The sequence below is a fragment of the Lepus europaeus genome, chromosome 16 (assembly GCF_033115175.1).
Source record: "Lepus europaeus isolate LE1 chromosome 16, mLepTim1.pri, whole genome shotgun sequence".
NCBI classification, from domain to species: Eukaryota; Metazoa; Chordata; class Mammalia; order Lagomorpha; family Leporidae; genus Lepus; species Lepus europaeus.
Window position 1 is genome coordinate 1002194 of NC_084842.1, and position 140126 is coordinate 1142319.

Here is a 140126-nt window from a genome sequence, read left to right on the forward strand (position 1 = left end):
CGCAGAGAGAGCTCCAGGATTCACACTCTGGTGGAATCTGAGATGGCCTCCGTGCCTGATTCTGCTCTTTCAAACTCTGTCGGCAGGGAATATTCTGGGGTAAGCAGTCTTATTCCCCTTTAACAGATAAGCAAATGAGGCCCAATGAGGTTACTGATCTGCTGAAATTCAAACAGATCCAGCAAAGATTGAAATTCAGGTTTCTGGTTCCACATTCTGTGAGCTAAACACAGAGTTTCTTTCCCATCTCTATCAGTGCCTTCAGAACTGTCCTACCACATTCACGAACGCAGACTCCTTGTGACTTCCTGAAATGTTAATTTCCCAGGAGAAAAACGAGCTGGCTCCGCCGGCCAGCGATGACCAGTTACGCACAGTACAGAAGCAGGAAGAGTATTCAGACCTCAGGCTGATTTCCCTCTGCTCAGAGCTGCTTCAAGCTAAACGCACACCCAGCAGCTTGCGTTAAAGCTGTCAGCTGGTGCTACAGCGTCTGCAGTTGTCACATGTTGCTTAATAACCTCCATCTCAAATTTCTCCACAGCCATAACCAAGCACTAGTGCTCCCGAAAATTCATAATCTTTATGAAGCTTGTTCTATTTGCCAGGAAAAATTTTTTAGAAACAAAGAAAGAGTATATTTGACAAGCATTAAGGTAGAGAAGGTAGAATGGTTATTAATTCTGTTTTACCATGGCTACAGGACACAGGCCTTTAAGTAAGCCATCTGGGAAGGAGCCAGCAATGCTCAGAACCTTAAGTAAAGCTAGAATGCAACTGAATAAGCTCATTTTGAATAATTACGTTCCCAGCCACTTTTATGCAGTTATAATTTTTTTAAAAGATTTCTTTATTTCATTTGAAAGGCAGAGAGAGCAAAGAGAAAGAAATAGAGATCTTTCTTCTGCAGGTTCACTTCCCAAATGGCTGCAACAGGCTGGGCTGATCCAGGCTGAAGCCAGGAGCCAGGAACTCCATCTGTGTCTCCCACATGGGTGCAGGGCCCCAAGTAGTTGGGCCATCCTCTGCTGCCTCCCATGTGTGTTAGCAGGGAGCCGGATGGGAAATGGAGCAGATGGGACTCGAACCAGGACTCTGAAATGGGATGCCAGCGCTGCAGGTGGTGGCTTAATCCACTGTCCTACTACTCTCACCCCAATTCCTTTATAATTTGTAAAGAAATGAAAATCTGTCCTCAGAATAAAACCCACTCTGCAGTCGCCTGTGGAAAACGCCACAGGCGTGGGAGACAAAAAGAGGGGCTAAGTTTGATGACTAACTTTCAAGAAAGAGAAGGGGTGCTAACTGCAATAAATTATATGAACTGAGAAAAAAAAAAAAAAAGAAAGAAAGAAAGAAAGAGAAGGGGCGGCTCCTTCCAGCTCAAAAAAAAAGGGTGCCAGCAGCCAGGCCAGTGAGCCTGCTGTTGCCCTGGACTGTAGGCTTATGTCCTTGGGCTGTACCAAGTTTCCAGTCAACAACGGTGGGTTGGTTGATGTGCTCCTGATATCCAAAGCAGTAATGGCTTGTTAGACTGGGCTGAAGCACGGTCAATTGTGGAGAACAGTGACTGGACAAGCTTCAGAACGTGCTTTTCTGGGGCCAGTGCTGTGGTGCAGAGGGTTAACGCCCTGGCCTGCAGTGCTGGCATCCCACATGGGCACCTGTTTGAGACCTGGCTGCTCCACTTCCGATCCAGCTCCCTGCTGTGTCTGGAAAAGCAGTGGAAGATGGCCCAAGTCCTTGGGCCCCTGCACCTGCATGGGAGACCCGGAAGAAGCTCCTGGCTCCTGGCTCCTGGCTCCTGGCTTTGGATCAGCGCAGCTCCGGCCATTGCGGCCAATTGCGGAGTGAACCAGTGAATGGAAGACCTCTCTCTCTCTCTCTCTGCCTCTCCTCTCTCTGTGTAATTCTGACTTTCAAATAAATAAATAAATAAATCTTTAATAAAAAGAAAGAATGTGCTTTTCTATGGCTTGGCCTCTCGTGGTAGTTTGCTCAATCTGAATATGAACCTTGGAGAGATCGATTTGTAGAAAGAATCACCTGCACCACGATTATTCTTCAGATATAATTGGTCTGCTCGAGACTGCGCAGGCCCACGGGCAACTCCCTATGGCTCCATCCCCGTGGAAGTCTAGCAGCCTTGGGTTTGCCAGCTGATATCATTGGTGTAAGAGCGTGGAGACCGGAAACTAATTAAAATACGGATTGTAGCACACCTACTGGAAAGGCAAACATATCACCCGGATTGTTTGCTCTTCTGGATTTTCCACACAGCCATGCTTATTGGCATAAAACAAATCAAGAGTTAATTTCTGGAGCCAGTGCTGTGGCATAATGGGTAAAGCCACCACCTGCAGTGCCGGCATCCCACATGGGTGCCAGTTCGAGTCCTGGCTGCTTCCAATCCAGCTCTCTGCTGTGGCCCGGGAGGGCAGTGGAGGATGGCCCAAGTGCTTGGGCCCCTGCACCCACATGGGAGACCCCGAGGAACCTCCTGGCTCCTGGCTTCAAATCGGCGCAGCTCCAGCCGTTGTGGCCATCTCAGGAGTGAACCAGTGGATGGAAGACCTCTCTCTCTGCCTCTGCCTCTGCCTCTGCCTCTGCCTCTCTAACTCTGTCTTTCAAATAAAATAAATAAATCTTTAAAAAAGTTAATTGCTAGATGCTTTTGAAGAATAATACTATATCTTTTAAAAAAGTATACCTCCTTAAAAATTACAATTACTGTGCTCTGAAAATTTTTTTGGGGGAAAAATCTTCCCTCCCTTTTTTGTGTGTTCTGGAGGGTATCATGTATGTGGTTGGGACAGAACTACTTTTTTTTTTTTTTTGACAGGCAGAGTGGACAGTGAGAGAGACAGAAAGGTCTTCCTTTGCCGTTGGTTCACCCTCCAATGGCCGCCGCGGCTGGTGCACTGCTGGATGCTGCGGTGCTTCTCCTGGTCTCCCATGGGGTGCAGGGCCTAAGCACTTGGGCCATCCTCCACTGCCTTCCCGGGCCACAGCAGAGAGCTGGCCTGGAAGAGGAGCAACTGGGACAGAATCCGGCACCCTGACCGGGACTTGAACCCGGTGTGCCGGCACCAAAGGCAGAGGATTAGCCTACTGAGCCACGGCGCTGGCCGGGACAGAACTACTTTTACAAAGTGTACTGCTCTGCCAGCAAAAAGCAGAAAGAATGATAGAATGTTGTTTCTCTTTTTTGTGTTGGAAAAAAATTAAAAACTATTAGAATGTGGTTAATTCATAGGCTGTGTTTTGCTGGATAGCAATAACTCTGGATTCAAATCAATTAAATTAAGTAAATATTTGTTTAGCCTCCACTATATGCAAGATACTACAATGGGTCAAAAAAAAAGAACTTGACACCAGAGGAAAGGGAGTCAAGTTTTTAAATTACTATCTGTGTGAGGTTTTTATTTTTTATTTTATTTTTTAAAGCTTCATTTGTTTGAAAGACAGAGTAAGAGAGAGAGATGGAGAAAAAGAGAGACATCTTCCATCTGCTGATTCACTCCCCAAATGGCCACAACAGCTGGGGTTGGGCCAGACTGAAGCCAGGAGTGAGGAGCTCCACCAGGGTCTCTCAAGTAGGTGCAGGGGCCCCAGCACTTGGGCCATCCTGCACTGCTTTCCCAAGCTATCAGCAGGGAGCAGGACTGAAAGTGGAGCAGCCAGGACAGGAACTGGAGTCCGCATGGATCCCGGCAGCACAGCCGGCAGCTTCACCTGCTACACCACAGCACTGGCCCCAACTTCTGCTCTTTACCGTCTGAAAGCTTCACATGCATTGAAGGTGTTCTCAGTTGAAATGTACCAGACATCCATCATTCACAGCTTTGAGCTAGTGTGGTTCAGAGCCCCAGCTTTCTGCTAATGTGCCTGGGAAAGCAGTGGAGGATGGATGGCCTAGGTGTTTGGGTCCCTGCACCCACGTGGGAGACCCGGAAGAAGCTCCTGGCTTCAGCCTGCCCGGCCCCAGCCATTTCAACCATTTGGGCAGTGAAACCAGTGGATAGAAGATTCTCTCTCTCTCTCTCCCCCCCTTCAACTCTGTGTTTCAAATGAATAAATAAATCTTTAAAAAAAAAAAACAAAAGGTTGTCCAGACATCTTTTCAGTTTTGCTGAAGTATGACACAAAAATAAGATCTGGTTTATTAAAAAATTGATTTATCAACATGCTTTCTATGACTAAAAAACAAAAATGCTCAAGCTTATAGAAAAGTCACAATAATACAAAACAGTCCTGTATGCTTTTTATTCCCACTTGATAAAAGTGCCCGCTTGCTCTATCTGCCTCTCCCAACCTGTTCATTCATTAGGCCCACAGTTTGCTTAAATCTGAGTTCCTGGGGATTGGCATTGTGGTGCAACAGGTTAGGGCACTGCTTGTGACAGCAACATCACCAGCTGCTCTGCTTGTGATCCAGCTCCCTGCTGAGGTGCCTGGGAAGGCAGTGGAAGATGTGTTTGGGCCGCTGTACCCACATGGCAGACCTGGGAGTCCCTAGCTGTTGCAGCCATTCTGGGAGAGAACCAGCAGATGCAAGACAGGTGCTAAAGCTAGGGATTAACCGACGCACTCCCACTTGGGGTGCGAGTGTCTTAGCCGCTGAGCTGAACACCCACCTCCTACAAGCATTCTTAAAAAACAGGAAGAATAAGCCATTGATTCTATAAACGGTTACAAGTAAGTTACCAAGTATTTAATGAGCATTTACTTTGGGCTAGTTACTGTGCTGAAAGCAAGAGAATTCTATTAAATTGCAGTCAGCTCACACAGGCCTGGATTTTTAAACCTCGAAATAAAACTGTTGTTCAGAGACATTACCACCCTTTCTTTCTCTACCCTCACCCACAAAAGAATAAAGCATATACTTATTTGCTGTCTCGTAAATACCCAACATTTCTGTGGCACACTTTCTCAAGAATTTCGGATTTCTGCGGCCAGAACCGTTTGCACACGAGTGTAACCCCACCGAGCTGCTTGCAGTTCAAAATCCCCAACTTTCTTCAGCTAGTCTGCAGCCCGTCAAAACACATTTTTATAAAGATCCCAGCGATGAAACCACTCGTTCGTAACAATGAGACCTCTTCCATGTATGTGAAACTGGAGCTACAAACATCAGGGGACAAAGCAATGCCCCTTTGGCATCAAATCTGGGGCTGGACCCCCCCCCCCATCCCTGAATCTAGCCAGTCAATGGCCTCTCTTTGTCACATGGACACATTTAATTTCTCACTACAGCTAAGTTTAAAAAAAAAAAAAAAAGTAGGGACTACTTTAGCCTAGAATCCAACACCAAATACCACTCCTTTATTTGGGGTTAGAGGTTATGGAAACATCCATGTTGCAACAGAAGGGTGGGGTCTGTGGGTCTCACCGCCGTAGTGCTAAGCCCAAGACCCCAGCACTGCCCTTGGCTCCTCCTCCTGCACCTGTGCCTCCCATAGTCTTTAGAGGATGAATAGAACACGAAGGAGAGGGAGGACATCAGCTTTGCTTTATAGCAGAGCAGCTGGGACTAGACCCTGCACTCCTGCAGGATACCTGTGTCCAGCTGTCAGCTTCACCTGCTGCGCCACCACACAGGCCCCCACAACCTGTTTGTTGAATGAGTTACTCGGGTCCCTTCTCTCTTTACTTAGGTTTTCTAGGTTAAATCTATTCTTGTATCATTTTAATACCCGAAACTACTTCATATCACCACCACTACCTTCTCTCATCCCTACTTCACACCCAGGCAACTTCTGATGTGACAGCAATCTCACCACAGTACCTGCGTCTCATCTTCCAACGAATCACTCGGCCTGCCACAGCGTGTGGCCAAAAGCAAACACCTGGCTCCATGCAGCTGCGGCCGGCATCCGCAAAAGCAGCGCAGTACTCCACACGCTCAAGTCTCTTAGGCATAGGAAAGGAGCCCACGAGTGCCCACCACCAGCTCATCAGCCACTCCACGCTGACTCCCAAGGAAAACAGGGCTACTGACTCCACGGTGGCCAGCCTGCCTGTAGCAATTTGAGGGCTGGCTACAGGGCTCTCTCTTCCGGCTCGGCGGCCAAAGCCAGGGAGAAATGGGGGTCCCTGCCAGTGTAGGCGTGCTTGGTTCCCCTGGGTCAACTCTAGAGAAGAAGGCGTTGTGCCTCACTTGCTCACCAAATGCCTGCCAGCTTTTACTGAGGGCTGTCTCGTTCCAGTGGATGCAAATAAGACAATTAGTTTCACTGTGATTGGCGTTTATTGGCATGCACTGCTTTTAGAACCGGCCGTGTTTTCGCACCAGGTGCAGGGTGTGTGGCATGCCAGTGACAAGTGAACCACTCCGGCTCCTGATTCATTTCTCTGCCCACACAGTATGCAGTGCTCCTCCTCCTGAGCAGAGCTGGAGAGACTGCCCCCTTGCAGCCCTGCAGCCTCCAGCCCACGATTACAGCAGTTTACCTCCCTGCAGTCAGTGTTTAGCTCTAGGTGTAGGTGGTGCCTTCAAATTCATTTGTGTTAGCACACCTGGGCAGCAATTCACCTTGCACAGTTAAGAGGAGGCTTCAGAAAGTTGGTGGGGAATATGGAATTCAAAGCTAAGTTTTGGTGCCAGAAAATGTTGAAATGTACACATAGTTTTTTCCTAACGCACATTTCCATGAACTTCTGGAAGCACTCATATATATACTATACACATTTTTCAATTATATAAACTTTATTTTTTAAATATATCTGACTGAGTTAGGGAGAAACAGAGAGAGGGTTCACTACCAGATGACCATAATGACCAGGGCTAGGGCAAGCCAAAGCCAGGAGTCAGGAGCTTCATCTGGGTCTCCCCCATTTGGGTGGCAACGGCCCAAACACTTGGGCTATCTTAAGCTGCTTTCCTCCTGCCCTTAGCAGGGAGCTAGATCCGAAGAGGACCAGCTGAGATACAAACCAGCTCCCATCTGGCATGCTGGCATCACAAGCAGTGGCTTTATCACTACACCATAATGTCAGCCCCAAATTATATACATTTTAAAAGTAAATTCAAATTCCTTGAATAATTTTATTTGGCCTAAACCTTAATTTTCATTTAAAATTTATATTCTTCAATTTCACAGTAATAAAGAGAAAAGCAAATAATACTTGAAATGATTAACTTTTAGAATTAAGAATAGTTTTACTTGAAAAACTGATTGACCGTTGAACTTCCTACAAGTATCTCTAGTCACTTTTATTTAAATAAAAAAAAATCATTTTTTGTATAGCACAAAATGGGACAAGACCTGAGAGTCTTCAGAAAAGCTTATCATGTTAAAGGCGTAGAAGTAACCAGATAGTAACATTAAACAATGATGATAAATTGACCGAAAAGCAGGTTGCCAACACCAATACAGGAGTGTCCACTTCTGAAGAAGATCCATCTGGTAGAAATTAAACTAAGGGATTAAAAAACAAAACAGAAACTCCCAGGATCACATTTATGGAAGAAAAAAATCCAGTTACAGAGAGCTTCTGAAGTGAGCAGAAGGGGACGCTTCGCGATGTAGGAAGACAGTGTGCGTGCGAGCTCTGAGGATCTCGGATACAGTCATCACCAGCAGAGAACACAAATCAGTCTGCTACGGATACAATCATCACAGAACAGAATCTAAGAGGAAGTTATCCCGATGGCTGGACTTCCATTTTTTTTAATTTTGTAAAATATATTCTAATCTAAGTGGCAGAAGCTCCAGGATTCTTGCATCCAAAGATGCTTCTATTACGGATCGACTATGCTGTAGAGTCTGAGGGTGCTCCCGCCGCGGGCTCTGCATGTGGCTGCTGCGTCTTCCTGGCCATGTGCGGCTCCCGGTGTTCAGGCCCTCTGAGCCAGCTGTATTTGTCTAACAGATGGCTGGCAGATGCAAATCTGAAACAGTAAAACTTAGCACACACACATACACACCCCAAAAACATGTAAAGTCCCAAATGAAATTATTTTATGCAGGCAGATGGAAGTTCTTCTTAAAATGCTGTTCATGGCTTAGTAGAGAGAGTTGGAGCTCCCTACCGTGCTGTTTAACAACTCCCCGTTGCTGCTCCCAAGGCCTCACTCCAACACAAGCTGCACGCTGTCAGCCTGGCTCTGTGGCTGCTGATATTCATACTTCCTTGCTATCAAAAACACAACAACAACAGGGAACAGAAGAGAGCACGTCAGTAACAAGGCAAAAGCAATTACTAGCCAACATTACCGAAGCACCATCAGGCCATGAGTCTTAGGACGGAAGTGGTTTAGAATTAACTTATTTCTATAGAGGGAATTTATGGCACTTTCTGATCCTCTTATTTCTCCACACTGCTGATACCCATTTTCTATGTTTGCTTTATCATTATTATTTGCCTATCAGGATTATTCAGAGCTGTAAAATACAGGGTAAACATTAATCAAGCTTTTAAAACGAATGCTTTGTGATGTTCTTCTTTCTACTCCCTTTTCTTACCTTGAGTGAGGAACAATGTACTTCTTTTTGTACTTCTAAAAAATGTTTATTGACAAAAAAAATCTTAACCTGAAACTAAAAAAAATAAAAACACAACATGGGTCTAAAAATCCTTGTGAATGTTACTCGCTGCTTTGCTTGAAAACTTCAGTTTCAACTTGCACATTTTCACTTGCCAAGAAAGAGATACTATTGTGGCTGCTACTCAGGGTAGATCTGGGTCTTCGTGCCTTAAGCTTGGGAGTCCTCTTTAAGAAACAAGAATTTTGTTTGGAATTCTCTCTTCAATGGCCAGACTCTGCCAGACAGGACATGTCATGAGTACTAAGAAAGATCCACTTCGCTGGGATTCATTAAATGTGTGGATCCATCACATCTGTTCCTAAGGATAATGGGCCCCCTTGACGGCCACATGCCAATCCCCATAACCTGGGAACACCCTAGCTGACAGGGCGAAGGGACTGCAAAGATGTGATTAAGGTAAAGCCCTTGAGATGGGGCGATTACTCAGGATTACCTGGCTCAGCTGAATCACACGGGCCCTAACATCAGACAAGCTTTCCTCACTAGGTTCCCAGAGACAGAGAGACAGTCAGAAAAGCGCAGTGCAGCTGGCTCTGAAGACAGGGGAAGGGGACCAGGAACCGAGGAACACGGGGCCCTCTGGAAGCGGGAAGGGCAAAGCAACAGTTCCTCCCCAGAGGCTCCAGAGAAATGGAACCTCAGACACTGTGCTTGACCCCGGTGGCACTGCTCTGGGACATCCAACCCACACAATTGTAGGATGATACTTTTTTGTTACTTAACTTTTATTTATCAATTTTCATCTTATTTGAAAGGGAGAGAGGGAGAGAGAGAGAGAGACAGAGAGAGAAAGAATGAGAGAGAGAGAGGGAGAGAGATCTTCCATCTGCTGGTTCACTCTCCAAATACCTACAACAGGTGTGGCTAAGCCAGAATGAACCCAGAAGCCCAGAGTTCCACCCAGGTCTCCCAAGTACCTGAGTCATGCCTCTGAGAACGCACATTAGCAGGAAGCTGGATCAGAAGCACAGGGCCAGGCCTTGGACCAGGCACTCTGATATGGGATGGGGGAGTCCCAAGCAGAGTTTTAATCACTCAACCAAGTGCTGGCCCTATAACTATTTTTGGTGACCTTTTGCTAAATGGAGTCAGTATCAGAATATTAACTGTAAACATGCTTGTGTATACAATTCAGCACATAATACACTTACAAATGGAATACATCTCTAGTTGTTGTCTTAAACGGATTTTGCTGATTGTGTCATAAAAGTTGGGCTCTGATGAAGCTTCTTCTGAAGGAGGCACGCTGAATATCCTCATTATTTTTCTTTTATTCCTAAAACACAAAATCAGCGCAGGAGAGATTTGTATTGTTGTCTGTATGATTAGAATATTTCATGATCAATAATCAGGAGCTCCATGACAAGGCAAGGACTTTAATGACAATAAGACTGTTTTATTTTCTATTTTGTCTCTGTGAGATACTTCCTTGGCCCAAGTACTCCTTCTTCCGCTAAAATGTATGGGTTGGGGGATAGCACTGTGGCTTAGCGGCTTTGCTGCTTGCAGCGCTGGCATCCCATATGGGTTTGAGTCTCGGCTGCTCCACTTCTAATCCAGCTCTCTGCTTGGCCTGGGAAGGCAGTGGAAGACGACCCAAGTGCTTGGGTCCCTGTGCCCAGGTGGGAGACCTGGTCCTGCCTCCTGGCTTTGGATCGGCTCAGCTCCGGCCATTGCAGCCATCTGGGGAGTGAATCAGACCTCTCTCTCTTCCTCTGCCTCTCTCTAACACTGCCTTTCAAATAAATAAATAAATCTTTTAAAAAATAAAACATGAGGGGAACGTGCATTCAGTACAGCATTTAATTTGCCACTTGCGACCCCACATCCCAAACTGGAACGCCTGGGTTGGCGTTCAGGCTCCGGTAATTTAAGTTTCTTGCAGGTGGTGGCTCAAGTACTTAGGTCCTTGCCACTCACGTGGGAGACTCGGATTGAGTTCGGGACGACCGGCTTGGGCCTGGCCTGTCCCTGGCTGTTGTGGCCATTTGGAGGCGTGAACCAGCAGATGGGAGATCCCTTTCTGTATCTGTCTCTCTGTCTTTCAGATAAAGAGAAAAAAACTTTAAAAAAGAATGATGAGGCTCTATATATACAGCCAAAGAGCCATAAGTGGCTGAACATATCCATTTCACACAGCAAAAGGAAGCGTGTCCATCCTGGCTTTCCCAAACCTCCTCATAGGCTGCTACTGCGCAGAAAGATGTGCAACCGAGAAAACATCTCATGCCTCTTCCATCCCGTGTCATCTAAGGGAAGCTGAAGTACTAGGGTGCGAGAATAAACCGAGTGTGAGCAGCCCTTCGCTTTTGAAAATAATGAATAAAATATATCTTAACTACAGCAGACTGGCATTACAGGTGCATCCTGTTACGATTAAGGGAGCAGGTGTTTGCCCTGGTAGTTAGGATGTGAGTTAAGACACCAGCACTCACAATGAAGTGTCTGGATTTGACTCCCAGCTCTATGCCTAACTGCAGCTTCCTGTTAACACAGACCCTAGGAGGCAGTGGCGATAGCGTAAGTGGTTGGGTTCCTTGCCACCTTTATGGGAGATCTGGATTGAGTTCTCGGCCCTGGTCCCTTGCATGCATTTGGGGAATGAACGAACTAGTGGATGTGAGCACTCTGTCTCTCAAATAATAGATAAAAATTCAAAAGAACAGCGTGCCTCTGCTTATAACAGACAAGAGGGGAGGAGGCAGCAGCTATGCTGTGAAGAAAGCTGTTCTGTGCAGTGGCTCGGTGATGATGTTCAGGGTTTCTCTCACCATCACCTCCCGAGTCCCAGGGCCAAGGGCCAGGAAAGACACCACCCCCAGGCCAAATCTAAATTCGGTCTGGATTACTCATTGTTTTGAACTACAGTGGACATCATAAAGTACACAGTTGTAAGCAGAAACAAGTCAGCCCAACTAATACTGCTTTTCTCTATAAAACACACTCTCTATTAAAAAAACAATTATATTTATGAGAAGGGAGCCAGGGAGCATGGAAGAGAAAGTTGGGGTGAATTATGCTACAATGTCTGGAAGGGCACAATTATGAGGATTTATGCACATGGCACACCCAGGGCACAAAGGTGAAAGTCAAGGTCCTTATTCTGAAGTGCCAAGAGTTTCCGTGAGACAGACAGACAAGTGATCAGATAAGACTAATACTGTTTAATAAGCGCTGTGGTATCGTCATGCGCGTGAAACAGGAAGAGCTTAAGCTGGGCAAAGAGATATGCTGGATACATACGTTAGTGTTTCTGCATCTCAGGGACTTGGGCAAAAAAAAAAAAAAACAAAATTGTGCTCATCACAGGGTGACAGTGAGAATGGGCTGGATGACAAAACTGGGCTACAGTAGAAATGAGACTCAGGAGTTTGGAGTAGCTGGCCCAGGTGCCAAGAGCTGTACTCACATCCTCCTCTCCTAATGCAATGGGGTTTTTCTTTCTTCTTCTTCTTCTTCTTTTTTTTTTTTTTTCCAAAGGTTGACTTACTTATTGGAAAGGCAGAGTTACAGAGGGAAACCTTCCATTTGCCAGTTCACCCTCCAAATGGCCACAATGGTCTGGACTGGACCAAGCTGACACGGGGAGCCTAGAACTCCATCTGGTCTCCCACATGGGTGTAGGGGTTTAAGCACTTGGGTCATCTTCCACTGCCTTCCCAGGTGCATCAGTAGGGAGCTGGATTGCAAGTGGAGCAGCTGGGACTTGAACTGGCACTCACAGGTGATGCCAGCATCACAGGTGGTGGCTTAACCTGCTGGGTTGCAACGCCAACAACGGGGTTTTCAAAGGCCTACCTCAGCCACCAGGGCTTGAAGAGAGACTAGTGGAGACACCGCAGACAGAGCGCAACAAAAATTCTGATAAAGGAATTTTATGCATTCTGTTCAGATTCCAAAAAGTTTCCTACTGAATTTTTCAGGACTGAAAAACCTACCTCTTGGCATACATGAAGAGACCAAAGCTGACCAGGATCACTATCAAGTAGACGTTGGTGGCTTCGTTCCAGGCCTCATGTACCGTGTAATCAATAGAGCCGTCATCACCCATCACTCCGAAACTGGCAGCCATGGGCTAAGAGAGAGACAAGGAGTCAGGACGACAGTGTGACCATCTGAAGAGGCTGGCAATTAGAGGACCTGCTGGCCAGATCCAGACACCACAGCTCGTCTCCAGTAAGCCAGAGACGGTTTTACATTGGTCCACCTTCAATGGTTGTTAAGTAACTACCTAATATAGCCCCAAAGCATCAAACTGCTTTCAGTCTGGCCCATAAAGATGCACATAACACATTCCCCCTCATTCTTCCCTGTGAAATGTCACAGGTCCTACATGAAGGTAGGAGAAGAAGCCAGTCTACCTAAGGGGCACAGGTCGAAATGTCATCGCTGTCTCCACGTTAGAACTGTCACCCGGATAAAAGCCACAGAATACTTTACAACATGAACTGGGACAACTGGCTGTGATGCTGGGAGAGCAAGGTTGGCCGGGAGTGGCCCAGAGGAGCGAGGATGGGGCCACAGTCCTCTTCCCCAGACCCCTCCACTGGCTGCTCTGAGGGCCTTATCTAGTGCAGTCTGCTCCAAGGAGGCCATGGGATAAAAAGTTACTTTTTGCTATTTACACAGCTGCGCTCTTTCTTAAAGGAAATGCATTCTTGGGACATTCCCACAGACAGCTAAGAGTGGTAACAGCAAATGCTGTCAAATAACAGATAGGAGAGTAAGGATGTCCTATTTACGTTTCAGAAGTGAATGGAATTTTCCTTCATGAGAAAGTACAGGATATAGCAGATAAGTTAGACCTTAAAGGTAAATCGAGGTAAAAAGACCTAAGAGGCAAAAGAAATGCGTGAAGTGTGGCTTTCATTCTATAAAAAGAAAAAAATCTGAACAAATGATAGGTGATGACTGTACTGTGTTATCTAAGAATGAGATAGTCATTTCCTAATACCGAGGGAAACAAGAGTCTCTGCAAAGTCCAAGAGGTTATTCTGCAAGCTTCTGGCCGTTCACAACAGTGAAGGCCCTGCAGAAATTCTCTAAGATCAAGCGGTGCATCCAGTGAGACCCCAGGACTCCTGTTCACATAGTTTCGGCTGTGAGCCCAACAGGGCGGTCGTGGTACTTGCTTTCTTCTGGCCTCTCTCAGTATGAGAAGAGCAACACTCAGGAAAGGCCGGGGGCTAAGCCACGTGGTGCGTTCTCTCTGTACTGGCAGCTGAGGTCCCACAGGTGCCCTGTGTTCATTTACAGTGAGTGCTGGCAAAAATGTTTAACTTAAACCCCTGACACGAAGAGCAGGAGCGTTCTCTCTAAAACACCTGCTGGTGTCTGATAGGAATACAAAGACAGGTCTCACGAAATTAGCAAGGGAACATAAACTTTTACAAGTTACAGATCCAAGATCTACATATTTAAACACCACTCAAGTCCTAGAGTTTTGGACAAGCTATGGGTTTCTTAGTTTTTTTCAGAGCAGGAGGCACGAGGTTAGACATGAGGTCTAACCACAGTTTCAGTTCTTACTCCTTCTAACCTCACTCCAGAGCTTCTCTGAACAGAACATCATGATTCACAGCACATCATCAGCCTACTTTAGAAGACGGCTACTTGTGGAAGGGCAGACCGTACATCCGGCTGCAAGTTACAGGATCTCAAACTCGGCAGGTGTCAAATGTGCGTGCAGTAACAATGGCTAAATTTGGCTTTAAAAAAAAAAAATTGGCCTTCCAGTATCTGCTTTGAGATGCTTCCGAAGGTTCAGGATCATTATGGGGCAGGGATGAGACTTCCAGCACAGCACTTGGGTGTAACAGTGGACAAGACAGCTCTGGTTGCAAAGACACTTTGCAGGTGCCACTCACCTGACAAATCACAGAAGTCTTTCCTATTTTCTAATGTCTGAATGGATAGGAACCGGGCTGCTTTCTTGCTCGTGCGCCACTCAGTGAGTGGTATATGCTCAACCCCCGAGCTCCACTTCCTCCTGCCGCAAACACGCCAGTCTTTGATTCTGTTTGGAAAAGGATGTCTAATTCCTGCTGATCCAGAACCGTGATGTTTTCACTTGAACCATACAACGCACTATTATACAACGTGACTGGTATGCGATGACACTACTTTTATTCCAGGGACATGCGCTAGAGTTATTTTTAGCAGGGTGGTTGTGAAAGATTTGCACCCAGGATAGGCCTCTCCTGCGCAGTCCACAACCATGCACGACTCTGGGGCATGACTGTTCCAAGGCTGCCAAGAATGAGGACCGGTTTGGTCCGGAGCCCTAGCCCAGACCTGTGGCCCACTTGTGGCCTGAACTTTGGTCCAGCATGTGGGCACACACACCTGTGCACGGTGACCACACCGCATACCACCAAGGCCCTCCTGTGGCGTCCAGGCTAAAACGCCCACGGGTGTCACCACGGTCACTCCTGTCAGGTTAATGTTTCAGCAGGATCGCCAGCACAGCCGGTCACGCGCTGGGGAGTGTCACTTGGGGCTCTTTCGAGAAAATTGACCTTTTCCCACTTTTTAATTTTTTTTTTTGGTTTCCTGTCAAGCCAGGAGATGCCAGGATGACCTGTGTTACGCCCCCGAGTAAACTTGACGCTCTGAGGAGAAAACGTCAAAATGCTGGCAAACGGGGCTGGGTTGAGAGACGCCGCTTTTCGGGGGTGGGGGACCCCGGGGTCCCAGCCTCAGCAGTTCGGGGCTCCTGGCCTCGATGTGGTCTCTCTTCGAGAACCTTCTTTTCTGACAGAAACTCGGGCTGGCAGCACCCGGGCCGTCTTTATATACAACCCGCAGCCCGGGCCTCCCCACCCCGCCCTGAGGAGAACGCGGCCCTCCCGCCCGGGCGCCCCGCACGGCGGCCGGGGCTCGGCGGCGCGGACGTCACCGGCGCGGGCACCAGCGGGCGCGCGCACCTGCCGCGCACACCTGCGCGGCCCCGGGCCCCGCGCCTGCCGGCCGGGCGGGCACAAAGCGCGGCCTCGCTCCCGCCGCGGCCCAGCCCGGTGCCGGCGCCGGGGCCCGGCCCCTCCCCGCGGGCGCGGGCGGGCCGGGGCGGGGCCGCGCTGACGCGGCCGCCGGCACCGGGCAGCGCGGGGGCCGCGGCCACTCACGCTGCTCGCTCCGGACGCGGCCCGCGGCCCGCGCTGCTCCGCTCGGGGCGCGCTTCTCCCCGCAGTCGCGGCCGAGCGCGCGGGCACCGGCTGCCGAGCGGACCCGGACGACCTCCGCCTTCGTCATTTCCTGCCGGCCCGTCGGTTTCCGGATGAAACGAGGAGCCAGGTCTTTTTTTTTTTTTTTTTTTTTTCCTCTCCCTTTTCTTCTCCCCTCCCCTGCCGCTTCCCCACCCTTTTCAGTTTTTAAACGCGAGCGACGCAGCGACGGCCCCGGTGCCGCCCCCGGGCGCGTGAGTGGAGCCGGGCTCCTTCCCCTCCCCCGCGGCGCCGCCCCGGCCCCGACCCCGCGTCCCGGGCGCCGGGTGTGCACGTGCGCGCGCGGGGCCGGGCGGGAAGCGGCGCGGCCTGGCGGTCCCCGGTGTGCGGGTTGCCCCGCGCTCGCGGCCCCCGGAGTGGCTAGCTGTCGTCCCGCGGGCGCACGGTACTGGGGTGTTCGCGCGGTCGCTGCAGAAGGCCGTGCTGTGCACGCACGCTCGCCGTGTTTCCTCGGGAACGGTGCGTGGCCGAGGCCGTGGAGGCGTTGTAGAGACCGGAGCTTGTGAGGGTGCTGTTGCGTTGTCAGTTTAAGTGACCTTGGGTCTTTTTTTTTTTTTTTTTTAAGAGTTTGGTGTAGTATCTTAGGGACAGAACAAAAATTGTGCACCCCAGCGTCAGGCTGGTGTGGGGTTTCAGCGTCAGTGCAGGCCAGAGGTCCACTCGCTCCGGGTCGGTTCTGTTCTGCAGGACCCGCTGACCATGTCTAGCTCGCCTTCTGGCTTGCTAGGCGATGAGAGTGCACCCCTTGGCAGGTTCTGCCATGTACCGCTTACGCCTCAGCGACGCCTTGCTTGGTGCGCACTGGTGTGCATGTATAGCCCGTAATCACCTACAGAATCTTAATGCCAGGGATTTGGACGCTGCAGTTGGAAAATTAGGAACAGTGCCAGGACCTGTGCCACGTGGTCGCTACTCCATATCTCATGTAACCTTCGGGATAACTTTCCCTTAAAGCCCAGTTGCTCAAAAACTGTTTAAAATGCAGGAATTTGATTTGAAGGCATCCACGTGTGGGATCTGTCTGTGCAGTACCGGATTCCACTTTGGTAAAATCGGGTGTTGGCAGTACAAAATGACTCATAGGGAAAATCAGTGTGTTTTTCAAGTTGAGAGGACGGCTTCGAAAATCCATAGAACTGCAATTAGTCCCTTGATTGAGGTATTCAGTAGTTTCCCAAATGCCCAGAGAACAAGTTGTGCCAGGACATTGGAAAAAACGGTAAATGCTGGCAGAGCCTTCATGGATGTTTTTTTAAAAACAGGCCCCCCTTTGCATATTTCATTTCTAAGAGCCGTTCCTGACTAAAGGTAAACAGATGACATGATGGGATACAAAGACCAGTTTTTCAGTGTTGATGAGTCCTGCCTGGTATTATTGGGCATGAATGTGAATGTCAGTGCCACATTATCTCCATGGTAGGCAGTTGTGAGAGATTTGTGGGCCTAGTTTGTTTCAGTTTGCCTTTAAATATCTTAAACACACGTTCACTGTGGAGTCTAGTGCTTTGAACATTAAGAAATTAAGTTCTGATCCGACTTAATTATGTAGTTTTGGCTTTCTTAATCGATTAAGGATTTGCAGTTAACATTGCTTCTGAGAATGATGGTGGCATCAGCCAGTTCGCATCTTGAGAGACCAGAAGCCGTGGAAAGGACTGGGGAGAATGAGGAAGGTGCCTGGAGCTGTGTCTGAGTGCCTGGAGCTGTGTCTGATTGTGGTTCAAGCATGTTGGAGTTTAACCTGTCAGCTTGTACGGGTGGCCCATCTTGGAAAGAGGAAAAGACTGAGAATTCTGCCTTGGTTCCTCTGGCTAAAGGCGGGCTCTTTGGGGGAGGGGATGGGTTGAGTTGTCATCGGAGAAAGGAATCAAAGAGGAGGAATGTGCGCACCTTCCCTTGGAGTTCGTTCTTCCTTCCCCTCGCTGCCGCCTGACCCCAGTCACCATGTGCATCCTCGGGCTCTTGTGCAGCTCTGGTGCCTGTGGGCAGTCACAGGTGGAGAGAGGGGAGGGGAGGGCAGAGCAGAGGGTGTTCAGACAGGGCATTGGTAGACTTCCACTTAGGAAGTATTGACTGTGTTTAAAAATCTCTTACATGTTATTTGTATCAAAAAATGGGGAGAATATCCCCTTATTGTGCTTTATAAACAGGGAAACCAATTTAGAATGTAGCATATTACAGGACATGAAAAATGACTGCCCGTTTCGTAGCATCTATTTCTTTGTGTTTGGAAAGCCATAGTGACAGCACTGGCTCCTGTCCCACCCCCATCCCCCAATTCCTCACTTCAAAACTTGGCCCCTGTGGAGCCCTTGGAGCTGCCAGAATGCAGAGACTTGTGTCTCTTTGCCCTTTCCCCAGGCCTGCCGTGGGGCCTGGCACACAGAAGTTTTTGTGGCGCTCCACAGATTGGACTCCTCTTGCCCCTCTGCTGTAGTGAAGAGCCCTGCAGAGCTGCAGCCCACAGTGAGCTCTCTGAATGCGAATGGTTTCTACCACACCCTTTGGCGTTTGCTTCATTTTTTAGAGTAGTTTTTTTTTTTAATTAATTCTTAAAAATCTATTTATTTATTTAGAAAGTAAGGAAATAGGCTGACAGAGCTACCTAAATTTCCAGAACAGCTGGGGCTGGGCCAGGCTGAATGAAGCTGGGAGCCAGAAGCTCACTCCAGGTCTCTCGCGTGGATGGCAGGAACCCAACGACTGTGACATCAGGGTGCGCGTCAGCAGGAAGCTAGAAACATAAGCAGAGCTGGACGTGAGACCCAGGAGTTCTGATGGGGGTGCGGGCATCCTAACCATGAGGCCAAACACCTGCCCCCTCTTTGGCACTTAACCTTTTTATAACCTTACAGTGTTTCACGGGTTGTTTCCCACCCAAGATCCCAGCTCCTCGGGGCCAGGGAGCATGCATTTCTCTTTTTGAGTGGATCTTGGTATCCAGGGTAATAATGCAGAGTAGGTTTGTTTGTACCTGTTGAGCAGACAAGAGGTCCATGAGGGAACATCAGACGCCATTGAGAGTGGTGGGAGATTTGTAGGACCAAGCTGTGGGACCCTTTTGAGAGTACAAGAATGTGGAGCTAAATAAAGTAATAATTGACGTTTGGACAGTTCTCGGATTGTGCCTGACACTGTAGCGTGTGGATTTATTTGAATCTCACAAGGATCCTTTGAAGTGGATGGAGTTATTAACCACTTTTCAAATGGACGCACAGCAGATTAAGTTTCTTGCCCAAGGTTCATGATGCAGTAATAGGCAGTCTGGCTCCAGAGTCAGGAAGGTCTCCGTGGGGGATTTTTACCTGTCCTTTGAAGGGAGACCCAAGAGTTGACACTTATTTTTGCAGCTATAAAAGATGCTCTTTTTTAAAAAAAGGTCAAAGGCGTGTGAAAGATTGCAGCGACTCCAGGCTACAGGAGCAATGCTGACTTTTCAAGATAGAAGAAGCCTGATAATGAAATGGTCCAGAGGACTCTATTGAAATGACCTGACCGAAGCAAGAAGAGAGAGACTGGATTTTGAATCTCAACGCTGAGTGTGAGGATTCTGATTCTTTGTACCTGTTGAATTCCAGGCCAGTGATTCACCAGGACACAGGGCACTGAAAGTTACGAATTTAGTGGCAGAAACCTAGTGACAAATAAAGTGACACTGAGCCCTGCTCTGTAGCATGCTGCCTTTCTTTTCTGCACACTTCCTAGAAGTAAAACCCTCATGATAACTTGCCACGGCCCGGGCATCACAGGTGTCCTGCGCACTTTTGTTTGCTTGCCCTCCTGTGGAATCTTGATCCACTTTTTCAGCTTGTATTGAGCAATAGAGCATACTGTCGCAGTCAGGAAGCCTCAGCAAACCAAATAATTTTTTTTTTTTGGTGGAAAAGAAAAATGTAAAGCTGTGTTACGGATTTTGATGAGCGATCTGGAATAAAGTCCGTTTGAAGCCATCTGGACTTAGACAAGGGCCTGCAAAGCAAATCCAGCAAGACGAAGAAAGCCGTGATCCCCTGAGAACCCGGTTATGTGTCCCTCTTGTCAGGAGCTGACCTTAGTGTTGTGGGGGCATCGGGCGTCCACAGTCACTGAATCTGAACGATGCCGCAGACAGGGGACTGTGTACCTCGCCACTCGGCTGCTGTGTGCAGGAAGTCAGAGGAGGAAGTGCCCCTGAGTGAAGCCTGGTCAGCAGCCAGGGAGGACACGCACGTGCAGGTATGGCATTCTGTGTCACAGACCCGTTCCCCCGGGAAGGACGGCCTGCCTTTTTTGTCTTGGGGGTGAGGGTAGCAGCTTCACGTAGTCTGGGCTGGCCTGCATAGAGGCAACTTACAAAGTGTGAATGTTGCCCTGTCACTTGTGATCCACTCAGCTATCTGGGAAGTGACTTGCAGAATTTGAATTGACATAATCTGTATTGCAGTGTGTATCCAGTTGTCTTTGTTAGCCTTCATCTTAGTTTCAAGCTCCTCCCCAAACAGGGAGCTTTTAGAGGCAAGAGAAAAAAAAAGATGTGCTGATTGGTTTAGTTTAAGCCTGTCAAGCTGAGATCTCTGCCACCCCATGTAGGTATTGTGTGGCTGCAGAGCCGGATCCCGACAGGAGACAGTTCTTCAGCCAGGAGCCGACGGCAGAACGACTCAGGGTTTTGTTAGAATAAAAGTGCCACACCTTCACCTAACCTCAGAGGGGTGGGTTGAGTAGCCCTGGAGCAGGGCCCAGGCATCTGTATTTTATTTTTATTTTTTATTTTATTTATTTATTTATTTTTGACAGGCAGAGTGGATAGTGAGAGACAGAGAGAAAGGTCTTCCTCTTTGCCATTGGTTCACCTTCCAATGGCTGCTGCGGCCAGCACATCTCACTGATCCGAAGCCAGGAGCCAGGTGCTTCTCCTGGTCTCCCATGCGGGTGCAGGGCCCAAGGACTTGAGCCATCCTCCACTGACTTCCCGGGCCATAGCAGAGAGCTGGCCTGGAAGAGGGGCAACTGGGACAGAATCCGGCGCCCCAACCGGGACTAGAACCCGATGTGCCAGCACCGCAAGGCGGAGGATTAGCCTGTTAAGCCACGGCGCCGGCCAGCATCTGTATTTTAAACCATGCTCAAGCCATTGTGCTGCCCCTTTGCCTCGTTAAGAATTCTGTAGATAAGAAAATCGGGCAGAGCGAACTGGCGCCCAGAACTGGTTCGGTGGCACCAAGTTTTTTATCACCAGGTGAAACACAGTTTCAGAATTCTGTGGCTGGGAGTTTTCCAACTGACCGAGCCAGTCACTGATTTTACAGCCACGCGGCTTCGTACTGTTCCCAGGCAGGATACGAATGCCAGTCTGTATGCTGTTCTGGCCATGGTAGAACATTGAAAAGCCAGGCGCCAGGTTCTCTGGATAATTTTAACAGGTGCTGTTTCTGAATTTCAGAAACTATTGATGATTTGCCATATTTTGATGTATAGTCTGTGAGGGCTTTCTTTGTAGTTTTGGAAAGCATATATTTAAAGCTAAAATGAAACATTAAAATTTCTCATTGAATTACTTTTCAGTCTTAGCCAAAAGATTGTGTGAGAATTTGTACTGCATTGTTAGAGCTGTGTTTTGTTTTTTTTTTTAAATCTGGTTGATTTTTTACTTTTTTTGTTTTTTAAGGTGCCTTACCCGGCTGGCTTGCATCATTTGCCATCGAATGAGAGAGACGACCCCAGTGTCCGCCTGTGCTCGCCGGAGAGCAGCAGCCCAGGCTTACTCACTTGGGAAGTCTCGAGAGCCTGTGAGGGCAGCCATTGCAGATGTCCACAGGGCCGTCCGGGCCTGCCAGCGGACCGTGCGGCCAGATGACTCCGCAGGAAGTCCGTGGAGGGTGGTGGAGACCGAGGAAAAGGCCATCACAGGGAGGACCTGCGAGTGGATGAGACTGTAGCACCTTTCTTTACGCGCTCCCTACGTGACCCTTGGGAACTGGCCCGCTTCTGTCTGTGTGTGGTGTTATTTGCAGTACTGCCCTGGCTGCTGACCCGCTCTGTGGAGAGAGAGATGGTAGACAGAGGTGGAGGAGGTGCCGGGGCCCCAGACTTCGACTTCCGCTGAGTCCCTGCTTGGGGACGTGACGGCTGGGGACACGCTGGTGCCTGTTCACGTTCACTGCCTTGCTAGCACTTGTTCCCCTTGGCCGTTCCCAGCCTCCACATGGCTTTTGTCTTGAATGTTTGTTGGTTTTTTGTTTTTTGTGTTTTTTTTGGCACTGGAAACTAATTACCCTATTTTTTTCCGTTGAAAAATAGAATTATAGGCCGGCGCTGTGGCTCACTTGGCTAATCCTTCTCCTGTGGTGCCGGCACCCTGGGTTCTAGTCCTGGTTGGGGTGCCAGATTCTGTCCCGGTTGCTCCTCTTCCAGTCCAGCTCTCTGCTGTGGCCCAGGAAGGCAGTGGAGGATGGCCCAAGTGCTTGGGCCCTGCACCTGCATGGGAGACCAGGAAGAAGCATCTGGCTCCTGGCTTCCGATCGGCGCATCGCGCCGGCCGCAACGCACCAGCTGTAGTGGCCACTTGGGGGGTGAACCAACAGAAAAAGGAAGACCTTTCCCTGTCTCTCTCTCTCTCTCACTGTCTAACTCTGCCTGTCAAAAAAAAAAAGAAAGAAAGAAAAATAGAATTATGTCTTCACAAACAGACCTGTGGTACAGTTGCTGTTTGGTCCTGGGAATGGGACAGTTTCCATGCTTCTGGCCTTGCTCTTCTCTGCTGTTTCTATGTTCTTGTTCAGTACTCGTTGCTGCTGCGTTTTCCTTTTGTTGTTGCTCTCTTTTTGGGGCTTTTTTATTTTGTTGTCAGTTACCTGGGGTAGCATGGGCAGACGAAATGTATGGGAGACTCGCAGCATCTTTGAACTTCTGCGTTCGCAGTGTTGATGTGCACGCTGCCTTCTCCCCTTTCCCTTCTCGGGAGGCAGTGAGAAGCAGGATCGCCCACGTGCTGGGAAGCACAGATGTGGGTGAGGCTTAAAGTCGCCGAGGTCCTCCAGGTGTGCCTGCACATCTCCAACGCTTGTTGGTTAGCGTGAGGGAACGTGTGACGTAGGTAAATTCACCGTCCAACTAGTTTTTTGTCTTACGTGTTCCAAGTCCGCTGACCTCACTGGTGACTTTTCTTCGTAAATTGAGGCGTTTCCTCTTGTGAATCGAGTTTTACTCAACAAGGAGAAACAATAAGGAAAGGCACAGATTTCCGTAGGCCATTTGGATGCTTTTGTGCTTCCCTCCCCACCAGGCCTGTTTTCCTCCACTTCCTGCTCCCTCACCTTCTGCCCACCCCAGACGTCTCCCTGTGGCCTGGGCCCACGTTTACGTCTTTTTCTCACCTGCCCAGAAGTTCTTGTTTGCTGTCTTTGTACTTTGCCAACTCCTTACCTTTTCCGTGATTCACCCTCTTCTCTTTTTTAAGATTGATGTATTAGAAAGAGAGGGGGCTGGGGATTGACCTTCCATCCATTGGTTCACTTCCCATATGGCTGCAGCTGCCGCGGCTGGACCAGGAACCAGGTTTCCCACATGAGTAGCAGGGGCCCAGGCACTTGAGCCATCCTCTGCTGCTTTCCCAGGCGTATGAGCAGGGAGCTGGATTGGAAGCGGAGCAGCCGGGGCTTGAACGGGTGTTGAGAAGGGAGGGATGCCAGCAAGGCAACAGCTTGACCAGCTGTACCACAACACCACCCCCAGCCTCCTGTGTTAAGTTCCTTGGTCCCCACCTGCTGTGGGCTTGGGTGTGCCTCTGCCTGCTCAGTCCTTTGTTGTCCTTGTCGCTTCTGCTCAGCGCCTGGCCTCTCTGACCCGTCCTGTCCATCGTCATGGACAGCAGCAGCTGTCCACTGTCTTGCACCACCTGGCCTCCTCCTGTCTGTGTAGCTCTGACCTGTGGTTCCGTCCAGCCCCGTCCAGGTTCATGTTGGGTTCTTCCCACACTCTAGCCACTGTGCAGAGCTCCTTGAGCTCTGGCTGGTCTCCTTGTCCCCGGGTGATTAGGCGTTACCAGATGGATCTGCTGGAGAGCACAGAGCCTTGCAGTGTATTTCCTGGGTAGCCAGGATGAATCAGTTATTATTAGCTCTTCTTGGAACATTGAACTTCCTGTGTTTTCTGCTTCTAAGAATTAGACTGGTATTCTAGAAGGCCAGCATCACTTTACATAGAATCCAGAAAACCCCATGGTGCTGTCATTCTTTTTTTTATTTGAAAGGCAGAGGCAGAGAGAGAGGGAGAGAGAGAGAGGGAGAGAGAGAGAGAGGGAGAGAGAGAGAGGTCTTCCATGCACTGGCTCACTCCCCAAATGGCCACAATGGCTGGAGCTGCGCCAATCCGAAGCCAGGAGCCAGGAGATTCTTCCGGGTCTCCCACACAGGTGCAGGGACCCAAGGATTTGGACCATCTTCTGCTTTCCCAGACCACAACAGAGAGCTAGATTGAAGTAGAGCAGCTGGGACTTAAACCCGCGCCCATAAGGGATGCCGGCACCGCAGGCGGCGACTTTACCCGCTACACCACAGCGCTGCTCCCAGTGCTGTCATTCCGACTCTGCTCTGAAGAGCTGTGACGTTCACACTCCTGTGCCTTGGAAGATTAAGAAACATCCAAAGCAGGCTTGGGTGGAGGTGGGGGAAGGGCAGGAAGAAAAAGGTGAGACCAGGAAAGAACCGAAACCGTACACTTTACTATTCCTCAGATAAACAGCCTCCCTTAAAGAATAAAAAGTGTAAGTCGTTCTGTGAACCTAGCTCAACATTGCATCATTTGTGTTTTTACATTTCCCTCTAAGCTCAGAGACCTTTAATGTTGAACAAAGCAGAGACTGGATCTTGTAAATATTCATTTTTTTTGAGAGACTTGATGTCTCCTTAAATATTAACCTGTATCATTTTGTAATTATACTGCACCATTCTCAAAATTCTTGTGTGGGAAAGCACATCGGCTGTGTGGTCTCACCCTCTGGACTCTGTAATTGGAATGGAAAGGCGGCTTTTGGCAAGACTTTATCTTGTGCTGCTGGTTTACATTTTCTCTTATGTTTTTCTTTTATTCTTTTATGTGCGTAAAAGTGAAGCTATCCTGTAATTTAGTTTTATTAATGTTCCTAATGTGTATGAACTGCTGGAGGTAGGTAGACTGATGTGAGTGCAGTACTGAAACTTAAAAGAGAAAAACCCACACATCACATATTGTGGTATTAAGACAGTCAGAATAGAGACTGGCATTGTGTTGTAGCTGCTTAAGCCACAGCCTGCAACACTGGCTTCCCATGTGGTTGCTGATTTGTGTGCTCGCTGTGCCACTTCCAGTCCAGCTCCCTTCTGAGGGCCTGGGAAAAGCAGCAAAAGATGGCCCAGGTGCTTTTTGGGCCCCTGCCACCCATGTTGGAGACCTGGAAGAAGCTGCTGGCTTACGGTAGGCTTAGCCCTGGTCGTTGTGGCCATCTGGGGAGTAAACCAGTGGATGAAAGATCTCTGTATCTCCCTTTCTCTGTTACTCTTTTTTTTTTTTTTTCAAATAACCCTTCAAAACAAAACAAAAAAAGCTGTGTTCTTACAAACCATTACCATTTACAAAAAGAAAAGGGATAGTAAGAGTAGCCCTGCAAATGCGCTTCCTGTCTGATCTTCCCTTAGGTACAGTGCCACGTGGAAGCTGGGTATCTCGGAGCTGTAGGAACAGTGGTCCGGTCACGTTGCTGTGATATTCACCCACCAGTAGCTAGTGAAAAAAAAAAAAAATGGCCTCAAAGCCACAGCTTTATGGCTACTTACGGGAAATTTAGTAGATGTGCTGTGCAGGCCTGACTTCTGGAACTATTGAGATCAACAAGGTAAGGCCACCCTGGAAGCTCCTGACCGAGTAGCTAATGTTGATAAAGTGGTTGATTGCAGTGCATGGTGGCAAATGCTACAATAGACACATGTAGCAGCTGTTGTAGAAACAGACTAATAAGAAGAGCCAGCACAGTGAGAAACCTAAAAAGATCAGATATATAATAATATATAGATACACTAGGTGTGTGTGTGTAAATCCTAACTGACATAAACCTGTCTGTCCCGTGTTACTTGTGTGAGTTGAGCAAGTGACAGAGTATTCAGCCTCAGTTTGTCCATCTGTGAGCTGTCGACATTTAGTAGTGTTGATCTGTGGGTAAGTGAGATAGCCCATGTGAGATGCCAGTGTGATCTCTTACTCAAGTGTTTAGAATTTGGAGAGCAAAGCAGCCGGTAGAAAACACAGGAAAAAATGCCTTTTGGGAGCTGTATTCATTGCAGAGATGATATGGCTGCTCAGAATGTTTGGAATTCCCACATTAAATTTCCTTTTTATTTTATTTTTTTAAAAGATCTGCTTATTTGAAAGGCAGAGTTACAGAGAGAGAGAGGGAAGACAGAGACAGAGAGGGCGAGAGAGAAAGGTCTTTCATCCGCTGGTTCACTCCCCAAATGGCCGCAGCGGCCAGGGTTGGGCCAGGCCGAAGCCAGGAGCCAGGAGCTTCATCCAGGTCTCCCCATGGGTGGCAGACATCCAAGCACTTGGGCCACCCTCTGCTGCTTTTCCAGGCTCATTAGCAGGGAGCTGGATCAGAAGTGGAGCAGCCGGGACACAAACCAGTGCCCATAATGGATGCTGGTGTGGAAGGCAGCGGCTTTACCCCCCATGCCACAACAACAGTCCCATTTTTATGGTTTTTAAGAAAACCACCCATATTATGCGATAGTTTCTCTCTCTCTCTCTTTTCAGTCAAAAGTTTATTTAGCTGAATCTGCTTACCAGATGTCTTTCTCAGTGAGCCTGTGTCTTCCCGTAAATCAGATCCATTCTCAAAGAACTTAAATGTTTGAAACAATTAAGCACATTTGAGAAAAATGTACCACAGGCTGTCAGTCTTTTCAGTAAGAAGAATGTCATCTCTCCTGACCACTTTCAGGAGAGTTAGAGTAACTTTTGGATAATGTTAGAAAATCTGTCAGTCTGAATGGTTGTCATCGCAAACTGAGTTATATATACTGACCTGAGGATATCCTGTATTATATGTATGTGAGACTTGAGCAAAGTTCGCTTTTTTTGGTTGTTATTTTAAAAGATGCTGTTTAGATGAACCTCCCTTAACAGAATCAATCTGAATAATCTGCATTTTAAGAAATTTATTTGAGGGGGCCAGCACTATGGCGTAGTAGGCTAAGCCTCCTCCGGCAGTGCCATCATCCCATGTGGGTGCCGGTTCTAGTCCCCCTGCTCTTCCAATCCAGCTCTCTGCTATGGCCTGGGAAAGCAGTAGAAGATGGCCCAAGTGCTTGGGCCCCTGCACCCACGTGGGAGACCTGGAAGAAGCTTCTGGCTCCTGGCTTTGTGTCAGCACAACTCTGACCATTGTGGCCATCTGGGGAATGAATCAGTGGATGGAAGACCTTTCTCTCTGTCTCTCCCTCTCTGTCTATAACAGAGAAATAGAGTGTCCATCTTCTGATCTAGTCCTCAGATGTCCACAACAGGGACTGGACCGCGGCCAAAACCAGGACCCAAGAATTCAATCGTGTCTCCCATCACTGCCGCCTCTCAGAGTCCCCATTAGCAAAACGCTGGAATCCGGAGCTGCAGCCTGGTGTTGGGCCCAGGTACTCCAGCGTAGTGAGCGGTGTGCGTCCTAGCAGTCTGCCCTTCTGGGGTAGAAATGGGCACAGCGACCCACTGTGACTTTGCTTCTGGTCGATTGCCTTCCTCTGTTCTCACAGCTTTGAAATACGGGCCGTAAACCTAGTCAGTGGGATAAAATCAAGTGAGATGAATTTTTCACTTGGAACAAACTCCTTCTGACCTGCATTGTTCGGTTTTGTGAGAATTCACCAATTCCTCATGTGATCAGACTTGTCTGTTATATTGTGATTCTCTGTGGTAGAAGCATTGTAACTGGGTACTTCTAAAATCCTAGTATAATCGGCCCTCCATATCAACCAACCCCAATCAAAAGTACTGAAAAATAAAATTGGGTCTGTACTAAATATCTACAGACTGTTTTTTCTTGTCATTACCTCCTAGACAATACAGTGCACCAACGATTTACCTTGTACGAGTAGCCTAGAGATTATCCAAAGTGGAAAGAAGTGTGTGTGTGTGCACATGTGTGAGTGTGTGCTACACGAACCCTACATCATCTGCATCTGAGAACTGTGGTACCCTCGGGCATCCTGGAACCAATCTCCTGTGGGTACCAAGAGACGATTCTGTTGAGCCAGAGCTTCCGGCCCAAGAGTTTGATAAAGTTCGAAATCTGTGTCTTGTCTTTTTAAAAAGGCATTGGTTTTTTGTTTGTTTTTTTCTTTTCTTTTTCTTTCTTTTTTTTTTTTTTTTGTAATCAAGAGGTTTGAGTCAGTTAAGTGTGTTTTTTAGGGCCGGGATAATTTTGCACTGACATTCATGATAGGGAAACTGTATTCCCGTAGAAAGGAAGTGTGAGGCATTACTGTTCCGAGGCACAGTGCACGCTGGTCATGGCTGGGGAAGTGGCTTCCTTTGGTGCTCTCCGGGAGACTCTTGGTGTTCTGAGGCCTGTGAACAACAGTGTGTGTAATCGCCATGGTGAGCGTCCCGTTGACAGAAGTGTTCGGGAAACTGCCGTGTGTCGCCGAACGGGCTGAAGGGCAGGTCTTACGTCCTCCACTGCTCCACCGTGTTCCTTGAGAAGCTAAGGTTTTCCTGATTCCTTCTTTTCTGGGACTTCTATTGATATTGTTAACAACAGCAGTGATTGTGACAGAGTCTCAGTAGGGCCAAGTCTCGACATGACTAATTTTTTGTTAAGGCAAAGTACAAATTGTTTTATTTTAATATCATTCTTATTTATTTACTTAAAAGAGCAAGAGGGAGAGGGAGAGGGAGAGGTCCACTGATTCATTCCCTCAGTGGCTACACACAGCCAGGGATGGGCCATGTTGAAGTCAGAGGTCCGGAGCTCCATCCGGGTCTGGCGCACGATGGCGAAGGGCGGTCATCCGCCACCTTTCCAGGTGCCTTCCCGGGAAGCTGTAAAGGAAACAGAGCAGCTGGGACAGAACTGGAGGTCCACACAGGATGTTGGCATCGCAGGGGGCAGCTTCACCTGCCATGCCACAATGCGGGCCCCTAGTCGTCGTCTTAGTTCAGTGTGATGAAGCGTATCTTAGGTAATACGCGTTCATGCAATATGTGTTTTCACAGGTAAAAGTAGAATAGTTCTGCAGATTAATAGGTTTGTTGTATTACATTTTTAAATGAGATTGAGGGAAGTTAGGCAGCTGCTCAGAGCCATGCAGATAGTAAGCCGTGACACCAGGGTTTTAGTTCAAGGTGGATTCAGTCCCGTGCTTGCTGCAACTATTTTCAGTATTGCCTTTTAAAATATTTCCCACTAAAAAGGTAAAATTCTCCTGTTTTATAAATGCAGGGCATTTTCAACTAAGGAAAATATATCCATCCTATGCTGTACACTTATTTTCCCCCAAAATAAAATAACTTTGTTCCTGGTTATAGAATTAATGGGGCTCAGCGTCAACAGTAATTGATGCTTAGTGAGAAAAAAAGTCAGATGATTTATAAAAGTATAAAGAAGAGAGGTAAAAATCACAAGTAATTCTACAACCTGGAAGATAACATTTTGGAAACTGTGTTTTCCTGACTCTTTGGTTTATAAGTACATTTACATTTATTTTAATTTAAGCAGTTTCACTGTATTTGAAAGGCAGACAGAAAGAAATCTCTCCTTCCCTGGTTCCCTCCCAAATGCCTATCAAAGCTGGGTCTGGGCCAGGCGGAAGCCAGGAGCCCAGAACTCGGCCTAGGTCTTCCACGTTGGTGGCAGAGACCCACGAGCTGGCAGTCATCTAATGTACAAGATGGCGTGTACATCAGCAGGAAAGTGGAAACGCAGCTGGGACTCGAACCCAGGTACTCCGATGTGGGATACAGGTGTCCCAAGTAGTATGTTCACCATTGCAACCCAACACCCAGCCCACATTTAAAAAAAGAAAAATAAGCCTTTAGGTGAGTTTTGGATTTGCAGAAAAGTTGCAAAGACAGTATTGAGCTCCTGTATCTGTACATCCAGCACCCATTGTGAACATTCCCCTTCAGTGGCCCACATTTGTTCAGCTGAATGCGCCGGCACTGAGGTGTCAGTAGAACCTGGACTTTGCTCTGGTCTCCTGAGTCTTTACCCACGTCCTCCTCTGTGCCGGAATCCCATCCAGGACAGCACCCTGTGGTGAGCTGCCGGGTCTCCTTCAGCCCCTGTTGGCTGTAATGGCTTCTCTTTATTTTTTTTTTATTTTTGACAGGCAGAGTGGACAGTGAAAGAGAGAGTGAGACAGAGAGAAAGGTCTTCCTTTGCCGTTGGTTCAACCTCCAATGGCCACCACGGCTGGTGCGCTGCGGCCGGCGCACCGTGCTGATCCGATGGCAGGAGCCAGGTGCTTCTCCTGGTCTCCCATGGGGTGCAGGGCCCAAGGACTTGGGCCATCCTCCACTGCACTCCCAGACCACAGTAGAGAGCTGGCCTGGAAGAGGGGCAACCAGGACAGAATCTGGTGCCCCGACCGGGACTAGAACCCGGTGTGCCGGCGCCGCAAGGCGGAAGATTAGCCTGTTGAGCCACGGCGCCGGCCGTGATGGCTTCTTACACTTCCTTTCCTTTTCTGTGGCCTTGCAGTTTTGAGGTGTGCCAGTCAGGTCTTTTGTAGACTGTTCCTCAACTGAAACTTGCTGTGTTTTCTCACGGTCAGCCTGTGGGGTTAGGAGCGCGGGGCAGCAAGATGACAGCGGCGGCGCACCATCTCACCGTGTTGTTTCAAAGGCGTGCTGTCCCCATGATTTAGCACAGTTGACAGTGACCTTGGTCCCCTGGCTGGGGTGGTGTCTGTCAGGCTTCCCGTGGCTGAGCACTTGTAGGGAGAGGGGACTTGCACTCCACCTCCTGGAAGGCAGTGAGCGTCTTGTTCATTCCTGGGCATTCAACACAGGAGATTTGTCTATCTACCCCCGCTCATCGGGTCGTTTGTATCAGTGTGGACTAATGGGTAGCTGTATTTGAGTTACAGTCCACTGCTACTTTAATTAACGCTCAGTGTGCTCCAGCAATGGCCCTTGGGATTTCTCAGCTGCGGTGCTCCTATCCCTGTGGGTTTGCATCTCTGTTTTTTAAAATAGCTGCCTGGCGTTCCCCTGTAAAGGTGTGCCCTAATGGACTTAACCAAGCCCTCGCTGCTGGTAACTTTGGAACCAGATCTTTTGCTTGCTTGCTTGCTTGCTTGCTTTTCACTGCTGGAAACAGTGCTGTGATAATCCATCCTCAGAAGATGTGTTTACTAAAATCCAGGACAATTTTCTGCACAGAAAGTTCTGCTCGTGATCCCTTTTATGTGACTGGTGACTAAAAGATCCTTAGCAGGTGAGCGAGCAGTGAGTGCTGTCACCTTTCCCGTGGGACGTAAGGGTGTGTCTGTCCCCCCCCCCCCCCCAGGTGCTTCCCTTGCTGTTTCTCTACCCTGATCAGGGCTGGTGGTGGATGTGGTGGTCTCCCCGCGAGCTGCTGAGATCACGGCTCACTGAGACGCCCGTGCCAGCTCAACGTAGGACATGCACAAGAAGACGAATTTAAACTCGGTTCCACAAAGACAAGACAGTGGATTTGGAACACAAGCGTCAGACCCGGAAGTGACTTTAGAAAAGTCGGGATGCCGTTGAGAAGTAGGAAGTGGCTGCTGCAGCTGAGGTGACCTGCCTGGGCGTGACTCCTGCTCGAGTCCCGGGAGCCTGGTGCCATGGGTGTGTTTCAGAGCCTGCACACACAGCTTTTTATGTGGGGAAACTTCAAATATTGGACTACTTCAGAAGGTTTATTTGGGTGCAAGATGATTTTGAAATCCCTGTGTTTTCATAATACAGTTTTCATGAACTTGTTGAAGACTCCCCATATGCATGGATGTCAGAATTTTTCTGCACCAAAATAAAGTTATCTTTCAGTTCCATTTTCCCCAGACTTGCCGAAGTCCCCTCATTATATGGAATTAGAATGAACCCCTGTGTCCTCGTCACCCAGCTGTATCTCAGCTTGTGACCAGTCTTACCTAACACTCCCACACCCTCCCCACCACACTCCCCATACAGGATTGTGAAGCAAATCCCAGATGCTGTCTCTCCACCTGAAACCATGCCAGTGTATTCCAAAAGGAAAACGTTTTTCAAAGCTTGACCACGATGCCGTTAGCATACCTCAAAAACACTTCTCTTCAAAGGATATCTAGTTATGAAAACTTCCCAAACTTGTATTCACCGTGGTTAGAATCTGGTTTTACTGAAAATAACAGTTCCTTGGGCAGAATCCTCCCAGAGTTAAAGAGTCTTTCCACCAGACGGAATGGCCCGGCTCACAGCTTCCATCAAAATTTATTGTCTGAAGCTCTAAAATTATCCTTGTAAGCGAGCTCCTGAAAGGCAAGAGAGATTCACAAATAACGTAGGATGGATTTCTCCTAGCTACTTATTTGCCCCCCCCCCAACTCTTTATCAGATCAAGGAAGAAGTCCCATAAACATACAGAGGGGAATCCTTGAAGATTTTACTGTACCAGCCAAAGCCAGGCACACTGTGGCGTGCTCCCTGCACCCCACGTCTCGGGTGCTGTTTCCGGAGCTGGGACTTCCTGGAGCTCCCGAGAGAAGCAGCACTGAGTTTCCGTGCTATCGTGTCGTTCTTTGAAGGTTGGCTCTGGATGTTTTCCTAACATACTTCTATTCAGGGTACACCTTTTGAAGAAGAATCAGTGTTAATTTTTTATCTTGTTTCTGAGCAAAAGTTGAAAGATTAGCCATGGTTTCAACTGCGTCTCTGGTCGAGCATGTTCAGTCATCCTCGGCTGATGCCTATGAGGGGGTCTTCAGAAAGTTCTGGTAGAGTGCCTGTTATGAAGACTCTGTGTACGTGTGGATTCCAAAATTGTCTGCACCAAGATCAGCTTGACCTTTGCTCTCCATTTTCCCACCAGCTTCTGGACGTAGCCGTGTAGTACGGCTGTTAGATCTGTGAAGTGCTGTGAGTGTGGAATTGAGGTCTACCTACCCTGCCTCTCTTAAGATGCTTTGAAAACCCCTTCTTGACACAATATGACTTTTCTTAAAATCAAGATCTTTTCTGCTTTCAAGTCATCTTGCTTTTCTTTTTTTTTTTTTTTTTTTTAATTTTTGACAGGCAGAGTGGACAGTGAGAGAGAGAGAGATAGAGAGAAAGGTCTTCCTTTGCCGTTGGTTCACCCTCCAATGGCCGCCGCGGTAGGCGCGCTGCGGCCGGCGCACCACGCCGGTCCGAAGGCAGGAGCCAGGTGCTTCTCCTGGTCTCCCATGGGGTGCAGGGCCCAAGCACTTGGGCCATCCTCCACTGCACTCCCTGGCCACAGCAGAGAGCTGGCCTGGAAGAGGGGCAACCGGGATAGGATCGGTGCCCCAACCGGGACTAGAACCCGGTGTGCCGGCGCCGCAAGGCGGAGGATTAGCCTATTGAGCCGCGGCGCCGGCCCATCTTGCTTTTCTTAAATGAATCTGACCTTCAGTCAGATTGAGAACAGTGGTTACAGGTTCACAGGGAGCAGGACAGGGAGTTCAGAGCGCTCACGTCCCCTTCAGTGAGTCTCCCAGACGTGGCTGTAGTGGGAGATGGAAGCTAGAGGCCCTGAGTGTGTTTGGGTGTCCTGGGGTGACGTGCACTCCGTGGTGTAGCCTTGTGCACAGTTCTGTGCAGTTTGGTCATGGTGTAGACCTGTGTGTGTCTGCCGCCACCGTCCAGAGACGGGACTGGTCCTTGCAACCCCTTTCTCGCCGCTGCCGCCGCCCGCTGACTACCACCAGCGCGTGCTTCCTCTGTGACGTCATCTGCAGATGGAGTCGTGCCCGCCTGGCCTTTTGAGATGGGCGCTCTCAGCTCTGCGCAACGCCTTGTGGTCCGTTCAGGTCGTCAGGTGTCTTAGGAGTTTGTTCCCGCTGACTGCTGGGTAGTGTTCCTCGATGCTGGTGTCCCACAGGCTGGCCGTGTGTCCACTGAAGGACATCTGGCTTGGCTCCACTTTGGGGCTCTTACAAATGAAATCGCTGTAAACATTTGTGTTGCGGTTTCTGTGTCAGACCTAAGTTTTCATTTCTATGAGATAAACAAGAGCGTAATTCTAGATCAGAAATGAACCATTGTTAGGCCTCTTTGAAAAAATGTGCTTGTAATACAGCCAGTTAGCACTTGTGGATAAATAAAGGCAGTCATCTCTGAATGTCAACCATTATAAATAACAGACGGTGCCCTTGGTGTTGAAATATCTTACAGTACAATCTGCAGCGTGAATCCAAAGCATAGTCCTGGCTTTTGTGCACTGCACTGGCATATGCTAAATAAACATTATTTCATTTTATTAACCCCTTTTCACATTTTGTTCACCTTTTTCTCAAATACTGAATTTAAGTGGGGGAAATAGTAATGGCTTCCCTTTCATCAGATTCTTGAGCAACGTGGTAGATGTTGAATATTTTGAATACTTCTAAAGATTAGTCCAAAGGATCAACAAGTTGCTGAATTTACTTATGTTCAGCACCATTTCCCCTGATCGGAAGATCAGCGTTGGCACTCTTGTTTGCCTGTGTGATATTTGGAGTCCTGAGATGATTGATTTATTTGCAAGGCACAGTTACAGAGACGCAGAGGCAGAGAGAGAGAAAGGTCTTCCATCCACTGGTTCACTCCCCAAGTGGCAGCAACAGCTGGAGTTGGGTCAGTCTGAAGCCAGGAGATTCTTCCGGGTCTCCCACATGGGTGCAGGGGTCCAAGGACGTGGGCCATCTTCCACTGCTTTCCCAGGCCATAGCAGAGAGCTGGATCGGAAGTAGATCAGCAAGGATTCGAACCGGTGCCCACATGGGATTCCAGCACTGCGGGCGGCGGCTGTACCAACTACACTGTGGTGCCAGCCATATCTTATAAAATCACTGTCTCCTGGGCTAATAATAAATGATAGATCATTATTACAGTGAGGCTACAGATTATGGGGGTTTTTCAGAAAGTTTATGGGAGGGGCTGGCGCTGTGGCATGGCGGTTAAGCCTCTGCCCTCGGTGCCGGCATCCCACAGGGGCTCTGGTTTGAGTCTCAGCTGCTCCACTTCCAATCCAGCTCCCTGCTAATGCACCTGGAAAAGCAGTGGAAGATGGCCCAAGTGCCTGGGCCCCCACGCCCACATGGGAGACCCTGAGGGAACTCTGGGCTCCTGGCTTTGGATCAGCACAGCCCGGCCGTTGTTAGGGAGTGGAAGATCTCTCTTTGTCTCTCTTTCTCCCTCTCTCTCTGTATCTCTGCCTTTGCAGTAAATAAAAAATAAATCTTAAAAAAAATCTGTGGGAGAATGGACTTAAAAGAATTTTATTTTTGTGCAAGACCAATTTGAAATCTGTATTTATATCTCACAAACTTTTTAAAGGCCCCTCATGCTCTTTTTTTTTTTTTTTTTTTTTTTTGACAGGCAGAGTGGACAGTGAGAGAGAGAAAGGTCTTCCTTTTGCCGTTGGTTCACCCTCCAATGGCCCCTGCGGCCGGCGCTCTGCGGCCGGCGCACCACGCTGATCCGAAGGCAGGAGCCAGGTGCTTCTCCTGGTCTCCCATGGGGTGCAGGGCCCAGGGACTTGGGCCATCCTCCACTGCACTCCTGGGCCACAGCAGAGAGCTGGCCTGGAAGAGGGGCAACCGGGACAGAATCTGGCACCCCGACTGGGACTAGAACCTGGTGTGCCGGCGCCACAAGGCGGAGGATTAGCCTATTGAGCCATGGCACCAGTCCATGCTCTTTAAAAAAAATATATATATATATATTTATTTATTTGAGAGGCAGAGGCAGAGAGAGATCTTCTATCCGCTGGTTCACTCCCCAAATGGCTGCAGCAGACAGAGCTAGGCCGATCCGAAGCCAGGAGCCAGGAATGGGTGCAGGGCCCAAGGACTGGGACCATCCTCTGCTGCTTTCCCAGGCCACAGCAGAGAGCTGGATCAGAAGTGGAGCAGCTTGGACTCAAACCAGCGCCCAAATGGGATGCTGGCCCTGCAGGTGGCAGCTTTACCCGCTGTGCCGTAGCCTCAGCGCTCCCTCCTGCCCTTTTGACCTGTGAAGGAGTCCTAACCCTACGAGCCAGAATTTTAAATAATTTTCTTTGTTTTGTTAATGTGGGAGGCAGGTGTCTTCCATCACACCCCAAATGTCCACAGTGGGCAGGGCCGGGCCAGGGAACTGCATCCAGGTCTCCCCTGTGGGTGGCCGGCACCCAGGTACTTGAGCCATCTCAGCTGCTGCCCAGAGTCGGGTCTGCATTAGTCAGAAGCTGGGGTCAGGACCTGGAGCCGGGATTGGAACCCCTGGCACTCTGACGTAGGATACGGCAGTCTTAACCGCTTGGACTAATAAACACCTGCTCCCTTCTGGCCGTTTGGAGGCTTGCGTCCGTTCTGCCAGCAGTGCCTTATGGAGCAGCCTCTGTGCTCACATCCCTCGCCCTGGGATCTGTGCTGCATGCCCCTGTTCCCCGTGGATTGATTAGCCTGGGGTTCCACACAGCTTCTGTTTATGGCTCTGTGGAGACGAGGGCTTTCCAGAGGGAGAGGAATCACGCACATTTGAACTATGAAACCCTAGGCTGGGACATGTGACAGGAAGGGGCCCGCGATCATGGGTGCAGGCACCCACACAGAGTGAAACTCAAAGCTGCGGAAAAGCCGAAACAGGAATTGGGCTCCAGCTAGGACATTCCAGGGCCGGGGGGCTTTCTGGGAAGTGGAGCATTTAGAAAACCTACTTGGAATGTGGGAGTGAAAGACTGGGGTACTGACAGGTCCTGTTGTCAGCCTCATTGTGCTGTTTGTTTTTTAACTTTTTATTTTGCAAAGTGTCAATATTTACTCATAACAAGTAAAAGCACGCACGTCTGAATAAAAAAATAAGAACTACTCACCCAGGTTCGTGGCCTTTTCCTGTGCTTGTGAGTTTTTAAGTAGGATCATACTCTGCAAGTTACTGTGAGATCTGCTTTTCCTCCTTAATTGGCATCACCATCTCTCCAATTCAGCAGATGCAGATGTAGCTCTTGTTAGCCATTATGAGTGAATATTAGTTAGCTAGAACTCACTCATCTTTCTGTGAGTCCACATTCAGGATGCCATCTTTTTTTATTTTATTAGGCTTTTTGCTACTATAAAAAAATGGCGTGGCACATTTTTGTAAGGATAACCTTAGGTACTTATGCTTTTGTTTCTTTTTTTTTAAATTTTATTTAGTAAATATAAATTTCCAAATTACAGTTTATGGATTACAATGGCTTCCCCCCCCCCATAACTTCCCTTCCACTCACACCCCTCCCATCTCCTGCTCCCTCTCCCATTCCATTCACATCAAGATTCATTTTCAATTATCTTTATATACAGAAGATCGATTTAGTATATCTTAAGTAAAGATTTCAACAGTTTGCACCCACACAGAAACACAAAGTGTAAAATACTGTTTCAGTACTAGTTATAGCATTACTTCACATTGCACAACATATTAAGGACAGATCCCAAATGAGGAGTAAGTACACAGTGACTCCTGTTGTTGACTTAACAATTTGACACTCTTGTTTATGGCGTCAGTAATCTCCCTAGGCTCTAGTCATGAGTTGCCAAGACTATGGAAGCCTTCTGAGTTTGCTGACTTCGATCTTATTCCGACAGGGTCATAGTCAAAGTGGAAGTTCTCTCCTCTCTTCAGAGAAAGGTACCTCCTTCTTTGATGGCCCCGTTCTTTCCACTGGGATCTCACTTGCAGAGATCTTTGATTTAGGTCTTCTTTTTTTTTTTCCCCAGAGTGTCTTGGCTTTCCATGCCTACAATACTCTTATGGGCTCTTCAGCCAGATCCGAATGCCTTAAGGGCTGATTCTGAGGCCAGAGTGCTATTTAGGACAACTGCCATTCTATGAGTCTGCTGTGTATCCCGCTTCCCATGTTGGATGGTTGTCTCCCTTTTTGATTCTATCAGTTAGTATTAGCAGACACTAGTCTTGTTTGTATGATCCCTTTGACTCTTAGACCTATCAGTGTGATCAATTGTGAACTGAAATTGATCACTTGGACTAGTGAGATGGCATTGGTACATGCCACCTTGATGGGATTGTATTGGAATCCCCTGGCACATTTCTAACTCCACCATTTGGGGCAAGTCCAATTGAGCATGTCCCAAATTGTACATCTCCTCCCTCTCTTATTCCCACTCTTATATTTAACAGGGATCGCTTTTCAGTTAAATTTAAACACCTAGGAATAATTGTGTATTAATTACAGAGTTCAACCAATAGTACTAGAACAAAAAAAATACTAAAAGGGATAAAGTATTAAATTGTACATCAGCAGTCAGGACAAGGGCTGATCAAGTCACTGTTTCTCATAGTGTCCATTTCACTTCAACAGGTTTCCCCTTTGGTGCTCAGTTAGTTGTCGCCGATCAGGAAGAATATATGATATTTGTCTCTTTGGGATTGGCTTAATTCACTCAGCATAATGTTTTCCAGATTCCTCCATTTTGTTGCAAATGATCGGATTTCATTGTGTATTCTATAGAGTACATGTCCCATAATTTCTTTATCCGGTCTACTGTTGATGGGCATTTGGGTTGGTTCCAGGTCTTAGCTATTGTGAATTGAGCTGCAATAAACATTAATACGCTTTTGTTTCTTAAGTACTTACAATCCATGGTTTGGTTTTGGCCAGATTTTTTTTTTTTTTTTTTTTTTACTTTTCTTTTTACTTGACAGGTAGTTATAGATAGTGAGAGAGAGAGAGACAGAGAGAAAGGTCTTCCTTCTGTTGGTTCACTCCCCAAATGGCCGCCATAGCCTGCACTGCACTGATCTGAAGCCAGGAGCCAGGTGCTTCTTCCTGGTCTCCCATGCGGGTGCAGGGGCCCAAGCACTTGGGCCATCCTCCACTGCCCTCCCAGGCCACAGCAGAGAGCTGGACTGGAAGAGGAGCAACCTGGACTAGAACCTGGCGCCCATATGGGATGCTGGCGCCACAGGCAGAGGATTAACCAAGTGAGCCATGGTGCCGGCCCCTTGGCCAGATTTTTTAATTTCTAGGTGTTTTCCGTCAGTGGGAATGAATGGCCATTGATGTCCAGTCAACTGGGTCCTTCTGAGTATAGAGTGGGCACGAGGAGCATCTCTGTGTTAGAACAAGTGGGGCACCGGGGAGTGTTTTTCTTAGGTCTCAGAATCCGTAGGGTCGGTCTCCCGAAGAGGGCCTGGAGCTGCAGGACTGCGTGCCAGGTTGTATGCAGAGGCACATTTTGTGGCCCAAGGGAAAGTCAAAGCCCAATAATGCGCGTACTAAACCCAGAGAACCTGCGAAACACTTCTCTGAGTTCCTGTTGATAGCATGTTTTTCAGTCACAATGTCCTCCCTCTGTAGAGACCAGGGCTGGCTAAGTCCATCTAATGTCCACATGTCACAAAGCCCCCAGATTCAGAATAACCAGAATAGGTTGTAATAATGTTCTAAAATTAGCGAGATGAAATGCACTAAGGATGAGCCATCTGCACGAACTGAAAAATAGCTACAGGTTTATTTGATCGCAGGCTTCTGTGAGCCATCTATGTGCTGTGGTGCTAAAAACAGGAACGAGCTCGGGTTACATCGGTGCGTGCCTAGATGGCATGGAGTGTGTCTCCCTGATTTGTGGGCGAGTCGGACTCCATTCGACTCAACTGTGTGCGAGTCCACAGGCTGCCTTGAAGGTGAGACGCTGGCGAAGGAGAGTGGGCGAGGACAGGGATGGAGTTGGACACGGAGCCTCATGAGGAATTGCTGGGAGGGGAACAGGGAAGAAGGAACCATGGGCACAGCCCCTGTACACGAGGAGCAGGGCGGGGCCAGAGGGTGGGTGGATGGAAACAGCCAGGTGTAGCCCTTGGCCGGCTTCAAGGTCTTCAGCAACGGGGTGGGCCGCCCTGGGAGTCAGGACTCCCGGGCAGTAGAGCCCTGGATGGCCGGCCGGGGGCTGTCGGGATGAGGCCACAGGTGCAGCTCCTGCCCAGAGGGAGAGGTTGGGACACGGGACTCTGCATTGGGATTTTGTATGTCCTCTCTCAAGCACATTAATCCCCGTATGGGAGAAAACTGTAGGGCGATAGTGTCATCCTTTTTTTTTTTTTTTTTTGACAGGCAGAGTGGGTAGTGAGAGAGAGACAGAGAGAAAGGTCTTCCTTTGCCGTTGGTTCACCCTGCAATGGCCGCTGCGGCCAGCGCACTGCGCTAATCTGAAGCCAGGAGCCAGGTGCTTCTCCTGGTCTCCCACGCGGGTGCAGGGCCCAAGCACTTGGGCCATCCTCCACTGCCTTCCCGGGCCACAGCAGAGAGCTGGCCTGGAAGGGAGCAACTGGGACAGAATCCGGCGCCCCGACCGGGACTAGAACCCAGGGTGCCGGTGCCGCAGACGGAGGATTAGCCTACTGAGCCGCAGCGCCAGCGATACTGTCATCCTTTGTGGATGCAATGCTTCCGACTCGGAGGCCACGTGATGTCAGTGCCTGTGTTTTGGAAGGGCTGAGAGGACTGCAGTGGAGCAGGTTCTCAGCCTAAAACCCAGTGATGAGTAGCTTGGCTCTTGACCTGGAGTCCCCAGTCTAGAGTCACAGAACGGTGTGGTTTGAAAACTTCCCTTTTGCTGGTTTTTTTTTTTTTTTTTTTTTTTTTTTTTTTTGAGAGAAAAGTCAGTCTTTTCAAGCTACAAAAATGGGCAAAAAAAAAAAAAAAAACAAAAAGGAATATTCACTATTTCCTGTCCTTGTTGTAGCTTCAGGAAAAGAGGCGCCCTGTCTCTAGTCGTTCTGGATAATGACACTGTGGAATGTGGATCCCAAGTTACCATTCACACAGACTTGCACTCAGATCTGCGTATTCATCTACGTAAATGGGTCTCTGATATGTGAGACTGAAATCTCCCTCTAATTATCCCTCAAATAAGAGAAACCATATAAAGATACTTCAGGTTTTGGAAATGGGTAAAAAGTTTTCTTAAAGATTTATTCATTTAATTGAAAGGCAGAGATACAGAGAGAGAAGGGGATGGGGGGGTGGGGGAGGAACCTTCCATCTGCTCGTTCACTGCCTAAATGTCCAACAGCTGAGGCTAGGCCCGGCCCAAGCCAGGGGCCCAGAACTCCCTGCGGCCGTGCTTGGCTGCCTCCCCAGGTGCGTCCGCAGGGAGCTGGGTTGGAAGCAGAGGCATCCGGGACTGAAACAGTGGCTCGGATGAGGCTGCAGCTTAACCCGCTGTGCCGCCGTGCCGGCCTCGCCACTCCTTTTATGGTGCCAGGCGGGTCAGAGGCTTAGCGCTTCAGAAGAGGGGCTCGGGATCCGATTCTGGCGGAACCCCCATCTCCTGTGTCTGTTTTCTTGCTTGAGTGGACGGTCCTTGCCTCGTGGTGAGAAAGCACAGGGAGGGCTCAGTGCCTGTTCCACCATGTCTTGGTCTCTTTTCAACTTTTTTTTTTTTTTCTGATTTAACAGATACCATCCTCTGCTATGTCTTGTACTGTGTTGATCACTCCATGTCTAAAAGTATTTTTTTTTAGATTTATTTTTATGTGTTTAAAAGGCGCAGTTACAGAGAGGGAGGGAGAGACAAAGGGGAAGAGAGAGAGAGATCTTCCATCCACTTGTTCACTCCCCAGATGGTCAAAACAACTGGGGCTAGGCAGGCTGAAGCCAGGAGGAGGAGCCTCTTCCGGGTCTCCCACGCGGGTGCAGGGGCCCAAGGACTTGGACCGTCTTCCACTGCTGTCCCATGCGCATTAGCAGGGAGCTGGATCGGAAGTGGAGCAGCTGGAACTCGAACTGGGGCCCATCCGGCAGTGGCTTAACCCACTATGCCACAACGCCGGCCTAAAAGTACTTTTTTTTTTATATCTTCCTCCTCAGCGTCGCTCATCCCAAACCCACTCCTGCTGCTTCCTCTCTCTCATCAGAGGCAGTGTGGGCAGAGGTTAGCGCCAAGCTCTGGAGTCACACCTGGTGGGGATTGAGTTGCTCCCTGAGACATGGGTGAGCTCAGGAACAGCTCATTCTGCACTTCTCCACCTGTGACACAGATGGGACAGTCAGTGGAACGCAGCCTGTTAAGAGCTCTGTGGGTGGGTCATCTAACACTCGGTGAGCGCCTAATCCATGTGTCCAATTTCTTGTGTTTTTTTTCCAATATGTATTTATTTCTTTGAGAGATAGAGTTACAGAGAGAGACGGTGGCAGCTGCCCGTTTTGTCTGTGGCTCGTCACACTTTTGTGCTGATATAAAGATACCCTTATATGGGCGGCTCTGTAGGCGTTCTGTGTTTCTAACTTTGCTTCGCGTTGTAGTGCTTGGCTGTTTTGAATACTGCTTTTCCTCCCTGTGTCTCAGAATTGTCACGGGACGGCAATTCTTCTTCCGGTGTTGTCAGTGGCCTACCTGAAACTCTTGGGATAAGACACGGAGTGCTCAGAGCCAAGACTGCCAAGTCTGATGTTATTGTCTGGGCATATGTAGTTTCGGAGGTGCTGCCTGCAAACACTCTGTTGTTGCTTCAGTAGTCCCAAGGAAGAAGACCAAGACTTTTCTTTTTTAAAATTAAAATGTTGGTTGGAATTGATGAACCTGCTACCTTTTAATGTTTCCATTCATCTTATTTAAAAAGACCATTTTTTTTTAAGCCTTAGGGAAATCTGATAAGAGTTTTTCCTTTCACCATGGTTTACATGAAAGATTCTCAATTTGGGAAAATAAATGTGATAATTTGCCATCACTTAAGTTATTAATTATTTAACTCGTCATTATTTATGAGTAATTATTTATTTACTTGTTTATTTGAGAGGCAGAGGGATAGATGAACAGTTTAGTTACCACTCCTCAGACTCCCACAGTGCCTGGTGCTGGGCCAGGACGAAGCTGAGACCCAGGAACTCAATCCAGGCCTCCCAGGTGGGTGGCAGGAACCCAACTACTTGACCTGTGACTGCTGCCTCCCAGGGTGTGCATGTACAGGAAGCTGGAGTCCGGAGCCAGAGGCAGATATTGAACCCACGTATTCCCAGATGGGATGCAGGCATCTTAACTGCTAGACCAAACACCTGCCTGTCATTTTAAAAAATAGCTTTAACACACCACACACACACACACACACAAGCAAAAAAGGAAATGAACCCTCTGCTGGCATCTGGGGAGAAAAGAATGTAATGTCTCAGCCTGGTGCTGTGGCGTAGCAGGTTAAGCTGCCACCTGCAGCACCGGCATCCCATGTGGGCACCAGTTTGAGTCCCGGCTGCTCCACTTCTGATCCCACTCTCTGCTAATGGGCTTGGAAAAGCAGCAGAGGATGGCTCAAATGCTTGGGCCCCTGCCACCCATGTGGGAGACCTGGAGGAAGCTGCTTGCTCCTGGCTTCAGACCAGCATGGCTCCGGCTGTTGCAGCCCTTTGGGGAGTGAACCAGCAGGTGGAAGACTCTCTCTCTCTCTCTCTGTCACTTTACCTTTCAAATAAATAAAAAATAAATCCCAGAGGATGGAATGTCAAGAAAAAGAAGAAACGGGCCCTTATAATGAAAGCACTGAAGTCTAAAAGGGGCGAGTGCTGTTTTGCGGCCTGCAGTCCACCGCAGCCAGCTGGCACTGTCTGGCCACTCCTTGATTAGGGACCAGTGCCTGTGTCAAGGAGCAGCTCTCCGGGGCTTGTCGCATCATTGTAGTTATTTTGCTCTCAGTTTTATTTATTTTGCTTATAGCTGCTACTCTGAAAAATGAGCAGTCACTGGAGAACTTTTTGAATGAAATTCTTAAGTCTGTGGATCCAGTCCTGTGCGTGTACCAGCCAGGCACCTGGGCGATATCCCCGGGGAACTAGCTGCCTGTGAGATTCTTGTAGCCAAGCACAATGAGAACCACGTAGGGGCATCTTACCTGTCTTCATCGGTGGTCAGTGTTGAGCTGCCCACCCCTGCAGTGACCACTCCGTCCACTTACGGCATAACTATCAAAATGAGAGAATAAATCCTCACCCGCAGTCACACGGTCAGTCGATGCCGAGTGTGGCAGCTCCCCTGCCATCAACCCTTAGAGGTCCTTGAGGACCTATTGGGAACTACTTTCTGCAAGGCAGGTGCCACTGGCTCTCGCCGTGCGGGCTCGCCCTGTCTGAACCTGCGAATTCCCATGCCCACCGGAAGCAAAGCTGCCCAGAGACCCAGCAGCTGCTCTAAGCGCCCTGCGCAGGGGGTCCAGCCAGGAATCCCCTCCATGGTCCCTTGGGAAGCATTCACATTGATACGACATTTAAAAGTCCACATCACACACTGTTCTGAGTGCTTCGTGTGCATGAAGTTGTTAACAGCAGTCGGAGGAGATGGCTGCCTTTTGTTTTTTTACTTAACTGCCTGTTTTAATATTTTAAAATTTTTACCTGATCCATAAAAATTGTATGTACTTCTGAAATACCAAATGATGTTCTGATACATGTGTGTACTGCGTAATGTTCAAATGAGGGTAAACTTACCTCCTCAAATTTCCATAATTTCTTTGTGGCAAAAGATGGGGACTCATGTCTTCATTTTACAGATAGGCAGAGGGAATTCAGTTACTTCACCGCCTACGGTCTCAGGAGCTGGGATTTGACTGAACCCAGCAGCACAACCCTACTAGAACATTCTGGGGGGAGTGCTTGGTAGAGCGATTCAGACGCCACTGGGGAGCACAGGGCCTGGGTTTGAATCTTCAGCTGCACTCCTGATTCCTGTGCACCCCAGGAGGCAGCAGGTGATGGCTTCAGTACTTGGACCCCTGCCACCCTCTTGGGAGACCTGAATTGAGCTCTAGGCTCCTGGCTTTGAGCTATCTCTGCCCTAGCTATTGCAGGCATTTGGGGAGTGAATCAGTAGATATAAAATCGATCTCTCTCCCCTTCTCCCCTTCTCTCCCCTGCCTTTCAAATAAAAATAAAATAAAACCTTCTATAGCCCTGTTCTCTGAGAAGGTCTTGAATTTCGAGTTAGAAAATAGAGTGGCCCTTACCCAGAAACGATTGTTAAGCTCGAAACAGACTTGATTGCTCATGAAGACAGTATGGAGTAAAATAACAAAGCCAGTAGTTTGTTGCTTAATTCTTAATAGTTTTCCTAGAATTGGATGGAGCCAACTGGGAGGCGGGCCTTTGTGGTTAGCGAGGTCCTGTCCAGCATGGAATTGGCAGTCAGGTTTGACTTACAAGAGCTGAAGTCTGCCTGTGTTGTGTCCGTGATGATACGACAGTTCACCTGTGCCAGATCTGTGACCAGATGCTTTCTTTAACAAATACATGGTGTAAATAAGATTGCAGGGAAACAGCTGCATATCAAAATACGCACACAGCAGAATATTTTCAGGTACCTTAAGCAGAGGTACTTAATATTTAGTACTTCCACTTAAAAGCAGAGAACTCCATCTGGACATTTTTGTTGATAGATTGAAGTAATAAAACTGCATTTACAAGCACTTACTGTTTGGATATGTCACTGCGTGCAGCCAAATTAGCCTGGAATTGGTTAGGGTGTATTCAGACGCCTTCTGAATTACTGTGACTTTAAATCTAATGTTTGACTTTTTTTCCCAAAAATCTCAAAGTACAGTGCATTTATGATTAGCAGGAATAGTAATTAATTACAGGCGTTCAGACTGTACTCTAGCTGCTCTCTCACTTACAGTGCAGTCACCCCCTGGGATACTGCTGCTCCTCTCCTCCGAAGCCATGGGCCACACCACGTCTGCCCATGGAGTTTCCGGCTCAGCGCCCAACACCAGCACTGGCAGAGCTGCTGCCCCAAAGGAAGAAGGCAGCAGGGGAGCGGCAGCCTCTGTTCCTTAACTGAGTGGAGGCCGAGGCTGGGGCACCTGAGAACCTGTAGGAACGTGCACTCCACACGAGAGAGGGACAGGAAAATGCATATTTGTAGCACCTTCTGCATCCTGCTGTTGGTGATAAGGCCATGTCCATCTGTGTACAGTCGTTTACATCTGTCTGTGTCTGCCTTGCTGTGTGTGTGTACGCCTCTGAGTTCACTTAGCAACATGTCTGAGGCATGTGTAATTACCACCCCCATTTTAAAGATGATGAGACCATGCATGGGGCAGCAAGCAGCTGCCCATCATCAACAGCTGGGGAGCGATAAGCTGGGATCTGAAGCCAGGCAGCCTTGCTGCAGCCTCCGGCTCGCACCGGGACTTTGTCACCTGGAGTAGGAGGAGTTCAGTAACTTAGCAGTAGTTAAAACAGCCGTTAAATGATGGGGCTGGTCCGAATCCCAGCTATGCCCCAGATGCACCTTGTAGCTTTCCTTTCTATTTCCTTGTGTCATTGCTTATGTGTAATGTTCTTCCCACCCCTCTTCCTGTTGAGAGCCTATCAGAAGACTCAGTTCGAATGTCACTTCCTCCAAGGCGCCTTTCTTGGGTGACTGTATGGGAAGCTTCGTCTTCTCTCTCCAGATTCCTGCTGGAATCCTTTGGGCTGCTTACCAGTGTCTTATCAGATTCTAGGCTTCTGCAAGGTCACGGCCATCCCACCATCCTACAAATCTTGTGAAAGCCCGGGAGTTTCGTAACGGCTGGAATCCACTGTTTAACAAATGTGTGTTAGTGGATGAATGTTAGGAATGAAATTCCCCAGTAGAATTCTAATGCACGTTTAAAAGCAACATGTCTGTTAAAAATAGTACTCGAGCAGCAGCCAGGGGCCGGCGTTCCGAGAAGCTTGGTTCGCCTGTGTTCTGCTTCGCAGTGCCTCAGTGTGAGTCCCACCTCCACTCCCTGCCCAGCTTCCTGCCGATGTGCACCCTGTGAGGCTGTCTGGGAGACCTGGACTATATTTGGGGCTCTTGGCTTTGCCCTAAGCAAGCCCTGGGCTGGTGAGGTCATTTGGGAAGTGAACCAGCAGATGGAAGATCTCTCCATCTCTTTCTCTTTTTCTCTTTCACAGTGTTTTTCAAGTAGATGAAAATAAATATTAAAGAAAAAAAACAGCAGGAGCAATAAATGGCCTTCACTTTCAAAGTCTTGATAGAAATTATGCTGAATTGGCTAATTATGAAAGCTTTAAAAAGAGCTGTCTTAAGTTTGCTGCTACCCGGGTCTTCTCATAGCTTATAGAAGGGAGTGCTTGGGACTGGTGTGGTGCAGCCTGCAGTGCCAGCCTCCCGTATGAGTGCCAGTTTGGGTCCTAGCTGCAGGAGCTCCTGGGTCCTGGCTTGGGCCTGGCCCGGCCCCTGCCATTGCGTCCATCTGGGGACTGAACCGAAGATGGAGGATCTCTGTCTCTGTAACTCTTGCCTTTCAGATCAATCGATCGATTGGTCCTTCTTTAGAAAAGTCGAATAAAACTCTAAACAAGAAAAAGGAAAGAAGGAATTTGCTGGGGGAAGCAGACTACACTTTCTCGAGTCGGAGCTGGGTGGCGCCCTGGGTGTAAGCCCGCCGGGTTGCGGGGTGCAGGGCTGAGGCCAAGTGGAGAGTTTGGGTGGGATGCGGGAGGCACATGTGCACTTGCTGGGCCTCGGGAAGTGCGTGTGGCCGCGTAATGAAAACCAACACGGAGCAGCTTCAGCACAGCGCTCCCAGGGTCTGACAGGTGTGTCGGTCACAGGTCCCAGGGATTCAGGTTGGGCCAGCCCGGCGGGCCCTGCAGTTAGCCTATGGCCTGGGGTAGGCCAGCAGGCCGCCGTGCACTGCCTTCAGAGCCCAGGCTTCTCCGAAACACCTTGCAGTGGTCAGCAGCTCCTCTCAGCATCTCACACCTGGGAGAGCAGGCCCGCCCAGGGTTCAGCCCAAGCCGTGGACGGCACAGGACGAGCCCTGCCTCCCCAGTCCCCTAGGTCAGCAGTGCCTGCACCGCATTTTGAAGCCAGGTCTTTCTGACTGCAGCTGCAATCCAGAGAGCTTCCTCTCTAAGGGAAGGAGGAAAATAAGCATTTTTCTTCAGCATTCATTCTTCATTGAAAGCTTTGTGTATTTCCATGTCACCCTCGGAACAACTGGGAACCGTAAGGAAACCTGACTTCTTCCCCCTTACCCTGTGACCTTCCGTAGTTGACTCAAGCGAGTGATTTCATTGGAAGATGATGGATAGTGCAGATGCGGGCCTGGTTTGGTGCAGTGGGTTAACCCAACATGCAGTGCCATGCTGATTGGAGTCTCAGCTGCTCCATTTCCAATCCAGCTCCCTGCTATGGCCTGGGAAAGCAGTGGAAGATAGAATAAGTCCTTGGGCCCCTGCACCCACGTGGGAGATTCAGATGGAACTCCTGGCTCCTGGCTCCTGGCTCCTGGCTCCTGGCTCCTGGCTTCAGCCTGGCCCAGCCCTGGCTGTTAGGGCCATCTGGGGAGTGAACCAGTGGATGAGAAATTGATCTCTCATTGCCTCTCTCTCTCTTCTCTGTCTCTTCCCCTCTTTCTGTCACTCTGCCTTTCACATAAATATTTTTTTTAAAAAAAGAAGCTCAGAATGGAAACTGTACTGCTTTTTCCAGTCGTAATTTTTAGATATTTTGAAATATTCGATCTCTCCATGACCTATCCATGATTTTTTTAAAAAAAGATTTATTTGTTTACTTATTTGAAAGGCAGAACTATAGAGTGAGGGAGAGACACAAAGAGGAAGAGAAATCTTCCCTCCCAAAATGGCTGTAAAAGCCAGGTCTAGGCTAGGCTGAAACCAGGAGCCTAGAACTCCATCCAGGTCTCCCGCTTGGGTGGCAGGGGCCCCAGGACTTGGGGGATCCGTGTCCTAGGTGAATTAGCAGGGAGCTGGGTCAGAAGCAGAGCAGCAGGGACTCAAAACAGGACTCCACACTGCACCATGCCCTCTCCTCATCCACGATTCTTTTAAGAACCCAAAAATAAAATGGAGAATCCTGAATTATCCTAGAACTTCCATGAGGGTGCCTCTAACGTCCATGGAAAATGGAATTTAAAAAGGGCCGACATTGTGGCATAGCTGGTTAAGCGCCACCTTCGACGCCAGCTTCCTCTATCCGCTGCCGCCTGCAGTGCTCCCATCCTCCACTTCCATCCAGCTCCCTGCTAATCAGCCTGAGAAAGCAGCAGAAGACGGCCCGAGTATGTCCCCCCCCCCCCCCCCCCGCTATCACATGGGACACCTGGATGGAGCTCCAGACCTCTGGCTTTGGCCTGGCTCAGCTCCTGCTGTTGTGGCCACGTGGGAAGTGAACCAGCAAATGGGAGATCTCTCTGTCTCTCCCTCTCTGTGTAACTCTGCCTTTCAAGTAAATAAATTAATATAAAAATGGCATTGAAAGGTGAGCGAATGTTGGTACAGAAGAATTTTGACATCTGTGCACACGTGGAGTCTTCAAAAAGTTCACGGAGATGACATGTTTTGAAAAACCATGTGTGCACTGAGACGTTTCTGCACCAAAATACATTTGTCTTTACATCCCACTTCCGACTGTTTTAATTAATGTGTATATTGAATGAATGAACCAGTGAAGGGCACTTCCAGGCATTCAGCCCGTTGTCCTTGTGAACCTGTTGCCCCTCCTGACCTGCTGCCCTCCTCCTGGGGAAGTTGTCCCTCACTGAGTCCTTCCTTGCTCAGCAGCCGGGTTCTAACTCTTCTCAGCCCAGTGCCTCAGCGCCCGAGGAGCACCCTCACTGCCAGCTTTCACCCTCAAGTTCAGGACAAGGCCCAGGAGCGCAGCCGGGAGATGAGTTTTGTACTTTTCGGTGCTGTGCCACCCCACTTAAAACAGGGAAGCTGGTTCTATTTTAGCGTAGCCCTCCTGTGTACTCACCACCCTATTAATATCCTGCAGCAGCTCCTTCGGCACCATATGCCTTGCCACAGAAAACATCTTTCCCCCGCTGAGAGATGCACAGGCGTTCCTCCGAAAGTTCATAGAAACGGAACGCAAAGCTAAGTTTATTTTTCCACAGAAATTTTTTTGAAATCCACACATAGGCAGGGTCTTCACGCAGTTCATGGAAAACATGTGTTATGAACAAACTCGGCAAAGACCTCAGTGGTTTTGTTGTTGTTGTTGTGTTTTGCACCCAGATAAGCTTATCTTTTAAATCCGCTTTCCACAAACCCTCTGAAGTGTTCTGGTATTCAGCATGTCTATTTTTTTTTTAAGATTTTATTTATTTATTTGAGAGGTAGAGTTACAGACAGTGAGAGGGAGAGACAGAGAGAGAGGTCTTCCTTCCATTGGTTCACTCCCCAGATGGCCACAAAATGGCCGGAGCTGTGCCAATCCGAAGCCAGGAGCCAGCTGCTCTTCCAGTCTCCCACACAGGTGCAGGGCCCAAGGACTTGGGCCATCTTCTACTGCTTTCTCAGGCCATAGCAGAGAACTGGATTGGAAGAGGAGCAGCGGGACTAGAACCAGCATCCATGTGGGATGCCAGTGCCGCAGGCAGAGGATTAACCTACTGTGCCATGGCGCCGGCCCCCTATTGTTTATTTTTTTTTTAAATATTTATTTATTTATTTGAGAGGCAGAGTTAGAGAGAGAAGGAGAGGCAGAGAGAGACAGAGAGACAGAGGTCTTCCATCCACTGGTTCACTCCCCAGTTGGCTGTAACAGCTGGAAATGTGCTGATCCAAAGCCAGGAGCCAGGAGCTTCCTTCCAATCTCCCACACAGGTGCAGGGGCCCAAGGGCTTGGGCCATCTTCTACTGCTATTCCAGGTCACAGCAGAGAGCTGGATCAGAAGTGGAGCAGCCAGGGGCTGGCACTGTGGCATAGCAGGTAAAGCTGGCGCTTGCAGTGCCACATCTTATATGGGTGCCAGTTCAAGTCCTGGCTGCTTCATTTTGATCTAGCTCTCTGCTATGGCCTGGGGAAGCAGTGAAAGATGGCCCAAGCCCTTGGGCCCCTGTGCCCCCATGAGAGACCTGGAAGAAACTCCTGGCTTCTGGCTTCAGATCGGCACAGCTCCAGCCATTGCTGCCAATTGGGGAGTGAACCAGCAGATGAAAGACCAACCCCCCTTTCTCTGTGTCTCTGTCTCTGTCTCTCTCTTTGTGCCTCTGCCTCTGTGTAACTCTGCCTTTCAAATAAATAAATCTTAAAAAAAAAAAAATGAAGAAGTGGAGCAGCTGGGGCTCGAACCGGCACTGCAGGCAGCAGTTTTACCCACTATGCCACAGCACCAGCCCCAGTATTCAGAATGTCATCAGCCCACAGACCCTGCCTGTCCCTCCTCCCACCACCCAACATCCGTGCGAACCAATGGGAAGAAATGACCTCCCTTTGAAACGATACTCTGCTGTCTGGCACAGAAATTTGCTTTGACTAAGTAATGTTCGCTAATGAGAAGGAAGCAGTAGAGTGACTCATGTGAACTTCAGGATACTCTGTTTTCTTTGGAATGTTCTGAAACAGGTGTGGCTGCTGCTCAAAGCAGCAGCAGGACTGTGCTGTGCATATTTGACATAGGAGGAGTTGGAAAATCGCTCAGGTCCTCTGCCTTCCGGGTGATGGATGTGGAACCATCAGCTCCCGCTTCTCCAGTGCAGAGTCCAGCGCGAACATAGTTACTTTCTGATCCTGTCTGGATTAGGACAGGAATAATGTTTTGGCTTACCCAACTTTGCAAAACCATGACATAACAGGATAAGAATAATTGTGTCAAAAATAGCCTCCCACTCTCCTCTTTTGGCATCGAGAATTCCAGAATAAGTTTGCTGTGGAGTGCTGGGAATATGCTGTTAGTCAGATGTCAGCCATCGTGGGTTAGCACTAACGCCCGTCCTCTCGGCATGGGATGGAAAATGCCCTCGTCTAGCGCTCTGAGTCCGGGAGATGGTGCATGCGCAGCAGCTACCATCTTGGAGAGCTGGAGCAAGGCCAGGCCGCAGGGTTGGGCTCCCAGGCCAGCAGCAGCGGTGTCTGGACAGAACAGGAGAGGGACTATACTGGGAGCACCAGCTCATGACAGTGAAAATCAACCTGTTTGCTGCTTTTAGGCTTGCATGCGCCAGCCGGACCATTGTGTTTTAAAGACATGTGTGACAGGATACCTTCTTAAAATAAGTTATTCATTTATTTATTTCAAAGGCAGAGTAACAGGGCCGGGGGGAAAGGGGAGGGGCTCTTCTCTCCCCTGGTTCACTCCCCAAATGTCCCCAACAGCTGGGTCTAGGCCTATCCGAAGCCAAGAGCCAGGAACTCCATCCAGGTGTCCCACATGGGGCACAGGGTCCCAAGTCCCTGGGCTGTCTCCCACTGCCTCCTGGGTGCATTTGCAGGAAGCTGAATTGGAAGCATGGAGTAGCCACGACTCCAGCCAGGCACTCAGCCTGCTGAGTCCCAGCGCCCTCCCCGGGGATGCTCTTTAAGCCCCTGGAGCTCAGATTCCCTGGGATTCGGGGAGTTAAGTACAGTCAGTCTCCTGAAGTCTAAACTCACGTTGCATGGTTGAGTCAGGAAAGCAAACGTCTCTGAAGAGACCTAGGAGTACAGCTGAGTGGTGAACACGGGCTTCGGAAGGGCCCGGAGTGACCTGGTGGTGACCAAGTTGTTGAGCACCCCTGTGCCTGTTAACAGCGGGCGGGGGTGGGGGGCGGGTTGGGGATCGACATGTCCCAGCGATGCCTGGAGATTTGACTGATGTTTGTCAACTGCTCTGATAGCATTCGTAAAGCAGCCTTAAGAGCCAGGTCCGTCATCAGCAGAGCTGTTGAAAGCAAACTCCGCTGCGCCTTCGAGAGCGGCCACCGCTGCGCTTACAAAGCAGGTCCCGTGATCTCAGTCTCCCGGGCTTCGGCGTGCCGTGGCGGTGGCCAGCCGCCCGTGGAGGACAGTCCCCTCCAGATGCAGCCAGCCACGCGGCTCAGCGCACCTCCAGAGGCTCCTGCCAGGGACAGTCGCCCTGTGCAAGCGTGTGAGCTGTTTGTTCTCAGTCGTGATTTACAAGTGAACCTGTGTCCTCACGGCAGCTCCTGGGGACACAGGAAGGGAAGGGCCAACCTCAGTTCATGACATAGAGAGGCAAAGCTCTGATTTCAGGGTCCCCACCACCGACTGAGGTGCCTGTGTGCCCCAGGCCGTTTGAATGCCACATAGAACGCAGCTGATACCGCATTGCCCAGGGCGCCCCGGCTCTGCTTTCCCTTGTGAAAGGCACGCAGCACTGCCACCTTGTTGTCAAAGCTTTGTCCGTATTCGAATGCGCTCAGAAGAAATCAAGTGAAAGCACTTACTCTTTCTCTTTGTCAGTACTTGCAAAAAAAAAAACAACTTAAAAGAAGTTAGCATTATTGGACCGGGTTCAATAATTAGCATAACCACGATGCCCCGTATTGTTCGCCAGGGCCCGCCCCTTGGCCACATTTCCCATTAAGAGGACACCGATGTTGTCCTGGTGAATAAATCCCGGCACACATGATTCAAACCGGCGTGTTCCTGCCTGCTGCTCGGCTGCCGTTCGTTTTAGCCAGGGCTTGCTCTCTGCCTTGTGAAAGTGTTTACCCAAGTGGAAGTCAGTAGGCTGCACCGTGCCTTCGCGGCCTCGTGCGATTGGGTGTGTATTTTAGACGTCCCGAGTGTTTGTGATCGGCAGAGCGGTTCTCTGAAGCACCCTGGCTCACATTCCCTCTGAGGCTGCTTGTAAGTACCCCGGGGGGAGTTCTGAAGACCTGCCTTTGTTCTTTGCTCAGGAAATCTTCTGAATGTTCCTATCATAGTCTCTCTCTCTCTCTTTTTTTTTTTTTTTTTTTTTAAGCTCTTGGGAAAAATTGGAGTCTCTGGGGTTGGTACTTCAGAGAAATGTAGGAATGAGAGCCAAAGCTTTCCTCTTTAAACATGCACTACTGCAAGAAACCTGTCTTACTCAGTTTTCTCAGGGAAAAACGTGTCTGATTCTTAGTTTTATTTTTTGCAAAAGCCGCCTGCAGGTTGTTTCTTATTTCACCTGTCAGAGTATGTGATTATTAGCATAGAGTCCTGTAAATACAGAAGCGGTGCCTTGTCTCATTGAGCTTTCTTTTCCATGGTCACCTGGCCCTTGAGGGGAAGGTTCAAAGTGGATCCCTCGCGCCCTGCGCGGCCCTGCAGGTCTATGCTGCAGACGTAACGGGAGTGTCAGGCGCAGTGGTGTTGCAGGTGTAGATGCACAGCGTTCAGTTCTTCAAGGACAAGTTTCTGCTTAAGACTCGACCCCCATACTCCTGAAGAGAAGTGCCTGAATTGAGACGGGAGTTTTAGAGGGTGATTTAAAGCAGCCCCTGGCAAATCGAGTTACCACAATTAGCCGCAGGCCCTGAAACTCCCTGATTTTAACTCTTCTTCACCCGCCATCTGGGCCACAGAACATTGAACACAGTTACGTGTGAGTGTCCGAAGCGTGTCTTAACGACTGCGTGCAGACACCTTGCTTGTAACACAGAGCCGGGCAGGAATTTCTCCAGCACTCAAGTGCGGACGAGCTGAGCCCTGGGACGCTGATCTTGGTGAGAGGGTCCTAGCAGGCGGGGTGGGCGCTGTCCCCAGACGGCCCCCTCCCCCTCGGCACTGCGCGTGCCCTTCTCCTATTTGAACAGCTTTATTTAAAGACTTCTTTGTTGGTCAGTGTTGTCGGATTTTAACTGCACATGACAGAAGATAGCAACAATGAAAGGAAACGTTTCAGTGGCGGGCTCAGTAGGAAAAGAATGTAAGAGAGGAAAACAGGGCTGAGTTCTTCAGCTATTTTTAGAAAGAAGCTTTTCGTAGAACTTTTTTTTGTGCGTGTGGTGCAGAAATTTGCAGTCCAGATCAATCGAAAATCACAGCAGAAACAAGCCTCCGACGCTGTCCTCAGCTGTGAAAGAGTTCTTGTTGCAGAGTGTGCTTCGTGACACATCCTTCTGCCCAAGACGCCGGCGTGCTTGCTGTTTTAATTGTTGAGAATCCCGGTGGAGTGCTTCTTGTAGGAGAAGGAGGTCATTGTACATTGGTTTTCCAGCAAATTCATCAATTGTCAATTTTTCAGTCTTGCAAATAAGAAGTGGATTAGCGTTGATCCCGTTTTTTGGTTGTTTAATTCAAACAGGAGTTTCCGTAGGTTTTATTGCTACTTGGAAGCATGCGTTTTAAGGATGAGTTGCTAAAATGCTCGTAAACACGCCTAGAGTGTTGGTTTTACTGATTTATGTGCTGTCAGAGAGAGAGATCCAAGGGAATGAAAGAGGAGCTAGCCCTGACCACGTGGGCCCGGTCGGGATCCTGCGCGTGCTGGTGTGTGTCTCCCTCCCTCCCTCTGCGTCCCCTCTCGAGTGCCTGGTGAGGTGACACTGGCTACGGCTCCCTCACTGCACAGGCTCTCTGCCAACTGGCCGTGACCTTGGGTGAGACACATCACAGTGAGCGCAACCCCAGCAGTCACACAGTGGGGTCCAGGTGCCGAGAGACACACGCAGCTTTGGGCCCTGTGGAAAGAGCCCAGGAGCCCGTGCTGGGCACCTGCCCCCACCCCGCAGCCACCAGGGCCTCAGAGTCCCGCAGAGTGGTGCCCATTGGCCACTGCCCTCTCGTCCTAGTTCCCCAGCTGCTGAAACAGAAGCCAAGAGGTCCTGATGGAATGGCCACTGGTGGCAGAGGTTTATTTTACTGGCTTTCTGCTCAGAGAAGCAGAGAAATCTTTCCCCTGGTCCTTCTGGATCCACGCGAGGTTTTTCTGTTTGTTGTGCTCCATTTGTTTATCTAACAGAGAGGTAGACCGAGCTCCCATCTGCCTGTCCACTCCTCAACTGCCGGCAACTGAGGTCAGGAGGCAGAAACGGGCATCGACAGGCACTGGGCCCACGTCCTGGGAGGCAGGCATTTTAACCAGCTCTAAGAGTTGGGTTGTGGTGGTGGTGGTGGTGTTTTAATTTGGAAGGCAGAGAAAGAGAGAGAGAGAGAGCGAGAGATCCGCTAGTGCACTCCCCACATGTCTGCAGTAGCCAGAGCTGGGCCAGGCCAAAGCCACGAAGCAGGGATCAGTTCAGGTCTCCAGGGTGAGTGGCAGCAACCGAATCTCTTGAGCCTCCCAGGCTGGGCATTCGCAGGAAGCTGGCCTTGGGAGCAGAGTCAAGGCTGAAACCCAGGCACTCCGAAATGGGGTCGGGATCCCAAGCAGCAGCTTAGCCCCTGCGATGTACACCCGCCCCCAACCCCACCCCCGACACTGGGTTTTTAATAGGAACTCCCTGACGGAACAGGTTGCCTTTTTGATTTGGATCTGAAATGCTCACTGATCACACCCTAGGATGTCCTCTTTCAAGCGGAAATTGCTTAGGAAGAGGCTCTGTGAATGAAATACTGAGTTTCAACAGCTTTGCCTGCAAGGGAAGGAAGAGTGAACCCCATCAGCTTTGCCCGCCTTGTGTGCACGTGTGTGGTATTGGGACCTGACTCTGCAGGAACGCTGACTTCTCTGGAAAACACTGGGACTGCCGCGGCTGGTGAGCGTGTATTAGTCACGCCCGGAGCACACACAATGCACAAAGAGGCACAGTCCCCATTCTGCACAAACTCGCGTGCTCACACATTCGGCGGCACAGAAGCTGGGCCGTGACGCCCAGTGCATAAAGCAGCAGAAGAAAGAAGAGATGAAGATGAGGAGGGGGGACAGGATGGAGGGGCTGCTGAGGGTGCTTCGGTGTGAGCTCCCTCGGGCCCTGGGGAACTGCCTGGCTTCCCTTGCAGCAGCAGGGGAGGTGTGGAGAGAGGCGAGAAGGCTGACCCCCAAGCCCTCTGTTCCAGCCCGCTCGCCTCCGTCAGAAGACTCAGTGGCTGTGTCCTGTGGCTGGACTTGATGCAAAGCCTGACCCCCGCGAAGAGCATCTCTCTCTCCCTCTCCATGGAAAGGATCTTCAGGTGGAAATCTGAACCCGAGTCCCAGGTTCTCACTGCCCTCCTAAACCGATTTGCAGTCGACCTGGGGTGGGGTACTGAGTCAGCTGGTCAGTGTGCTTGGAGCAGAGCCTCGGGCTTCCAGGAGAGGCGTCCTGAAGCTCTCCTCAGCAGTGCGGCAGAACCTGACTCAGGAGTTGCTAATAAGGCAAGCCCGGGTGTTAGAGATCAATAAATGTGAGTCTGTTGTGTGACTCTGACTCGTGTTTCTCTTTGTAGTTAACCCCAGCCAGTCTCTGACTCAGGCTCTGGGTCAAGTTCATGGCTCCACAACCGAAAGAAACTTGGAGAAGCCGCAACAAAGAACCTCAAAACAAAACAAAAAAAGTAATGATTAAAGGGTTGGACAGTGATACCCATAATAAGAGGTTAGGGAGCCTGTTTAGCTCAGAGGGAAGCTAATGACCAAGGACTCCAGTTGTCATTCAAGTGTGTGTGTGTGTGTGTGCCATCGCAGGCCCCCTCCCATTGAGAACAGAAGGACCAGGTTCAGGGAGCCTGGGCTGGAGCTGTGGTTCTCATGGTGTGCCCCAGGCCAGCCCCAGGGACTGAGTGGAGCTGCTGGCGCACACACTCACATGGGGAAGTTGGATGCTGAGTTGTGTTTTTTTCCGGAAGTCATCCCACACGGCTCTGTATGTGCTCGTGGTGTCTTTGACATCACCTCTGAAGCCAGGGACAAACGGCCCCTCCGAGTGCCTTCCAGGCTCATTCTGCACTGGGATTTCCCTTTGTCACCGGGAGCAGATGAATAGTTAGCCAGGAGAATCCTGCCCTCACTTCTCAGTCCCTCACTGGTGCCCATTTCGCAAGGGGCCCTAAGCAGACACGGGGAGAGCAGTGGCGCTGTCTCCAGACCAGACCAGCGTACCCTACTCCGTTGCCAGTGTTAGCGGGTGCTCCCCTCCTCCTGGCTCCGGGGAGCTGTCTTCCTGAGGCTGTTTCAGAAGGGAGAAGGCTGTAGGGTGAGTGTCACTCTGCCCCCAACAGGGGAGGGAGGAGGGCTGGTGCCCACCCCAGAAGTGCCATGGGATTCCACCGGGCACTAACCTTAGGAGGACCCGTGAGGACTGCAGGCACAGAGTGATGGCTCCTCAGCTTGCTGTGGCTCCACTGGGGCGGAGGACAGAGACCTGTCTATCCTGATAACCCTGCGATACACATAGGAGGTGCGAATACAAATACAGGTCCTAAGTAGTAAGCCAAAGTGCCCAGGGCCACAGGCCGCAGCAGCTCTGCCCTGTGCCGTGCCGTGCCATGGTGAACCGCCGGGGTCTGGAGGGTGGCTGTTCTCCCCCTTGCCGGCTCCCTTCCCTGCCTCGCCTCTCCCCTCTCCCCTTGCTCCCATCTCTTTTTGCACATCATACGAATGGGTCTTCATTTACTTATGTCTTTGCCCTATCATACGTTGTCCTTCACGCTCTCGCTCGAGGGAATCACTGGGTTGAGTGTGTGTCTGTCGTACACTCTGGTGTGGCCTCCAGTACACTGAAAACTTTCTGTGCCCCGAATGAAGAGCCAGTTCTCTGAGCACATGTCTCATTAGGGACAGGGAACAGACCCTACCTCAGCCAGGGCGCCGTGACTCCTGGCTATTTTAGCTCTCCCCGGTGGGGTGGGGTGGGGTAGGGGCGGGTGGACTCCTTGGGCTCTATGGCTGTAATTAATAACTTGTTTGCAGGGCATTAGACGTTCCTTCAAGTGAGAAAAGACAAGCGAGGGCACTCTGGCTGAGCGCCAGCGGGCTGCGCAAGCTTGCACCCTGCTGCCACAGCACAGATGCCGCGGGCCCTGCGCCTGTTCCTTCCCACAGCTAGGTCCATCCTCAGAGTATGTGCAACTCAAGATAAAAAATGTCCCAGCAGTCCAGAGGACAGAGAGAGCTGAATCTGAACACACACACACCCCAGGAGTGAGTCTTCAAATAGTTTATTTAAAATGCATGGACTCATATTATATAAGTAGTCTTCAAAACAGTCCATGGAAATTGTGTATTATAAAAAAACTGTACAGGAGTTTAAAAAATTTTTGCACCATAAAAACCTCTTTTTCATTCAATTTTCCTGTGAAACTTTTTCAGAAGTATTCTCATATATCTAATAGTATTCTCACATATCCAACAGGAAGAATTCCAAGTCTCTGGTCTATTTGGTTCTTAATGCTGCCAGTCAAAAGGCCTGTTTTATTTCTGTACAAAGAAATTACTAAATAATCATTCTTTTGTGGCATTTCTTCCTTGGAACAATAATGTTATTTCTAAAATCAATCTGTTCATAAAGTTAGCTCACATATATGGTGGTAAAAACAAGAGGGTTAAATGGTTTGGGATAAACTTTGTCCTGCTATATAGTTGTTTAGTTCAAAAAAAATTTGAAGACAAAAGCAGGAAAAACCCCTTTTACTTATTACTCTGCAACAGTTACTGGCAGTAATTCAATAAAATATCCCCAGAAGCAGCCTCTTAAGGTACTGACTAAATGATTTATGGTGTTGCCATATACTGCAACACAATGTAGCCATTGAACACACTGATGCTATGGGCGGGCACTGGGCACATGTCCACTTGGGACATGGGCATCCCGTATTGGAGTCCCTGGGTTCTGTCTTGGCTCTTACTCCCATCCAGATGATGGCTCAACTGCTTGGGTCCCTGTCACCCAGGTGGGAGACCTGAATTGACCTCCTGGCTTTGGCCTGGCTCAGCCCCAGCTGTTGTAGGCGTTCAGGGAGTAAGCTAGCAGATGGAAGATCTCTGTCCTTGTCTCTCTACCTTGCATATAAAATAAATAAATGATACATAAATAAATGTTTAAATGATGGTATTTTGCAGCAGTGGGTCAGCAGGAGTTTTCTTTTATTGTTTTCCACTTTTCTGCAAATTTTTCATGAGTACATGTTATTTTGATAATGGGAAATGACTTTTCTTAAAGATTTATTTATTTATGTTTGAAACAGTTGGAGAGAGGGAAAGATACACACACACACACACACACAGAGAGATCTATCTGCTGGTTCACTTCCCAGATAGCCTCGATGGTGGGGACTGGTCCAGGCTGAAGCTAGGAGCCTGGAACTCCGTCCAGGTCTCCTACATGGATTGAAGGGCCCCAAGCACTTGGGCCATCTTCCTGCTTTCCCAGCCTGGAAGTGGAGCAGCCGGGACTTGACTCAGCACTCATATGGAATGCCAGCATTGCAGGCAGCGGCTTACCCTGCGCTGGCCCCAAAGCTGGCTTATTTTTAAGGCAGGTACTTGGGATCTTGGCTCTTGGGAGCAGCCTCCCCACACTGCTGTGTAGAGTCAGTTAACAGACTAAGTCTGTTGATCAGGTTACCCAGTTATGTTGGGTGCGGGACCCTGGTATTGAGGGGTGGACCCCCCAGCACAGCAGACCTGAGTGACAGTGGTGAGGGTGACAGGGAGGAGTCGCTCGGCCAGTGTCTGGGAGGGCAGTGGTGCTGTAAGAGTCCTGGCGCCCTCGGAGATTGCTGCCAGGGTGTCCTCATGGCCCTCATCGGAGGCTATTTCGGGTAACTTTCAGCACTGGTGACAGTTGCTTTAATAAAGTCTTGAACAGAAACAGTAGGACACTTGCCCCACCCCTAACAACCCCCCCCCCCCCCAAGCTTGCTTTGTATGAAGACACGTGGGAAGAAGTGCTTTTACTGTTTATTTAGGGTCTCTTTTTCTGAACTGCACTCCTAAGCCTGCACCTTGAAGGCAGTGGGATCTGCCCCAGGTTTAATTGGGGCACAGGGGTTTAGATTGAGACCAAACTGAATGCACCTTCAACAGGACTGATCCCTTAAAGTAATTTAAAGGCAGTGTCTTAAGAAACTAGAAGGAAATTAGCATCAGGTGCTAGCATGGGTTGTCCTCCCCCCGCCCCCCCCGCCTCTGCCTGCCACTCCCAGCAGCCTTACCTGGACTCCCTGGGACCCAGAGCCTGTTTCTGCAGCTGGCTTCCTCCCTCTTTTTTTTTTTTTTTGGACAGGCAGAGTCAGACAATGAGGGAGAGAGACAGAGAGAAAGGTCTTCCTTCCGCTGGTTCACCCCCCAAATGGCCGCTGCACCGATCTGAAGCCAGGTGCTTCCTCCCGGTCTCCCATGGGGGTGCAGGGCCCAAGCACTTGAGCCATCCTCCACTGCCTTCCCAGGCCACAGCAGAGAGCTGGCCTGGAAGAGGAGCAACCGGGACAGAATCCGGCACCCCAACCGGGACTAGAACCTGGGGTGCCAGCACTGCAGGTGGAAGATTAGCCTAGTGAGCTGTGGCGCCGGCCAAGCTTCCTCCCATTCTTGGCCCTAAGGAGAAGTGCTCTTCCCAACCTTGCCTTTCTTTCTTTTCTTTCTTTCTTTCTTTCTTTCTTTCTTTCTTTCTTTCTTTCTTTCCTTCCTTCCTTCCTTCCTTCCTTCCTTCCTTCCTTCCTTCCTTCCTTCTTTCCTTCTTTCCTTCTTTCCTTCTTTCCCTTCACTCTTGCCTCCTCCTGATCTCACCACCGGATGGGGTGCTGTTCCCGGTGAGGACTGAGGCAGGACATTGCGACGCGGGCCAGGCAGGTCCCCAGGTCATGCTGGGTCCCCGGCTCTCCCGCGTACCACGTGACCACAGGTGTGTGACACACCTTAACCAACACGGCGTAAACACATAGGTGGTTAAACCTCGGTGAACAGAATCTCCTTGCAGAGTGAGTGGCTCAAAGACAAGGCAGAAAAGCTGCCTGGTGCCTGTCAAGAGAAAGCGGGAGGCCTTTGATAGGGGAGAGGAGAATGGACCTCAGTGTAGGAATTTGGACCGCGTTCCTTGTTCCTGTTTGTTTGTTTGTCCATTCATCTGTTTGGCTTTTGTCCCAAAGACAAGCAAAAGCAGGAGAGAGCACGGAGGGGTCGCTGGGAATTATAAATGAGCCCATCTATCCTAGAGGTTTCAGGCAAACCGTGATTGCTGTAGATCTGCGTGGAAATTAAAGTGGCAGCTGGAACAGGAAGAGAGAATGTCTGGAATGTTCTGTCCCTTTCTGCCCCTGCCCGCTGTGCAGACAGCTCAGTGTCCCCCGGGGACGCACGGGGCCAGCACCCGGCCACGCACCTCTTGCTGTCAGGCCTGATTCTCGCCATCTCTGCTGTTGTTTACATCTGCTTGGTTTTCCTCTGATCTTCAAGTCAAAGTGTCTTGGGGCTCTGTGAGACGTGTCAGTAATAATTAAGTAAGGCCAGACTTGGCGCTTGGAGAGAAATGTGTCAGCGCAGCTTCTCTCCCTCCGTTACGGAAGCTTGGCGTTATCAGACTAAGTGCTGGAATGGCGCTTTGTTCAAGGGTCGCGGTGTCCTGAGAAGAAACGGTCCTCGCTAGGCGGTTTTCCGAGAGCGGCTCCATTTGTGTCTCCGCACTAGATAGGAGGTGGGGAGCGCGCAGGAGCTCCGGTGATCAGGTGGACCCGGCTCTGCCAGAGCAGTAAGATCCTGGCCACCTTAACAGAAGCCACGTATCTGGACAAATCACTTTTCCTGGCATGTGGGTCTGTGAGTTTCTCCACACACACACAGATTCCTGAGGGCACCACCACAGACAGGACACAGACTCCCAGCACTGCAGAAGGGGGCTTGCTCACGACCTCCGGCCAATAAGTGGCCCATGCTATCCCCCAGCTGACCCTGTAGCAAGCCAGATTGAAATAGAAAAACAAGGGAAAAAACCCGGAGCTGGGCTATCAGCAGCTGCACACCGCGGGAGCAGTGGACGTGGCGGGATCAGTTCAGCCAAATACACAACCCCTGTGGAGTAGGGAGTGAGGGGAAGAAATCAGTGTCCACTCTACTACAGCGACCTCTCTGGAAGACCCAGTTTTCAGAGAGAAGCTGGATGTTGTGGTCCACACACAGGGCTGAAGGAGACAGGTGACAGGGACTGCTGTTGAGGGTGCCCAGCACTGCACTTAGCAATGACATTGTGAATGTTATAACAGCCCTGAAAAGATGACCAGTGATGGAAGGAAATCACCGTTTCGTATTAAAAGAAGGCATGGTGGTAATCCATCAGAGAATATTTTTAAAGAGATAAGAGTTATTTTTTAAAAAATGGAGATAGGACACTCAAAGCACAGGTACCCAAAGTGAAAATATTGGTCTACAGCACAGTTAAAACAAGTGGGAGAAAATATTTGCAAGTCACGTTCCTGTGTCTGATAAGGGGTCAGTCTCCAAAATAGATAAAGAATGCATACGACCCAACAACAACAAAGAAACAATAATTTGGTTTTCAAATGGGCAAAGTACGTGAATAGATATTTCTCTGAAGAACATGTTCAGACGGCCAACAAGTATGTGACAGGATGCTCAGCATCACTCCTCAGACGTGAAAATCAAGGGCAGGCATTTCGCACAGTGCTTAAGATTCCACGTGCTGCATGGCAGAGCCTGGCTTCTCCACCTGAACCCAGCCCCCTGCTGATGCCCACTGAGGGAGGCGGCAGGTGGTGATTTATGTAACTGGACCCTGCCACCCGCGTGGGAGTCCCAGGCAGAGTTCCCGCCTCCTGGCTTTGGCCTGGCCCAGCCATGGCTGTTGCAGGCATTTAGGGAGTGAGCCAGCAGATGGAAGATCTGCCTCTCTGCCTTTCAAAAAGTGAAGTGTTTTTTTGTTTGTTTGTTTAAGTATAAGAAAGTGACTGTCTCAAAAAAAGAAGAAAGAAAGAAAAGATAGTCAGATCACAGGGAGGTATCACCTCACACTTGGTGAAGAAGATCAACAGGAAATACAAGTGTTGGCAAGGGAGTGGAGAGATGGAAATCCTGGACACTGTTTGTGGTGCTGTTGAACGTTAGGCTGCTGTGGAAAATAGCACAGCAGTTTCTCAAAAAGCTAAAAACAGAATTACCTTGTGATGCAGCATTTCCACATCTGGGGATGGAGCCAAAGGAATTGAAAGCAAGGTCCCAAAGGGATATATGTATGCGCATTGTAATAGCAGTGTCGTTCATAACAGCCAGGAAGTGGGAGCAGCCCAAATGTTCATGGGTGGGTAAACAAAATGCAGTCTGTATGCAGTGGGATATCATTTAGCCTTAAAAAGGAAGGGAATTTTGACACCTGCTGGAACAGATGAGCCCGGAAGACATTATGCTAAGTGAAATAAGCCAGTGACAAGAGGGTAAATGCTGCAGAATTCCACCTGTGGACAGAACACGGCCAGAGGCTGGGGGTGGGGAGGCAGTGAGGAGCTGTGGTTCCGTGCGTTCAGAGTTTCACTTGGAGAGTAGGCAGAGATGCTGGAGAGGAGTGCTGGTGATGGCTGCCCAGCCACGTAAACCTACTAAACACCGCTGAACTGGACTCTTGGCAATGGTTGCCATGGCAAATTTTACATTATCTGAATCTTGCTACAATTGGGAAAAAAAATCTTTTTCAGAAAATTCTGGAGTTGAAAAGTACAATAACCAAAATGAAAAACTCAATAGAGAGGCTTAACAATCAATTTGAGTTGCCAGAAGATTTCCGTGAACTTAAAGATGGAAGAATAGAGATTGTGGGCCGGTGCCGTGGCTCACTTGGTTAATCCTCCGCCTGTGGCGCCAGCATTCCATATGGGCGGCTGGGTCTAGTCCTGGTTGCTCCTCTTCCAGTCCAGCTCTCTGCTGTGGCCCAGGAAGGCAGTGGAGGATGGCCCAAGTGCTTGGGCGCCTGCACCCATGTGAGAACCAGGAGGAAGCACCTGGCTCCTGGCTTCAGATCAGCGTAGCTCCAGCCATTGTGGCCATTTTGGGGGGTGAACCAGCGGAAGGAAGACCTTTCTCTCTCTCTCTCTCTCACTGTCTATAACTCTACCTGTCAAATAAATAAATTTTAAAAAAATAGAGATTCCAGGCCAAAAATAGGAAAAAAGGATGACCAGAAGTGAACAGAGCCACAGAGAAATGTGAGACACCCTTATGTGTACTGGAGGGGTACCAGAAGTAGAGGAGAGAAAGGGGCAGAAAAAATATTTAGGTATTTTCAACTAATTAACAGTAGTGTTATATATTTGAAGAATGTTCTAAGTTTCCAAATTTGATTGAAACAGACAAACAAAGACCAGCAGCCTACACATCCAAGAAGCCCAGCAAACTGCTGTTGGGCTATCCATGCAGATACATTACAGTCAAAGTGGAGACAGAAGATCCTGAAAGCGGCCGGAGGAGGGACTGCTGCGCGCCCTGGAACTCCGCTAGAGCAGCTGACTTAGCTGGAACAGCACGGCCAGGAGGCTGCAAGGCAGCAAAGCAGAGTGCTCCAAGGGTCTTCCAGAAGTGGAGGCAGTCAGTCAAACACCAGAGTCCGCTGCTAGTAGCCCTGCCTTACAAGACATACTAAAGGATTCTCCAAGCTGAAAGGATGCTAGACAGTGACTTAAACACACACACACACACACACACACACCAGTAGTTAAGGAGGTGATGACAAAAGAATAATTGTGTGTTTCTTTGTCTTCGTTTGCCTAATTGACTTAACGAATGGGGCTGCTAGAGAAGGTTCTTTGTAAGGAAGCCCGCTGGATTTGCATCGCAGCATCCTGCCTCACTCCAGCTTGTCTGGAGGAAGGACTGAAGCAAGGCAGCTAATAACCTGCTCAAGAAAGATGGCTGTGCACCTGCTTCAGGAGTGAAGTGCCAGAGCAGCCAGCCGAAGGGAGGGAGGGTTTTCAAGAAATCTTAGAAACTCTCTTATGCCCCTCTCTCTTTTTAAAAAAGATTTATTTGTTTATTTGAGAGGTAGGAGTTACAGAGAGAGGGAGACACACAGAGAGAGGTCTTCCATCCACTGGTTCACTCCCCAAAAGGCAGCAATGGCCAGAGCTGAGCTGATCCAAAGCCAGGAGCCAAGTGCTTCTTGCTGGTCTCCCACGTGGGTGCAGGGCCCAAGCACTTGGGCCATCCTCCACTGCCCTCCCGGGCCAAGCAGGGAGCTGGATCGGAAGAGGAGCAGCCAGGACCCGAACCGGCACCCTTCTGCGATGCTGGCACTGTAGGCAGGAGACTTGACCCACTTTGCCACAGCCCTGGGCCCAGCCCCGTGTTTTATGTTTTTAAAGGGTTATTTCCATGATTATGGTTTCCGATTTAGTAAACAGAACTCAGTAAACAGATCTCCCCACCGCCCCAACCTCCCCTGGTGGCCAGTGCCAGAGCAAGCTGCCCACCGCCTGATGTCTGCGTCCCTGACACGCTGGTGCTAAAGCAGGTTGCACAGCAAGGTGGGGAGGAAGATTTCCATTTCAGCCATCCCCCGTGGGAGACCTGCCAAATGCCTACCTGACTCCACTCCCGTAAACACTTCTGTGCTTTTGTTGTCTTGTGTGGCCCCTTTACACCACTGCTTTAGCAAATGATCGGTGGGATTGAACCAAGCTTCAGCCCTCTGATGAAGCACTCCAGAAACCTGAACACACGCTGCTCTGGAGGGAGACGCCACATCACCTTGTAATTACTCGTCTGTAATTATTTGCCTAGGAGCAGGTGTTTAGCCTAGAGAGGTCAAGACTCCAGAATCCCACTCCGACTCCTGACCCCAGCTTCCTGCTGGTACGGACTCTGGGAGGCGCAGGGACGGCTCCAGTCATTGGGTGCCTGCTGCCTGGACCACGTTCCAGCTCCTGACTTTGTCCTGGCGCAGGCCTGGCGCAGCCCCAGCCACTGCAGGCGCTGGGGGAGGGAAGCCGTGGATGAAAGCGCTGTTTCTCTGGTTCTCCCGCGAGCGCTCTCCTACTGCCTCTTAAATAAACAAACAGTTTTGGTGTTTTCGTTTTTTAAATCTCCTGGAATGACTACAAGAAGTGTGGGGTTGTAAATTGAGCAGGGAAAATAGTTAAGATTCTAATCTTGACCTGTCAACTCCTCTGTTTATATTAATACCGCATTAATAGAAGGAATACATGGTACCAGCAAGGATCGGCTTCACAGGTGCCACCCATATTTTCAGAGTCTCCAGCAGGATCAGACTAAAAATAGCAGATAAGTCTGTAAGAACCATGATATCTGTTTACATCCGCAGCTCCATTTTAAACTGGTGGAAAATATTTCCCTAATATCACTCCCGGAACCGAGCCAAACCATGCCACCCTTGAGGGCACAGAACTGGAAGGAGCGATACTAGGCTGACAGACATTCCCTGAGTGATCTACTCACAGAAGTTAATCTGTGGTGTCAGTGGGGAATAAAAACTCAAGACTTTCCGGGGGAATCCATGGGTAGTATATACAGAACGGGGAAATGTTTAGAAGCCCTACCTATCTTACTTTTTTTAAATATTTATTTAGCAGTCTTAGGGTAGGAATAAGCTGTGAAATGCAGTGTTCTGGACCCTTGCTGTTCCTGAGACAAGCTAGCAAGATGGGAACTGACTGGAAATCTCTATTGCAATGATGCCACACTTCCAGCCAGAGCACATGTCAGCAAGCAGTAGCCCATTCAGTTACAAATTCTTTCTTCCTCATTTTTTTTTTTAAACAGATGGATTTATTTGTTTGCGAGGCAGGGTTACAGATACAGAGGGAGACACACAGAGAGAGAGCTTCCATCTGCTGTTTTGCCCCCCAAACCATTGCAACGACTGGGGACGGACCACAGTGCAGCCAGGAACCGGGAACTCCACCTGGGTCTCCCACGTGGTGGCAAGGGCCTAAATCTGTGGGCCATCTTATGCTGCTCTCTGAGGCACATTAGCAGGGAGCTGGCTGGGAAGTGGAGCAGCCAGGACAAACTGGTGCTCCTGTGGACACTGGTGTCCCAGGTGGTGGCTTAATCTGCTGTACCACAGCGCTGGACCCAGTTATTGTCACGAGCGTAGTAATGGCACCAGGCTGTGCTGGTTCCAGTAAGGATTTTATTGTGCAGTGGGGAAGCCACACAGCACACTGGGCAAACAGACCTCCCAAGGTTCCTAGAGAACCTCCGGTGCTCCTCATGGTGCGTCTTTAGCCGCCGAGGGCGGATTCGCACAGCATCCACACAGGTGGTGCCTCTGAGCCAAAGAACACAGGTCTCGAAGGGCGAGCAAGCTGCAGCATCGGGCACGCTCAGAGCCTCGGCATTGGGCCAGCTCAGGGCTGGCTGGGAGAACTCTGTGGCCACCCCGGAGCTTTCGCTCTGCCGCTCTCAGGAGAGTGTTCAGAGCATCTCTCTGGGCCTCGTCAGTCTGCAGTTTATATACACTTTGGGGGTCAGTGTAGGGCTGATAAGGTCCCGAGGAGGGTGTGTGCGGGCCATGGGTGGTTCTTATCAAGTCCATACAGATCTGCAGTCAGCTTAGCACTAGCTTATTTCTTGTTAATATTGTGGTGAAACTGTTTAATTTCTGCTCCTTACAATTATAAATTCTTCTCCTGTCCAAATGCTATGACATGAAAGACTTTATTTGTGCTACATCCTCAGATTAAGTAAGAATAGATGGTACGTGGCATAGCCTTTTCATGGGCTCATTGTACTATTTATTTATTTACTTATTTATTTAATTTTGAAAGGCAGAGAGACAGACAAAGATCTCCTGTCTGCTGGTTTGCTCCCCAAATGCCTGCAACAGGCAAAGCTAGGTCAGGGTGAAGCCAGGAACCTGGAACTCAATCCGGGCCTCCCATGTGGGTGGCGGGGACCCAGCTGTCACTGTTGCCTCCCAAAGTGTGTGTTAGCAGGAAGCTGGAACCCAGGGCGCAGCAGGGACTCTGATGTAATGTGGGTATCCCAACTGGAACTTAACTGTGGGGGGAGGGCGTATTGTAATGTAAAACAGTGTAAATAAAAACTTCCTTACAGTAACCCGAAGGCAGATTCAGAGTCACTCACACCTCCTGAGGTCTTCTTGCAATTTTCACAAGCTGTGTAGGGCCTTCCGTCCAGAGCACCCTAATTCCTTGTCTTTTACCTCATTTTAGTTATTTTTGCTGTTTATTTCTTTATGCTTTAAAAATATATTTCACTCAGCAGGTTTATATAACACCTTCCCAGAGAGCAAAAGGCTACAGGGGAAATATCGAAACAGCACAAAGGCTTTCATGAGCTGGAAGGAGGCTTAGAAGTCAGAGTGGAGAAGCATGCAGGCAGGAGGGTGGGTGTGGCGGGAGTGGAGTGGAGAAGAGTACAGGAGGGCCCAGCCCTCGGGGTCCAACACCGAACCCTGAGACGGAGGCCAGGACAAAGTAAATCTGTGACGTGCAGGCTGCTGATTGCATGCTCAGGAAAGGGTCAGAAGTTTCCACCCTCTCCTTCTTCGCCATCCTGCGCTCTCTGCTTGATGCAGGATAACAGAGCTGGGCAAGGCTGACCTTGAGCATCCTTGAGGACAGAGGTGCTGCAGCATTCTCAGCAACCCGTCCCCACCCTCTTCCTGCCCCCAGCTCCAGCCAGGGCCACGAGGGCTCGCGCCACAACAAGGCCTGAGGAGTTGCCTTCCTGGTTTCTTCACGCTGCGCTGTTGAGTGCCTCCTCCTGGGCTTTGGGCCAGCTACAGCTGGAGCACCCACTTAGCCACTCATTACCTAAGCTCATTCTCAGTCATGACAATCATGCCTTTAACTAAAACCCAACCAGACCCTTCCAACTCTGGGGTTCCGTGCATCTCGCATGCTGTGAACCAGAATAATGATAATAGTAATTAGAGGTTGCTTCTTGTAAGCATTGACTTCAAATGCACAGTACTTGGCACCATCAGGACATTTTAAGATTATTATTATTATTAGTTCAGTCCTGGTAGCCAAACCTTAAGAGAAGCAGAAGGAGGAGGAATCTCACAGGACAAGGAGACAAGGAAGAACGTTCAGAACCCTGCATGCTGGGGCAGAACAGGCGACTGCAGAGCTGGGCCGAGGCCCTCTACCCAGTGCTTGGCTCCCAGAGCACGGGGCTGTCCTTGGAAGTGAAGACACAAGCAGGAGGAGGAGGAGGTGTCTTCACGTCTGTGCTGCGGGCAGTGAGCCCCAGGCTGAGAGCAGGGGTACCTTCACGGCAAACCCCTTTTCTTTTCAAAGACAAGCATATTTGGGTAGTGTATTTTTTAAAAGATATTATTTATTTATTTGAAAGGCAGATTTACAGAGAGGGAGAGAGAGAGGGAGGGAGGGACGGAGAGAGAGAGAGAGAGGTCTTCTATCTGCTGGTTTACTCCCCAGATGGCCACAACGGCCGGAGCTGGGCCAATCTGAAGCCAGGAGCCAAGAGTTTCTGCTTGGTCTCTCACACGGGTACAGCAGCCCAAGGACTTGGGCCATCTTCTGCTGCTTTCCCAGTTACATTAGCAGGGAGCTGGATTAGAAGAAGAGCAGCCAGGTCTTGAACCATATGGGATGCCAGCACTGCAGGCAGTGGCTTTACCCACTATGCCACAGCGCTGGCCAAGGCATATTCTTTTTTTTTTTTTTTTTTTTTGTGAGGCAGAGTTAGACAGTGAGAGAGTCAGAGAGAGAATTACAGACAGTGAGAGAGAGACAGAGAGAAAGGTCTTCCTTCCGTTCGTTCACTCCCCAAATGGCCGCTACGGCCGGCACACTGCACCAATCTGAAGCCAGGAGCCGGGTACTTCCTCCTGGTCTCTCATGCGGGTACAGGGCCCAAGCACTTGGGCCATCCTCCACTGCCTTCCCAGGCCACAGCAGAGAGCTGGCCTGGAAGAGGAGCAACCAGGACTAGTACCCAGCGCCCCAACCAGGACTAGAACCCGGGGTGCCGGCGCTGCAGGTGGAGGATTAGCCAAGCAAGCCACAGCGCCAACCCGTATTCTTTTTTAAAGTGTACTTTCCTCTGCAGTGTTTCAAAGGGTCTTCTTATGATTTAAAAAAAAAAATGATAAATGCTCGTGGTAGAAAATTGGGATGCTTTCAGAAAAGAGCAGTTGGCACGCGTCACTTTGTGCACTGATTTTTCACTTGGCATCACCATGTCCCAGAGCCGTGAGAAGCTCTGAAATTATGTCATTTTCAGTGACCACCTAGCAGTTCAACTTTGGAAGTTTTTTGTTCGTTGTTTTTTAAGATTTTATTTTTATTTATTTGAAAGGCAGAGTTACAGAGGGGTAGAGAGAGAGATCTTCCATCTGCTGGTTCACTCTCCAAAAAGGCCACATTGGCTGGGGCTGGGCCAGGTCAAAGCCAGGAGCCAGCAACTCCATCCGGTTCTTCAGCTTGGGTGGGAGGGGCCCAAGCACTTGGGCCATCTTCTGCTGCTTTCCCATGCCATAGCAGGGAGCTGGATCAGAAGCGGAGCAGCTAGGACTCGAACTGGCGCCCATATGGGATGCCGGCGCTGCTGATGGAGGACTAACCTACTACGCCACTGTTTTAAACCTGCCGTGGCAGCCATCCCTGAGCCCTTGCTGGACTGGCTGGACTGCCCAGCGTCACTTCAGTGTCTCATTCTTTCCTTTTTTTCCAACCGCATAATTTACATTATGTCCTAGGGGCTGGGGGCGTGGCTCGCAGTAAAGGGAAGGAAGACCACCAGAAGTGAACATCACCTTTTACGTGTGGTTTTTGGCTTCTGATCAGTCTTGCTGAGCCCCAGCTGTAAGCTCAGGTGTCAGTGCAGTCCCATCACCACTTCCATCCTGGAACCACAGGATGGAGGCTTCCTGTGTAGAAGGGGGCAGGCTGGGGCCTGGCGGTGAGAGGGAGGAGCAGCCTGCTGGGAGGGTTCTGGGACCTCAGCCACCTGTGGCTGTGGTGACAGCAGGCACTGGCATGTCACTTGAGGCCCACCACAGCTTCCTGAGCACTGGCGCCTTTAGCTGTGGTCCTCACAGTAACTCCTGCAGGGGCATGTGTCCTGAGGCTCACTTCTTACAGACAGTGTCCCAGGGGTTACCCAAGGTCACCTGCGTGCTGGCTAGCAGCAGAAGTGGGATTGGGCCTCAGGTTCCCCTCCGCCCCCACGCAGGGACTCCGTTTATGCGTGGCCCGTGGTGATATACCTCTGCCATACACCTCCATGCAGTGGTGGTGTGGGTGAGTCAGCCAGGCACCCAGGGCCTCTGACAGCAGGGCCCTGTGCCTTCGCCTTCCCCGGGCGGGAGGAGCAGGCAGTCCCTGTGAGCTGCCCCTGCCGCCTGGGGCTTCCCTCTGCGCCCGGCGCCGCCCTTGGATGCCCTGCGCTCTTTGTTCTCCTTGAGGGAACTTCCGATTTCAGTGTCCCCTGAGCCCTAAGTCTGATCTGTCTTGCCTTTGCTCTGACAGTTGCCTCCCCTGCTCTCCCTCCGCCCCTCCTTCATCCCCTCTGCCCCTGCCACTCCTCCTCCTTCCCTATGCCTCCTTCCTGTCCATCAAAGCGCCGTCGGCCTCTCCCCAGGCCCAGTAAGGGTCAGTAGACATCACACCTGTGAAAGTAGCAAACTCATTATTTTCTATCACAAATACGCTACTAGGTTTTCAGTGACTTTTAGAAGTGTTCAAGTGGAAAGTGTATCTATATGTGTAAATATATACGCATATGTAAACATATTTACTTAATTTTTTCAAAGAGTTAGGGAGAGACAGATCTTCCATCTGCTGGTTCACTCCCCAGGTGGCCACCACCCTTGAAATCTCAGGTTTAAAAACACCCTCATGGACCTCGCAATGGAAAGGAATCTGGCTGTGGACGGTCCCTTGAAACTGCCAGGGCCCCAGCCAGAAGTCGGGACTTAAGGCACAGCCAACGGCAGACCTCACGTGGGGCTGGGCGGCCCGTGAGACTGAGACCAGAGCAGATTTCCCTCCACACGATCAGGGCTGGAAAGGCCACGGCCACGTTGGATCATTTTATTTTTTAGTTTATTGGGGAGGCAGAGAGATGGAGACAGAGAGGGGAGAGGATCTTTCTTCCATTGGTTCATTCCCTTGAATGCCTGCAGTAACCATGGCTGGGCCAGGCTAGAACTGGGAGCTGGGAGTCCAGTCTAGGTCCTCCCACTGGGGTCTGTGTTAGCAGGAAGCTGGAGTCAGGAGCCAGAGCCAGGTGTCAAACCCAGGCACTCGGATGGGGGACGCAGGCAGGGGGGATGCTGGGCCGAATGCCCGCTCCTCTTTCTGCATAGATGTAATAAGTGCCACAGTTCAGTGTCATTTCCCAGGTTTGAGTCATGCACAGATCTGTCCAGAGATGGCTCTGAGAATGTCTGAGCCGGGGCTCAGAGAGGTGATGGGAAGAGGTGACTGACCCATGAGAGAGAGAGGAGACCTGAGCACACGTGGGCTCGGCGCAGGCAGGCCTGGAGAGGTGGCAGTCGTCCTGGGTGTCCTCTCCGATGGCATTCCAGAGTGGATCTTACCTTGGAAGTCCTGCCGGTGGCCTCACTGGGCCTGGTTCAGGGTTGAGGGTCGAGTGGTGGGAGGCAGAACAGGAAGCTGCGCATGGTGCGTAGAAGGCACTGAAGGAGCGGTGCGGAGCCGTGAGGAGCTCCTAGCACGTTGGCGTGAGGGAGGAGGGACTTGCCCGGTGGCTCAGGACCTCTGAGTCGCCGTTCCTCAAGTGCAGGGGTGGGCAGCATCTGGAGACGGAGGAGTATCTCGCAACCGTCAGTCCTGCGAGTCCCCGCCACGTAGAGGGGAGGAGTTAAGAAGCTTGCTCCAACTCTCCTTCATGATTTTCTCAACTCCTTTTCCAAGACTGACTTTATTTATTTGAAAGGCAGAGTTGTGGAGAGAGAGGGAGAGACAGAGAAAAAGAGAGATCTTCCATCTGCTGGTTCACTTCTCAGGTGGCCACAATGGCTAGGACTGGGACAGACTGAAGCCAGGAGCCTGGAGCTTCCTCTGGGTCTCCCATGTGGGTACAGGGACCCAAGCACTTGGGCCATCTTCTGCTTTTCCAGCACATTAGCAGGGAGCTGGATTGGGAGTGGAGCAGCCAGGACTCAAACTGGGGCCCATATGGAATAGTAGTGCTGCAGGCAGCAGCTTAACCCGCTACGCAACAATGCTGCTCCCTGTTTGAGAAAAACTCTTATAAGGAGCATTAGAAAAAACTGAGACGTTGGCTGGAAATTCTAAATAGCACTGAATGGTAGCATTTCTGTGTGCTGCCCGTGAGACCTCACTATCTACGTGGTTTTCACACTCATGAAGTCACATCTAGACTTCTCTAGTGGATGTTTACCTGGGTGCTTTCTCATCCTCTTCACGTCTCCATTTCCTTACATTTAAATATTCTGGCGTGAGGTAGGGATCTAACTTCCCTCTTCCTTTGGAGTCAGCGAGTTACCCCGACCTTACACCCGCCCTGAGTCAGTGTTTCCCCACTTTGACGTCCAGCTTTCAAACAGCTGGTGCCAGGTACCCAGGTACCTTGCCTGCCCGGACCTCCACCACTCAGCATTTGGGCTTTCTGGATTCTTGGCAAGGCCACATCTGGGCCTTTGCCTGGTAGTCCCCTGGCCTGCCAGTGGCCTGGTTTGCACAGAAGATTTTGTAGCCATTTGAGCACTTTGTCTTTCTGTGTCATGACTGCCGAAAATTCATGGAAAAGGGGGGAAAGCTAGGCATTAATGCTTGCAATAGAACACACGCCTTGTAAATATAGCACAGTTGACACAGGGAGCTCCTTCTGGTCTCGTAGAAGTGGCAAGCTTTTCTGCACACCAGGTGCCTAGGGTGTGACTCTGCAGGAGAGAAACCCACACGCTGAGAGGGGCCTGGACAAAGTGCCCCCTGTGGTCTCAGACCTCAGGTCTGCCTCTGCCACCCCTCCCCAGGACAAGATCCTGCCCAGATCTGTGCTGCTGTGTCGCTGCAGCTCCTACCTGTGTGGCGCGGTTACCAGGGACCATGCTCGCATGTCTGGGTGCCTGCTTCCTGCCTTGGGCTCTGAGCCCCACGAGTGGCCAGACCACACCCTTTTATCTCACAGTCGTGTTTCTAGGGACAAGCATAAAGGAAGCCGTCTGTAGATAATGGCTGATCTTTGTTCCTGTTTGCCCTGCCAGCAACCAAGGCTTCATCTAGATTTGTTCATTGTTTAAGGCAGATAATATTGGCTCCAAATATGCTTTATCTTGGCTTTCATGTATAGATATAATGTGCCCAACATAGAAGTAAGATACCCCTGGGACCAGCGTCATGGCATGCAGTGTTAAACTGCTGCCTGTAATGCCGGCATCCCATGTGGGCACTGGTTCAAGTCCCGGCTGCTCCACTTCCCCCGATCCAGCTCCCTGCTAATGTCCTGCAGGTGCAGAGGAGGGTGGCCCAGGTGCTTGGGCCACTGCACCCACATGTGTGGGAGACCTGGAGGAAGCAGGCCAGTAGGGCGTCTGTTGGAGTTGGGGTCCACACGCCCCTTGTTCTTGGTTGGTTTGGAGCTGGAACCAGGTACGTGTCAGGGCCTTGGCTGACTGTGTCCTGTAGCTGCCCTGGCCCAGGTCTGTCCGTGCACACTTTCTGTGTCGTATGTAGACAGCAGTGCATACGCATACAAAGGTATCTGTTTGTTGATTTGTTTGTTATGTTTTGTTTTCATTTGAAAAACATATGAGGACACTTTAAAAAGTTTGTGGAGAAATAGAATTAAAGATAAGTTTGGGGGCCGGCGCTGTGGCGTAGCGGGTAAAGCCACCACCTGCAGTGCTGGCATCCCATATGGGTGCCGGTTCGAGTCCCAGCTGCTCCACTTCCGATCCAGCTCTCTGCTACGGCCTGGGAAAGCAGTGGAAGATGGCCCAAGTCCTTGGGCCCCTGCACCCATGTGAGAGACCTGGAAGAAGCTCCTGACTCCTGGCTTTGGATCGGCACAGCTCTGGCTGTTGCTGCCAATTGGAGGGTGCACCAGCAGATGGAAGACTCACTCACTCACTCTCTCTCTCTCTGCCTCTCCCTCTCCCTCTCCCTCTCTGCCTCTCCTCTCTGTGTAACTCTGTCTTTCAGATAAATAATAAATAAATCTTTAAAAAAAGAGAAAGAGAAGTTTGGCACTGGTATTGAGTTGCAACAGTGTAAGCCACTGCCTGCAGTGCCAGCACATCCTATCAGAGCACTGGTTCGAGTCCCGGCTGCTCCACTTCCGATCCAGCTCCCTGCTAATGGCCTGGGAAAGCAGCAGAGGATGGCCCAGGTACTTGTGTTCCTGTCACCCACGTGGGAGACCTGAGTGGAGTTCCAGGCTCCTGGCTTCAACCTGGCTCATCCCTGGCTGTTAAGGCCATTTGGAGAGTGAACCAGCAAATGGAAGATCGATCTCTTTCTGTCACTCTGTCTTTTGTATGAATGAATGATTTGATTAAATCTTTTTAAAAGTTTATTTTGGTGCAAAAAAATCTTGAAATCCATGTACAGGGACTGGCGCTGTGGAGGTAGGTTAAGCCTCCTCCTGCAGTGCTGGCATCCCATATGGGCGCTGGTTCGAGTCCTGGCTGCTCCTCTTCCAATCCAACTCTCTGCTACGGCCTGGGAAAGCAGTGGAAGATGGGCCAAGTGCTTGGGCCCCTGCACCCACGTGGTCTTCCGGCCATTTGGGGAGTGAACCAGCAAATGGAAGACCTCTCTCTCTCTCTGCCTCTGCCTCTGTCTGTCTATAACTCTGCCTCTCAAGTAAATTAAAAAAAAAAAAAAAATCCAATCCGTGTGTAGTTTTTTATTTCTTTTTTTTTTTTTTTTTAGATTTATTTTATTTATTTGAAAGAGTTACAGAGAGAGGAAGAGACAGAGAGAAAAGTCCTCCGTCCTCTGGTTCACTCCCCAGATGGCCACAACAGCCAGAGCTGCGCCGATCCAAAGCCAGGAGCCAGGAGCTTCTTCCAGGTCTCCCACGTGGGTGCAGGGGCCCAAGGACTTGGGCCATCTTCTACTGCTTTCCCAGGCCACAGCAGAGAGCTGGGTTGGAAGTGAAGCAGCTGGGACTAGAACAGGCACCCATATGGGATGCCAGCGCTTCAGTCCAGGGCTTTAACCCGCTGCACCACAGTGCCAGCCCCCCTTTTTTTAATGCAATTTTTTCATAATACTTGTTTTCCATGACCTTTTCTTTGCAAGATTCCTCTATGCAAGGATTTAAAAAACTTTTGCACCAAAATAAACTTTGCATCCCATTTTCCATGAACGTTTTGAAGCACCATCCTGCAGTTTGGGAGGAAATGTGCAGTCCATAGCATTTCTACTCCAAATCTGCCTCTGTTGTAATGTCAGGGTGTCTTCCTGTGATTTTTGTATGTGCCTTTTTTAAAGATTTATTTATGTATTTGAAAGTCAGAGCTAGAGAGAGTTCTTCCATCTGCTGGTTCACTCCCCAAATGGCCATAACAGCCAGAGCTGGGCCAATCTGAAGCCAAGAGCCAGGAACAGCATCCTGGTCTCCCACGTGGATGGCAGGGGTGCAAGCACCCAGGCCACAGCAGAAAGCTGGGTCAAAGTGGAGCAGCTGGGACTCGAACTAGCACCCATATGGGATGCCGGCACTGTAGGTGGCGGCTTTGCCCACTATGCCACAGCGCTGAACTCTGTATGTGCATTTCTAACATTGACTTTTGTGTCCTGCTTTGTTCCCCCTAGGTAACCTTACTATTGGTTGACTAAAACATTGTACATGGGTAGTGAGCCTACTCTGTTCAGTTCAATTCAAGAAGCGTTTCGGAAGAAACACAGGGGCTGGCAGGTCTGTATCCTGACACCGTGCAGAGAGCTCTGGGTCCACAGTTGTGGAGCTCTTGGTGGGATCTGTGGCCTCTCTCCCCATCTCAGCAAGAGGAGTCAGGAAGACCTGTCCAGTTATGGAATAGCTTGCTTCTTCATTGATGCAGCAAACCTGTAAAGGCTTCCACCTGCCACGCGCTGTTCTGTGTGCTGCTGGAGGTCCCTCTGCCCTCGTAAGAGAACGCAGGCCGGACCAGAGTGAATGAATGGATGCGGGGGCTGATAGGGTGATAGGTGACGATGGCCCGGGGGAGGGGCCGCTCCTCGACAGGGTCAGTGACATTTGAGGCCTGAGTGGTGCAGCTGTCAAGGGAAAGGTTTTCCCTGGCAGAGGGAGTCTCGACCACAGAAGCCCCAAGACTAGAGTGTGCTTGGTGTTTTCAAGGAATAGCAAGGAGCCAGTGCGACAGGAGGCATGCAGGGTGAGGGCAGGGTGGGCAGGGGAGAGGACGTGGAGGGTCTTCCTGGTCGAGCCGGGGTAGGGGTGAGGGCAGGGGTGGGCAGGGGAGAGGATGTGGAGGGTCTCCCTGGTCGTGCCGGGGTAGGGGTGAGGGCAGGGTGGGCGGGGGAGAGGACGTGGAGGGTCTTCCTGGTCGCGCCGGGGTAGGGGTGAGGGCAGGGTGGGCGGGGGAGAGGACGTGGAGGGTCTTCCTGGTCGCGCCGGGGTAGGGGTGAGGGCAGGGTGGGCGGGGGAGAGGACGTGGAGGGTCTTCCTGGTCGCGCCGGGGTAGGGGTGAGGGCAGGGTGGGCGGGGGAGAGGACGTGGAGGGTCTTCCTGGTCGCGCCGGGGTAGGGGTGAGGGCAGGGTGGGCGGGGGAGAGGATGTGGAGGGTCTCCCTGGTCGCGCCGGGGTAGGGGTGAGGGCAGGGTGGGCAGGGGAGAGGACGTGGATGGTCTCCCTGGTCGCGCCGGGGTAGGGGTGAGGGCAGGGTGGGCGGGGGAGAGGACGTGGAGGGTCTTCCTGGTCGCGCCGGGGTAGGGGTGAGGGCAGGGTGGGCAGGGGAGAGGATGTGGAGGGTCTCCCTGGTTGCGCCAGGGTAGGGGTGAGGGCAGGGTGGGCAGGGGAGAGGATGTAGAGGGTCTTCCTGGTCGCGCCAGGGTAGAGGTGAGGGCAGGGGTGGATGGGGGAGAGGACGTGGAGGGTCTCCCTGGTCGCGCTGGGGTAGGGGTGAGGGCAGGGTGGGTGGGGGAGAGGACGTGGAGGGTCTCCCTGGTCGCGCTGGGGTAGGGGTGAGGGCAGGGTGGGCGGGGGAGAGGACGTGGAGGGTCTCCCTGTTGGTGCCAGGGTAGGGGTGAGGTGGAGGGGGCAGCGTTCCCCAAGCAAGCTGGGTACCAGGGAGCAGCACTGAGGGTCTGACTTGGGCTTTGCTCCTTCTCCCTCTCCCCGCTCCGCTCCCCGCCGAGGCCCTCCGGTTCCCACCTTTGCCACCCTCGGTGAGTGACAGAGAAGTGTCCCAGAGGCTGGAACCTTCCCCCAGACAGCACATGTGCGATGTGCTCACTCCCCGTGTGTGAGCGTGGAGCCACAGAACCGGCAGCCGAGGAGCGGCCCACCAAGGACTTCCCTGTTCTTTCAGCTCGTTTGAGGCGGCTGCTCCTCTCTGAAAAGAATGACCAAATAGGTTTTTGGAATTGCATGAAAAAAAAACTACACTATCCGCTGGCCGTTGCTAACCTAGTTTGAGTTACTACCCAGGGTCTGTTAACATTCAGCCTGCTTCAACTTCTGACAGCATAGAAGGCAGATTTGGGGGGGGGGGGGTGTTATGGTGGTAATGGTCTTCCGAGGCATGGCAGGGGATTGGGTTTGGGGGGGGGGATAACCTAATTATAATCTTCCTTGAATTGCTTTAGGGTTAGATCTGTCACATGCTGAAGTTAGATCCCATTAGCAGGCTTAAAACATTCGTTTCTGAAAGAACAAACTGTTACAGGTTGCTGGGGCTAATTGATGTCTTTTGTTTCCTTTCTGTCGCAGGAGGAGACATCCCAGCTCTCCCAGATCGGGAGGGAAAATATGGAATGCATTTTCCCGCTGACTGAACACAACCCAATGAGCTGGACTGACAGCCGCCTGAAAACCAGCAGTTAGCAGTTTGTTTGGGCTCCGACGTGGCCCAGCACGTTCCAGAGCACACGCGCTGTTTACGGGAACTCTCGGCCTTTGTCACCTGGAGCTTTGTTTAAAGTAACTCCTGCAAGAGAGAAAGTGTGGCAGCATGGCCATGGAGGAGTACCTGTGGATGCTGATCTTGGGTTTTATCATAGCTTTCATCCTGGCGTTCTCCGTTGGGGCGAATGACGTTGCCAATTCGTTCGGCACAGCCGTGGGATCCGGCGTGGTGACCTTGAGGCAGGCATGCATCTTGGCTTCGATCTTCGAAACCACCGGCTCCATGTTGTTGGGAGCCAAAGTGGGCGAGACCATCCGCAAAGGCATCATTGATGTGAACCTGTACAACGAGACCGTAGAGACGCTTATGGCCGGAGAAGTCAGCGCCATGGTTGGTGAGTAGCCGCCTCCTGGGCTCCCCGCGGGAGGCGTGTCCTGCCCCGGCCTTCCTCCACGACCTTTGCCTTATCCATCAGTGTGACCTCTGCTTTCCTGTTCATCAAGAGTGAGTTTGATGTTTCAGACTCACCGTCTTATATAGTTGCGTTCTGATTTTTATTTGATTAAAAAAACAGTGTTCAAAGCCGGCGCCATGGCTCAATAGGCTAATCCTCCGCCTTGTGGTGCCGGCACACCGGGTTCTAGTCCCGGTCGGGGCACCGATCCTGTCCCGGTTGCCCCTCTTCCAGGCCAGCTCTCTGCTGTGGCCAGGGAGTGCAGTGGAGGATGGCCCAAGTGCTTGGGCCCTGCACCCCATGGGAGACCAGGAGAAGCGCCTGGCTCCTGCCATCAGATCAGCGCGGTGTGCCGGCCGCAGCGCGCCTACCGCGGCGGCCATTGGAGGGTGAACCAACGGCAAAAAGGAAGACCTTTCTCTCTGTCTCTCTCTCTCTCACTATCCACTCTGCCTGTCAAAAAATAAAAAAAATTAAAACAAAACAGTGTTCAAAAACCAAGCAAACGTTTTATTTTCCCAGGTTGTTCACAGACCCACCTACCAAGATGGATTTTGGCTAAGTGAACACTTTTCATAAAGTACAAAAAAAAAAAAGGGGGGGGGGTTGTTGGATAGCCCGCAGTTGCTTTAGACTTCTTTCAAAGTTACTCAGGAAATAATCTGTCTTAAGTGATTGCGCTCTAAAGGCTTACGTGTGAATTGCCTTGAAGGTTGATTTCTATTTTTTTCCAGGATTTCTCTGAATTAGGATGCAATGTTTTGAAAATTTGAGGTCAGAAAACAATATTTACTAATTTAATTTGCATTCTCGGTGTAAGTTGTACCGCTGTTACCAAATGAGACTTAATTAGATGCTTGTGTTTCAAGAAATTCTGGCCTTCTGCATCTTCTGTAATCCCTTCATTGGCTTTTGCTTTGATTTTTTTTCTTTTTAATCCCTGCCTCTGGGAGCTCCACTTGGTGTGTTTGTTTTATTTCCAGCCAAAAGGTAGTCTGTTGGTCACCTGTCTGTCTGGCCTGTGATTGGTAGTTGCAAGTTGTCTACGTACCGAGGTGAGTGAACCGTGCTGATAAGCCGATTGGTCAGCCAGGCTGATGTCTCCCTCGCCAAGGGGACCAAGAGGACCACAGACTGAAGCTCAGTGGAGGTGTTTCCTTTCCTGCCCTGGAGAGAGCCGGAGAGAAAATTCCAGGCGGGGGGAGATAGTGGTAGAAGGGGCACCTCTGTGGCATTCCGGGTTAAGCCACCGCCTGCAGTGACAGCATCCCATATGGGCACTGGTTCGAGTCCCAGATGCTCCTCTTCCGATCCAGCTCTCTGCTGTTGCACCTAAGAAAGCAGCAGAAGATGGCCCAAGTCCTTGGGCACCCTGCACCCACATGGGAGACCCGGAAGAAGCTCCTGGCTCCTGGCTTTAGCCTGGCCCAGTCCTGGCCATTGCAGCCATGTGGGGAGTGAACCAGCAGATGGAAGCTATCTCCATCTGCTTTCTGTCTCCCTCTCTCTCTCTAATTCTTTCAAATAAATGAATCTTAAACAAACAGAAATTCCAGGCAGGAAGTCGTGAGTGCAGCTGACGTCATGTCCATCCGGGCAACCTTGTCAGCTCTCAGCAGGCTCCTCCCTTTGTAGGCAGAGTCCTGCACTACAGGTTAGATGCCTGTGTCCCAGGTACGCTGCTGTGTGCCACAGGTCTCTGGTTGATTAGGCTGGCAGTGTCGAGACCGTGGGGCCCCTGGCGTTCTTGGGCAGCACATGAGTTTGAGGAGTTGAGAAGCAGGCCAGCGTCCGCACGGGCTGCGTGCTCCCACACGTGGCCGGCTGGTGATGCGTGCAGGGTGCTCCTGTTACCTGGCCGCGTGAAGATGTCGGGGGGGTGGGGGTAGTCTCGATCCCAGCAGCTGTTGTGATCGCTGAGCGTTTCCTGACCTCTTCGGAGGACGTATTTCTCAGCACGGTCGGCAGCACTGAAATCGCCCTTAGAAGAAAGCTTCGTTTGTCACGCTCACCCTCGATGGTCGTGGCGGACACCTGCGATTCCAGCTGAGATTCACATTGTTCCAGTAAAGATGGTGTGGGCAAGGTGTGTGCGGGAATTTCAGGGAAATTGAGGGGAATGCTGGCAGAGGGCCAGCCTTGACCGAAGTCCTCTCCGTTGGGGTGGGAGGTGGCTGTACTCCCCAGAGTGATGGCGCAGAGACAAGAACGCTTTGGGGTTAGAGTTCACAGGCGCTGCTGAGGTCCGGCGAGGACAGCCAACGGCTCATCTGCTTTCCCAGTCCCGGCCCCTGCGTGCCGGCTCTCTCCGAGAGACACAAAGACGCTGACCCCGGCTGGGGTTGGGGTTTAACCAAAGCAGTTTGGGGTTTTGCTCGAATAACCGTGGTGTTGTTTGCTTTGGTTTCTTTATGGCGGGTGGCTAGGTGATTCCCAAAGCCCACCTTGTCCAGGATTTGTGTGCACTTCCCAGGTGTCCTTGAGAAGGGGAGCTGTGCAGGTTGAGGATGGCGGTGTCACAATGATTGGCCCAAACCAGCATACCCTCTGCTCACACACCCGACTCCTCCTGGTCTTTCTCTCGAAATCCAGCCTCCGAGCTCTCCTGCCCCTTTTCTCTCCCCGCCCTTCTATCCCGTTCTGTCCTCTCCTTGCTCTTCTTCCTCCAGAAACCGCTCCCCGAGCCTGTGGGCCTCTGTGCCTCGCGATGCTGAGAGGTCAGATTGCCATTGGGTTGGGTGGGAGACTGACCGTCCCCTGAACTGCCGCTCCGGCTCAGCTTCTGAGACGCACGCCTGGCCCGAGGCCAACAGGCGGTCCGCTCCGTGTGGAAGCAGAGCTCCCCCGAGAATTCACAGCCCGCACCAGCACACACCAGCACAAACAGGCCGACTGCTTGAGCCACTGTGCAGGGCACACAGCCCTCCGAAGCACCCTCCGGCCCCGCGCATCCTCTTTCCGCACCTGCCTCTACCTCTCCGTCCCTGCTGCACTTGGCCCTGCCCGTGTCCACACTTCCCTAGCTTAAGTCTCGCACCCTCATCCCACACCTCATCCCTTTCTTCCTTCGGGTGCGATGATCTGCATAATCTTTTTATTGTTGCTACAATTTTTACTTATTTGAGAGGCGGAGTTAGAGACAGAGAGAGAGAAAAACAAAGAAGTCTTCCATCTGCTGATTCACTCCCAAAGTGGCCGCAATGGCCGGAGCTGGACCAATCCGAACTCAGGATCTCCCATGTGGGTGGCTGGGAAAGCTCCACTGCTTTCCCAGGCCATAGCAGAGAGCTGGATCAGAAGTGGAGCAGCCGGGTGCCCATGTGGGATGCCGGTGCCGCTGGCAGAGGCTTAACCACAGCACCGGCCCCAGGGTGCTATGATCTTACATGAAAATACCTCCTCCCTCGCTGTTCTTTGACAGTAATTCAACGCAGAGGTTAAAGAGACACCCACTGTAGGTCTCTGCCCCTCTCCCAGCGGCTGCTTCCCTCCCGCTGCGTCTCTGTCTCCCTCCTCGCTCTCGCAGGCGGTCCCCACGCCCCAGCCTGTCCTCACAGACTCCCCTGCTGCAGGACGCGTCCTCTTAAGTCAGCCACACAGCGCATGGAGGCTTTGAGGACGGAAGCTCTTGCTAGCGTGGGTTCAGCTGGGCGAGTTTGTCCCACTCCCTTCCATCCCCAGCTATTTTAATGTTTGTAAGAATATAAATCACAGAGTGTGGCTGTTCAAGTGGCGGCTCGGGGCTCTATTTTTAAAACAGCCATTCCCCTGGGGCCAGCCAGGGCTCAGATGCCGAGCTGAAGGAATTCTCCCCGGGGACTCCTCGGTGCTACCGTGGAACCTGTTCCCTGGCTGGCAGCGCAGGACTGGCAACACTTCTCCACTTCTCCTCCCGGAATGCTTTGCGGCCAGACCCAGGTCACAGCTGGCCTCAAAGGTCAGCACGCCCACCCCTCGCCCATGCAGCTGTCCCCATGGCCTCACGCACTGGGACCCTCACCACCAACAGTGATCCTTCCCCAACTCAGAAATCTTTGAAGGAAGTGGGGGCCGGCTTGAGTTTGCGTCCGCTACCAAGCAACCAGGCTTCCAGAATTAACGTCTGGGATTAATCAATGCTCCCAGCTTATCATCCAGGCTCATTATTCCCCTGCAGTTCCGGGTGAGCCTTTCAACAACTCTCTCTGCAAGTGAGCCCTCCCAGCTGCCGCTTTTCCCACTCCCTGTACGAGTCCCCAAAGTGACCTGGAGCTGGGAGAAAGCCTAAGCCCAGCGGTGGAATTGAGGCGAAGGGACGCAAAGCTGGAACCGAGGGTGCCGCCCAGCAGGCAGAATGGAGCCTGCACGCAGAGGGCAGGGGCTGGAGCCACAGGGCCAGCCGGGGTTGTCATCACAGTTACTTCTCGGACAAGAGAAGAAAATCAGGGAGCGGTGTGGTGTTGAACCCTGGCACACAGGCTGCAAGATGCAAGACCTCCTTCCAGGATACCGCCTTCCTCCACTCCCTGTGATCATTGGAGCCTCCCCTCTCCTGCCTCATTTTGGCCAAACCTCACGACAGAGATTGATTGATTTGAAAAGCAGAGTTACAGAGAGAGAGAGATCTTCCATCCACTGGTTCACACCCCAAATGGTCACAATGGCTGGGACTAGGACTGGTGCAGGCTGAAGCCAAGAGCCTGGAACTCCACCCGGGTCTCTCATGTGGGTGCAGGGGCCCAAGCACTTGGGCCATCTTCCACTGCTGTCTCAGGCCAAAGCAGGGAGCTGGATGGGAAGTGGAGCAGCTGGGACTCGACCTGGTGCTTGTGTGAGATGCCAGTGTTGCAGGTGGCAGCTTCAGCTGCTGTGCCACAATGCCGGGCCCCTAATTTTGTGATTTTTTTTTTTTTCGGTCCAGACCTCAATGCGCAGAAAAGCAAATCCCCAGGCAATGCTGGAGCGGAGAGCAGCCCCTGGCTGCATCCCCGGGGCCCGTGTGAGGCTCTGACTCCGGTGTAACTCTCACCGCTCTTCCCGTGCGCAGGTTCGGCGGTGTGGCAGCTGATTGCGTCATTCCTGAGACTGCCCATCTCTGGCACCCACTGCATTGTGGGCGCCACCATAGGATTCTCGCTCGTCGCCATCGGCACGAAAGGCGTGCAGTGGATGGAGCTCGTCAAGATTGGTAATTGCCATTTTCTTTTACCTGTGAGGAGGAAAGTTTACGAGCTTTAGAGTAAGTTGTATCCAAAGTGACTTTTTCATCGGGTTTCCCCCCCTTCAAATGCTAAGCTTTATTTATTTATTTTAATAAGTACATGATCCTGAGTTATAAGCCAGCATACCATATACTAGACTCAACATATTTTTTTTTAAGATTTGTTTATTTATTTGAAATGTAGAGTTATGGAGAAGTCGGGGGGCAGGTATCTTCCATCTGCTGGCTCACTCCCCAATTGGCCACAATGGCCGGAGCTGAGCTGATCTGAAGGCAGGATCCAGGAGCTTCTTCCAGGTCTCTCATGTGGGTGCAGGGGCTCAAGGACTTGGGCCATCTTCTGCTGCTTTCCCAGGCCATACCAGAGAGCTGGATCAGAAGTGAAGCAGCCGGGTCTCGAATTGGCGCCCATGTGGGATGCTGGCACTGCAGGCGGTGGCTTTATCCACTACACCACAGCACTGGCCCCAGACCCAACTTTTTTTTAAAAAATTTTATTTATTTATTTATTTATTTGAAAGACAGAGATACAGAGAGAAAGGGAGAGAGAGAGATAGAGAGATCTTCCACTCTCTGATTCACTCCCTAAATGGCCATAATAGCTGGGACTGGGACTGGTCCAGACCGAAGCCAAGAGCCTGGAACTCCTTCTGGGTCTCCCACATGGGTGCAGGGGCCCAAGGAGTTGGGCCATCTTCTACTGCTTTCCTGGGCCCTTAGCAGGGAGCTGGATCGGAAGTGGAACAGCCGGGACTTGAACTGGCGTACACATAGAATGCCGGCACTGCAGACAGCTTAACCTTCTACACCGCAGTTTTGGCCCCTTCGGACGTTAAGCTTTAGAAGAGCTGGTATGGGAAATGCATTTTCCCTTTGAAGTTCTGTTAGTGGAGATTGTGAGCTGTTATGTGCGGGCGTCTTTAAACTCTGCTCTCGTCAGCTTTGAAAACCAGAATCTGTTTGTACTTCCCAGGCATGAGAGCAGTGAGTTGGACTGAACCCAGTCTGGCTGTCATAGAAAGACTGGGCCCAGAAAGGTCTCAGAGCTCACGGTCGGGGAGGAAGCTTCAAAGGGAGCCAGCGGCATGTCCACACCTCACTATGCTCCTGAGGTCCCATCTGCCCCTAGAGGCAGGGAGGCCCCGGGAAAGTGGCCAGGTCCCAGGCCTCTGGAGGAGTGGTCCTCAGCTCCAGCTGCACTTCCGAATCACCTGGGCACACAATGGAAAAATGCCAGTGTCCCGACCTCCCTCCAAACCCTTCAGTAGCCCAGAACCCTGGGGGTGGTGTTAAGAGTTCAGCTCCCCAGGGGCCCCAGTGCGCCCCCAGAGTAAGGAACACCGAGGCCAAAGGGAGAGGCAGGAGTGAGAGCACCAGGCAGGCCTTAGAGGTGACCTGTGGGACAAGCGCTGTGAGGAGGGCCGGCCCCGGGGCTGTGGGGGATCCGGGGCGCAGCCGAGCGCTTGGCTGCTGCTCCCATCTTGAGTGCAGCCGCACCCGCGTGACGTCAGCCAGGCATTAAGGCCAGTGACTGCGGGCACGTTCATTAGTGTGTGCTGATTGCTGGTTATCCTCGTCTTATGTGAATCTGACCTTGATTACGTAAGGATTTTGACATTCATTAGATTTTTCTTCAATTATTCAGTTGCTTCTTGGTTTATATCTCCACTCTTATCTGGTTTCATGTCTGGCGTGCTGTTCGTACTGATCAGAATTTTCATCCTTAAAAAGGTAAGTGAGGCGATTTTTGTATTATTATTATTATTAAACTTTAAAGCTAATGTAGGTACTACTCAGTAGGAATGAATGGTGGGGGGGTGGGAGGAATAATTGTATTTGTATATCATTGGTTTTTGTTTTTGTTCCTTTTTTTTTTTTTAGAAAGAACCTGTTTTGTTTTTTTAAGATATATTTATTTATTTGAAAGTCAGTTACATAGAGAGAGAAGAGGCAGAGAGAGAGAGAAAGGTCTTCCATCTGCTGGTTCACTCCCCAGTTGTCTGCAGTGGCCAGAGCTGTGTCTATCCCAAGTCAGGATCCAGGAGCTTCTTCCGGGTCTCCCATGTGGGTGCAGGGGCCCAAGCCCTTGGGCCATCTTCTGCTGCTTTCCCAGGCCATAGCAGAGAGCTGGATCAGAAGTGGAGCAGCTGAGACTCGAACCGGTGCCCATATGGGATGCCGGCACTGCAGGCGGTAGCTTTACCCCTCTGCCACAGCACCGACCCCTTATTTGTGCATTGTTAAAGCAACAGCACCCTGGAGTGAGTTAGTAGCCAGAAAGAGCCAAGGTTACTCAGCCAGGGACTACTCCAGAAAACAGTTACAAACAGTGTTGCTCAGCTCCAAGATTTCTTATTTTTTTTCTTTAAGATTTATTTATTTATTTATTTATTTATTTATTTATTTGAAAGAGTTTCAAAGAGAGGGGGTAGAGACAGAAAGAGAGCGAGATCTCCCATCTGCTGGTTCACTCTCCAAGTGGCTGCAGTGACCAGGGCAGAACCAGGTGAAGCCAGGAGCCAGGAGCTTCTTCCGGGTCTCCCACGTGGGTGGCAGGGTTGGCTCCAGGATGTAGTTCACCCATCAGCCTTCCCAGGAATGGTGCTGGCTTCGGGAAGGAAAGGTCGCTGTATTCTGAAAGTTAAACGGGGTGGAAGGAGCTGGTGTGCAGACTTTGGAACAACTCATTCTAACATCGTCTGAAGAAGGCAAGCTTGACACACTGGCTACTTTGAGGAGAGGATAAGAAGGAATAGGCTGCTGGGCATGTTCACCTAAAACGTAAAACAAGACGGCACGCAGCGAGACGAGCACATTTGCCTCTCAGGGGCCCGTGGCAGCGCTTTATACGCCATGACACCTGCTTTAGACTGTCACACCACACAGCAGTGCCTGCACCGGGGTTTGCTCTTCGTAGTTCCAGTTACCCAGTCAGCCACGGTCTGAACATACTGAGTGGAAAATCCCTGAAGTTCAATGGCACAGCGTCCTGAGTAGCAGGGTGCAGTCACCCCGTCCCGCTCGGACTCGGGCACCAGCCCTGCCCAGGACACAAAGCCTCCCACTGACTCAGTGCTTCCACGCCGTGTGTGCCATGCACCTGCAAGCACTCAGGCAGCCAGCCCGGTTCTCAGGGTACGGTGTGCCAGTGCTTGTGTCCAGATAAGCCCTGCGTAAGAGCCGCGTGCTGTGTCACAGTCACTCGCCTCGCTGGGGGATCTCCACCCCGTGAGGCTTGTCCCGTCGCGCCATCACAGGGGGAAGGGTGAGTGCAGTGCACAGAGTTCACGTGGCTTCCAGTCCAGTGCGTTGCAAGAACTGGTCCGTAGCATTATTGCTGTGGTTAAGCCTTCGCTGCGCCTGACTTCTAAATTAAACTCTACCACTGGGATGTGTGTACGGCTAGGGAAAAGCAGGCAAGGGCATATCTCAGACCTCAGCATGTTTGTGCAGAGTGGAATCAAAAGGTAGGGAGCCTGTTTCCAAGCAGGTCATCTGGAAGTCCACGCGGAGCTGTGTTCGTGACACGCACTGCCCAGGGTCTCTGGAGACCTTTCGAGAGGCATGGGGTTCAAAACGCGTTGCACTGAAACAGGCTTCGTCTTTTACTTCGGTTTTCCACAGACATTTCCAAGGACCCTGGCATCTTGGGGTGGGGACTCTCTGAGGTTTGAGGCAGCCAGGGGGGTCCTTGGGACGCATGCCCCAGGGAGGAGGGGACCGGCTCCGGCGTTCACTTGCCCGCACTTCGGGGACACACGTGGACAGGCGGCTCCTCGGCCTTAGCCCTGCCCCGTGCCCCACCGAAGGCATGTTCCCTTGGAGAAGCGCAAGCATGCCTCCGCCGAGTGCCGCCACCCCCTTCCCCTGGGCGCCAGCCACGCTGATATCTGCTTACATCTTGGAAGGTGCCACCCCGTCTCGCCTGCCAGCCTCTTCATTTCCTCGATGTGGAATCCGTCCTCGCTGGCACACACACGCCTCCCCAGTCTTCAGGTGTGGCTCCCTGGGCCACCTCCTGGTCCCCTGTCCCCAGCGCTTCCTCCTCATCGTTGATGGCACCTTGTGGGCGTCTGTTTCTCCACTCTGCTGCTCTGTGACCACCTCGGTCACTTGCGTAGTCCAGTGGCCAGCACTGAGCTGGGCACTGGAAAAGACACTCATTAAATGTTTCAGAGAGAATAATGGATGCTGGCCTGGGCGGCAGATGATGGATGCCTGGGAGGGAGGAGAGGGAGAGGAGGCAGCAGAAGGAGAAAGGAGACAGGGCTCCATCAGATGTTTGCTGTTTGAGGGTTTTTTTTTTTTCTTTAATTAATTTATTTATTTGAAAGAGTTACAAAGAGGCAGAGGCAGAGAGAGAGGTCTTCCATCCGCTGGTTCACTCTCCAAATGGCCACAATGGCTGGAGCTGAGCCAATCTGAAGCCAGGAGCCAGGAGCTTCTTGCAGGTCTCGCATGCGGGTGCAGGGGCCTAAGCACTTGGGCCATCTTCTGCTTTCCCAGGTCCTAGCAGAGAGCTGGATAGGAAGTGGAACAGCCAGGAATTGAACCAGTGTCCATATCGGATGCCAGCACTGCAGGCAATGGCTTTACCTGCTACACCACAGCACCAGCCCCTGTTTGAGTTTGAGAATCTCTATTCTTAAAAGACGTAAGGTGATTTTATTACAGGCACAGACTCAGGACTGTGTACCTTCAGATGTTTACCTAAGTCTTTTGTTAGCAGTTCTTGCCCCCAAGAAAGTGATGTCTTGGAACCGGTGTCTGGCCTTCCAGCTGGGCCCTTCCCACGTGATGCATCACGGGTCAGGCTGCTGGCCATGTCCCTCCAAGCCATGCTGAGCCCGAGATTCTCTGCCCTGGCCCTCCCCGGCCTGGTCTGGCTGTGGCGCTCTCACGCGTGCAGCTGGGCCCCTGCTGCCCCTGCTCTCGTTGCCCCTGATCTTCCGCTGCCATTCGGCCCAGGCCTCGTGACCAGGGCTGCTCAGGATGCCCCAGAATGCGTTCTCCGTGAGCCGTGCTGTCTGTGTACCTGTTTGCACTTGAGATGGATCTGTGAGACGGACTCTGCTGACTCAGCCAAGCTTCTGTTGCCCACGTCAACTCTAAGAGCTAATTTTCCTCGTAATTGTGGTAGGCAGCATGCCCATACAAACGTGTGAGGCTGGCTGGCACAGTTAGAAAATCTTGAGTTGTTTGAATACCATCTATGTGCTAGCATGGTGTGTAAGAGTTTCTAGCCCGTGTTTTTGCTTCCAATGCCTCCGTAGATTTGCTGAAAGCTCCAAGAGTCCCAGTAGTTTCCCAGACGTTATTTAACCTAACACATGTGTGGCACCATTCTCGTTAAAGCATTTGGTTTAGGGAATGCCGTAGAAGAAGCCTGTTTGCAGATAAATAACATCGTACCAGACAAAGAGCCCACCACTCCTGAACTTTTCATGGTTGAGGATTTGGACACTCCTAGTACCTGGAAATGCATTTGCTTTACGCATTTCAGTACAGTTAAAATGTCTGTGTAATAAGGGTGATGTAGAGAATCCTCAGAGGTTTGAGTCTCAACATTTTTATTTATTTATTTAAAGATTTATTTATTTGCAAATCAGAGTTAGAGAGGGAGAGGGAGAGACAGAGAGGCAGATCTTCCATCTGCTGGTTCAATCTCCAGATGGCTGCAACGGCTGGGGCTGGACCAGGCAGGAGCCAGGAGCCAGGGTCCTCATCTGGGTCTCCCACATGGGTGCAGGGGCCCAAGCACTGGGGCCATCTTCTGCTGCTTTCCCATGTGCATTGGCAGGGAGCTGGATAGGAAGTGGAGCAGCTGGGACTCGAACCTGCACCCCTATGGGATGCCAGCCCTGCAGGCAGCACTTTACCCACTATGCCAGAGCATTGGCCCTTAACGTAGTTGTTGAATGTGGACTTCCAGGGCCAAAGTTGAATCTCGCTAGAGGGCTTCGACCCCCTGAGCTGACCCACCCTGGCGATTCTTCCTGTTCGAACTCTGACGTCAGCTCATGGAGCCTGGCCCTGGCCCCTGGGTGCAGGGGGTGGGCCACACCCGTGCTGGAGACAACCTCTTGTGGCCGCGTGCTGTGTTGCATGAGTCCTGACCTGCCGCTCTGTCCCCTTGTTACACAGGAGGACCCCGTTCCCAACGGCCTCCGGGCGCTTCCCGTGTTCTATGCTGCGACCATAGCAATAAATGTGTTTTCCATCATGTACACAGGAGCACCAGGTAAGGCTCCCTCGGGAGCAGAGCTCGCACGTCCGCAGTAGCGACTCGTTCGGCATCGCTGGCCAGCAGCAGGAAAGCGTTTCCTGTGGTCGTAGCAGAGAGTAGTGAATGCATTTACCCGTGCTAAATGACCAAGAGATGCCGGGAGGTGCAACGGGCATCAGAACTTTGGTTTCAAACGAAAGTCAGATCCCCATTCTGCCGCCTACCCAGCTGTGTTGCTTTAGAAGCTTAACGCAGCCTCTCTGATCTCAGAATGTGAGCTGATAGCACACACAGGCGGGCTCTGCTGGGCCCGGAGAGAGGCATGGATGGCAGGGAGGGTGCAGCAGCCAGGTCTGCCCCTCCCCTCTCCCCTGCCTCCCCCAAGCCTCCACCCTGCCCCCTGGTGAAGGGGTAGGGGGTCAGCGTCCAGAGCCCCTACTGGTCCTCAGAGCAGCCTGCGTGCTGGCTTCCCACTGTGGCTAAAAGCAAGGGGGCTCTGTTTTTAGCAGAGACTCCCAGATCCCATTCTGGTTGCTTTGGCTTTTTTTTTTTTTTTTTTTTTAACTAAGCGTCTAGAGTTGCTTTGGTGGCGAGGGGGTATCAGCTAAAAATGAATTTTTTTCTCTTACATTCTGGCAAAACAAAAGCATGTATAGTATTCCTTTTTCTTTTTCTTTTTTTAAAAATTAGTTACTTATTTGAAAGGCAGAGTTACAGAGAGAGGTCTTCCATCCTCTGGTTCACTCCCCCAATGGCCACAACAGCCATACTGGTCCAAGCCAAAGCCAGGATCCTGGAACTCCATCCGGGTCTCCCATGTGGGTAGCAGAGGCCCAAACACTTGGGCCATCTTCTCCTGCTTTCCCAGGTGCATTAGCAGAGAGCTGGGTCAGACGCAGAGCAGCAGGGACTTGAACAGTGCTCCTGTGTGGGCTGCCCGTGTGAGCTCAGAACCACAAGGCCGGCGCCTCCAGTGTTCTTATATGCATATGTCTCAGAGTGGTGAGCTGGCAACTTTCTCTGAAATACTTGGGTGCCTGTCTCGGCAGGGAGGGCTTCTCTGTGACAGGTGCCTCTGGAACACACCCACCACCACGGACACAGGTGGGGGTCAGCGGGTGTCTGTGTTGTACTTCATCTCATTGATGTCCTTGATGGCCACATCGGACAGAGAAGTCTCCCTTCCTCTGATCAAAAGTTAAATCTCTGCTAAAAGGCGCGTGATAGTAAGGTTGAAAAGGGTCACCTTCCAATATGGGGGCTGTGCGGGGAGGATCCTTGTGGATTTGCTCAGTGTAATCTTACCCAGATTTTATTTGATATACATAATTATATATTGTCTACATCAGCCATGAAAAATCAGTGATACGATCCCCAACCCCACACGGCCTTTAACTTTGGCACCTGCCCTGAGTACTTCTTCTCGGCGTCCCTGGCTTCGAGTGACGTGGGTGGGGGTGCTGGCCTCGTAGTTGCTGTGAGTTACATGGAAGCACAGCCCGAGAGAGGTGGCGTCCCAGCCCCCCAGACAGCTCCTGTGGTCCCTCCGGGTTCCGTAACTCGTGGACTAGGAAGTGTGTTTGTGGCAGGCTTTTTTTTTTTTAACATGTTCTGGAGTCAGGGAGGAGGCAGTGCCTTGCGGTGGAGCTCCCTGCATCCCAGAGCGTGGGAGGGGCCTGGGGCGTGGGGCTGCAGGTGCAGGCAGCACAGAGCCGTGCTGTGGACGGCCCCCTGCAGGCGAGGTCTCATCCCTCACCTAAGCCAGCTCTTGGATCTCAGGTTAGCCGCACACAAAGCAGGGAAGCCCTCAGGACTGCGTACCCCCACCCCACCCCAGGGCCGTGTCGGATGCCCTGAGCTACTGAGGGCTGTGGATGCCCCCCGGTGACAACTAAAGATGCTTTCCTGTCGCTTCTGCCTTTTGCTTTTGCCTGCTCCTTGTTCGTCTTGCTCCCTGGTTTTCTTGAAGGCGGCTGGGTGTGTGGCTTTGTCATCCCCGGCTGGGATTTTCCACCTCTCGTTTTTCTTTTCCTCATCTTTCTGCAGCAGTTTCGTTGCACGTGTGCTAAGAGAATCCTCTCCCTGGGAGAGTAGATAGTTGTCGGGGACATGAAACCGGATACGGATGGGGTACCAAGGATGACACAGACGCTTCCCAGGGTGGCTGAGCTGAGCTTTTCACCAACTCATTCTTCAGGGCCCTGCCTCCCCGGACACCTGGGACACTGGTACTGGGGCTCCGCCCGCAGTGCAGGTGGGAGACTGTGGGATGACGACACGGAGTCCCAGGGTCTTGGTCGTGACATTGCACTGACATGGGAGACCCCGTAGGTCGACCCCACTCACACAGCACCTGGCACAGGGTGTTAACGACAAAGCTTAACAACCTCCACATGTTCATCATCTCTGTTAACTCTCTTGTCAAAGGTCTCCCAGTATTCAAAGATACTGAAAAAAAAGAAGTGTGTGTGGCTTGGAATTAAAAGATAAGCTCATTCTGGTGCCCAGGAAGTGTTGAAACTGCCATACGAGAGGTCTTCACCAAGTGAATAGAATTTTGCAAGCACTGTGCATGGGTTAAAAAAAAACAGTTTTGTGCAACAATTAATTTAGCTTTTCATCCCATTTTTAGAATTTATCTATTTATTTGAGAGGCAGAGAGAGAGAGCGCGATAGTGAGACAGAACTCCCATCTTCTCCTGCAAGGGCTGGGCCAGGCTGATGCTGGGAGCTGGGAACTTAATCCAAGTCTCCCAGGTGGCGGGAGCCCTCACTGCTGTCTCCCAAGATGTGCACTAGCAGGAACCTGGAATGGGGAGTGGAGCCAGCACCTGAACCCAGGCTTCTTAGCCACACGGCTCCAAGCCCCCACCCATGAATCCCATTGCCCCACAAACCTGTGGACGTACCCCCTGCTAGGGAGGCTGCCACGTGAACTGGCCAGCATGGGGTGGGGGGGCTTTCTCTTTAGTTAGGAATATTAGAAACCCTGAACGGGAAGAGCAGCCCGCGTCCTGGCGTGGGCACGGGGGCGGCTGGGAGCGTGCCGTGTCCTCGCACGGCCGGGTCCCATCCTTTGTCATGAAGCACAGGCAGGGACCCTCGCTGGTGAGGCAGCGTCTCCACCGTCAGTCCCCGTTAGCCTCATCCGTTTGGCGTTGTTTCCAGGAAGTCCCGAGTCGTCCCCTCTCTCTGTTTCTCCCCATACATATTTGGGAGACGTTTTTTTGGGGGGTGGAGGGAGACCTGCCTGGAACAGCAGCAAGGAGGCGGTGGTCTTGACCCTGAAGGCCCCCGGTTCGTTCCTCCAGTCAGCCAGAAGAGGCTTCTGCTAACGCTGGTTCCCCGGGGTGTTGCCGGACTACCCAGGAGCTGAGTCCGAGTCCACGGAAGCTTTGCAGGGGCTCTCTTGGCCTCACAGCAGACTTGAGTCACGCAGGATTTACTCGCTGGGGCCTCCGCACCTGCCAGCCTGTGCCACAGGGGGGCGCAGGTGGTCAGTGCAGCACCACTTGGTCCAGTGGCTCCTTTCAGCAGAGCTCTGCCTTTCTGTCGCTGTCCTCTCTCCCCCTTGGGACGTTTTCTTTTCTTTCCTTTTTTTTTTTATTTGACAGGCAGAGTTAGACAGTGAGAGAGAGAGAGAGAGAAAGGTCTTCCTTCTGTTGGTTCACTCCCCAAATGGCCGCTACGGCCAGAGCTACACTGATCTGAAGCCAGGAGCCAGGTGCTTCTCCTGGTCTGCCGTGCGGGTGCAGGGTCCAAGCACCTGGGCCATCCTCCACTGCACTCCCGGGCCACAGCAGAGAGCTGGCCTGGAAGAGGAGCAGCCTGGACTAGAACCTGGCACCCCTATGGGATGCCGGCACTGCACGCGGAGGATTAGCCTAGTGAGCCACGGCTCTGGCCCTGGGACATTTTCAAATAAAGGGCCTTGGTGATGAAAGGAGAAAAGGAAATTCTCCAGCATCACTCTTCCCGAGTTCAGCTCCCAGAGACCCGGACAAACAGCATCTCTAGGCATGGAACGAACCAGAGAGGTGCTGGATGTTGAGTTCCAGTGTCGTGTTTTGCTTTCCACTCTGAATGGCTATGAAGCTGTTTATGTCCTCAGCTCGATTTGCAACAGACATGACTTGCCTCTGGTGAGTCCTTCCTGAACTTCAGAGATGGAGCTCGCACTCCGGAAGTCGTCTTTGTGTTTTCGTCCTTAAAAACGAACTTGCCAGAACCCAGAATAACTCCGGCAGAAAGTGCTTACTTGGGTTGGATCAAGCCGGAAGTTTATTTGTAATGCCAGGGTCTCCAGATGTGCAGGGCCAGGCTTCTGTGGAGTGCTTGGACAGCATGAAGTGCAGGCAGGCAGGGCTTGTCAGCCGCAGAGGGCTCTGGGAGGGACTTCTGACTTCCAGGTGAAGGGGAGCTCCTGGGCCAGTTGCGTCCCAGCTGTGCCAGCAGCAGCACTTGGCAGCTCATCAGTGCAGATTCTTGGGGCGTGCATTGTGACACAGTGGGTTAAGCCATCACCTGCAATGTCGGCATCCCATATGAGCACCGGTTCCAGTCCCAGCTGCTCCACTTCCGATCCAGCTCCCCGCTAATGCACCTGGGAAAGCAGCAGAGAATGACCCAAGTATTCAGGTTCCTGCCACCCGTGTGGGAAACCCAGATGGAGTTCCAGGTTTCTGGCTTCCACCTGGCCCAGCCCTGGCCATTGTGGGCATTGTGGGGAGTGAACCAGCAGATGGAAGGTGTCTGTCTCTGTAATTGCCTTTCAAATAAAGAAAGAAATCTATAAAAGAGAAAAAAGATGGCGGATTCTGTGGCCCAACGCTAGATGCCGTAAATGGGAAATTCTCCAGCCCAGCGGTCTGTGCTCTCCCAGGGAGCTCTCTGGAGATTCTGCTGCACGCTCCCCTCTTTTACCGTCAGCACGGCAGCCTCACTGCAGGGCCTGTGTGTCGGGCGCTCTTAGCAAGTTTGAACAGTGGCCTTTGCTCCCTCCTCTGTCCCTGCAAACAGCCTCACATGTCCCCAGGCCGGGCCCTGGGGCACCACTGCGCTGCTGCTCCTCCTCCTCTCCCCCTCCTCCCCTTCCGCCCTTTTCCGCACTGAAGTTTTGGAGACCATGAAGCTTGGTTCTGTGTGTTTAGTGCAAGGCTGGGGGACCTGTTCCTCTGCCCAGGGCCGCTTGGAGGTTTATAGCATCATTGCCAGCTGACACGTCAGCCTGCTGTGTCGCTTTATTGGATTCTGAGTCCCGCCTGCGGTGGCCATGGGAGGGCCAGACCAGACGCTTTAGCAGGCCTCGTGCAGCCCGTGGGCTGGGCATTCCCCACCCCCTGATTTACCAATGTGCGGAGCCACGCAGCGTGACTGACCGAGCTGTCCCCCCGGGAGCCTGCCACCAGGGCGGCACCTCGTGCTCTTAAGGCCTGCGTCACTGGCACCTGTTCCTGTTCTGTCTTCTCTCACAACCCCCGCCCCCAGTTCTCCTGGACTCCTGTCTGTTCTTCCACCTGACTGTCTTCCCTCCCGGCGGCTCGTGACTGGCGGGTGGCGCAGAGGGCAGCTAAGCCAGGGGACAGAGGCCTGGCCACCGAGCTCAGGTCCTGACTGCCCCTCGCAGCCCTGCCTGGCCTGGTCGGGGGCAGGGGAACGTGGCGATCCCTTCTCCCTCTGTCTTGGGCTTTTCCAGCAGGCAAAGAAAAAACGGGGCCTGTTAATGAAAACGCCCTTGCATCTTAGAGAGTGCACAGCCCAGAGGGGTCGCCTCGCCCCGGGGGCAGCCCTCGCCTGTGTTGCTTCAGCAGAGGAGTGGGGCAGACCTCGGCCGCCTGCTGCTCTGACGCGCTCCCCACTCAGGCTGACGAGAAACACCTGGGGGCAGAACGCAGCGTGAGGACAGAAAGCTGCCGCCTGGGCCCAGGTGGGTCTGAGTGCTTCCCCGCAGCTCTGGGGCAGCCCCGCAGGCACTGAGCCAGGCCATCCTGGGCCTTTTGTTTCTGGTTTGTATCTGCCTGAACTCTGATCTCCCATTTACCGTAGTCGCTGCCTCTTGTGTCGCCTCTTGTCACCCTCAGAGGTTTCACAGCCCCCTAATGTTGCCACCGTGCACAGGTGTGGATGTATACATTGGGTAATAGTGTAACAAGGCCTGCATCATTAAACATTAGTGGAAGAGCAGGCCTTTTAAAGGGTTCACTGCATTAAAAATCTTTGGCCATTTACAAAAGTGGCATCTGTGTTGTGTTTTCTTAAAGTTGCCAGTGAAAGTATGCATTGTAAAAAGCAAAAATTTCACTCGTTTCCCATCTTCCCCTAGAAGCAGCCATCGTCTTTCTAGAACTTTCCCTGTGTGCACATGTGGAAGGGAGTGGTTGTCTTTTTTAAACATAAATGCTCTCCCCCTCCCCAAGCACTGTGGCACAGCGGGTTAAGCCAGCACCTGAGACACCATCATCCCATGTGAGTGCCAATCAGAGGCCCGGCTGCTCCACTTCCCATCCAGCTCCCTTTTACTGTGCCTGGGAAGACAGTGGAAGATGGCCCAAGTGCTTAGGCCACTGTCACCCATGGGAGAGACCTGGATGGAGTTAGTTCTAGGCTCTTGGCTTCAGCCTGGTCCAGCCCTAGCTACTGTGGCCATTTAGGGAGTGAACCAGCAGATGGAAAATCTCTCTCTCTCTCTCTCTCTCTCTCTCTATTGTTCCCTCTCTCTGAAACTCTGCCTTTCAAATAAATATATCTTAAAAAAGGTAAATGGGCCCGGCACTGTGGCTCAACAGGCTAATCCTCCACCTAGCGGCGCCTGCACACCGGGTTCTAGTCCCGGTCGGGGCGCCGGATTCTGTCCCGGTTGCTCCTCTTCCAGTCCAGCTCTCTGCTGTGGCCCGGGAAGGCAGTGGAGGATGGCCCAAGTCCTTGGGCCCTGCACCCCATGGGAGACCAGGAGAAGCACCTGGTTCCTGGCTTCAGATCAGCGCAGTGCGCTGGCCGCAGCGGCCATTGGAGGGTGAACCAATGGCAAAGGAAGACCTTTCTCTCTGTCTCTCTCTCACTGTCCACTCTGCCTGTCAAAAATAAAAAAAAAAAATTTTAAAAATTAAAAAAAAAAAGGTAAATGGACAGGTGCCGCTGCGCTGTGTCCCGTGCAGACCCAGCTCACCTGTGTCTGGGGACCACAGCGGTCCCCCGTTCCCATGACGCGTGTCTCGCTCTGCTGGTCTGCACTGCCGCAGCTGGCGCGGTGGTAGGTGTTCTAGCCTGCCCGTTGCCGTGCGGTCACACAGGAGCAGGAGTGCCCACGCCACGCACCGTGAACGCGTGTGTGGGGCGCGCCTGTTGCAGCCAGCAGGCGGTGCCGACCACGCGGGCAGCACCCTGGATCCGGTACTTGCTAACAGCAGTGCTGCCCAGCGAGCACCACTTGTACACTAACGAAAAACTCTGCTGTGTGGTAATTCTGCCAGCTGACGCTTGGCAGAGTTCTGTGTGAACGCCAGTGTCCTTTCAAGAACCTCTCATTTCTAAGCTGACTTAGCAAGGTTCACCTATGTGGTCAGGGTGCCATGCCCCCTTGTGGCGGGGCTGCCGACTGCTGCTGGGACAGGGAGAAGCTGCTCCCAGGGTGGTGTCTGGCCGTCCCTCAGCACAGAGCAGGGCGGACTCGCAGCTTAGCCAGCCACCTGGACACCCAGATAAGACGTAAGTCAGCGTGCCGTTGTCCCACCCTGGGAAGCCTAGATCCAAAGGATGTGTTCACAAGGCGCCGTGTGTCTTCAGTACACACCCCACATACAGCAGCGTGGCTTTTTGGCTGCGAGTTGTATGAAATGCAGAACCGGGGCAATCTTGGACAGAGCTGGGGGAGGAAAAGGCAGAGGTGGGCGCGCCCTTGGGAGAGCCTGCGTAACCCCGCCGCTGTCCCCTCTGCCTCCCCAGTGCTGGGCCTGGTCCTCCCACTGTGGGCAATCGTCCTCATCTCCTCCGGTGTCGCGCTGCTCTTCGCGCTCTTCGTGTGGCTCTTCGTGTGTCCCTGGATGCGGAGGAAGATCACAGGTAAGGGCTCCTCTGTCACAGAGACGCCCCTGGCCCGAGCCTTCATCTGTGGTGCACAGGTGCCCTCCGCCCTGTGGAGAGCCGCAGTGGCACGTGGCCTGTCTCCCCTGTCCAGCAACCTCGTAAATGCTTTTTCCAAAAAAAAAAAAAAGAGCTGACCGCTCTGTGGCAGTCAGGATAGCGTTGGAGCCAGGTGAGCAGCCAGGTCCGTGTCGCCACTGGCACCTGGGAGGGGCCACGCAGTGGAGTTCACCAGTGAGAGTGGTTCCGGGGAGAGAGACCTGCACTGTGCTCAGAGCTTTCACGGCGACACGTAAAACGGTAGGAGCGCCTGGGAAATTCGGCCCCGGCGGGTTCCGCAGGAAGTCAACCGGACCCTTCCCGGACTGACCCAGAAACTTCACTCCTAGGGATTCACCCGCGAGATGTGGAAGCAGACGTTCACAGAGAGCCTCGCGTGAAAATATTCTAGCGGTAGCCGACAAAAACTGGCAGCAACCCACAACGCAGGTGTCCCTGAGCAGGTGAACGGGCAAGCCGGTGGTGGTTTGTCTGCCGCACCGGCCTCACAGGGAGCTGCGGGGCCAGCCGCGAGAGCACGCAGAGCGCGTGACTCCACGGTCCTGTTCAGATTCCAGGGGATTTTCCAGGAGACGAGAACACACCAGTTACTCTGTAGGGACAGAAATCCCTGGCTGCCTGGGCCAGTTGGGGTCTGGGGGACACAGCACAGGGGTGCAAGGGGACTTTTCAGGAGCACTGGGGATGGGGTGATCAGGACGGGGGTCCTCGCTTGTCACAGATCATCCCCCCATGTGTACATTCAACATGTATGGATTTTATTGGCGTCAGTTTGACCTCATAAAGACACTGCATTAAAAAGGAGAAGGTGGTTTAGAACGTCAGCTGGAGATGTTTTCTGAGCACCAGCTGCAGCTTTGCATTCCCAGCCTGGAAGCTTTTGCAAGGCTCCCCCGACAGAGAAAAGACACGCCCACCTTGGGCTGCAGGAGGTGCCTCTGGTGTGTGAGCTCGTGCATCCGTCTGGATTGGAAAGTCCTTGTTTGTGCTCGTGCATTCCAAGACCCAGTAGAGCACCGATGTCGGTTCTTCTCCGTGTGAATGCAGACCCCAGCAGGCTGTTGTGTAGATTTCGACAAGCTGCTTTAAAAGTTTTCGAGGGAACGGTATACTCATGGGTACATGTTATTATCCATTTGTCAAAACGCACAGAATGTATCAAGATGAACCCTAATCTAGACTCCGGACTTTGGCTACTAATGATGCATCAGTAATTATAGCAAATAGAGGAGTGTTGATGACTGGGCAGGTATAGGGGCAGAGGCTGTATGGGCACTGTCTGTACCTTCCTATCAATTGTGTCATGAACAGAAAACTACACTAAAAATGAAATCTATTCCAAAAAATTTTTAAAAATTGCGGGTACTTCAAAGTTCATGGAAAATTGGATAAAAAGAGAGGTTTATTTTGGTGCAAAAAACATTGGAAATCCATCCATAATTTTTTCTGCATAAGCGTTTTCTATGAACTTTTCAAAGAACCCTTATGTGTGGAAATTCTAAAGACTAAAATAGCCGAGATAGTTTTGAAAATGGATTAACTTGGAGGGCTCACACCGTGTGATTTTAAGACTTGCAAGACTGATAAAGCTGCAGGGCTGTGACGGTCATGAAAATATAAACACGTGCATTACAGAGGAAGAGCGTGCAGAGGTAGTCCCGCACCTGTGGCAAGAGATTCTGTCAGGTACAAAGGCAGTTCCGTGGAGAAAGGGGTCTTTTCAACGCGGTGTTGGATTGATTAGACATTCACGCACCCCCCAGAAAAAAGAAAGAAAAGGAAACTTGATCTAAGCCCTCCACCTTATAAAAAAATTAAGATGTGCCATAGATCAGAATGCAAAGTCAAAAAACAATGAGACTTTCAGGGAGGAAAAAACAGAGGGAAAACCTCAGTGACTTTGGGTTAAGCAGAGTTCTCAGATCTAACACCAAAAAACCAGTGCATTAAGAAGAGATTAGTTAATTGTACTTGATCGAAATCAGAAACCGTTGTTCCATGAGAAACACGACGAAGAGATGGGAAAGACAGCGCACGCACAGGGAGAAAGCAGTCGCAAAGCACCTGGCTTGCATTCAGAAGAGACAAAGAAATTCCAGGAAACAGACAGCCCCGTTAGAAAGATGGCACCCAGAAAGACATGAGAAGGGCCGGTAAGCCCAAGGGACAGGTGTCAGCACCGAAGCAAGCTGAATTCAGAGTGAGCTGTCCCCGCACACCCCAGAGTGTACTGGCTGCGGGCACACGCCGCCAGCCAGGAGGCCGGGCGGCCGGAGCTCCTGCACAGCTCAGCCAGCTCTTTAGCAGGGTGACAGTGCACGTTCCGTGAGCGGTGTCCGTACCACCCTTGCGTGTTTCCACATCCGCACAACATCTGTCCGGCACCTCCGTTTGCAAACAGTGAAAGCTGGAACCAACCCGGTGCGGCACAGAACAAGCAAACCAGCTGTGGCACGTCGCCAGGCAGCGAGGAGGGGTGGTAACGGGCTCCGGCTGAGCAGAAGTGACCTGCCACTGACTTCATCCACTTGACTTCCTGAAACAGGCCGAGTGCAGGGACCATAACAGCCAGTTCCCTGGGGGTCAAGGCTGGGGCAGGGCAGGGCGGGCGGGTGATGGGCTCTCCTCGTCCCAGTGAGGGTGGCAGTGACCCTGACTCGAGTCTCGGGTCCCCGGGTCGTCAGTCTGCTGCGTGTTAACTTGACCAACTAATAATTTGGAAAACCTCATTAACCCAACCCCAGGCCTCCTAGGGAGGCCACGCTGCTGGTGGATTAAGAGCAGTTGACGGAGTCTACTTCCTGCTCTGTGCTGCGAATAAGCGTGGTCTCTGCCCACGGCGAGCCCCCCACACCTGCCCCAGGCACCCACTGTCTGTCTGACTGACTCAAACAGGAAGGATCAAACGAGCCCCATGCTGCGTCCGTAGGGCCTTTCCTTGATAGCTAACCAACCCTTCATGTCATATGAGGGGACTTCAAAATGTGTGTGGAAAATGGAATTAAAAGACGAGCTTATTTGAGTGCAAGACAGTTTTGAAATCTATGCATAGTTTTTGTTTTGTTTAAAAATACACATTTTTCCGTGAGGCTTTTGAAGATCCTTGGAGACCTTAAAATCTTTGCTCTCCAGTTTGGCTATAATACCACAGTAGGAGACCTGCCTGTCCCCGATAGCTGGATTTTCTGGCCAGCATTCTCCAGAAAACGGATGGAATTCCGGGTTTTCTTTCTGTGGCTGTAGTTTTGTTTGTTTGTTTGTTTCTTGCCCCCGGTAAGTACCAGCAGATAAAGGTGTGAGGGTCCATGGAGATGTTTGTGGAATTCGAAATGAAAAGCTGAGTTTATCTTAGGTACACACACAAAAACTGAAACCTGTGCTTGCGAGTTCGTCTCCAAAGAGTTCACGGGAAAAACTGCTTGGAGCGTGCGGTCTTTTTGGTTTTTTTGGTGCCCAAATCAGGTTGCTTCCATTGTCCGTGACCTGTTCGAAGCATCCTGTCCACATCCATCTTCCGGTCCCAGGAATCCCTTCGCAGGTTCTCATTTACGACTGTACCTCTTTAGACAAACTCCAGAAAGAAAGCGCTTTGTCGCGAGCATCTGACGAAAGCCTCGGTCAAGTCCAGGAGGCCGAGTCCCCAGCGTTCAAGGAGCTCCCGGGCGCCAAGGCCAGCGACGACAGCACCGTCCCTCTGACCGGACCTGCCGGGGAGCCAGTCGCCACTGCTGAGGGCGCCCCAGCCGGGCACCACCCCCGGGCCGCCTACGGTAAGCCTGGGCAGCCTGCTGCCAGTGCCTGCAGGTGGAGCCCCTTGTGTAGTTGAGACAGGCCGCAGGGAGCTGGGGGAGGATGCTGGAAAGGAGCCAGAGACCACTCCGTGGGGGAGGCGAGCCGGCTCAGGTGCCTGCCACTCACAGAGCACACCCTCACCCTGCCCTGCAGCCCATGAGGAGACAGCTCTGCGTGGAGGGGCGGAGGTGGTCCCGCCACAGACTCAGAGACCTTAGGAACCCCCTGAACACCCAAGGGTGCCCGTTAGCTGCAGGAGCAGTGGACAGCGACCAGTGAGCTGCAGCCTCTGTGCCAGCACCCTCCAGGTCCTGGCAGGGGGAGGCCTTGGCACCTGCTTGCCACAGGTGCCATCTGGGACTGGCCCGGGAGAGCAGTGTAGCCTGTGACGCTGTAAGAAACGCCTTGAATGGCTGTCTTTACCCAAGCTGAGCTTTGTCTCCGGAATGCAATTTCCTGAAATAAGTCCCTTCTAAAGACAGTCTCCGTGGGGCTGTGGCAGTTTCACATCATTTTTAAAGATCGTATTACAGGCCGGTGCCGCGGCTCACTAGGCTAATCCTCCACCTGCCGCACCAGCACCCTGGGTTCTAGTCCCAATTGGGGCGCCAGTTCTGTCCCGGCTGCCCCTCTTCCAGTCCAGCTCTCTGCTGTGGCCTGGGAAGGCAGTGGAGGATGGCCCAAGTGCTTGGGCCCTGCACCCGCATGGGAGACCAGGAGGAAGCACCTGGCTCCTGGCTTCAGATCGGCACAGCACGCCGGCCGCAATGCACCAGCCATAGCGGCCACTTGGGGGGGTGAACCAACGGAAAAGGAAGACCTTTCTCTCTTTCTCTCTCTCTCTCACTGTCTAACTCTGCCTGTTCAAAAAAAAAAAAAGATCGTATTACAGCTTTTACCCTCCTGTAGGTTTCCAAGTTGTTTTAATTTAATTTTAAAGCCACTGCGTGTCCTTCATAGTCAATTTAGAAAATGGAGCGGACAGAAAAAACTACAGTCACCCCATGATGGATGAGGATGGTGGGGAGGGCTCCCCTACCCAGCCTCAAGGCAGGCACGCCCACATCCCCACAGCACAGCTGCGGTCCCAGCTTCCTGGTGCGGCAGCGGGGATGGCTCGGTACCTGGGGCCCTGCCACCCCTGTGGGGAAACCTGGATGGAGTTCCCAGCTCTTTGCTTCAGCCTGGTCCAGGCCCGGTCCCAGCCATTGCAGGCGTTTGGGTGTAAACCAGTGGGTGGAACTCCCTCTCTGTCCTTCTCTGTCTACCTCTCAAATACGTAAAAAGTTATGAAAATTTATTTAAGCTCTATTTTACTTATTTGAAAGCAGAGTGACAGGGGCCGGTGCCGCGGCTCACTTGGTTAATCCTCCACCTGCAGCGCCGGCATCCTATATGGGCGCTGGGTTCTGTCCTGGTTGCTCCTCTTCCAGTCCAGCTCTGTGCTGTGGCCCGGGAAGGCAGTGGAGGATGGCCCAAGTGCTTGGGCCCTGCACCCACATGGGAGACCAGGAGGAAGCACCTGGTTCCTGGCTTTGGATTGGTGCAGTGCGCTGGCCGTAGCGGCCATTTGGGGGGTGAACCAAAGGAAGGAAGACCTTTCTCTCTGTCTCTCTCTCACTGTCTAACTCTGCCTGTCAAATAAAAAAAAAAAAAAAAAAGCAGAGTGACAGAGAAAGAGAGGACAGACACAGAGAAAGAGAGAGGGAGGTCTTCTATCCACTCGTTCACTCCCCAGATGGCTGCAAAGGCTGGGGCTGGAGCAGGCCAAAGCCAGGAGCCAGGAACCTCTTCCCGGTCTCCCACGTGGGTGCAGGGGCCCAACACTTGGGCCATCTTCTGCTGCTTTCCCAGGCCATAGCAGAGAGCTGGATCAGAAGTGGAGCAGTCAGGACTCGAACCCGTGTCCATAGGGGGTGCCAGGGCCACAGGCGATGGCTTAACCTTCTGTACCACAATGCCAGCCCCCAAATTTATTTTAAAAAAATTGAAGGCGCCGTGGCTCAACAGGCTAATCCTCCGCCTTGCGGCGCCGGCACACCGGGTTCTAGTCCCGGTCAGGGCACCGATCCTGTCCCGGTTGCCCCTCTTCCAGGCCAGCTCTCTGCTGTGGCCAGGGAGTGCAGTGGAGGATGGCCCAAGTGCTTGGGCCCTGCACCCCATGGGAGACCAGGAGAAGCACCTGGCTCCTGCCATCGGAACAGCGCGGTGCGCCGGCCGCAGCGCGCTACCGCGGCGGCCATTGGAGGGTGAACCAACGGCAAAAGGAAGACCTTTCTCTCAGTCTCTCTCTCACTGTCCACTCTGCCTGTCAAAAAAAAAAAAAAAAAAAAAAAAAAAAAAAAAAAAATTGAAGGCCCCTCTTTTTAAGAAAAATGTCTTTCAGGAAGGGCCCTTTCCATGACTCACGGCTCTGCAAAGTCTCCCATCTCCAACGGCACGTTCGGCTTTGACGGGCACGCGCGGAGCGACGGGCACGTGTACCACACGGTGCACAAGGACTCAGGGCTGTACAAGGACCTGCTGCACAAGATCCACATCGACAGGGGCCCGGAGGAGAGGCCCGCCCCGGAGAGCAGCTACCGCCTGCTGCGCCGCAACAACAGCTACACCTGCTACACGGCCGCCATCTGCGGGCTGCCCGTGCACGCCACGTTCAAGGCCGCCGACGCGCCCGCAGCCCCCGAGGACAGCGAGAAGCTGGTGGGCGACGCCGTGTCCTACTCCAAGAAGCGACTGCGCTACGACAGCTACTCGAGCTACTGCAACGCCGTGGCGGAGGCCGAGATCGAGGCCGAGGAGGGCGGCGTGGAGATGAAGCTGGCGTCCGAGCTGGCCGACGCCGAGCCGCCGCGCGAGGACCCCGCCGAGGAGGAGAAGGAGGAGAAGGACACGGCCGAGGTCCACCTGCTCTTCCACTTCCTGCAGGTCCTCACCGCCTGCTTCGGATCCTTCGCCCACGGCGGCAACGACGTGAGGTGAGTCGGCTCGGGCAGCGCGCCACCTGCCGTCCCGCCGGGAGGAGTGCAAGCAGGGGTCTGGTGCCGCACAGGCAGGGCGGAGGTCTGGTGGGACGGTGAGAGCCCGGAGCCAGAAGGGACTCAGGCTCAGAGGCCTGGCCAGAGGGTGCTGCTGGGAGGGTCACCGTGTGGGGGCAGCCCCCACCGTCTCTCTGGATTGGGCTCCTTGGTGAGATGCCTGGGGGGCTGCATGCTGGGGTCAGAGTCGTGTAACTGAGCCCTTCCTCCAGCCCACCCCAGGAGCGGGTCCAGGCCACCTGTGGGCTCGGCGGGTGTAGACCCTGGCGCCTGGTGTAATAGTGCAGTAGGCATTCTTCCCCGCCTCACCTGGTGGGCCCACACCCGGCCTGGCCCTGGCCGCCTCCTGGAGTGCAGCAGCTCCACTTCCCACCTGGAGCCTGGGGCCCTGGAGAAGTCTCTGTGTCCCGAGTCTTGTACCATGGGATTTCCGTGAGGACCCGAGCCTGGCTTTGTCGAACGTGGCTGGGACGGCGCCCCTCGGGTTGTCGCTGTCCACACACTTTCCCTGGTACTGTCAGGGTCTCCGTCATGCAGGGCCGGTGTCTCTGCTGTGGTCTTGGTTATCAGGTCACGTAGGTAACCGTGGGTTTCCACCGTCTGCCTGTGTGCACCTGTGTTTCTGTCCTCAGTGAGAGAAGCCTTGTCACCAGACAATCCCGTGGGTCTTAGGTTCTGTCCAGTGTCTTGTGGGTGTGTCCAGGATTTTTTTTTTTTGAAGGTTTCTTTCTTTCTTTATTTGAAAGGTAGAGTTATAGAGAGAGATCTCCCACCCACTAGTTCACTCCCCAAATGCCCGCAGTGGCCAGGGCTGAAGCCAGGAGCTTGGGACACCATGCGGTCTCCCACGTGCTTGGGCCATCTTCCACTGTTTTTCCTGGTACCTTAGCAGGCAGCTGGATTGGAAGTGAAGCAGCTGGGAGTCAGATCAGCCCAGAGACATCACCAGCCTCTCCAGAGTATTTTACTTGGATGCCCTGTTCTGTTTCATCTTAGCAGTGTATCTCACAGCCCTGCTCTGGCCAGCCCCACTGGCCAGCCCACTTCCTCCTCATCACTGATTCTTTTATTTTTAAGATTTATTTTATTTATATGAAAGACAGAGTTACAGAGAGAAGTAGATCCAGAGAGAGAGAGAGAGAGGTCTTCTATCCACTGGTTCACTCCCCAGTTGGCCGCCAACGGCCAGAGCTGAGCCAATCCAAAGCCAGGAGCCAGGAGCTTCTTCCGGGTCTCCCACGTGGGTGCAGGGGCCCAAGAACTCGGGCCATCTTCTACTGCTATCCCAGGCCATAGCAGAGAGCTGGATCGGAAGTGGAGCAGCCGGGACTCGAACCGGCGCCCATATGGGATGCCAGCGCTGCAGGGTGGGGCTTTAACCCGCTGCGCCACAGCACGGGCCCCAGGCACCAATTCTTTACAGAGTGCTTGGTGGTGTCTCCCAGGGTGCACACAGGCAGGAAGCTGCACTCAGCACCAGAACTGGGAGTCAGCCCCAGGCGCTCCCAGGTGCATCCAGGCATCAGCTGCGGTAAACACACACCCCTCCCTGGCGTGGGGGCTTTTGAGCAGGGGTGTCGCCTGAGAGAAGCAAGGTTCTAGCAACAATAGTGTGCACTCAGACTGCGCGCCCGCCCCTCACCCGGGCCGCCTCCAGCTCGCCACATGACCTTGACCTCGACCTCAGTTTCCTGGGCAGTGAAGTGGGGGTGGTGGTAAACAGAAATGACCAGCAACCAGCTGTGGCCCCAGACAGGGACCAGTAGCTAATACTGTTAGTGACAGTACAGGGTGGCAGTCAAAAGAAATTGGAGAGAAAAAAAGGACTTGGTTATTGTGTCCATTTCTTGTGAGTTTTTTTTTTCCAGTACTTTAAAAAAAAAAAAAAAAAACAGAACGAGTCACATACACATTACAACAGGTAGTATGAAAAAAAGAAACAGACAACAACAGGTGTTGGCAAAGCTGTGGGGAAGTGGGGACCCGATGCATTTTACCCCAATAGAAGCAGGCGGTCAATGTGTGGCCACCAGGTCATGTGCACGAGCCACCAGCTGTCCTTGGGCCGAGAAGTCACTGTGGATGGCGCCCGCACGCTTACCTGGGTGACTGACGGGCTCTGGTTTTTTTTTTTTCCCCCCAGCAACGCCATTGGGCCCCTTGTGGCTCTGTGGCTGATTTACAAACAAGGCGGAGTGATGCAGGAAGCCGCCACTCCCGTCTGGCTGCTGTTCTACGGAGGAGTTGGCATCTGCATGGGCCTCTGGGTCTGGGGGAGAAGAGTGATCCAGACCATGGGGAAGGACCTCACTCCTATCACGCCGTCCAGGTGAGCCACCCTGTGGCCCCGTGTCACAGGGAAGACAGGGCCAACATCCTCGCCCTGCCTGGCCGCACTCCCCTGCCCCACCTCAGCAGCATGGAGCAGGAGGGCCAGAAAGACGGGGGAGGGGGGAGGAGAAGCTGGAATCAGAGCAGAGAGCGAAAGAGGGGCCCAGCCTCCGCACCCCCTAAGTCCAGGGACTTGACCCTCCCTGGACCTTGCTCCCTGAGGTCCAGGGAGCAAGCAGACAGGAGGCTGCAGACTGTACCAGGGCCCCTGCCTCGCCCGGGCGATTTCCTCACCACCTGCCCGCACACTGCGCACCCGGCCCCATGGGAGTGCACCTGCTGCCTGCCGCATGGTGGGGGGGTACCGTGTGGCCCTGAGATACTTTGGGACTATAACCAAAACTTAGAGCTGCATGTCAGAGGAGATGTTTTTAAAAAAGCAGCATCCGGAAAGGCGCTGCCTGCTAGCCCTTTCTTTCTAGTTTTTAGCTTCCTCCCTCCCACCCCCCCCAATCCCTTGAAATTCATTTCAATAAAAGAGTCTTTGTAAGAAGGCTGGCACGGAGAAGGGTGAGTGAGGAGGACCACGGGCCATCTTCCTGCACAGCGGGCATTGATGACCCAGTTCCAGCCGCGTGGCCCCCGGGGGCGGGAAACGGGACCGTGCCTCGCGCCAGGGCCGACAAAGGGCCTGTGCTGAGCTCTCTGCTCCCGCTCCCTGCAGCGGCTTCACCATCGAGCTGGCCTCGGCCTTCACCGTGGTGATCGCCTCCAACGTGGGACTTCCCGTCAGCACCACGCACTGCAAGGTAGGCGCCTGCCAGCCGGGCCGAGGCCATCCCGCGGGTGCCCGTCTGTGCCGGGCAGCGTCGCGGGGGCCCCTGGGTCCGTGGGCTATGCTTGCTGGGTGTCTAGGCCGCCGCTAGGCGTGGCCCAGCGCTGCACGTGTGAATGTCAAGTTCTGTTTCAAGAGGACTGTGAACGGGCAAGTGTGTTGAAGGCGAAGCCGGGGCGCTCTGGCATGAGAATGGCCTTATTGGGAAGAGCTTTTCTGGTTGTTTCTTTCTACTACAATGTATGGGAGAACCTGCATTCCCACAAATTTCCGACACATAGAGTGCCAGGCGTGGTGGTCAGTGCTTCGCACCTGCACTGGAAGTCGTTAACCCCCGTGAGAGCAGTGCTCCTTCCCAGTGAATACAGGAGAAAGCCCAGGCCTGACACGGTCAGCGAGCGAGGGAACTGGGGTCAGACCTGCCCCCCCGCGGTGCACAGCTGCACCACGGAGCCACCCCAGCTGAACCACGGCACCACGAGCCCTGCTGGGCGCTGTCCAGTGCCCTTGCGGATGTGCCTTTCAAATAAAAGGCAGTGTTACAGAGAGAAAGAGAGAGAGAGATCTTCCATCCACTGGTCCACTCCCCAAATGGCCATACCAGCCAGAGCTGGGGCGATCTGAAGCCAGGAGCCAGGAGCTTCCTCCAGGTCTCCCATGTGAGTGCAGGGGCCCCAAGCCACCTTCTGCTGCTTTCCCAGGTGCATTAGCAGGGAGCTGGATTGGAAGTGGAGCAGCCTGGACTCGAACCGGCGCCCATATGGGATGCCAGTGTTGCGGGTGAAGGCCCAGTGCCGGCACCCTCTTCCAGTTATTTAAAGATGATCAAAGAAACCCATGCTCCCCGAAGCCACGGAAACAACCCAGAACCGTCCAGAGCACAACGCCACCACCGCGCCCTCACCAGCGGCTCACCGTGGTGGCGCACGGAGCACGTGCACGTTAGTAAGACACGCACTTTCCCGAGGAAGTCGGGTGCTGGCTGTGCTGCGGGCAGCTTGTAAACAAGCACCATGCCCGCCGTCTGTCTAGTGCTGAGCCCGCCACCGCAGCCCCCCAGAGAAGGCACCTGCCAGCCCGCCAGGGGAGAGGCTGCTTTCCGCGTGGTCGGCGTGGGCTTGCCCAGCTGTTTCAGCAGCAGCGCGACCCCCTAACTCACCGACGATCCCGAGTCGGCCAGTAACACTGAATAACCCTAAACTCCAAGAGTACCTCTTCTAGAAGCAGACGGAAAGCAGAAAATGCCTTCACAAATGAACCGTGAACTCCTCGATTGGGTCTTACCGTGTCGCTCCCCCAGTGTTTCTGTTTCTGCTGCAATAAGGTTGGGGTGACTGAAGGACTTGTGTCCAGTTCGTAGGGGGCCTCAGGCACACGTCACTGTCCCACGGTATCTGTGCAGATCCCACGCAGGTGTGTCAGCGCCATCGGTAAACGCGAAAGACAGAGTCCAACCCACGTCCCCACCTGCTTGTCCCATGGCATTGTCCAGAGACCGCTAGGCCAAGCCCCGGGCAGGGTCTTGGCTCCCAAGACCTTGCGGGCCAGCAGAACAAATGACACCTGGCAAAGTCCCAACCCTAGAGGTCCTGGGAAGAGCCCACAGCCACAGCCTTGCAGCAGGTGCGTCCCCATGGGGCAGACTTGGGCAGCAGGAAGAGTGGGGCCCGTGGGAGGGAAGTATGACCTGGGAACCTTCCCAGAAGGTCGATGTCCACTGGGAGCCATTCCTGAATCGTACTGGTCCAGGAGCCGTTCTCCTGTGCCTGGTCTTTGAGGTCCTTGCTCAGAGCCAGCCATTGGATGGGGGTTGGGCACTTGGCAGGGAAAAAGGTGCAAACTCTTGTCTTCAGGTGAGCTTTTGAATTCGCGCAAATCTCATCACACTTCCTCCTGTGGCCGTAGCTAGGTGCTCAGCTTTGCTGTGGCCGGTTTAAAGCAGTCAGTGATACACACGTTAGCGGAATGTATGACCTGGGAAAGAATTCAGAAGTGATGCTGTCCCGTTTTATCCCTGGAGGCATGTTTAGGACAGTCTGCCTTTGATTGTAAATTTGCTCCATATAAGTGTTTCCGTTTCCTGCGTTTCCGTGGTGTGAGTTTTGCTCTAGGACTTGATTATTGGATACTTCGCTGGGCTCACGCCGCTGGCTACGGTCAGAAGCCTTAGTCAAAGACATAGAACCTGGTCTGGAAAACGCAGGTTTTCCCAGCCATGTTTGACTAGCACACGCTAGTCATTCTTCCCTGCCGTGACCGTGAGCCTAACACATGACACACGAGTCCACCACCCCGTGCAGAGATGGCTTGGGAGCCCTGAGGTAGGAAGGAGGGCTGACGTTACTGGAGGTGTTAGAGTTCCCCGTGGGGTGGAGGGAGAGTGTGCCCTCGCAGGGACTGCCCATGCTGTCAGCCTGCTGTGAGCAGCGCACAGCCACCCACAGCCCTTGGGTCTGGAACAGCAGCATATGGGAAACTCTGCTCGTTTAAAAATGTTGAGTTGTAGTTTATTGTTTAATATCTAGTTCTTGCTTCCTGGTTCCCTTCTCAGTAATTCTGTCAGTATCCAATGGTGGGCCTTACGTAACCTGGAACCATAATTTCTTAAAAGGGAAATTAGAATACAGCAAGGGATGCCAACTTTTATGCATTTTTAATTTTACGTAAAAGCCAGAGAGGGGCCGGTGCTGTGGTGTAGCGAGTAAAGCTACTGCCCGCAGTGCTGGCATCCCATATGGGTGCTGGTTCGAGTCCTGGCTGCTCCACTTTCCATCCAGTTCTCTGCTATGGCCTGGGAAAGCAGCAGAAGATGGCCCAAGTCCTTGGGCCCCTGCACCCACGTGGGAGAATCGGAAGAAGCTCCTGGCTCCTGCTGCCAGCACCTGCTGCCTCCCATGGTGCACAGTAGCAGGAAGCTGGCATTAGGAACAGAGCAGGACTGGAACCCAGGCACTCATTACTGATGCAGGTGTCTCGAGCAGTCTCTTTTTGTTTTTTAAATATTTATTTATTTATTTATTTGAAAGAGTTACATAGAGAGAGGAGAGGCAGAAAGAGAGAGAGAGAGAGAGAGAGAGAGGTCTTCCGTCCGCTAGTTCACTCGCCAATTGGCCGCAATGGCCAGAGCTGTGCCCATCCAAAGCCAGAAGCCAGGAGCTTCTTCCGGGTCTCCCACGTGGGTGCAGGGGCCCAAGGACTTGGGCCATCTTCCACTGCTTTCCGAGGCCATTAGCAGGGAGCTGGATCGGTTGTGGAGCGGTCAGGTCTCGAACCAGTGCCCACATGGGATGCCAGCACTGCAGGGTGGGGGGGCTTTAACCCACTATGCCACAGCACGAGCCCCTCAAGCAGTATCTTAACTGCTGCACCAAATGTCCACCCCAGTGCTGTTACATATCAGCCGAAGATGACATCAACCATGAAAACATACTGTGTCTTTTCTGAGCCAAAGGACATGTGACCGCTGACCTCACAGAGCAGAGCTATTAGAACTCATAAATTACTAAAGTTGAGCCTAGGACAAAGGAAGGAGAGGCATGCTAAGGAGTGAAAGGATGTGAAGCATGCATTGAGAAGAGACTGGGCGGTAAGCATGTACCAGGTGTTTGCCCTGATGACCACACGCCTCCTTGCATCGCTTTAAAAATTAGTCATAAACGTAGATAATAAGTGAATAGTAAAGCACTTTGAAATAAACAGAGATTAAAGTCTCCATAAAGTTTTTAAAATGGAAGTTGTGTTAACCAGCACTCTCTAATCACAAAGAAATGAAACTGGAAATTGATGTGTCAAAATAAGAAAGTATGAAGCATCTTCTTTAAAGATTTATTTATTTACTTGAAAGTCAGAGTTACACAGAGAAAGGAAAGATGGAGTGTTTGTGTGTGTGTGTGTGTGTGTGTGAGAGAGAGAGAGAGAGAGAGAGAGAGAGAGAGAAAGTCTTCCATCCGCTGGTTCACTTCCCAATTGCCCACAATGGGCGGAGCTGCGCTGATCTGAAACCAGGAACCAGGAGCTTCTTCCAGGTCTCTCATGGGGGTGCAGGGGCCCAAGCACTTGGGCCATCTTCTACTGCTTTCCCAGGCCATGGCAGAGAGCTGGATCAGAAGTGGAGCAGCCAGGACTCGAACCAGCACCCATATGGGATGCCGGCAAGGTTGGCAGTGGCTTTACCCACTATGCCACAACGCCGGCCCCAGCCCTGGAGCATTTTCAATACTCTTGTACGTAACAGTTGAATAAAGGAGATAGCAAATATATATGACAGCTTTCTTGGGAAATACTAGGCACCAGCTGTATACACGTGACTGCACAGAGCACAGCTCCTGGCAGCCAAGGGTCCTGTGGGATGACAGTCCCCATCTGCAAGTGGTTTAATTGATCCACAGGAAAGTAACAGATTGGGATTTCATAAAAAGTCCAGAGCAGTAAAAATCCTGAGGAAACAGAGGATATGAGAAGTTCAAGAGCACAACAGGGCTGGGTGTTGGTGCAGCGATTTAGACTCCAGCTGGGACACCCACACCCCGTATCAGAAGGTCTGCGATGGTCCCAGCTCCACGTCCACACCCAGCTTCCTGGTAACACGCACCCTGGCAGGAGTGGTGATGGCTCAGGCTGTGGGTCCCTGCTACCCACATGGGCACCTGGATCGAGTTCGGAGCTCCTGGCTTCAGCCTGGTCCCCCAGGGTGAGGAATAAACCAGCAGATGATGGATGATGTCGCTGTCTCTCTCACTCTGTTTCTGTGTGTGTCTGTGTGTGTGTGTGTCTCACTGACTCTCTGCCTTTCAGAAAAAAATTAAGTTGACCATTCAGTGTTTTTTTGTTTTCTTATTTTTTTTTTGACAGGCAGAGTGGACAGTGAGAGAGAGAGACAGAGAGGTGCCGTTGGTTCACCTTCCAATGGCCGCCGCGGCCGGCGCACTGCGCTGATCTGAAGCCAGGAGCCAGGTGCTTCTCCTGGTCTCCCATGGGGTGCAGGGCCCAAGCACTTGGGCCATCCTCTACTGCACTCCCGGGCCACAGCAGAGAGCTGGCCTGGAAGAGGGGCAACCGGGACAGAATCCGGCGCCCCAACCGGGACTAGAACGTGATGTGCTGGCGCCGCCAGGTGGAGGATTAGCCTGTTGAGCCATGGCGCCAGCCGACCATTCAATGTTTAAAAAATTTGTTTAAATAAAAACACAATAAATTAAAAAACAACAGGGAAGATGAAGAAGGCTAGTGGTTACTCATAAAATAATATCAAACCACATCATGGAAAAGGAGGAAGTGGAATTGAGTTAAAAAGGAGAAAGACACAATTAGAATAACAGAATTGTTTTAATTATAGAAGAAACCACACGGATATATGCTAAGGGCTTGAAAACCTCTGAGAAACAGCACAGCAATGTTGGCATATGGAGTAGGAAAACAAGTATACAGCCCTGAGCAGCACTTTAGGGCAAGATTAAGGGAGTCTTCCAAAAACAGTGATTCTCACCCAAAAAAGCAAAAGGGAAGGGGTGCACCGCCAGCTGCCTTCAGGGTAGATGTGTTCACTTCCTCCATTAGAAAGATTAATTCTAACATTGTGGAAACTTTCCCCCGCAAGGAGGAACAACTGCAGACCTGGAACCTCGGGTTCCTCCTACACAGCACACACTGACATTCCTGACGCCAGAGCCTAACGTAACGCATCCCCAACGAGAGAAGCCGAAGCTGCACTGATAGTAAATGACAGCAACAGTATCATCAAGAGCAGCAGGGCCACGCTGATCATTTTTTTTAAGACATTTATTTATTTTGAAAGGCAGAGTTGGAGAGAGAGACAGAGAGGGAGAGAGAGACAGAGAGAGAGATCTTCCATCTGCTGGTTCACTCCCCAGATGCCCACAAGGACCTAGGGCTGAGCAGGCCAAAGCCAGGAGCCTAGAACTCCATGTGGGTCTCCCACGTGGGTGCAGGGGCCCAAGCACTTGGCCATCCTCTGCTGCTTTCCCAGGAGCATTAGCAGGGAGCTGGATCAGAAGCCCGCACTGGAACAACTTCTACGATTGTTCTAACGTGCTGAAACTCCCGAACTGTGGGTGGTCTACAGTGACAACTGCTTATGAGACTGGCAGTTTGTGTTTGTATGTGGACCCCAAAGCATGCTGGGAAAGCTTCCTCCTCAGAGCAGAACCCCTGGTGCTCAACGGGAAGAGAGGTGCTCGTCACCATTTGCAGCCATCATGATAAAGACGGGATCCAGGAGAGGAAAGTGTGATAAGAACAATACCTGGACGTTATTAAACACCTCTAATTTTATTCTGGCAAAATGTTAAAAATTGGTAAATTTGAGTTAAAGGGTGATAGTTCTTAATCTTTTAAGTTTCAAATGATTTTAAGGTACACGTTTGTTACTTTTAAGGTTTTTTTATCTTTATTTGAAAGGCAGAGTGAGAGGGAGAGATTGAGAGATTGAGATTCTATCCACTGGTGCCTACAACAGCCAGGGCGAGGCCAGGCCAAAGACAGGAGCCAGGAACTCAATATGGGTTTCCCATGTAGGCAGCAGGGACCCAACTACTTGAGCCATCGTCTGCCCCACCCCCACCCACATGCAGGGAGCTGGAGTGGAAGCACCAGGCCCAAGACGGACTGACTGGCAGATTGATTGATAAATAGATTGACTGGTTTAGAACAGCAGCTCTTGACTTTACATGAGAGACAGTCAGAGAGAGAGAGCGCGCGCTTCCATCCGCTGGCTCACCCCCACATAGGCACTGTGGTCCCAGCTGGGGGAGGAGAACTCAGTGCGCGTCTCCCACATGTGTGTCAGGAGCCGCGTCTTTCAGCCGTCACTGCTGCCTCCCGTTAGCAGGCAGCTGGCGTCAGCAGCCGGAGCCTGGCACTCGGGTGAAGGCTGCGGGCCTCTCACCTGGTGCCGGCCACCGTGGAGCTAAACACCTGCCACTCAGGATGCATTTTAAATGCTCCTCTTTAGCTAATAGTCTGTTTCAGGAAACATTCGTTTTTTAAGTCTAAAAACAAATGCGTAAATATCAATCTATTCATCATGAGGCTATTTATAATAGAGAGAAGAAGGAGAAGCGAATTGAAATGCTTTAGAATTTTCAAGTACACCCACCTAAAGCGTCTACCATTTTCCTTGCCCATCAGAAGGGCTGAAGACGGCACACTGATATAATGCAGGTTCTTGTAAAGAAATGAGATGGCAGTGTACTCTAATACGTCCCAGTGAAGGCATGCTTGCAAAAAAGATACTAGAAACAGGGGCCGGCGCAGTGGCATGGTGGGTAAAGCTGCCGCCTGCAGCACTGGCATCCCACAGGGCACTGGTTCCAGTCCTGGCTGCTCCACTTCCGATCCAGCTCCCTGCTATGGCCCGGGAAAGCAGTAGAAGATGGCCCAAGTCCTTGGGCCCCTGCACCCACGAGGGAGACCTGGAAGAAGCTCCTGACTCCTGGCTTCAGGCTGGCCCAGCCTGGCTGTTGCAGCCATTTGGGGAGTGAACCAGCAAATGGAAGAGCATGCTGTGTGTGTGTGTGCCTCTCCCTCTCTATAACTCTTTCAAATAAAATAAATAAACCTTTTTTAAAGAAAATATTTGAAATACATACATGTAGTAGTGAGCTCCGAGTAACACCCCACTCCTCCCATTACACAAACTTGCAATTATACTAGGACCTTTAAGAAAAGGTGTATTTATTTATTTGAAAGGCAGAGTTACAGAGAGGCAGAGAGAGAGAGAGAAAGAGAGAGAGGTCTTCCATCCGCTGGTTCACTCTCCAAATGCCCACAATAGCTAGCGCTGAGCCGATCCGAAGCCAGGAGCTCCTTCTGGCTCCCCCAAGCAGGTGCAGAGGCCCAAGGACTTGGGCCATCTTCTGCTTTCCCAGGCCACAGCAGAGAGCTGGATCCAAAGTGGAGCAGCCGGGACTCAAACCGGCGCCCATATGGGATGCCAGCACTGCAGGCAGCAGCTTTACCTGCTACACCATAGCGCCAGCCCCTAGGGCATTACTTTTATGCTTTAAGAAAAGAACGCATTTAAAGGAGAACAGCTTGAAACATGCTTGCACACACACACACGCACACACACACATGCACACACACCCCTCCCCTACAAGGGAGTCCAGAACAAAGGCAGGGCCCTGAAAGGAAAGCACTGGAAAGGCACCGGGAGTGACGGGCAGAACTGATCTCGGGCAGTCACGTTTCTGGATCCGACCGTGCGAGGCCTTGTGGTCCAGCGAGCTCTAGGCACCGCCAAGCAGGAGCACCATTTCCTGATGCCACACGGGGCCTGGCCCGAGAACTCAGAGCATCCCAGGCTGACCCTTCCTCGGGCGGGGGCTCTTGTCCTCCCGGCGCTGTGGACTGAGATGTCGGAGCGGCTGCCTCTCCGTGCGCTGCCGGGGTTCTGTGCTCTGGTTGGCCTCCGTGTAGAAGGAGTTAGTGTTGGATTCCCCGTTGCCCCAGCGCTGAGCTGTGTTTGCTGGGTGAAGCCCATCGGCCCCCGGGCCAGCTCTTAAAGGACATGAGTACACATTGCACGAGGATCCTCAAACTGCCATTGGCATGGGGCACACTGGCCCTGGGGTCACATGCGAAATAAGGTGCCACGGCTTGATTTATGAAATAAATGTGTTCCTAGTAGGGTTAACTTCACTCAGACCGAGCAGACCCGCCCACTGAAATGAGCCGAGGACAACGACACCTACAATCTGAGTCTGACAGGCTCTGGGGAGAGGACGGGTGGATGCCTGGTTCATGCCTGGGATGGCCTGTTTGCTGCAGGTGTCACTGGTGAGGATGTAGGGCCTCTGCTCTCAACACTGAAACGTTTGTCCCCCCGCAGGTGGGCTCTGTGGTGGCTGTGGGCTGGATCCGCTCCCGGAAGGCTGTGGACTGGCGCCTCTTCCGGAACATCTTCGTGGCCTGGTTCGTGACGGTCCCCGTGGCCGGGCTGTTCAGTGCTGCGATCATGGCTCTCCTCATGTACGGGATCCTCCCATACGTGTGACCTGTCTCGGTTCCAACGGGACGGGGTGGTGTGGGGGTGTGTGGCTGCCGCGTGTCCTCATGTCTCACACACACACACACACCCTGTCCGCCAGGCTGCAAATGCCCTCCCAGAGCTAACTTCACTACTGCACATAACACTACGCATTCAGCTGGTATCATGGTGACAGGATGTGGTGCGGTCCCTTAGATATTAAACTGCATATTGTACACATAGAATAGGTAGCATTATTACAAACATACTCAACTTGGGAGTGGAGATAATTGCCTAGAACTCAGTCCCCGGTCAATCCTGTACATAATGATTTCAGTGGCAGATGGCAAGACAGTTCTCAAAGGAAAGCGTGGACTGGAAGGTGCCCACTCGTCCAGACGACATCTTCCCCTTTGACTACTGTAAGAGAAGTGAGCAGCAGGATACGCACACGGCCGACTCGGGCGGGTGAGGCTGGCAAGGGGCCCACAAGTGCTTTTCACTGCAGACAGCTGTGTACCGGTTCTTGTACAGTAGACCCTCGTGGCTTTTGTAAATACTGAAAACCTGTAATTTTTGTAACGGTGTGTGTTTCCCTTCCACTTTTTCTGATCCGAGATTTTTGGAAAGTACCAAAGAAGCAGGGGTATAGTTTGCCAGTATTATATTTTCATATTGTGCGTCTCCCCTCGTCCTTAACCACTACCGCCCTCCTGGGAGGCGGCCACACCAGCCCAATCCCCACCTGCCCAGGGCATCGTGTGGCCGAGGCCCCAGTCACCCATCGCCAGCAGGTCACACTTTGGATCCCCCGCCCACCAGCAGCCCCACCCTCCCCCCCCAACACAGACCACTGCCACCACGTCCCAGATCCCAGGCAGCCCTGCCGTGGCCGTCACCGTCATCAGCATAGCGCGTGCCAACGTGCCAACGTGTGTGTCCAGTGCAGTCTCCCGGCCCTCTCCCTGCGGCCTGCGGAGCAGAGTTCCCGCCTCCAGTGTGAGAGGCGTGCGGTTCTCCAGTGCTTTGCCACTCTAGATCCCAGGGGCAGGAAGAGGGAACGTGAGCAAACGCGCTGGCCGTGGGGCTCTCTCCGAGGCCTTGACCAAGCTGAACGTGCCGATGCTCTACTGTAGCCCCAGCAGATTTCTCTTCTTTTTTTGTTGACAGCGGGAGGAAGTGTGACTAATGTCAGAGCCTGAAACTATGGAAATGCTGCTAAAATTTTTATATTGACAAACATTTTCTCGGTACTTCATTGTGATTTTGCATTAATCAACCACATTAAATTTATAATTAAAAAAACGCCCCTCCAAAGTTGGCCTCCGAAGTCTCTCTTCTTCAATGTTGACGTCTGCTTTTCTCCCCAACTTTCCACACAAAAGCTGTATCGTTCGTCCACTCGCGTTTTTCAGCTACCTTTCATTGTTTCCCCCTTCTGCTGTTCTGTGTGTGTGCGGAAAACACGGGTGAGCAAGAACAGGCAAGAATGGTCTACACCCTGCACTCAGCAGGCCCCACTGTCTACACACAAGGGCACTTCAGCAAGTTCACAGACGGGCTGGCACTGTGGCACAGCGGGTTAAACCTCCACCTGAAGCGCCGGCATCCCTTATGGGCGCCAGTTCGAGTCCTGGCTGCTCCACTTCCGATCCCGCTCCCTGCTATGGCCTGGGGAAGCAGTGGAGGACGGCCAGGCTGAAAGGTTGGTGTTGGTGCTCAGGGCAGGTCCTCAAGCAGCCACCAGAACCCAGAATCTCCCTGGAGCTCCAGCGGCAGTCGTGGGCACCCCTTCCCCAGGAACAAGCAAAGGGAACAGAGGAGGAAAATAGGCCCCCCTAAGCTCACCCCCGGGTCAGTTCTGCTTTTCCGTGAGCCTTTCATTGCCTACTTCCGATCAAGATTCCAGAAAATCAAGTTCAGTCTCCTCCTGAATTTGACAAGCAAACATGCTACATATGGGGGGTCAGAGGTCACACCGCCTTGAGCAGCCCAGTGGCTAACCCAGCACCTCACTGGCCCTGAATTGAGAGAAGCCTCGCCCACTGCTTCCCTTCCTGCCTCTGTGTGACAAGCTGACCCCGCTGGGGAGGGGCGTCCCCTCGCACTCCCCGCACAGGGAAGCTCCTGAGGGATGGTCAGGTGCAGGGTGGGGGCCACAGCCCAGAGGGAGGGGCTCCGGGCCCTGGGCTTGCAGGTAGCCTTTGGGCATCTAGGTCATTCATGAGGAAGTGGACTCCACACCAGGGAACCCTCTGGGGCTGCAGGAGCGCGTGCACCTTGGCCACCACCCCTTCCCTGGCTGGGCTCCTCGGAGGGGCCGCGCCTGGCCACTGTCACACGGAGCTCCCGTTCCTGGACCAGGGTCCCGGACTTCATTTCCTGCCTTCCCAGAGGGACTGAGCTCAGGCAAATACTAAACATGCTCACGTTCAGCGAGAGTCTTATTTTTTAATGCGTGCTTCCCACCCCACCTTCCACTGCCCCTTCTTAAATGGCCAACCTACTGAACAGAAGTTAAAAGTTCAGAAAATGACGCGATCTTGGGACAGCCATGTTTTTTTAATTTATTTATTTGAAGATCAGAGTTACACAGAGAGGAGAAGCAGAGAGAGAGAGAGAGAGGTCTTCCATCTGCTGGTTCACTCCCCAATTGGCCACAACGGCCGGAGCTGTGCCAATCTGAAGCCAGGATCCAGGAGCTTCTTCCAGGGCTCCCACGCAGGTGCAGGGGCCCAAGGACTTGGGCCATCTTCTACTGCTTTCCCAGGCCACAGCAGAGAGCTGGATCAGAAGTGGAGCAGCTGTGACCTGAACCGGCACCCATATGGGATGCCTGCGCTTCAGGCAGTGGCTTTACCCGCTACGCCACAGCGCCGGCCCATACAGCCATGATTTAATTCCACAACAAAGCCAGGCCAGAAAAGACACCTTATGAGTTACAAGGCTGCACCCAGATGCCACTCACCTGCGGGAGAGCAAACCTGCCCACTCCCTAGACCAGCAGCTGGAGCCCAGCACAGGTAGGGTCACTCCCGGCTCCTGCCCAAGGGCCTGGGGTCACGCCCTTGACCCTGTTAGCACCAGCCTCCTTGTCCACTCAGTGTGCACCGTGACCATCTCAGCCGGCCTGAGGAAATCGGGGACCAGCCCTCGTGGATGAACCTCAGCTTGCTGCTCCGAGTCTTGGGCGATCGAGGAGAAACCCCAGTTAGCTGGACAAGAGCCTACAGCCGGGGGCGGAGACAAGACCGGGTCACCCACCTGCTTGATGGAACGACGCAGGAGAGGCCTGCGCACATGGTTAAGTGAGCGCAACGCCAGCCCTTGCTCCTGGACTGTGGTCCTTGATGCACGAGAAAAGGAAAGCTCCCCCACCCCACCGCAGCCCATCATTCCCATGAAACACTGTGTCCCCATATCTGGTCTTTGAAACACCGGAAGCTGGCCTGGCACTGGGAAGCCTTGCACTGAGGCGGCCAAATGGCCTCCTGCCCCTTCTCTTCCTATCTAGGGTTCATGGTTAATTCTTGTTCCTAGAGAGGAGGCATCCCGAGGAATTAAACATGATACACAAAATCTGTTTAAGCAACCAGGTCAAAACCAAACTGTGAGTCTGTAGGGGAAGGGGTCAAGGTCAAAAGGAAGATGACTGAGCGACCTCCACTGCGCTGTCATCGTTGGCAGGCAGCAGCAACAGCGACACCCAGTGGAGTTAGGGTGAATTGCAACTATCTCAGAGCCTTGAAGTTGCCTCACTGGGTTGTTGGGTGGATGGTGGGCAGGAAGTGCTCAGCCATTCCAGGAGTGATGGGTGCTTCCCTGAGGGTCCCAGGGAACCGTAGGCACTTGAAGGAGAGCCCCGCCACGTATGCAGAAATCCCCGCCTGGGAGGCCAAGGCGGAGCACCTGCCTGATGGCTTGGGTCCATGTCTCCGTTCATTCAGCAACTCCTACCTGTGCCTGTCAGGTGCCAAGCAACAGCCAGACCACTGGAGACAGACAGGTGAGGCTGCCACGCTGTGGCTCTCACCCTCGGGGAAGGGCTATAAGGGCGCAGCGGGTCGGGGAAGTGTTCAGAGAGAAGAGAAGAATTTGGCAAAGCGGACGCTGGGGGCACAGGGCTACTCTGGATGCCCACCGGCTATCCCAGGAGACCGCAAAGGGGGGAGTTCTTGAGCTTGGGAGGCAGGCAGAAGGATGGTGTTTGAAGGCAGAGCCCGTGGGGATGAGCAAATCCCTTGGGAGGCTGTGTCCAAGCCCACACTCCGTTCACCCCCAACACCTCAAGACCCGGACACATCCCTAGACGGACACACCAGCTCTCTGGGAGAAGGTGGGGCTGGCCGGCCGGTGGCTTAAAGGGACAAGATGAAGAGGTATCTCGCTTCTATGGCTTCCTTCCAGGCAGCCGGACCATGCTCAGCGTCCGCACAGGCACATCTGGGAAGGACGGACTAGACATGATGGACATGGTTCTGGACACAGAGACTGGCCTCGGAGCACCAGAACCCGCTCTGGCCCGCACTGTCCAGCAGGTGCACCCAGCCCTTTGCAAGGGTCAAGATGGCATCTGAGCACCGACTCCCCGTCCTAATTGACAGTTTGCCCAAAACCTGGCTCAGGAAGGATGGTGCTCCCCTCACATCGCCCTCTCGGAGAGGGGCCCCACAGGAAAGGCAGCTGGTCCTCACACCAACAGCGCACATGCGCACACGCCCAGGGCAGAGCGTTAGACCAGGCGGCAGGCAGTGCCTCCATGCTGATGTCTACACGGACAGCAAGGAAGGGGCACGCAGGAACCCGAGGCTGCGGTGTGGCCCAGGACGCGGCCGTCTTCGCCCTGCTGAGCGCCTACACACACAGCACTGAGACACGCACAGATGGGCCTCCACGGCCGGACAGCAACTAAATGACACCCAGACACCGACCGTCCTCCTCCACCCCCCGGGGCTGAGATGTCCAGAGATCCAGACCGTGACATCCGAAGAACTAGCACTCACATTGTCATGTGCGAACCCTGAGCTCTTGTTAGCACAAAATTTCCTAAGAATCTGACGCCTCATAGGAAGCGAGTGGGACCAGTGGTGTTTCCTGCCAGGGCCGATGCCAGTTCCCCGGCCGCCAGACGCGCCGCCTGCTGTGCTGCCGCCGGCGCCCATTGCCCTTCTCATGCAATGCTCACTAGAAGGGTTTTTTTCCTCCCCAATTACAAAAATGATAAATATGTTTTAGAAAACTTGAAAAATAAAGCGCAAAACCAGTGGCAGCTCCTTGCAGTTCCACGTTCCTGCACTAACACGTGCAGACACGTTGGAGACTTGTCCTGCGTTTGCATGCACGTGTTCAAAAACAAAACTGAAACGTGGCTTTTCACTTGCTTTTAATATTTAATGTTATACGCTGACCACTTCCTGTCTTCTCCAGAAACACGATCTTTAATGACTGGGTAATATTCTATTCGATGACTACCCCATCGTTTATTTAACCACTGCCCTGGGTGGCACACCTGGAGGCTTATCGATTTTTCAGTATTATAAACACTGCAGTAAGAAACCTAGACCGTGAGTCTCTGTGTGTCTCTGATGACTGAGGCCCTTAGATACGTTCCCAGTAGTGCAGGCCCTGAATCAAAGCACACACTAACGTTAGCTACACAGGTCCAGGAGCAACACGCATGGGCTGTGGTGAGGGTCAAGGGCAGGCTCGAGAAGACGAAGAACCCCAGCAGTGGCCATGAGTGGCCATGAGAATTCCAAGGAGAATCCAAGGCGAAGGAAGCAGCTGGGGGAGCAGTGTGGAAGCAGCCGCGAGGAAGCGCCGTGCCCGGGGCGCTCCTGCTTGCCCGGAATCACTGGTATGAAACAGCTTATTCTCTATGACGTGACCGTATAGCTACCACGCTCTCCTTCCCAGCACAACTCACCGACTCCCTCCCTGACGGCGTGCTCAGAACCACCAGGCGGCCCAGGAGTCATAACACGGCCCAGGTTCCTCTCTGGACCCGGGCATCGACACCCAAATCTGTCTTTCAGCTCTGCAACAGCTGAGCACAAGGCCAGCAGGAACAGGGCGCAGCCCCCTTCCCAACAGCATTTCCTCGCTCGACTCTTCGAGCTGCCCCTGACCCTGAGCCGCCCTGGACTGAAGAGAAGCGAACAGGCCCCACAGACACCGCAGCGGCTGCCAACCTCTCCGGCCCACACTGCACAGCGGCCCTGGGCCCCTGCACCAGCCCCTCCATGCTCAGGCTGCAGCCAGCCGCAATGTGAACCGGCCTCAGGTTAACAAAACAGAGCTGGCAGGCACCATGCCTTAACAGGCTAATCCTCCGCCTTGTGGCGCCGGCACACCGGGTTCTAGTCCCAGTCGGGGTGCCAGATTCTATCCCGGTTGCCCCTCTTCCAGGCCAGCTCTCTGCTGTGGCCAGGGAGTGCAGTGGAGGATGGCCCAAGTCCTTGGGCCCTGCACCCCATGGGAGACCAGGATAAGCACCTGGCTCCTGGCTTCGGATCAGCGAGATGCGCCGGTCGCAGCGCGCCAGCCGCGGTGGCCATTGGAGGGTGAACCAACAGCAAAGGAAGACCTTTCTCTCTGTCTCTCTCTCTCACAGTCCACTCTGCCTGTCAAAAAAAAAAAAAAAAAAAAAAAAAAAGAACTAAGGCGTGCTTTAACCCCTCTCAGCGCCTTCCCTTTCTGGGTTACTCTTACTCCATCGCTTGCAATGGAGGGTCAGCCTACAGAGAGCATCAGTGAAAACACTGTTGGCGTCACGGATGGTTTCTAACGTAAGTGATGTCCACTCACTGCCCAGCTGACCATATTCGAGTATCGGGTATTGCAAGTGAAGATACTCTTTGGTGGTGGTAACAGGAAATTCTTGCACTGCAATTTTTCAAACAGCCAAGGTGACTATTGTTTGTAAGACAAAACATTTGGATTTGCATAGGCATATGAACACTTCTATCTCACTGGCAATTATGGAAATGAAAACCAAAACAAGGTCGTTCCATTTTTCACTTAAAAAACTGCTATAAATGTGGAGGTCTGGTAACATTCAGTGTTACTGAAGATGAGACAGAAATATAAATTGGTGCAGAATTCTTGAAGGGCAAGCTTGCACTACTTATCGAATGCAAAGCCCTACAACTCAGCAATCTCACATCTGGAAATCATTGAGAACTACACTGTCCGATGCAATAGCCAATTGAATATTTGTTGCGTTTCACGAGCTCGACAGCCCTATGTGGCTTGCACCCCTCCTGTGGAATAGCGTGGATAGAGATCTTTTTCACCAGCGCAGAAGTTTCTTCTGGGCAGTGTTGCTAAGGAAACATTCACAAACAGTGACACTGCACTATTTGTAAAGCTAAAACCAGAATACAGCACAAAAAGGGGGCACGGGGACGTTCAGGGTAGTTAAATGTTTTACGTCCCACTTGTACAGAATGTAAAATAAAAAATGGGCCGGCGCCGCGGCTCAATAGGTGCCGGCAAACCAGGTTCTAGTCCCGGTCGGGGAACCGGATTCTGTCCCAGTTGCTCCTCTTCCAGGCCAGCTCTCTGCTGTGGCCAGGGAGTGCAGTGGAGGATGGCCCAAGTACTTGGGCCCTGCACCCCATGGGAGACCAGGATAAGCACCTGGCTCCTGCCATCGGATCAGCGCAGTGCGCCAGCCGCAGCGCGCCAGCTGTGGCGGCCATTGGAGGGTGAACCAACGGCAAAAGGAAGACCTTTCTCTCTGTCTCTCTCTCTCACTGTCCACTCTGTCAAAAAAAAAAAAAAAAATGCGGCAGACATGGACAGAAAGAGGACCCTGATATGTTAAATTTAAGAGTAGACTACAAAAAGATATACATTTTAACATTTTATATAATTTCCAAAGACACTAAAAATTGGGGCCAGCACTGTGGCGTGGTGGGTAAAGACACTGCCTATAGTGCCTGCAACCCCTAGGGGTGCCTGTTCAAGTCTCAGCTCCTCCACTTCCAATCCAGCTCTCTGCTATGGCCTGGGAAAGCAGTAGAAGATGGCCCAAGTACTTGGGCCCCTGCACCCACGTGGGAGACCTGGAAGAAACTCCTGGCTCCTGATCGGCACAGTTCTAGCCGTTGCAGTCAATTGGGGAGTGAACCAGTGGGTGGAAGACCTAGATCTCTGCCTCCCCTTCTATGTGTAACTCTTTCAAATAAATAAATACATCTTAAAACACACACACACACACACACACTAAAAATTATGTAGGGATATGCTTGAAGAAGGAATGGAGAGAGGAACTGGAATTTTTCAGTTTACTTTTTAAATATTTATTTATTTATTTGAAAGGCAAAGTTAGAGAGAAGAGAGAGACCTTCATCTGCTGGCTCAATCTCCAAATAACTGCAATGACCAGAGCTTGGCCCGAGTCTCCCACGTGAGTGCAGGAGCCCAAGCACTTGGGCCATCTTCTACTGCTTTCCCAGGCCATAGCAGAGAGCTGGATCAGGAGTGGAGCAGCCGGGATTCGAACCGCTGCCCATAAGGGATTGCTGGTGCTGCAGGTTGGGCCTTAACCCACGGTGCCACAGCACCGGCCTTCAGCTTACTTGTAAACCAGCACAGATTAGATTTCCAGGAGTCCCACCGTGAGCCCTGAGTCCTCCTCTGCTGCTTTCCTGAAGCGGCACCTCCACTCCTGGGCCATCGTCGGTTTTCCAGATCTAGTGACACACAGCACTTCTCTCGAGCCGGAGAGCCACGTGCGCGTCCCCTGCTGTGTGGGCCCCCCCATCCATCTCCTCCCCACCGCGCTTCCACAGGCTGGCCTCATCTTTTGCTCTGTCTTGTCACCCACTCACACCCTCACTCGTTCTCAGCAGCTTTGCAAAGCTACCAAGATGACTTTGCCCTATCCCCCTACCTAGCAGGCAGGTGACTTAACGTTTGCACGTCTCCCCAGCATAACAAAACTCCCTGTCTCACCTTCCACCTGACCCGGGAGAGCACTCAGGGTGAGGGAGCCAAAGATGGCTGGGACGAGCAAGAGCCCGGACTGAGACAACAGCACTTGAGACGCAAACCCCACCGAGCAGAGCATGTTTTCAAAACCAAATCCCAGCAGATCTAAGAAAACGGACACTAGCCATCAGAAAAGCAATAATGTTCCAAATGTGATGGGTTTATTTGAGTTTACTCTGATGCAGAACCAAAGATTCCACTACAGCATGGAGAACAATCGGGGCGATGGGTGGGGGTAGGGCATGCAGGTTGCGATGTACAAACTGGAGGGCTGGGTCGTCTCCTGTAACGCGACAGTAGGCTGCTGCCGAGGGACACGTGAAAACCAACCCCGCGGATCGGAACTGAAATGTGGCACACACACGACAACTTCCGGGCACGCCTCCCAGAGCCTCCCTGAGCGTGCACCCGCAATCTCCAGACTTCGGTGTGGGGAGGATTACAATTCTTTGGAAGAATAAAAAGTTCACACGTTTGAAATTTCACAGAAGAATTTTAAGGCCAAAACATAGTGGGTTCATTTCTCTTCGCTGCCAGGGACCAATGTGATGCTTGACTCAGAGCCACATCAGGCTTCCAGCTCAAATCCCAGCCCAACCTTGTGGCCTCCTGCATTGAAGTTCTTCCCGTCGATTAAAGCGGACAGGGTCAATTTGACTCCTAGGGAGGAGAAAACACCGGTCACTTGTAGCAGGCTTTGCGGCCTGAATTCACACACAGAGCGGACGGGATCAGCAGCAGGGATCCTAGCTGGGGACAGGAGTCACAGGCATGCAGACAGGTGGGCGACGCGCACAGCAGACTCGTGGCAAACTCTACTTGGGTTCCAAGTTAAGAGCAATGAGTGAGCGCTCAACCAAACTCGGAGGCCACAGTGACCAAATTACAGTTGGAAACACAGGAGCGTTCTCCGGGTGAAAGCACTTCATCTGTCTTACTCCTCAGTGACCAAGCGTCACAAACGCGGCCTGCATCAACCCACAGTGCTTGCAGGCTCCCATCTGCTTACTGTCATGACTCCTCTATCTTCTACCCTGACCCCTCTGCTACCACCGCCTTTGCTTACCTGGTCGAAGGGTCTGCGTATAACCCAGTCCAATCAGGCTGGCGTTATTTACTTTAGCCTAAGAGTCAGACAGGAAGGAAGCAGAAAACAAGTCAATGTCTTAAAGAATCCAACACAACCACTGCTTCAGCATCAGGTTTCCACAACTACAGCGCCTGACGGCCAGTCTACAATTAATGACATTAAACATCTCATACATAAAAAGAGAAATCCTTCGGGAAGCCAACAGGGCTGGCAGGGGTGGGAGCGTTGAGAACGCTCGCCCAGGGGTCTCGGCAACTCTGCCCACACACGGAGGTGCCGGCGTACGACCTCTCTGGGCCCGGATCCCGGCACTAACATTCACCGCGTGGCCTGGGGTAAGTTACCTGGCCCAGGCCTCGGTCTCCTCATCTGTACAACACGGATGAGGATAACACTACTCGCCATGTAGACCAGAGGTTAGGATAAGAAGGTAAGAAAACACATGCGAAATCTTTAGCACAGCATCTGAAACTGGAGAGCCCAGTTAGTGCTATTATTACTATCAACTGCTAACAGCCACAGGAACGGTAAGCCAGGTCCACGAATTTACAGAGAAGAAAATGATGAAGCAGAAAAGCTAACATAAACTGAGAAAGTCACAGGACATTCAAATACAAGAGGACGGGGCAAGCCCCATGCTTCCTGTCTCCACACGGTCATCCTCTCACGTCATGAGGAGCCAGCTGTGGACGTCAGGTGCGGACTGCAAGCACATCCCAGCCCTCATCTGCAAGTAAAGTGAAAACCTAAGAGAAGATCCAACCCGCAGCACATTCTTACAGAGAGAGAAGTTCTACAATCCAGCTTGTATTTAGCTGCGATGCCAAAACGCGTGTTGTTACTGCCAGCCGTCCATGCGAGGTTTATTGACGTTTCAATCTTGTCGTTGACCTTCTGGTAGATGGAACCTCCGAATTCAGTACCATCGTTTCTGTTTGCATAGCACAAGCGAAAGTCATAAGTCCATCACCTGTGCCACTGTTAGGACAGGAAATAAATTCTAAAGGTCTAAACACGGGTCCCATTTTGCAACTAGGGATTCCAGCCAATTTCTAGCACAATTGACTACGAAACCGAACACGGAACTAGGTCCAGTGATATGATCTATAATCACCTAATTACGATGCAGTAACATGATTAATTTACTTGGCTCCTCCACATAATGTAAATTTCTTAGACTCAATTCAATTCTGGACCAAGGCAAGAGCCTCAGGGAAATATAATTTACAGGAGGTCTCTCTGGGCCGGTCACTGAACTTAGAAACTTCAGAGCAGAGGGCACTGAAGAGTCTGCAGAGAACACAGAGGTAGACGTGCAGGAATAAAGTCAGTTCTCCATTTCATTTCAAACCTTAAGAGTCAGAAAGCACTTTCCCCCACAATATCAAGGGTGCACTGTTCCAGAGAAGGACCTAAATTATTACGTCAAAGCATCCTAGTAATTATCTTTGAGGTTTCATGGTCTTCCTGATAATACCGTGTTACTGATTTCAATACCTCAATCTGTGCCACTGCTTGATTTAAGTCTTAAGTGAATAGCAGACCGAGCAGGGAGCAATCCGCAATATTGTAAAAACCCACAGCTCGCCCGCCCTCTGTGTGTTCTGCCCAGTACAGTGCAGCACCGCCCAGCAGGCTGAGACATAAAACACAATTAGAAGTTCACGCTGATCAGCCAACAGAGTGCAGTCTAGAACTGCACAAAGGACTCCGTTAACTTCTGAATGCAACACACTGACTACGTTCTGATCGAGGACACCTGGAAACCTCCAGCACTACTGAGGATGCTTCAGGGTATTCCAGTCGATTTGTTGGCTGTTCCTTGGTGATCCAAACCTGCTACCAGGGGGAACCAGAGGAAGCAGGAAAAATTCCAAAACAGCCCTTATGCCGGGAGGTACACCATGATGTGAGCTCTCTCCATCCATGGACTATGGAGCTTCCTAGAGTTTGAGGAAAAGGCTGAAGCCAGTAACTACCAGCAGCAGCCCGGCACGGCGCGTGAAGCATACAAGTCTCCTGGCAATGTTTCACTTACTAGGAAAACAGTGCACCAAGGCTGGTGTCCACTTGGGCCTCGTACACCGAGGACCACCACTGTTAACTGTTGCAAGATGCTAACAGCAACCGCTTTTTCAGCAACTGTGTAAGGAATAAATTATAAACACTCACACATGAGTGTGCAGCTGGAAGTCTGCAGCCTTGTAACCCAGGGCAAAATTATTCTGTGACAGTTTGGATTTGGCTGTGTCAAAACTCATCTGATAGCCAGCAAGCCAACCTTCAAAAGCCAACACAGCCCAGCCATAGATGGTTGGTCCAGAAAAATCTATATCAACATTACTTCCAAGACTAAAACAATCCCGTTTATAGGAGGCCTTCAATTTCCCACTCTTCTTTCTGTAAAGAACAAACAAAAACAATACAATGAAAACACGATGAGTTTCTACTGCTATGTCGGAACCTTTAGAGTTAAGATCCTGTCTCTCCCTCAGTGTAAGACTTATTTTGGTAGGTGGCATACCCATAGTAAAAGAGTTTCAAGCGACTTACTTCTATAAATAGGATGCTGTTAGGATCAGCCATCTATACACTGTTACCTATTGCTCAATATAAGTTCAATTAATAGGCTATTTTGTGATTAACTTCACAAAGGGAGGAATAAGTGCCAAGTTCACAATCTGAAGACACATGTACACAAATCTCTTTAAATGTTTCCAAATGCCAAATGCCACAAGAATGCAAAATGCCCAACACACACCAGAACCCTATCATGGAGAAAAGTGTAGTTTTTTTCAAAGACAATACTGAAAACAGGAAGTTATTTCTTAATAGTCCTTGTCCTATTCCAATTGAGCCTCTTATGGGGATATTTGTCTTAAAGATAACTAAAGCAGGTGGCACAGAGGCCATACCTGCAGAAACACCACTTTGCATTCTGTCATTCAGGTAACACAGACCCACATCAGGCAGAGGGAAAAATGACACAATTCCCACCTTTTACATAAGGAAATTGAGGCCAAAAAGCTGGGGATTTACAGAGAGTAACAGACCCAGCAGGCAGCATAACTGCTCATTCTGTTGTTCTAGAAGACCAGATACACCTTTTTTAAATTTTTTTACTATTAATTAGACATATTTACGGAATAGTATAATGATACATATCTTCAATGTGTGATGATCAAACCAAGTTAATATTTCTACCTCCTACAATTTTCAAAAAAGTAATAACAGTACACACGGGAAACAGTGTGGTATTTCAATAAACACATACAACATGCGCTGATCACATCAGGGTAATTAACATTTCCTTCTCTTGGTCATTACTTTATGCTTGGAGCCTTTGAGTCCCTCTCTTCTGTTTATTCATAAACTGTATAATAGGTTATTGTGAACTACAGCCAGCCCACTGTACTTAGAACACTACAACTTAACTCCTGCTATCTGTGTTGTGCACCCGTTATCCAACCTCCCTCTTCCCCCAACGCCCACACTTCTAGATTACAGTCTGAAGAAACTGACTTCTCAGCAGCACACCCACCAATCTTAGAATAACTTAATTTGTATCTGGTCTCAGACCATTCCAGCTCCTAAGCTTGTTCTGTGCTATGCTTGTTTGAATTAGATGTATAAAGTTGTGCTCACCAGTTCAATGTTAAAATGGAAATTTTATCCTGCTTCAGGGCGCTTCCTCTACCCTTGCCTCTAGTATTCCAGACAACAACCTCCTAAGCTCGTCCTCTACCCTAAACTTCTCATTGCAAATCCCCAATTCTAATGGTCTCCATCCCTTCAGGCTTCAAAAACATTCCAGAAAATAAGATTTAGATAATTACCCTGTGTTTGGTACAAATATGGTGTCAAGAGTCAGTTTCAATCCTTCAGCCAACTGAAAAATAAGATTTTAAATTAACAATTAATATTTTCAATTCTTTGAAAAACTATATATATGAGTTTACTTGAAAGGCAGAATGAGAGAGAGAGAAATAGATCTTCCATCCGCTGGTTCACTTCCCAAATGGCCACAACATCCAGGGCTAGACCAGGCCAAGCCAGGAGACAGAAACTCTATCCAGGTCTCCCACGTGAGTGGCAGGGGCCCAAGCACTTGTGCCACCATCCACTGCCTTCCCAGGTGCATTAGTAGAGAGCTGGATCGGGAGTGGGGTAACCAGGATTTGAAATGGGATGCTAACATCACAAGCAGAGGCTTAACCAGCAGAGCCACAGCACTGGCCCCAATTTCCAATTCTTTATTCAACTCAAGAAAACAATTTTAAAGTTTCCACTAACTTCCCCTTTAACAAAAAAAAGGAAGTCATTAAAGAGAGTCAAATATTAAATTATATAGAAATTATATCTCCCCATATTTCTCACCCTTCACCCCATTTTCATTATGGTTCTTTCACCAAAATATGGGTAAAAAATAAATAGACCAAATCCTATGACAGCAAATAATATAAATTACGATACAAAAATAACAGAACTACAATACAACCAAATAATCTTGATATTCTCTTTGCAATAAAATAATCTGACATTTAACAAACCAATCTATAAATCTGTATGTGTTATCTATATATGATAATGAACATATACATATATCACAAAAAATAGTGCCCTGTACAGTAGCCACTTGAAAACACACAAAATTTTAGAGGCACTTTTCTGTGGCATGAATTTTGCAATGATTAGAAAACCTAATCACTACAAATGGTTTGTCCTACACAGTAGAGGTTCAGCTGAATAACAGAATAAAAAAACAGATCAGAACAAAGATATGACATTCTAAGAGTACACACAAGGCCTTATTTTCCAAAAACCTAAGAAATGGCCAAAAAGGCCACATGCAGAGAAAAATTACAGCTACCAGAAAGGTAATAGGAGCTTGTTCAGACTGTACTTGGGCTTGTTTACTATACAATCTATAAGAGAAATTAAACCTGCTTAAATTGAATAACTCCTAATGCTTTCCCTTACCTTATTCTCCAGAGAGATTTCTGTCCCCAGAGTGTTGTCTGTGTTCCATTTCTGGGTGAAGGTGAGTCCATAGTTACAGACCTTATATTTGGTCTCTAGGTTGCCTGACGCTTTTCCTGTATCAGTGTAAGCATGACCAGAAGTAGAAAATTCCTGGTACGCAAGAAAAAAATAATTACTTTAAAATTAGCTCATCGACTAGGAAATATTCACTTCAGAAAGTGTATTCAACGCATCAGAAACTGGAACAATTGACTTGTTACCACAGCCCTGCTCTTAATTCTTAAATTCTCTCCTTTAGAGAGAAATCTCTTCATGGAAAATAAATGCCTTTCTTATTTATAGACAAAAATATGTGATCTTAAACCTTCTGCTTGTATGGCTTAAAACAGATGATCCTTTCTCTGTAATGCCTTTCACATGATTAGTTAATCTAAAGGTCCTTATCCTCCTTTTAACAGGGTCAACATTTCATTACTTAAATTTATTTTTTATTACTAAGGTAAAATACATTTAACTAATATTTACCATGTTAACAACTTTCAAGTGTATGGTGATGTGGTATCAAGTACATTTACCTCATGTAAACCACTGCTTTTCCACAAAACTACATGCAAAACGTTCAGCATGAACAATTTTAATATGTGAATGTATATGACTATTGTTCACAGTAATAGAATGTTCTTTCCCCCTTCTCCACCCTGTGTACCTTTAAGTACCTACTAGCAAATGGTTATTATGAATACCTCAAAATATACCCTCCTCCCAAGTCAAGCGTCCTTTCAATCACATGACAACAAGCAACTGGAAACAGATCTCCTTCTGGGGGAAGCCATCAGCACCTGTCACTGACAATCATGAGCTGGAAAGGGAGCAGGAGGGGGAGGAAGCATTCTGATTGGCCCTGTTTAAGGGACATTTCTGAAATGCTGCCACCCGCACCAGCTCCACCCCACTGCCTGCAACAGGAATCCTTCGACAACAGCCTGCTCCCAAGCTCTAGTACAGGCAATAAAACCACCAGGAAACTACGATGTGTTTATCTACACCTCACAGGAAGTTTTCAGAGTGAGTATCATACTGCACACGTAGGGCAAGTCCGTACTAAAAACTGATTAAGTGTTAGTCATGTTTAACAGTTCACATTAATTCTTCAATGTGACAATCATTTTCTTTCAGCAGATCCAACTAACCAGGGTTTCGTTTTTCACATTTATGTTTCACAAACTTGACAAGTGCAACCAATGCAAATCTTAATTTTGGCATCAGGGGAATACTTTATGCACAAAATTAAGGTACAGGAGTGGTCTGCATTTCTTCCTTGTTACCATCATTGTTCCTTAGTGCAAACACCAGGTACAGATATCAAAGAGAAGACTAGACTTGTTCTGAGCTCCAGGATCATGATAGCTTCAGCTTTTGTCTAATTTCACACTTAGGTCAAACAGTGCAAAATACATCTATAACATGCATACCACATCTACTACTCACATCACATTAAAAGCTAGTAAGCAACAAAACAAATAGAAACACTATGGTTAAACAGATGGTACATGATGCAAATGCCAAGATACAATCTAAAAAATGGGGAACAGTGGATGATATTTATCCTAAATCAATACTGGAGACCAAAAGCAGCCATAAAAAGCAGGCACAGAAATGAGCTTTTTGTCCTTACCATCTGAATGATCACCACAGCAGCATGAAAGGGAGAGAAAATCTTTGTTGATGATTTTCACAACACAAACGTAACTTGCACAAACTCAGAAACCTACTCACAATGAGAACAATTTTTCTACCTTACCAGAACCACTTAGACACAATGTGCTCCTCTTAGTAAGGGGAAGGGGTGCACAAGTATTTATTCACACTAGAGGAGCCCAGGGAAGGAGGGACAACAGCACACCAAGATTTACAAAGTACAATACAAAGCATCACAGGGATGCCACAGGCCTTCTGTCTTCTAATTAAACATTATATCCAGGAATACAACTTGCAGGAGTGTGAACAGGTAAACTCCAACCAAAGATGAGGCCAATGAGCACAAATCAGAAAATGAAGTGAATACAAAGTTCATCTATTTTTACATTTTGCCTCAACTAATCATGAAGACACAGGAGAAAGTTGCTTTTTTTTTTTTTTTAAAGTCAATAAAACATGAATTCATTATACTGGAAATAAAGTTTTTAGTGCTCATATACATATTCATGTAAGTATACAGATATGGCATGAGCAAAAAAATGCATATTTTATATCTTCTGAGAGTAAGATGCAGAACACATTTATTATGGCAAACACTAAGGGTCACCCCCAGAATGCAGCCTGACTGTCTATGTGGGTTTAACTGGCAGAGTAAGAAAGCTACCTGAAATCTAAGAGCAGGACAAAGCTGCAGGGAAGAAGACACTGCCAAAGCATGCTGGATCACGTGACTACATAATAATTTTTAAATAGTATCCGCTAAGTTAATTATATTACATTTATTAAAATATATTAAGTACTCACCACTCCACTACAAGACTTGGTTCTCAGGTCTATTTTGACCATGCCAAACCCTAGATACACAGGAAAAAAAATAGTAATGTATAAAACGTGATATTCACTCTAGTTTTTTCAACTCAGAAATTATTAAATTTCTATATAGAAAATACACAGTATACATATTAGAGAAGAATTCCACAAGAAACTAAATTATAATAAAATAAGTCTAATTTTTTTAAGTTCCTCAAAATAAACAAAGACAAGTTTTTAAAATATAAATTAAAAAAAATGAATGAAAAAGAATATGCACTACTCTAAAAACCAGAATTATTAGATAATAGTATGCTGGTATATACACAAGTCTAAAATATACAATTAACATCATTAGCTAACTAAAAAAAATCCAGTGTGAATAGCAGCAAAAATTTCAAACTTAAAGATTACACTTTAAAACCTAAAAATAGGGGCCAACATTATGGCACAGCAGGTTACGCCACTGCTTGCAACACCAGCCCCAATTTGAGTCCCAGCTGTCCACTTCTCAAAAGAAGGAAATCTGATAGCTTGTTAATAATTATCAACTTAAAGCTTGTGAATTAGATCAATGTACACTTACTCTTATTTTATGAGCAGAGTATCTTGAACAGAGGCAAGTCCACACTAATCCTGACCCAACACTGGAAATCTACAACAGCACACTTACCATATCCTTTGTTGAAGACATCCTTGGCAGCCTTTCCTAGGTCACAGTAAGTCGGTGTGTTACACATATCTTATAGAGAAACATGAGGACAAAGGAATAAAAATAACCATTTAGTAATTATTCACCCATAGTTCTTCCACTGTTTCATCCTGTAAGAAGAGATGTGTGCAGTCCTCCTTTGTCCCATTAAGTTCATATACTAATGCAATCCAGATTAAGAGAAAGCACTTTGCTCCTGAAAAAAGTGCTCTACAGAACCGTGTGGAGTTTTCCCCTGAGAGTCAATGAAGTCAATTTTCTGACTGCATTTCAAAGAAAGTTCTCACTTGCTTTGGAGGAAATGCTTTATTAAACTGGAATGCTTAAAAAATATATGCAAAATTTATCTTACAAAAACCTTTCTCAAGGCTGTTACACAATGCAGTCAGGTAAATTTTTAAAGGAATTCCAAGAATACATATGATCAAAATCTTCAGGGTTGATATTCTGCTACTTTTAAGTTGTTTTCAAGAATTATCTCACTAATTGAAATGTATTCACAGACAATATGCCTTCTCAAAGCTCTTCCGAAAATAGAGTGCTATAATTTTACCAATTAACCAGAAATAGTATAGAGTCAACTGCTTAGCAAAACTGGTGTCAGCTCTCAAGTTAAAGCCTTCAAAAACTCAAGGTGCCTTGACCTCTCACCTTGCCTATTTAGTATTCACCCAGCTTTTCTACTGGCAGTGGGACTCTCCCATCAAATTCTGAGAAGCTAGCAACACTGCTGAGCATCGTACTCCTTTGCCCACTTTGTATAATGGCAAATGTCTCCCTGCAGCAGGTTCTGTTGTGTCCCTAGCACCGACTGAGAAGCCATGTCTAACAAAGATACAACCACCTCAAGCAATTTCATTAGCCCAGTTTCTACCAGGAAAAATCCAGTTACCAACTAGCTCTTGCAACTGTTATGCCTGAACTATCTACACAAATATCTATATTTAGCCCAGCTTTTAATCTGGACTTCTGCTAAATTTTTGCCTACATCATCATATCTGAACATATACGTATGATGCAGTTAATCAGGAAGTCATTTAAAATGTGTTCCTTAACCTATCAAATATGACAGACTCCAACATATAAAGTTATGAAGAAAGAGTATAGTATAAAAATGAAACAGAGAGAGTGCTATAATTGTACTGCCTTATAACAGTAATTGAAGCTACAGGGTCTCATAGTTCACTTCCAAAGCAGTTATTTTACAATTCAATACTTATATGATCGAGTCCACACTTTTGACATATTCCCAACTCTTACTTGATTATTAAACAGCTACTGATATTTGTTCAAATACTGCCAGGAGCCTGTAATTTGGGGGGCACCTTCAGAACTCCAGTCTGATTTTTCACAGTAACAAGAGAAGATACAATTAAATGTTCAGAAACACCCAGGATACTTCAAACGGCTCATGAAAACAGGAATTCATGTTTCTTTTGGTGCAGGCCCACACAGTGGCACAAGTTAAGCTGCCACCTGCAGTACCCGGTCATCCCATGTGGATTCAAGTCCCGGGTGCTCCACTTCCAATCCAGCTCCCTGCTAATGCACCTGAGAAAGCAATGGAAGATGTCTCAAGCACTTGGGCCCCTGGACCCATGTAGGAGACCATAAGGAAGCTCCTGGCTTTGGCCTGGCCCAGCCTCAGTCTTTGCAGCCATCTGGGGAGTGAACCAGCGGATGGAAGACTTCTCTCTCTCTCTCTCTCTCTGCCTCTCCCTCTTTGTAACTCTGCCTTTCAAATAAATAAGTTTCTTTTGGTGCAAAAAAATCTGAACTCCATGCACACAAGAGGTGCATTCGAGGGGTCTTCAAAACATTCATGGAAAACGCATACTATGAAAAAACTATACAAGGATTTCAAAAAACAATTTGCATCCAAATAAACTTATCTTTTCACTCCATTTCCCCACAAACTGTTGGAAGTACCTTCCTATATACTTGGCGGGACCAATTAAAATCTTAGCATTCTGCTCGGTTTATTTTTGCAAAACCAGTACCAGATACTTGTCAACAGTCAGGCAGCAGGCCTGGTTCACGAACGGGTCTCAATTCTGGCCGGCTCCGGCTGACTTTTCCAAGGCCATGACGCTGATGGGAAACGCACTGCTGGTATGATCCAGCAAAAATCGGGAGAGCGGCTTCGTGCTTCTCACTTCCATCAGCGCTACAAAATGCACTTGCTCGTGGATGGGCCTGGGTGCCGCGGTTGCATCAGACGCAGAAGGAAAAAGCGGGGTTTTCACACAATCCCCAACTTGACAGCCTTTTGTTCCACTGCACGGACGGCACCCGCCCTCCGGCCATAAGGAGCGAGCCTCGCCCGACACGGACAGCAGGCAAGGGCAAGGGGGTGGTTCTGGGGCTCAGGAATCCAACTTCCCTAAAATCCGCCTTCCTGTCTCGCCCGACACTGGACACCTCGGCACCTCCCCGGCGGGCGGCTCGCGGCCCCGCACTCGCGGCGGCTCCGTCCCCCGAGGGCCAGGGCAGCAGGTCCCGGCCGGAGCCGGCGGCCCGCTCGGCCCGCGCCCCGTTAGACTGCGCTCCCCCACGCCCTCCGTGAGGGCCGCCTCCCGTCAGGCCGCGGCCCGCCGCCGCCCGGCCCCTCCGCTGGCCTCGGGCCGGCGACCGCCGCGCCCCTCACCTGCGAGCCGAGGGCCGTCCCCGATCCGCCAGGGCAACGCTGAAGGTCTTCTCCCAACCAACGCCGTCCGCGCCTGCGCGGCCGCACTGCCCCTGCCGCGCCTGCGCGCCCCGCCCCGCCCGCGCACGCGCCTGCGCCGTAGGGGCGCGCCGCGGCCGCGCGGCCGAACGCGCACCGCCAACTGCCCGGCGCCGCGGCCGCGCGGGCGCTCGACGACCCCGCCGCAGGTGGCGCGGCGGGGGTTGGCGGGCGCTCGGGGACAGCACCTCTGTCCCTGCAAGGGGCTCGTCTCGCGAGACGTCCTTGGGTGGCTGGGGGCTGTTCGCGCGGGAGGTGTCGGGGGCGGGCGCGTGGCGGCGGGGCGCGGCTCCCGCGCTGACGGTAGCTCGGCCTGGCTGGTCGCACCCGGACCGCGTGGTTCTGGGGGGCAGACCTTGCTGGTCTGAGCGGGATTTTCCTGTCAGACGGACTAACGGTCGGGAATGGGGTTCTTGGGTTACCGCATCCTGAGGGTGAGAAAACCTAGGCCCCTGAAGGGACATTTTGAGGAGAATGCCGCCGAACAAATGAAGAAGGTGTCGAAGTGGGAAGTCCGCGCTTTGGACCTGCGGGATAATGAGGGCTCTGGGTGCCAGTTCCCCACGGACGGCGGAGGTAGCCGCAGGGCTCCCAGTCACCGCCTGCGC

General features: G+C 51.1%; 3 protein-coding genes across 17 annotated transcripts; 1 reads left to right on the forward strand and 2 right to left on the reverse strand.

Annotated features, from left to right (window-relative positions):
- Positions 1–7028: 7028 nt before the first annotated feature.
- On the reverse strand, positions 7029–15773 carry SMIM19 (small integral membrane protein 19). 6 transcript variants are annotated; one of them, XM_062212923.1, is made up of 5 exons: positions 15677–15773; positions 14420–14568; positions 12491–12627; positions 9704–9828; positions 7029–8139 (listed from the first exon to the last, which is right to left on the reverse strand). In XM_062212923.1, the coding sequence occupies exons 3-5, from the start codon at positions 12622–12624 to the stop codon at positions 8075–8077; spliced, it is 324 nt and encodes a 107-aa protein (XP_062068907.1). In that variant the 5' UTR covers positions 12625–12627; positions 14420–14568; positions 15677–15773; the 3' UTR covers positions 7029–8074. The 6 variants fall into 6 exon arrangements, with proteins under 6 accessions (XP_062068907.1, XP_062068904.1, XP_062068908.1 ...); XM_062212920.1 differs by lacking the exons at positions 14420–14568; positions 15677–15773 and adding an exon at positions 14898–15368 and having other exon boundaries at positions 7029–7894; positions 8036–8139; XM_062212924.1 differs by lacking the exon at positions 15677–15773 and adding an exon at positions 14898–15366.
- On the forward strand, positions 15757–119811 carry SLC20A2 (solute carrier family 20 member 2). Of its 9 annotated transcripts, XM_062212913.1 has the most exons (14): positions 15759–15845; positions 19155–19316; positions 19663–19990; positions 21423–25625; positions 79367–79896; positions 84983–85123; positions 86802–86887; positions 91301–91397; positions 99324–99440; positions 103088–103291; positions 105700–106291; positions 108495–108680; positions 109407–109491; positions 118366–119811. In XM_062212913.1, exons 5-14 carry the CDS (start codon positions 79608–79610, stop codon positions 118528–118530), a joined length of 1962 nt encoding a protein of 653 aa, XP_062068897.1. In that variant the 5' UTR covers positions 15759–15845; positions 19155–19316; positions 19663–19990; positions 21423–25625; positions 79367–79607; the 3' UTR covers positions 118531–119811. The 9 variants fall into 9 exon arrangements, with proteins under 9 accessions (XP_062068898.1, XP_062068895.1, XP_062068897.1 ...); XM_062212914.1 differs by lacking the exon at positions 19155–19316 and having other exon boundaries at positions 15757–15845; XM_062212909.1 differs by having other exon boundaries at positions 19155–19990.
- A 7835-nt stretch (positions 119812–127646) lies between these two features.
- On the reverse strand, positions 127647–139527 carry VDAC3 (voltage dependent anion channel 3). Of its 2 annotated transcripts, none has more exons than XM_062212895.1 (9): positions 139441–139527; positions 136755–136823; positions 136076–136125; positions 133571–133723; positions 132427–132479; positions 130763–130990; positions 129371–129521; positions 128567–128624; positions 127647–128160 (listed from the first exon to the last, which is right to left on the reverse strand). In XM_062212895.1, the coding sequence occupies exons 2-9, from the start codon at positions 136819–136821 to the stop codon at positions 128069–128071; spliced, it is 852 nt and encodes a 283-aa protein (XP_062068879.1). In that variant the 5' UTR covers positions 136822–136823; positions 139441–139527; the 3' UTR covers positions 127647–128068. The 2 variants fall into 2 exon arrangements, with proteins under 2 accessions (XP_062068879.1, XP_062068880.1); XM_062212896.1 differs by lacking the exon at positions 139441–139527 and adding an exon at positions 138794–139174.
- Between the last annotated feature and the right edge of the window lie 599 nt (positions 139528–140126).

What these genes read in the sequence shown, in the direction of transcription:
- VDAC3 (XM_062212895.1), bottom strand. Translation starts at nt 136,821, where the DNA reads ATGTGTAACACACCGACTTACTGTGACCTAGGAAAGGCTGCCAAGGAT. An exon ending in AAATCTCTCTGGAGAATAAG is followed by an intron (nt 132,480 to 133,570) that starts GTAAGGGAAAGC and finishes CTTATTTTTCAG; the next exon opens with TTGGCTGAAGGATTGAAACT. An exon ending in ATATTTGTACCAAACACAGG is followed by an intron (nt 130,991 to 132,426) that starts GTAATTATCTAA and finishes TGTTCTTTACAG; the next exon opens with AAAGAAGAGTGGGAAATTGA.
- SLC20A2 (XM_062212914.1), top strand. Translation starts at nt 79,608, where the DNA reads ATGGCCATGGAGGAGTACCTGTGGATGCTGATCTTGGGTTTTATCATA. An exon ending in GAATTTTCATCCTTAAAAAG is followed by an intron (nt 86,888 to 91,300) that starts GTAAGTGAGGCG and finishes CTTGTTACACAG; the next exon opens with GAGGACCCCGTTCCCAACGG. An exon ending in ACTCCTATCACGCCGTCCAG is followed by an intron (nt 108,681 to 109,406) that starts GTGAGCCACCCT and finishes CGCTCCCTGCAG; the next exon opens with CGGCTTCACCATCGAGCTGG.
- SMIM19 (XM_062212920.1), bottom strand. Translation starts at nt 14,921, where the DNA reads ATGCGGTGTGGTCACCGTGCACAG. An exon ending in CTCTTCATGTATGCCAAGAG is followed by an intron (nt 9,829 to 12,490) that starts GTAGGTTTTTCA and finishes TTTGTGTTTTAG; the next exon opens with GAATAAAAGAAAAATAATGA. An exon ending in ACTAGAGATGTATTCCATTT is followed by an intron (nt 8,140 to 9,703) that starts GTAAGTGTATTA and finishes TGTTTTTGATAG; the next exon opens with CAAGGAAGTATGAATATCAG.